Raw genomic sequence first — 109,203 nt, 5'->3', positions numbered from 1 at the left:
GCCCTCCATGAGATAGGTCCACCAGCTAATGTAAAGACATATCCTGTAGTAGACCTCCTCCTGTCTAGGTCACCAGCAAAGTCTGAATCAACATATCCAGCTAGCTCCTTTGAACCTCCGTCGCGACTGAACATAATACCCAAGTCTGCAGTCCCGCTCAGATATCTAAAGATCCACTTGACTGCATTCCAATGCTCCTTCCCTGGATTACTCATGTATCTGCTAACAACACTGACTGCATGAGATAAATCTGGCCTGCTACACACCATAGCATACATGAGACTCCCAACTGTGCTAGCATAGGGAACTCGAGTCATCTTTTCAATCTCCTCATGCTTTGTGGGGCATTGTTGTTCAGATAACCTGAAGTGGCTAGCTAATGGTGTCCTCACTGATTTAGCCTTATTCATGTTGAAACGCTCAAGTACCTTTTCAACATACCTCTTTTGAGATACCCAGAGTTTACCTGCACTTCTATCTCTATGAATTTCCATACCAAGGATCCTCTTAGCAGCACCAAGATCCTTCATCTCAAACTCATTATTCAACAAGGACTTTAAAGAAACAATATTATGCATATCCTTAGCAGCAATGAGCATGTCATCAACATAAAGCATCAAAAGAATAATCGAATTATCATCTGACACTTTAAAATAAACACAGCAATCATACTCACTTCTCGAATAGCCAATTTGCACGATAAAAGAGTCAAAACGTTTGTACCACTGTCTTGGAGATTGCTTAAGGCCATAAAGTGATTTCTTAAGCAAACAAACGTGATCTTCCTTTCCTGACACTTTGAACCCGTCAGGTTGCTCCATGAAAATCTGTTCCTCCAAGTCTCCATGAAGAAACGCCGTCTTCACATCAAGTTGCTCCAGCTCAAAATCAAACATGGCTACCAAGGCAAGTAGAACCCGAATGGAAGTGTACTTTACTATTGGAGAGAATATTTCATTATAATCCACCCCTTCCTTCTGTGCATACCCTTTAGCTACAAGTCTAGCCTTGTACCTTACCTGCTCATTCTCAGACACTGCCTCTTTCTTGCGAAAGATCCATTTACTCCCAATGATCTTTCGCTCTTTAGGTTTCTCCACAATCTTCCAAGTCCTATTTTTCTGTAAGGATTCCATTTCTTCCATCATAGCTGACATCCATTTATCACTATCAGCATCAGATATCGCATTCTGATAGGAAAATGGATCGCCTGTACCTACTGTGAGGGCATAAGCAACCATATCCTCAAACCCGTATCTCACAGGTGCTTTGTGAGTACGTTTTCCTCTACCTTCTGCGATGGTGTAGGTATCTTCTACTGTCTCCTGTGATTCTGGTGAGTTACTGGATGATTCCCTTCCTCCCGCTATTTCTGGTTCACCTGACTCCACCTGCACAGTAGATCCTTCTTCACTCCTGCCATCTGCATGTGAACTGTTATTTGCCTTCACCATGTCAGATTCATTAAAGACAACGTCCCTGCTAACCACGGTCTTCCGTGCATTTGGATCCCATAACTTGAATCCTTTCACACCTTTCTCATAGCCAAGAAAGATACACTGCTTAGACTTTGAGTCTAACTTGGAACGATGTTCACTTTGTACATGAACATAGGCTGGACAACCAAATACTCTCAAACCAGAATAGTCAATCGGATTACCTGTCCATACCTCCTCAGGAACTCTGCATTCAATGGCTGTAGATGGAGACCTGTTAATGAGATAGCATGCCATATTAACTGTTTCTGCCCAGAAACTTTTACTCAGTCCTGCATTCAGCCTCATACTCCGAGCCCTTTCCAAAAGTGTCATGTTCATCCTCTCAGCTACACCGTTTTGCTGTGGTGTATCTGATGTTGTGAAGTGACGTGTGATCCCTTCAGCTTTACATAGTTCCAGGAATGGTGTGTACCTGTATTCCCCTCCATTGTCTGTTCTCAAGCACTTTAGCTTTTTTCCTGTCTGCCTTTCTACTTCAGCCTTCCACTCTTTGAATTTGGAGAAGACTTCGTTTTTCTGCTTCATGAAGTAGACCCAGATTTTCCTTGAGTAATCATCAATGAAGGTCACAAAATATTCGGCTCCACCTTTTGATTTGATCGGTGCAGGACCCCATACATCGCTGTGTACATAATCAAGTACATCCTTGCTCGTATGCTTCGCAGTTTTGAAACTAACCCTGCTCTGTTTCCTGAAAATGCAGTATTTGCAGAAGTTCAATTTGCAGCTTTTGACACCTTTTAACAGCTTCCTTTTATGAAGCTCCATCATACCCCTCTCACCCATATGCCCTAACCGCATATGTCACAGATGAGTGTCATCTGTATCGGACTCTGCAGCTATAGTCACAGATGCTCCACCTGTTACTGTACTTCCTATGAGCCTATATAAACTTCCAGTCAACTCTCCTTTCATGACAACCATAGCTCCCTTGATGACTTTGAGAACTCCACCTGCTGCTACGTACTTGCAGCCATTCACATCAAGCTCACCCAAAGATATCAAATTTTTCTTTAGATCTGGAACGTGTCTTACATCCACCAAAGTTCTGACTATACCATCAAACATTCTGATTTTAATAGTCCCTATTCCAATGGTTTTGCAAACCGCATCATTCCCCATTAGAACAGATCCGCCACTGTATGACCGGTATGAATCAAACCAATCCCTATTCGGGCACATGTGATAAGAGCATCCAGAGTCTAAAATCCATGAATCAATGAACTGATTCTTACCTGATGATATAGAGAGAAGATCTCCATCATCACCGTCTGAGCTATCGGCCACACTTGCTTGATTAGAAGTTTTCTCGTGCTTCTTCAAGTCTTCCTTTATCTTAAAACAGTTTCTTTTCAGATGGCCTTCCTTCTTGCAATAATAACAAGAGAGTTTCGTTTTACCCCCTCTTGATTTCGATCGACCCTTATTCCCGGATCCCCGCTGGATTGTTCTTCCCCGTTCCCGCTCCTTGACTTTTCCGATGAGACCCTCACCCTGTGCCGTAGCACTGTTAACCTTCTTTCTCGTATCATTAGATAATAGGGCAGCAGTGACCTCATCTGTCTCAAGCGTCTCTTTTCCATACAAGAGTGTCGTCACCAGATGATCATAAGATGCTGGTAGTGACGATAGCAGTAATAGGGCTTTGTCTTCATCTTCCATTGAAACCTCCAGACTTGTAAGTTTACTCAGAATCTGATTAAACGTGTTGATGTGTTCTAATAGATCTGAGCCTTCCTCCATCTGTAGAGAGTATAACTGTTTTTTCAAAAACAGTTTGTTCGTTAGGGACTTGGTCATATAGATGCTCTCAAGTTTCGCCCACACCTGCGGAGCCGACTTGAGATCCACCACATACTGCAGAACCTCATCAGATAGGTTCAATCAAATGACGCTTACCGCCCTTTCCTCCATCTCCCCCCAATCTTCATCACTCGTTTCTGGTTTCTTCCCTTTCCCCAGCAGCACTTTCAACAGGCCCTGCCGAATCAGAAGATCCATCATTCTTCGTCGCCAGAGAGTGAAGTTGTTCTTTCCATTAAACCTCTCGATGTCGTACTTGACACTCGAACCCTTTCCTGCCATCTTGATAGATCGCCGAACCAAGCTCTGATACCAATTGTCGAATATCTAATTCGATTCTATCAACGATGTAAGAAAAGTAATGGAAATTCGCACAGCACAAGAATTTACGTGGTTCAGCAGGGGAGATGTTCCGCCTACCTACGTCCACGGGGAGATGAGATCTGTTTCACTAATAACGTAGAAAAGTGTACAGCCGCTCTTTCTCACTCCCTCCTTCTCTCTTTTTTTTAGAGACATGTTTCGCCCTAAACATATATAGCGAAACCCTACATGGCACAAATTACAAAATTGCCCACATAGCCTAAAATATTTAGCTTTTCCATATAACAGAATACAAGACATCATTCTCAACATATTTTACATGATGAAGCAAGTCTACATGGTTCTTGTCTTATTATATGAGTACTATCAGGTTCTCCTGAAGTGAATCTTTTTGGTACTTTCAGAAGTAATTATATTATGCTTCGAGAAACAAGAATATTTACCTAAATTCTTTTCCAATTAGATTAAGTCGAATCAAGATTAGAATTAAGCTCCTTTTAAGCTTTAGTTTTTCGGTGGGGCCCTCCTTTAAAGCTGTAGCTGACAGCCTGAGATTTGAGAGTGAGTTTTCATGTCTCGCTAGATTAGGAGTCTCCCAGGTAAAAGAATTTCAAATGTATCAATGATTATCGGAGTTCGTTTTTGTGTTGATATTGATTTGATTTGGCAGACAAGAACCCATCAATGATGCAATTCTTATGGATGAATGCAAGATTGATAACTCACTGAGCTTGATACAAGAATCAAAATGTTACAGATCTAAAGAATGGCTAATCCTACCAAAACTCTCTGAAGTCCTAGCCCAAATCACTGTCCAGGAGAACATTTCAATTAATGTACAACTCGTCCAAGTTTACCATGCTAGAAAAAGAATCAAGTACTTTACACATCTCCAGTGCCTGTGGATGACAAAAATCACTGGCGCGGAACTCTTTAACGATGCCATTCACTTCGATCACGCTGCAACCGGGTAGCTTTTTCATTCGGGCGTCCGAGATCAACTTCCTCAAGTCATTAGCCTGATTCTCCCAACCAGCTTCTTTATAAATATTGTACGAGAGTACACGAGTCCCGCTATCAGTTATGCCCATATCAGTAAGCTTCTTCCAGATCCTATTCCCGAGTTCTACATTCCCATAAATGCGACACGCGTGTAGCAATGCTCCCCACACATTAGCATCCGCTCCTCCTAGTCCTCCGATCTTCTCCTCCATGAACTTTTCGGCTTCCTCCACCATACCCGACCTGGCCAAAAGGTCGACAACGCATGCGAAATGCTCCGACTTTGGCCTAATGCCGTGGATGTTACCCATCTCTTCGAAAAGCTTAAGGCCTTCTTTAGTCATCTTGGCATGAGTACATGCCGTGAGAAGAGCAACAAACGTGGTCTCTGTGGGTTGAGTCCCATGTGCAATTATTTTCTTAAATAGCTCAAGAGACTTCACTATGTCTCCATTCAGAGCGACCCCGGCGATCATAGCGTTCCATGCTTCGGCGTCCTTATCAGAAATATTGTGAAAAACTGACAAAGCCAAATCCACAAGACCACATCTCGAGTACATATCGACCAGTGCCGTAGCTAATATGCGGTTCGAAATGAAATTCACCCGCTTAGCGTATGAATGCACCCATAACCCTTGAGTAACAGCACCGAGATGTGCACAAGCAGTGAGTACACTAACGAGAACAGATTCATTAGGTTCAAAACCCACTTCTTGCATCTGCCTGAATAAAGAGAGAACCTCCTTGAAGTCGCTGACTCGAGAGTAAGCTGCCATCATGGCACTCCAGGATATAACATTTCTCTCAGGCATTTCGTCGAACAAGAGCCTCGCATTCTCCAAGTCCCCCGCTTTCCCATAACCATCGACCAGTGCAGTCCATGTGACCACATCCCTCACAGTACTTCCATCAAACAGCTTCCGCGCACTCTCCAAATCGCATACCGACGAATAAAACTCGATCAACGCGCTAACCACAAAAGGGTCGGCACGATACCCGAGCTTAACGACATGTGCATGGACCAGCAAACCAATAGCTTTCGAATCGGGACCCATAAAGACGCAAGCTTTGATCAGTGGCGGGTAAGTATAGTTATTGCCCTCGACCCCAGAACTCAACATATCCGAGTACAACGACACCGCCGTAACAGGGGACCCGGATTGCACGTGACCTCTGATCATGGTGTTGTACATGAAGGTGCTGCGGCAACGGAGATGCTCGAAAACGGAGCAGGCGTAAGAGAAGAAAGAAGGGTCGCCGGAAGTCGCGGCGGCGGAGAGCAGAGGTCCGATGGCGGATGGGTTTCCGGGGAGGTGGAGCTTGAGGACGTGGGCGTGGAGCTGCTTGAGTTGGCACAGAGCTGTGCATGTTCTCGCGAGGGAAAGGAGGGTGGTGGTTTGGCTGGCCGTGATGGCCTTCTGGGTCATTGGCAATGGTCCGTCTGGTTCATCTTCTTGGTGTCGCTCCAACGAAAAAAGACCAATTTTTATCTTCGCACCTACGGGGTGAGCTTCTTAGGTGGACCAAATCCATCCCGTCATTGAATGTCGTGGCTTGACTTGAGAAGGACAATAGAACCATGGAAAGTCACGTGCAATGCTCACTTCAATACTAAAAGTTTTCGTCAGCTTACTCTAAGTGGCATCATTGGTAATCCTTGTCCGTCACTTTCTGAACGCCGTAGCCATCGCCGATCGAGCTGTTCACGCCTCGGAGTCTCGACCGTGCCTCTGTTCTGTTTTATTTTTCAGATTTGAGCGACCGAGGTGCTTTGCATTTGCTCGATCCTTCTTCGCCGGCACCGATCACCATCTTTTACGCCTCCAGGACATCAGCTCTCTAGTTTGATCGCCGTTTGTGACCAACAATCGCACCTTCAAGGCCATATCGACCACCGCACGCAAGTCATCTGTTTTGCCCTACTTCTCGGTCAAGGAACATGAAGTGCCTCAAGCTCGTTCATTACTCCCTCGCTAGCTTCGATCTCCGTCATCCACACTTCCAGGAGCTTCTATAACCAACTTGATTACCAACCACGACAAGGATTTGCTTGTTTGACAAGGTAATACTTCGCCCTCAATTTTGATAAGCAAGAGATTGAGACGACGTCGAGGGAGACAAATCGAAAAGGTTATACTTCGCCCTCAAGCTCGTTCATTCCATCTGCATTGGGGGCCAAATCGAAAAGGTTCGGATGTGGGGTTGTGGTCGATTTAAGGGTTCCAATTTGGGAATTTCCTTGCAAATTGCAATTTAGGGTTTAAAATTTTGGGCAAAACACAGAGATGGCGTTATTTTGGGCTATATATGCTGATTGAACACGTCGGTGAGCCATGCCAGATAGAGAAAGTAATAAAAAAATGGTCACGTTAGATTTCCGGTGACGATGGCACTTAAGTGATTTTTTTAAAGTGACACTTAAGTAACACAATCTTTGAGCTGGCAGGTTTTTAATGGGCTGATGACGTAGTATCCCATCTCCACCAAATATTTTTCAAGAATAAGACTTTATCAAATAGGTCAGTTCGGTTCAAGCTACTTTGCCTCTTCGGAGGTCTCATATTTTGTTCTATTCTTATTCTCTTTTATACGCTAATTAATGAGGAAATTTGACTGAATTTTTACATCTAACAGTTCTCTCCTTTTTAAATTGACACAGTTCTTAATAAATGGAAATTGATAGATTCTATTTTTGAAAAGATTGAGAAACTCCTTGTGCCTATAGGTTTCGACAAAATGAGTATTGCTAAAAATTACTTGATAAATGCTTGCCAACTATATTCATACGTATTTTTTGACCCGTGAGATCTAGGGTCAAATTCTTTTTGGATAAAAAATTAAGTAGGGTACCTATTAATCACATTATTATTTGCGGGTAGCGATGACTCGAAATTTGGCAATAAGACCATTAGCAGTAACATCTCTAATATTAGCCGTGACACAGCAATTGTTGCCACTAATCATATAGTTTGCTGTAGGAAGTCATTTATAATCATTATATGCACAATAAATGATTTTATCTATACCAGCATGCCTATTTTTATATTAAAGTCTATCCATACTAATCTTGACCGCTGGTAATTGCAATCTCACTCTCAATCTCAAGAAAGGAAAAGAAAATGTGAAATACGAATCGTAAAAGGGAGTTGATAAAATTAAAATAGATGGTTTTTATCTACCACGGGAAGAAGGAAACGAAAATAAAAATCACTAATTTACAAATAATAAAGTGTGGAATAGAAAATTGATAGCTTTGTTATTTGAATCGCTCAAGATAGCTTTGTCATCTTAATTTTCTATCCCCTGCAATAACCCCCCGGACCTCCAAAACTAATGGCATAGCCACTTCGATCTTGTTTCACATGGTGATGGTTCACCAAACCATAAACATTGGATCTATCCACCCACTCCCTCGTGTTATCCGAAGGAGGTAGGGATTTGCCATCTGATCGAACCCAATGGAGTTGTCGAAAGATGGCAGCATGCTTCAAATTATCATAAGGCATGTGACCATTTCCCATTGGGGGACAGATCCCATCGCTTCCAGCTGAGCCAATTCCTCCCCAAGCTATGTATTGTGAGCCATCGCGCAAATATGAAAATAGTTCCTTTGGCCAGTAGCCTACTTTAATCTTTGCCCCGAGCACAACCAACCACCAATTCCCAGTATTTCGATCCTGATTATAAAGAGCTATTGATAATAAGTGCTAATGGAAAAAATTGCAAAAATTATCTAACATGGATGCAATGATGGATTATATGCTTATATGGATAACTTTCAGTAGGGCAGAATGATAGCGAAAAATTTTAATTTTAAGAACAAAACTTTTAGTAGCTAATATATTTTAGCAAAAAATCATTACCTTAAGTACCATGAAAAAGATCAAACATACCTGTTCGATATCAATTGCAAGCTCATATAGATCTCCACCATAAGTAGAAGTAGGTTTTAATATAAAACCGGGGGTTACTTCCCTACTCACTTGGACGAAACCCGGACATAGTGCATTATAGCACCCATTGCGATAGCCATCACCTTATGAGGACAATGCTTTAGTCAATGAGATTCAAATAATCTTCAATTTCTAGTTTGGCTTTCGAAAATAAGGGAAAAATGCTTTAATTAAGAATTAACAATCATTCACAGCTCACCCGTCCAATACGTGAACAACCGAGAAATGGTATCGCCAAATAATGGTGGAGCAACCTAGAAAAATAAGAGAATTTTCTCTCAAATCATTTTACCATATATTAAACTTATTATGTCCAAAAAAATTTATGGCATTAACTTACTTGAAAAATCACTTACCATCCAACCAGCTATAATCATGCTAACATTCTCCGAGGGACCAGATTCAATCCACACATGATGTGAAGTAAATTGATCAGGAGTAGTAGTTAGATTGTAGACCGTCACACGTCCACCTCCTCCGTATTTAATATTTTCTACCATGAGGTCTGTTAGAGAAACCACCTACAAATGATAATTTGTAAGTTAACCACCTAGAAATGATAAATAATCTCATATTCACCTATGCTTACCGATCTTACTTTAAAAGTTGTATTGATTTTTCTTTTACTACACAAATCATGGAAAGAATAGATCTTGAGATTGTACTAAGTGGACATTTGATATGTGGGCTCATAAAATTTAGAGACACATAACCTCATTAGTAGAATGGAAAAGAAAAATCACTGATGTTATTGTATATGTGTAGATATGCATATGAGCATGGGAGAGAGCGATAGTACATGTTGATTTGGAGAATGAGGACTTTGCCCCATTGCCGCGACAGATGGTATCTTGGGCAGGGACCTTGCGCTCACCAAATCTTCTTTTGTTACTCGACGAATGGGTACCGTTCCAATGGGGCAAAGCTCTCTCAACCCAGATCTTACCGATTTTGCAATCGGAGAAGTTTTGCGCAAGCTCACGTGTAGATTCGGCTCTTTCTACAAGAAGAAAAAACTGATCATAGAAGTATCAAGTAGACCATTTAACCTAAATTATTCAACATCGGTCCACATATTCATCAGTTGATTTGAGAGAAAATGATCAATTTTTACCTGAACTTTATGATTCTTCAGTAGGGGATGATCAAGTGCTGGTTGCTTGTTGATATCAACACAGTCAATTGTGTCTCCTTCTTTAGTCTTGATAAAATCAAACAGAGTTAATCAATCGCAGAGTAACAATCGTATTTCGAAGATTAACCGGATAAATTGCAATACCTCCGTGAAATTTAAATGGGATTATTGCAAAAAAATAGGGGGTTGAAGGAAAATTACCGTAAAAGTCTTGATGGATGGCTTGTTCATTATTCTAACCTGGCTTTCCAAATCTAAATCATCCTCGTCGGAAATATTTGCCATCTCACGTGGAGAAAGACTGAAAAATAGGAGCAGCAACAGCACAAGTTCCAGATTCAGGTTCATGGTGATGAAAAGAAGCACAAAGCGAGGCCCTCTTCTTCAATCAATATTATTTGAGTTTGAGCACTGCAATGAGAAAATCTTTATTCTGCAAAATGAATATTATATACTGTGGGGTGTGAGAGGGATACACTTACTAAAACACCCATTTATTCTCCGTCTTAAAAAAAATGTATTTAGTCAAAATGTTTTTGAAGATTTGATCTATTTGACAAAGTGATTTTTTATTTTAATACAATAGTGAAGTATTTAACTTACAAAGCAAAATAAAATTATTCAAGCAAGTGTGGAAATTGGTACAAATTTAAGGAGTCGTGAATTGATTTGTTAGAGATTCAGTTTAAGTTTGATTTACGATTTTGTCCCTCTATTAACGTTAAGCCATTGTAATTTCACCATGGGCTTTTTGATGGAACTTAGTAGGAAAAGTTCTATGAGTTTTTTTTATTATATACTCGCAAATGGGCAAGAAACTGACATTTAAAAGATGGTCAAAGATAATAGTTTTTGATTCCAAACATAGCAAAAGATAAATGTTTAAAAGACTAAAAGTTTCCTTTGAATAATGCATGTTTGCCACTTGTCTCATTCTTTAATGATCATATCACGCATACTTATTGCAGCCAACGGTATACTCGACTAGAAAATATACATATCAACTTCAAAACAACAAATGTATTCATTAAAAAGAAAGACATTTAAGGTGTGACTAGAATTAGAGCATGCTAAAGTTTTTCCGTAAATTAATGCAAACTCCTTCCACGTTCATTACATGCATAACTAGTTCTAAGGCCTATCTATTGTCCATGACTAAAGTGTTATGTAATAAAGGTTACAAATTCAAAATGCAATGAAATTAAAAAATATATATGAAACTGAAATTGAAAGAAGAAACCAGAGAAAAGTTATATGCTACACAAGATACTTTTAGGTAGGGATTTATCGAAAAGAAACTTCTTGGGGGTGGCCAGGTAGGCCAACAATATATAATGAAGAACTTTTCTTTAATCCAAATAAATAAAAATTTCAAGTATTTAGAGAAAAAAAAAGCTTTTAATGGTTTGATCTATTTGAGAAAGTAAATTTTAATTTTTGTGAAGGGACAGATTATTTAACTTACAAAGAAAAATAAAAATATCCAAGTGAGTTTGGAAAGTGCTAGAAATTTAAGAAATCTAGAGATTCGGTCTATGTTTGAATTATGATTTTATCCCTTTATTAACATTATGCCATTATTGTACTGTATAAATGAGCACACGCGTTACATGTGTGCAAGAAACTGACATTTGAAAGATGGTCAATGGTAAATGTTTTTTAATGCAAGCATGGTAAATGATAAATGTTTAAGAGACTAAAACTTGTCTTTGATTAATGCATGTTTGCCACTTGTCCCTTATGGTCATGCATGCATAATTATTGCCATAGCCAACATTATTCTCGACAACTAAATATGCATATAAACTTCAAAAACGACGGATTTATTCATTAAAGAGATACGTTGTAGAGCATCGAGATGCTAAATTTTTTTCCGTAAAGTAATGCATGGTTGCCATTTTGAAAAGAGTACATGACATTTGTTTGCAAACTCCTTCCACGTTCATCACATGCATAACCAAGGCCTATCTATATTGTCCAAGACTAAAGTGTTATGCAATAAAGGTTACAAATTCAAATTGCAAATGAAACTAAAAAAAAATAGAGAAACTGAAATTGAAAGAAGAAGGTAGAGAAAAGTTATATACGACACAAGGTACTTCTAGGTATAAATGGATCCAAAAGAAACTTCTTGGGGCGGCCGGGTTGACCAACGATATATAATGAAAACTTTTCTTTATTATAAATGAATGTAAAATTCAAGTATTTAGATAAAATTTTTTTAAAGAATCGATCTATTTGAGAAAGTGAATTCTAATTTATATGAAATGACAGATTATTTAACTAAAAAAAACCTTAGATATTTAGTTTTTGTTTGAACTACGATTTTATCCCTCTATTAAAGTCATGCCATTATAATTTCACCATAGACTTTTGGTGGAACTTATTAGGAAAAGTTTTTCGAGTTTATTTTACTATATACTAGCAAATGAACGTACACGTTACATGCGTGCAAGAAATGACATTTGAAAGATGGTTAAAGATAAATGTTTTAATTACAATCATTAAAAACTTTTTCTCTAAAAGTTTAAGAGACTAAATATTATCTTTGAATGATGCATGCTTGCCACTATTAAATGCATGTTTTCCACTTGTCTCATTCTTCCATGGTCCTATCATGCATAATTATTGCCGCAACCATGGTTATTCTTAACGATCGGGTATACATATGAACCTCATGACGACAACTTTATTTATTAAAAAGAAATGCAGTTGAGGTATGACTAGAAATTATAACATCGAGATGCTAAAACTTTTCCCTAAAATAATGCATGATTGCCATTTTAAAAAGAGTGCATGCTAGACATTTGTTTGCAAACCCCTCTTTTACGATCATCATATGCATAACTATTTCTAAGGCCTATCTATTGTCCAAGACTAAAGTGTTATGTAATAAAGGTTACAAATTCAAAATGCAAATGAAATTAATAGAAAAACAATAGAGATACTGAAAATTGAAAGAAGAATAAATGACGGAAGGTACATCCAGGTAGCAATGGATTCAAAAGGAACTTCTCGAGACCGCTGGGCTGGCCAACAACATATAATGTGGAAATTTTATGTAATCCAAATGAATATAAATTTCAAGTATTTAGAGAAAGAGCTTTTAAATATTTGATCCATTTGAGAAAATGAATTTTGATTTTTATGTGAGATAACAGATTATCTAACTTACAAAGAAAAATAAAAATATTCAAGTAAGTTTGGAAAGAGCTAGAAATTTAAGGAATCATGAAAGTAAGAGATTCAGTTTACGTTTGAATTGTGATATTGTCCCTCTATTAACGTAATGCCATCATAATTTCACCATAGGCTTTCGATGGAGCTTATCGGGAAAAGCTCTTTGAGTTTATATTAATTCTTTTGAAATTTTGAAATTTTTTTTCTTTTTCTTTTTCTTCTTCCAAGTACGGCGAAGGTCGCGAGGCCCTCGCCGACCCTTGCTAGACTTGGAAGAAAACAAAAGAAAGAAAGAAAGAAAAAAATAAAAGAAAAAAGAAGAAAAAATAATTAAAAATTTTAAAAAAATAATATTAAAAATTGTTTACGTTAGCCCCAGCCTTCCTATGTGGCACTACCGGCGTCCACGATAGTGATTTCCGATTAAAATTGGCCGGATGGACTCAATTGGCAAACTGTGAAAAGGTTTAGGACTCAATTGGCAATTTTTTTAGGGTCGAATCAATTGGCAAAATTGAAAGGATTTTTTTCGGATCTTTTCGTCCTATTTTTGTTTTTGTTTTTGAAATTTTCTATTCAATTTTATGACTGAACTGATAAAAGTGCAATATTAATTTATGACTTTTTGGACAATTTTGCTATTAGATGAGTCCCAACTCCTTGACAGTCAAATCTTAGTGACAGAGGAAGCAACATAATATGCTTTGGTGGCTAGCTCTAATAAGCCACCGGATGAAAAATGGAGCTACTAAGTTTGATCTATCAAGGTTTGGGCACTCCCTTGACAATCCAGAATCTTAGAGCCTTCGTTGCTCAAAAGAAGCGCAACTTACTTTTTCTGGTGGAAACTAAGAATCATGGAGCAATTGCAAAAAAGAGTAAAGAAGCGTCTCGGTTTTTAAAATCAATTTGTTGTTAATCTAACGAATTGGAGGTGGGTTAGCTATCCTATGGGATGATTAGGTAAAATTGATATAGAGTTTGCTTCAGTAGATTTTGTGGACTTAATTTGTAATTTCAGGAAGATAAAAAGTGGGTGAGAGTTACGTTAGTGCATGCCCCTAATGATTATCAAGAGAGATCCCTTCTATCAATCTTCACTAGATAAGCTCTCTTAATTCCCTTCCTTATGTTTTTTTGGAAGATTTTAATGAAATACTTTACTACTATGAGAAAGAAGGGAAGAGAAAAGCAAAACATTATCATCTAATGGCTTTAGGAGATTTTTGAACTCTTGTGTATTAATGGACATTGGATGCAAGGGAAGTGCCTTCACTTGATTAAACAATAGAGAAGGGGAAGAATTTGTAAAGAAGAAATTAGATAAGGTGTTGAGCAATGTGGAACAGAGGGGAGAAGGATGCCAGAAGAGCCAAAAGTTACGTATGACGCTCACTTTAGTGCCAAAAGTTTTCATCGACCCACATAAGTGCCAAATCAAAGAAAAAACGATCACTTAAGTACTTCCGGTGAGAAATTACGTCGCTTTTATAATTCAAAATTTTATTTGAGGTAGCATTTTCTCATAAAAACTAGTCTACATGGATAAATACTTGTGTAAAAGGACGGCGTTCCTCCGAAATTCATTTGACATCTTCTTCACCTTCTTCTCCTCCTTCACCATCCTGTCCACCACCGCCCATGGAGCCACCACCCAATACACCAGCATTGCCACCTCCTCCGCTACCTCGACGAGTTTGGCAACCGCAGAGAGAGCATTGCCGTCTACCCATCCATCTACTTCGAGGACCCCCGCCTCCACAATGCCTACATCACTCTCCAAGCCTTGAAGTAGGGCATCATCTCCGACCCCAACAACTTCACCGCCAACTGGGTCGGTTCCTTTGTCTAAGATTTTTTTAAAGTAACAGTTAAGTTATTCGAATAAAAAATTTTGGTATTAAAGTGAGCGCGCCGTACATAACTTTTGACACTTTTAATGTCATTTTCTCATGTTTGTATAGAAATGCATAGAAAATTCTAAAATTTATCATTAAAGTACAATTGAGTTTTAAAACTTTTAAAAAGTGCAATTAAGTCTTAAAATGTATCAAATTGATGCAATCAAGTTATTCTGTTAACTCCGTTTAACTTGGCTAACAAAAAATGTTGACTTGACTTTGTTTATATTTTTTTATCTCACTTATGTGGCAATAACGTGACTAAAACATGAAACTCAAAACTAAAACGACATCATTTTAGTCCAAATACTATTTAATTTATATTAAAATAAGCAAACTTAAAAAAAAACACACACACACAAAAAAGGAATCTAAGTGAGGGTTGTTGGCCTTTGGCTAGGGCTCGGCGACCCCCGCAAACCATTCGCCCACATCGCCGGCCCTCTTCAACGATGGTGGGATGGCGGCGGCAAGGGCTTATCTGATTTTTTAATACAAATTTTATTTAATTTATATTAAAAATAAGCAAACTTAAAAAAAGAAAAAAAAAAGAATACGCAGTTTAGTCATGTCAACGCCACAAAGGGTAGAGAAAATAAAAAAAACTAACGTCAACATTTTTCGTTAATCAAATTTGACGAAGTTAATGGAAGGATTTGATTGCATCAATTTGAAAAATTTTAGAATTTAATTGAACTTTGAAATTTTTAAGACTCAATTGTACGTTCGTGACAAATTTTTGAACTTCTAGTGCATTTATCTCATATTTTTATGTACACACAAAGCATTATTCTACACGTGAGAACCACGTGATGCAATAAATTGCATGTACTGCGTCTATATGTATCGAATGTAATTAATTAATTTGCCTATAAATGATATGAGCGTAGTGTTTGTGCTAAACTAAATCTGGACAATCGAAATTAATAGGTCCTATATAAATCCCATTAGGTCCGATCCATATTGAGTTTAATATATAATAGATCCATGGAATATTTGCTCACAACTAGGTCAATCTATCGAATCACGATAACTTAATATTATGGGCTCGGACAGATCTCACGCGATTACACCCGATCTATCTATTCAAATCTAGATAAGAATATATCCCCATATAATGGATCTCAAGCAAGGACATTCATATCCGATTTGACTCATCTACAACTTTTCACATAGACCACACGATAAATGGTTGTGATTCTGGCAGAGTCGTTATTGGGAATTGAATCATATTGAAAAATATATCAATGCATCAAGCGGTTAGTAACTACTAATAGAAAAAAGGTAAATATGTACATGTAATGTAAGTAGTAGTTTTCTATATCATTAATAACTTATAACTAAAAAGGACTTTGCAATACAGCAGTTGGGACCTTCCTCCTTGATAGTGATCATGGGACGTAATTTCTTCATCATACTAATATGGTTATATGTGGGCAAAACAAGTACTTACCGAACAATTAGTAAATTTTCTCATTATTTGGCTGGTACTTTTATACTAAGAATAGTAAGTTCAAACTCTCTCTATGGCCGGCGGACAACTTGTCGAAATCGATAGTGATTTCTCAAGTAAAAACATCTTACACCATTTCAATAACTAGTACTTTCTTCGATCAATCACCAGTCTAATAGGAAAGAGTATTAACGATGATAGCTTAATAACATGACTAGTAAGCTTTCAAGACAAGAAATTAGTAATTGATACCATAAAAATTCAGCGACATTCACAAGTGTGACTAGTGACCCTTCCTTGATAGAAAGGTAAAAATTGAAAAACTTTCTTATAGCCACAATAACCTCTTTTTAATTTCCGTTATTTCTTTTTTTTATATAAGCAAATCAAATCAGTAAAAATACAAGGAATGGGCAATTTCGACCATTTTTGGAGCCGGGCCTTTGAGTTTCGTTCCAGCTCCGATCCTTCTCCCTTTCTGGTCGAACGGAGGAGGCCGGAGATCGGGACGGCGCCGCCGTGAAGATCACCGGAAGTGGTACGGTCGAGCGTCGCCGCCGTCGTTCTGGGGGTGCCGGTTGTCTCCAGCTTCTTGTCGTTCTCAGGAGCCCCAGGTTAATTCTCTCTCTTCTCCGCAGCATTCACGTCTCGAGTTCATTTCACTGTTGGACTTGTCAAGTTTCAATTTCTTTTGAGCCCGAAGAAGCATATGAACGTGCTGGTTTCCACTTTGCTGTCTTTCTTCTTAAGGGTTTAGATTCTCTCTCTCTCTCTCTCTCTCTCGTAGTTTAGTGAGAGTTCCGTACTGTGTTACTCTGTACAGCAATGAGATTTGTGCTTCTGATTTAGCCCTTAAGTTGGTATCTTGAATTGCATTCATTTGAAACAATGAAATTGGAGCATCTCTTGATACTTCATGAGCTGGTAATCTGTGGGTGGCTGGTTGATATTTGATCAGAAATTGGATTCTCTCTAGGAAGAGGAGAAGGTCCAATTTTTGCTATTCAGTAGTTGTCGCTATACAGTTTATGGGACGGTTGTGTTTGTGGATCATATTTGTGGGTTACTGGGGGCTTTGTGTCTGACTTTTGTGAATTTAGTACCAGGATGAGAGATAATATGGAACCAGTGGATGCAAGCAAGGAGATAGCAGAAGGTGTGTAGATCTCTACTTTGTAGGGAAATCTTTAATGACCTCCAATAGTTTGTTAATCAAACTTATGCTTTTACAACTTATGAATCTCATGTTTTGATGATTTTCTACGCAAACTTTTCTGTACTGTAGAATGTGACGATGCCCATCTTCACCACTCAATACACAATCTCCCGAAAAACTTCGATTTTAAAGTGGGGATGGTCTTTTCAAGTGAACTCAAAGCATATCATACGTATGTGGCATATGCATTACGTAAGGGATTTGGAGTTCGGAAGGGTAAAAAAGCTAGAAATTCCAAAGGAGAAATCACTCGGCGTACATTTCTGTGTAATTGTGAGGGTTTCTCTTGCACTCCACCCGACCAGCAAAAAAAGATGGAAAGGACTGAGAATAGGTGTGGTTGTCTTGCACATATTCGATTTAAGGTTGAAAATGGCGTTCATGAAGTCATAGAGTACATGTCTGAGCATAACCATGCATTTCTTCCGGAAAATCAAAGGCACTTGATCAGATGTGGAAGGATGATTTCTGATCCAAGTAAAGGTGTCTTAGCTGACATGGCGAAAGCTGGTATTGTAAATTTCAGTTCATTTAACTTTTTGGAAAATGAAGATGGAGGAAGTAGAAATATGGGGTTTAGTTTGCGTGGTAGCCATAATTTCTTGCAAACTCAAAGATCAAGTATCGTGAGGGGGGAGGATTGGCAAACTCTCTTGAATCATTTCACGTGCATGCAGATGCAAAATCCCATCTTTTTCTATGCTGTACAGGTAGATCAAGATGGTAGATTGACGAACTTATTTTGGAGAGATAGTTTGTCTAAATTTGATTATGATTGTTTCGGTGACGTGGTGATGTTTGATACCACATATCGCGTTAGCAAATATAACATGATATGTGCACCTTTTGTTGGGGTTAATCATCATTGGAGGAATACCTCATTTGGGTGTGCTCTCTTGTTAGATGAGACGGTAAATTCATTTATATGGCTATTTGAGACATTTTTGGAGGCAATGGGAAATAGGGCACCCAAAACGATTTTCACTGACCAAGACCAAGCTATGGAAAAAGCTGTTGAAAAGGTGTTTTTGAATACACAGCATCGTGTATGCACATCACACATTGCAAAACATGCTGCTGTAAACATCCCCAATCTTTATGAGAAGCCTGAGTTTAGGGACAGATATTTCTCAAAACTACTATATAGATGTGAAACAGAGTCTGTATTCGAATCCACTTGGAAGGAAATGGAAGAGGAATGGGGCACTAAGGACAATTCTTGGCTTAACAGACTATATGAATCGAGAAATAAATGGAGTGCGGTCTTTGCTCGTGGTATATATTCATGTGGTATTGGATCAACTGAAAGGAGTGAGAACACAAATAATATCTTCCGGCTAATGCCTGCTAATAGTATGAACCTTATCGGATTTGTCCACCACCATGAACAACAGGTGAAATATATGAGGGAGATTGAAGTTCGAGATGAACACAATTCTCGAGGTAAGCCAAAATTGCTTGTGTCAAATAATGAGATTTTGACACATGCCGCTTTGGCGTACACTCACACCATATTTTCCAAGTTTAATGAGGAATTTTTGCAAAGTATGTCGGAACGAGTTTTGCGTTGTACTTCTGATGGGGTAGTCTCTGAATACACTTTAGTCTGCCATGGGGTTCATGGGGAAAATGTTGTGAGATATGATTCTGCTAATTTTTCCGTCTCTTGTGGATGTAAATTATTTGAATCAAATGGGTGGTTGTGCCGTCATGCTTTGTATGTACTCAACGGGGACATTATGGTTACAAAAATCCCATCTGCTTATGTTTTGAAGAGATGGACTAAGGGTGCCAAGGATTGTAATGTGGATAATGACTCTCCACAAGTGTCACCGTGTTCATCAAAGATGAGTCGTTATTCTACATTGATGCAAAAAGCTTTTGCTATTATGAACTCGGGTGCTGAAGATGAAAATACAATGAGAATTGCAATGCGAAATTTGGACAAGACGATGGAGGAAATTCTAGGGCACAAATCCAATCTTTTGACAAAAGATGGTGAAGATAACAGCGATAAGGTTGTGCATGGTAATGAGGGTTCTTACTCCGTTAGTGAAACGTCAATATCAGATCACGCTCCAAGGAAAGCGAAGGGAGTAAGGGGTGATGGGGTCGAGATTGAGTCAAAGAAAAAACAAAAGAAATCATCGAAAGGAGCAACCTCAACCGCAATTCAAAGTCGAGGTGATTGGGATAATATTTTGCATTATGAGTTTACTTCCATTAATTATTTGAGCTATATTACTTTACACTACACATAACAACAATTTCATTCTGTATTGAAGAGCTGGTTGTTAGCGCTACTCTGGATGAAGCCTATTTACCAACTCATTTGTCACATTCACGTCAGCAGTCAAGTTTTTCGCCTTGCAATTTTGGGGGTCCAACTACAAATCCAAGTCTCAATAATGGGGTATCTTCTCTTGGCCTGAGATATGTTTTTTCATTTGATTAACGAGACCATTTTACTTATCTAGATGTAACAAGTGTTCACCATTCACCTGCGTTTGCGAGTGGCTTTTACGCATTTACTGAGCCTAGCACTTATGTAAACTGAATCTACCGTCCCACTGTTGTAGCATTCTTTTTATATTCCTTTTGATATCTGATGTTACTGATTAATGTAGATGTCTGAATATCGCAACACAGCATATGCAGGTGTACTGAGTCAGGTACCTTATGCATCATGAGAAATTTGACACTTTCATGCCACATTTTAAAGAATTTATACTACTATTTTTCTCTTTTGCAGGGATCATCAAATTCTTATCAGTATCCTGGCAGAAACGTAGCCAATGAATCTGAAGGAACTAACATGGAAGGGTTACAAGGTTGATTAATCCATCGCTAGAGGCAGAGTAAATATGGTTTTGCGGTATGGAAGATCCAACTTCGATACATGTCTGGTGTACCTCAAGACAATTTAGATCAAATTTGTGCATGGAATGTTGATTGTATATATCAGTAGTATGTATGCTGGTTTATCTTCACATGTTGTGGAGTATATTACCGTAGACCCTCTGTCACTGTGTCATCCCTATTTTGAGTGCTTCACAGGGATCCTACGCTTTATAATCTTTTTTTTGGTCTTCCTATGTTACACTGACACTCCCTTGGGGAATCTAAATGTAAGAGAGATTAGTTACACAAACTGTTTGGGTAGGATTCATTAGTTCGTGACGGCACACTCATTGTGATCCATTTAAGATTGCTCGGTTTCTTTCTATGTAACAACATATTTTTTCTTGTACAATTCGTGTTATTTTTGGTCCAGGTTCCATGCTCGAGTAAACTACGGATGTCATGGCTCCAACAATGGGATTGCTCGTGATAAATGTCCGAGTCATCACTCTGAGAATGGAAGTTCCTCTGATGACTGTCTGGATGGAGAGTTCAGACGGTAGCCCAAAATAATAATGTGATCATAATGCTCTAATTAGCATTAGAAATGCTCCTCTGCATTGGCCTCAAGGATTCCAACCTTTTGGATAGGTTCTTATTCATTATCACTCGTATCAAACTACTTTACCAAGTGACCCGACGTCACTCACTAGTTGTAGTTTTTTCACTGTACTCATCTTTCCTGCTCAACCAGGATGAACTTGATCGGAAGTGAATTCGCCGCTAACCATTTAAAAACTTTTGTTGCCAAGATTAGGTAGAGAAACCGAAAACTTCTGCATGAAAGTTATAATGATTTCCACAGATATTACGGACTCTCTGGTTAAGTTGTTTAACAAAGCGAATTCATTCTTCTGTGATTTTAACCATCCTTTTCCGATATTATCTCCACGAAATAGTCCTACCAAAGCAGAGGGAATGCTCTCCACACCATTCGAGATGTCCTAGAGCGGGTGCATTTTGCCGCTGCGGAGATTGTCGCCTATGGTCGAAATGAGATCCTCAAAGATGCCCATGTGGTCCCAGGTTAGAAAACCCTGGATCTTTATTTTCTTGTAAATAACATCTAACATGTTTGGCGCGGCTCTTTTTCCAGGATCTGTGTACTCAGATATCGCCCCACAGACGGCAACTCGGCCATAGGTATTCATGTTAGCCACCACAGCTTCTAGCATCTCAGCACCCACATTGTCGAAGTATTTGTCGTTTCTGTCGAGGAAGTACCTGTTATTGGCAACGCAGGAAGCAAAATGATATAGGAATATCTTTTAGAACTTAGATTTATCCCAGAACTCTGGAGAAGAAGGTGGTCAATGCATCCGTGCATATTAAAATTGAGGACCCTGACCTTTTGAGAGTTGAATTCAAATCAGTTCCTCTTTATAATTGAAAGCATCATCAAAGCCAAGTTTTTCCTTGAGCAGTTCTACTTGTGACACAAGTTTAAAACTTGGGAGATTCATAAGTGGGCTCACGTCAAGTACTAGTCACATAGAAAATCGTGAAAGTGACCTTTTGCTTGCTTCCGGCGCAACCAACCACATAACAGCTGAGCAACTTCGCATACTGTCCGACCAAGTTACCGACCGATCCCCAAGCTGCAGACACAAATACCTTCTCTCCTTGCTTGGGCTTGCATATTTCGAAGAATCCAGCATAGGCTATAAGTCCACTGTATCCTGAAAGAGCAAGCAGAAATTTGATAAAGAAACACAAACAGAAGGGGAAAAAAACGTTTGGTAGCCTGAAGCATCAGTGGAAACTTTTTTTTTGTTTGATGTATCTTGAGCGACTGAGATCAAGAACTTGACATGGCTTGAGACATCATTTGCATCACACAACTAAGCGCATTCTGCGAGATACTGATCCAAGGTCAAACAAGCACTGCATCATTTCTTGGCCCCGTTAAGACATGTCCTTGTTCAAATGTGCTACACTATATAAGTCAAATGGGTACTTTCTGTGATATATTGCTGCAATGCATCAGATGATTTCAACACCATTTGGGGTTCTTATGTTTCTTCTGTTAGTATCAGTTTTTTTTTTTTTTGGTCGCTCTGTTATTATCAGTTAATTACAACATTTTTCTACCATAATAACTATTGAAATATTATCCCACATCACTTGACAACAGGTCCTAAATGCTTTTATATTCAAGTGGTCTCCTTTCACCGATTAGCTCAAGTTTGGTTGATCTTTCTAACATGATATTAGAGCTATTGCTATCCCTTCGCAAATGTGCAGCAATCTTATAAAGTTATTTTGATTAAGAAGAAATTCGTGTCTTTGAAAATATTATGATAATAGGAAATTGTCGGTGAACTTTCCCGATAGTCCAACATGGTATGACAAAGGAAACCCCAATGGATCCAGCCTCCTGATCATCCCATTTCTTCTTATCTTACTGTACTCTGCCCAAGTTACAACTCCCACAACCAAATCACCCTTCTCAAATTCAACATTGTCTGAAGCCACACCATATGCTTCAATTTCCTGCACACAGATTTTAAGACAAAAATCAAAGAAAACCCAATTCCTATTTTCAATTCCCATCACATTTACATGATCTTCTTGTGAACATATATTTAGCTGCTATGAACAAGTCACACTCACCTCACCAAGAGTAATTCCTTTGTAACCGGGATCAGTTTTCTGCGACCGTCTTACGTGGCATAACGGCGCTGATGTGGATAATTTTTAATAATACTAGGACTCGATCGGCAAAAAAAAGGTTTTCGACTAAATTAGCACAATTGCGATAGATTTATGATTTTTTTGGTGATCTTTCCATAGTAGATGGCATGATACTCAAAGTGTATCATATATGTTTCTCCGATTTGTTTTATTTTGTTAAATAATTTTTTTCTCACTATACACGTTTATTGAATTTGCAAGACCGAAAAAAGATAAATTAGAAGAATACTTGAGAACAAAATAAACGAGCATCAAACGAATTATAGGAGCCGGTTGAAATCCAACATTAGTCTAGCTGTCATGTGATAAATAGCACTATTTTCAAGGAATCCCTTCTTAGACTGTAGTAATTCCCAAGCTCAACCGATGCCTGCAATTTTACATTTTATACACACAAAAAACAATCGTATTATTTATCAATTTCATTGAACTTTCAGACCCCAACTCAAGCTCGAGCTCAAGTCCAAGTTGAATTTGAGCTTACACAAAAAGGAATCAGCTAATTGAATCAAGTTGAGCTGAATTCTAAGCCTATTAAATATTAAATTAAGTCACGCTTGAGTTTGAGAAGTCGAGCTTGATTAAGCTCGAATCGGGTACCAAGCCTTACATGTTTGAGTCAAGTCGAGTTTGATCATTGAATTGCATCGATTCGGCTCGGCTCGGTTATAACACTAATATGAATGACAACTCGACTCAACTTGATTACAACTCTAGCACAGTATGAATCAATCATAATCAAGCGGTAATACTATAGACTAAACCAAATGCAGAGACTTGAAGAAGCTAAAACTGATCTGGTTAAGAAATCAATCATAATCAAGCACCTAATCAGGCCTCAACTGGACGCCTATCAAGCACGAGCCTGCCCTATGATCACCTTTATGTTGGAACCAAAAGGGATAATGACGACTTTGGAAATTTAAAACGAGTGCACAAGTTGGAGAAAGAAATTGTTCTTAAAATACTTTCTGACGGCTTATCATATAACACTCACCCTCTAGTCCTTATATAATAGTAGAACACCTACGATACATTTAATGCTAAAGACTAACATCTCATACACTAATTACCTAGCGACAAAATATCAACATACATTAAATGAGCCATGGAGTCTGGAGCACTCTTTTTGACAACATTAAATGAAGCAACAAAAGCCCACAAAGCTAAGAGAGAAAAAGTCCACAAATAATAAATGCGTTAGAAAACAAGCGTAGAAATATGTGGAGAACTCTTCAATGATTTCTGTCTTCGTTAAATGCATGGAGCATTTGTCTTCTTTTTTCCCCTGCAAGCATTTAATCAGATCTTCATAGAGAGATCTGCTTTCTTGTTCACTCTTGTTGACTTCTTTCTGTTTTCACGGAGGAATTGTCGACACAACAATCAATTTTATTAATACTTTAACACTTCAATCACAAAATTCACCCCAACATTCAGATTGGAAGTCATCTGGCGGGGGTAGCAATGAGAATCTCGATTGATTTGCTATATATCATCTGGTGATGCCGGTGCAACCTCATGTAAAATTTTTCCTTTGGTAAAATATGATAATAAATTATCCAATGCAATGCGTATATTTATTGATAATATGTAGTAATGTGAGTAAAATAGTACTAACAGAGATGACAATAGTCGTGTAGGTTCATGTAGTAAACTCGAAGGAATCCGATATTGAGGCATTGATCTGGCTAAGTTATAACCCAATTAGGAAATTCTCATTCTTGTGCAATCTTAACAATTTTCTTCCCAATGTTGTCGCCGTGAAACAGCCCTGTGAAAGCAAAGGGAATGCTGTCCAGGCCATCCGAGATGTCCTCGAGCGGGCATAACTCGCCGCTGCGGAGATGGTCGCTGGTGGTTGAGATGAATTCCTCGAAAAGACTAATGTGATTGCCGGCTAAACAGCCCTGAATCTTTATTCTCTTGTAAATGGCATCTAACATGTCGGGCGGGGCTCTTTTCCCCGACTCTGTATACTCGGATATTGCTCCACACACGGCAACTCTGCCAAAGGCATTCATGTTAGCAACCACCGCTTCTTGCATCTCGGCACCCATGTTGTCAAAGTATATATCGATCCCGTCAGGAAAATACCTGTCAATTGACTGAAACAAACACAAGAAAAATGACTAGATTTTTCTTTTGAGAAGGGAATATACAATCTAGATTCTTGATACACTCTGAAGAATCAAGAATCTGACCTTTTGAGAGTTGAGTTCAAGCCAGTTTCCTCCCTGTAGTTGAAGGCCTCATCAAAACCTAGTTTATCCTTGAGCAGTTGTACCTGTAACAACAAAACAGGTTCATGATTCATGATCTTTCGGTGACGGAAACATTGGGGAAACTTGTAATGTAGGACTATGGGGAAAGTGACCTTTCGTTTGCTTCCAGCACAACCGACAACATTAGCAACTTCGCGTACTGTCCAACCAAGTTCCCAACTGAGCCCGATGCCGCCAATACAAACACTTTCTCGCCTCGCTTCGGCTTGCATATCTCGAAGAACCCGGCATAGGCTGTAAGTTCACTGTTTCCTAAAAGAACAAGCAAAAACCCATTAAGAAGCCCAACCAGAAGGGGAAAAAACGTTGGTAGTCTGAACAATCAATGCAAACAAATGTTTTTTAATTTGATGTCTACTGAGAGGCAGAGAGCAAGGACACCTAGCTCGACACATCATTTGTATCACCCAACTATAGCGCATTCTGCAAGAGACCGATCCAAGGTCAAATAACGCCTACATCATTTCTTGCCCTGTTAAGACACGTCCTTGTTCGAATGTGTATCTTCTGCGACATATTGCTGTAATACAACACCATATGGCTTCAACACCATTTGGAATTCTTATGTCTATTCTGTTAAAATCAGTTAACTAAAACATTTTTCCGCCAGAATAACACAGCTACTTAAGCGGGCACATGCCAAAATCCAAAATTCCCCGGCAGAGTCTTATAAAAATTCTTTTGATTAAGAAGAAATCATGTATCATTGAAAAGTAATGATCATAAGAAATCGTTGGTGAAAAAGATATTTACCCAATATTCCAACATCGTATGACAAAGGGAACCCCAATGGATCATGCTTCCTGATCATCCCATTTCTTCTTATCTTACTGTACTCTGCCCAAGTAACAACTTCCAAAATTAAATCACCCCTCTCAAATCCAACATTGTCTGAAGCCACAACTTTTGCCACACCATATGGCTTAATTTCCTGCACACAAGTTTTGAGACAAAAATCAAAGAAAACCCAATTCCTTCTTTCAATTCCAATCACATTTACATGATTTTCCTGTGAACATATATTTAGCTGCTATGAACAAGTCGCTTACCTCACCAAGAATGATTCCTTCGAAACCGGGACCGGGTTTTTGAGACTTGCTGTAATGCTTCATTCGGTTCAACTGATACGGGTCGATGGATTTATACAGGTTCTTCAATCTCATCTTGTCTGAACCGGGGTCGAGCGATAGAGCCACAGGTGAGGTTTTGAGCTCAAAATCAGACTCTTTGGGTGCACCCTCTATGTGGGTCTTCAGGGTCACATACTTGTTGGCCACTTCCATGGTTGCAGAAGAACAAGGAGAAGCTGAAGCTAGGAGACTAGACAGATTCTTGTCTGGGTGAAAGGGAAGAGTCTATTTATAACTATAGGACCATATTATGTAAAACATCTCAATGAAATTGACCGTTGCAGTGGTAATCTACCACGGTGCTACTTACCAAAAACTGTTAACGGCTTCCACCTTTTACTTTTTATTTTCATCGTTTAAAGTTGGATTTACTTAAATAAGATTATTTCAAAAGTTTCAACATATTTGGATACTAACATTCTAACGCCATCTAAGTTTTTTCCTTTCAAAAATCAATTAAAATATTTTCGAGAATTATCTACATAAAGAGTGATGTCGAGCATATTGAGAAGATTGGTTCCTAAACTTAGTATACTAATAATAAGACGAACTCTAAATAGCTTATAAATATAATCACTATGTTAAATGTTAACTTATACTCTACCGCAAAACTCGATATTCTACATTTATAGACAGGTTTTAATAAACTTAGTACCACATACTAGGCAAAAGGCCGGTTTAGTGATTGTGATTGTTATTGTCCTTTGCAAAAATATTAAGGATACTAGATATGGTTTTTTTTGGTCAACACTAGATATGGTTTAAGACAAATACAAAAAAATAAAAATAAATAAACACGAAAGACAAAAAGACAAGGGCAGGATCTAGAACAAGAAATACCCGCAACAAGAGAAGATGCCATTTCCGTTGGCCAGATAGTGATCACCGATTTCCAATTGCACAATTACTCGATTAGAATAATCAGCCACTTGCTCAAGTGGGTGATTATTCTACAAAGTAGTTCGAAATATAAGTACAAGATGACATGATTGTGATTTATTTATGTTTTGAGCTCTAAAATGTATTTCGCTCCATATAATAACAGCTCAAATTTTTAGAATAGATTGTTGCATATTAAATCTTATTAATAAGAGCAATACCAACTATATTTTTCAATGAACCTTTGTCAATTTCTTAATCTCGAGATTTTGATATATAATACGTTGCATCGCTCATTTTTGTCGTTATGACATGATACTTAAAGTGTATCATACATGTTTCTCCAATTTGTTTTATTTTGTTAAATAAATTTAGTTTCTCACTTCACATGTTTATTAAATTTTCAAAGAATCCTTTCTCTTAGGCTCCATTTGATTCGATGAAAAATGAATGATTTGGAAAATATTGTCCTAAAAAGGACCGCTTGAAATAATTAGTTAACAAAAAATATTTTCATTATCGATCCTATTTATGTCTAAAAAATTTCGAAGATAATGAAAATATTTTTCGTTGATTCATTTTTGTGAGTAACACAAGCGATCGTTTTAGGATAATGTTTCACAAATTACTCATTTTTTTGATAAATTATTTTCCAAAAGATGAATGATTTGTGAAACATTATCCTAAAAACGATAACTTGTATCACTCATAAAAATGAATGAATAAATTTTATTTTATCGTTTACGAAAATATTTATATATAAATAGTAGTAGATAATGAAAACATTTTTATTGGCTAAGGGCCAGAAACCCTCGCCTGATCTAGATGAGAGCCGCGACCCTCACTCAAATCTGGACAACGTCCTGCAGGCCCTCGCCTGCAGTCGGCGGGGTTGCCAGGTGGCTAACCCGACCGACCATTCCCCCACCAATGCCAGACTTTCCTAGTAATGGTGCGGCAGCGGCGGGGTTTTTTTTTTTAATTTAATTTAAATAAAATTTGTATTTAAAAGGACTAAAATAACATTGTTTCAATCTTATATTTCATGTTTTAGCCACGTTATCACCACATAAGAAATATAAATAATTAAACTAAGTCACATCAGCTTTTTCCGTTAGCCAAGTTAGACGGAGTTAACAAAATGGCTCGATTGCACCAATTTAACAAATTCCAGGACTTAATTATACTTTATGTAAGTTTTACGACTCAATTGCACTTTCATGACAAGTTTAATGACTTTCAGTGCATTTATCCCTATTCATAATTTAATTATTAACTAATAGACAAAAATTATTTATATATTTGTAATATCACAAAACATACAGGGGTAAATTACACTCATGATTGACTAGTAAAGCAATAATCATAATACAATGTTTTTGTTAATATAATCACATGTTACTAATCTAATAATATCCATGAGGTATTAAGCTCATGAATCATTATTTAAAGTGTGAATTTATTATAGAAATATGATTATGTGACTGTCCTTAATCAACTGTGAGAATAACAATCTATTTAAGACTACAAAAAAATAAATAACAAATAAATAGAAATTATTGTGGGGTCTACTTCTTCAAGAATTTGGAGTTCACAACATGCTGTTACTCTCACAATAGTTCAAAGATTGTTACGTTAGCACAACCCTTTATTATATTCCCCTTGATTATGATTTTCAGGGTATTTTGAGAATTTTGATGTTATTCCTTCCTTATTACATGTCATTAGTGAAACCAATCATTATAATCCTTTTTAAAACTCTATTACATTTCAGTGTGATAGTTGCAACTAAAGAGGTTGCAATAGCATAGAGAGAAATCACACTAAGCTATCTCTAACCTCAATGAGATGCTGCATAAGATAAATGCAAAAACTTGGGCGGTCACCCATTTTTCAAAAACCTTTCACAGAATATGTTCTGTTGACTCTGTACTTCAATATCTTACTTAGGACCACCAGTTTTTGTAATTTCTGAAGTTTTCATTGCCTGATCTGCATCAAATTGTTTTGCCATCCTCCGTTTCAAGATTCCCATCATAAAAGATGTAAAAAGTTTCCGGCAATTTATGAAATGTAAACTCGAATGAATCGGACACTGAAGCACTGATCCGACTAAGTGAGAACCCCGATTAGCAAACTCTCATTCTTCTGCAATCTTAACAATTTTCTTCCCGATGTTGTCACCGCGAAACAGCCCTGTGAAAGCAAAGGGAATGCTGTCCAGGCCATCTGAGATGTCCTCGAGTGGGTACAACTCGCCACTGCAGAGAGGTCGCTGGTGGCTGAGATGAAATCCTGGAAAAGGCCTATGTGATCGCCGGCTAAAAAGCCCTGGATCTTTATTCTCTTGTAAATGACATCTAACATGTTGGGCACGGCTCTTTTCCTAGAATCTGTATACTCGGATATTACTCCGCACACGGCAACTTTGCCAAAGGCATTCATGTTAGCGACGGCCGCTTCTTGCATCTCGGCACCCGCGTTGTCAAAGTATATATCGATCCCGTCCGGAAAATACCTGTCAATTGACAAAAACAAACACATGAAAAATGACTAGATTTTTCTTTTGAGAACAGAACATACAATCTAGATTCTTGAAACACTCTGAAGAATCTGACCTTTTGAGAGTCGAGTTCAAATCAGTTTCCTCCCTGTAGTTGAAGGCCTCATCAAAACCTAATTTTTCCTTGAGCAGTTGTACCTGTAACAACAAAACAAGTTCATGATTCATGATCTTTCGGTGACGGAAACATTGGGGAAACTTGTAATGTAGGACAATAGGGAAAGTGACCTTTTGCTTGCTTCCTGCACAACCGACAACGTAGCACCCATGCAACTTTGCGTACTGACCAACCAAGTTCCCGACCGACCCCGATGCCACCGATGCAAACACCTTCTCGCCTCGCTTTGGCTTGCATATCTCGAAGAACCCAGCATAGGCTGTAAGTCCACTGAATCCTGAAGGAACAAGCAAAAACCCATAAAGAAACACAACCAGAAGCCTTCTGGCAGAAGGGAACAAAACGTTGGTAGTATGAAGCATCAGTGCAAACAAATGTTTTCTAATTTGATGTCTCCTGAGAGGCAGAGATCAAGAACTTGACATAGCTTGAGACATCATTTGTATCACCCAACTATAGCGCATTCTGCAAGGTACGGATCGAAGGTCAAATAACCCCTACATTTCTTGACTCTGTTAAGACATGTCCTTGTTCAAATGTGTACCTTCGGCGACATATTGCTGTAATATGTCCTTGTTAAGACATACCATTTGGAGTTCTTATGTATATTCTGTTAAAATCAGTTCATTAAAACATTTTTCTGCCAGAATAACACAGCTACTTAAGCGTGCACATGCCAAAATCCAAATTTCCCCGGCAGAGTCTTACAAAAATTCTTTTGAATAAGAAGAAATCATGTGTCATTGAAAAGATTATGATCATAAGAAATCGTTGGTGAAAGAGAAATTTACCCAATATTCCAACATGGTATGACAAGGGGAACCCCAATGGATCAAGCTTCCTGATCATCCCATTTCTTCTTATCTTACTGTACTCTGCCCAAGTAACAACTCCCACAACCAAATCACCCTTCTCAAATCCAACATTATCTGAAGCCACAACTTTTGCCACACCATATGCCTCAATTTCCTGCACACAGATTTTAAGACAAAATCAAAGAAAACCCAATGCCTTTTTTCAATTCCCATCACATTTACATGATTTTCCTGTGAACATATATTTAGCTGCTATGAACAAGACACACTCACCTCACCGAGAGTAATTCCTTCGAAACTGGGACCAGTTTTCTGCGACGAGCTGTAACGCTTCATCCGGTTCAACTGATACGGGTCGATGGACACGTACAAGTTCTTCACGATCATCTCGTCCGAACCGGGGTCGAGCGATAGTGCCAAAGGTGAGGTTTTGAGCTCAAAATCGGATTCTTTGGGTGCACCCTCCGTGTGGGTCTTCAGGGTCACATACTTGTTAGCCACTTCCATGGTTGCAGAAGAACAAGAAGAAGCTGAAGCTAGGAGACTAGACAGATTCTTGTCTGGGTGAAATTGACAAGTCTTTCTATACTATAGGACCATATATATATAAAACTTCTGCATGCAATTGACCTCTCTACCTTTTACTTTTTATTTTTGTCGTGTAAACTTTGATTAATTTAAATAAGATTATTTCAAAAGTTTCAACATATTGATATTTTAACGTCATTCAAGATTTTTTCTTTCGAAATTCCAATTAAAAATATTTTCGAGATTTATCTACATAAAGAGTGATGTCGAGTATACTGAGAAGATTGATTCCTAAACTTAGTATACTAATAATACTTAGATTGATTCCTAACGTACAAAAAGACAAGGGCAGGATCAAGAACAAGCAACACCCGCAACAAGAGAAGATTCCATTTTCATTGACCAGATAATTACTCGTGACAAATTGTGATTAATTAAATAAAGATGAAGGAATAGTCATGCGTAGAGAAGATTTCTTTCGGCTCTAAAATGTACTTCACTGCATACATTAGTAGTTAAAATATTTAGAATAAATTATTGCGTATTCGACTTTACTTATAAGCGCAATCCCAAAATTATTTTTCAATCAACATTTGTCATTTTCTTACTATCGAGTTTTATGTAGAATAATACATTGCATCGTGTAATTGTGTTCCTACAACATGTACTAGATGACATGATGCCTAAAGTGAATCGTATGTCTTTCTTGGGAAAATTGTCCAAAAACTCCTTAACCTATTGCGTTTTTGTCAATTTTGTCCTAAATTTTTTTTATGGGAGATGAGTCAATTCTATACTTTGGGGTAATTTACATTATCATCGCTAAAATTGATGTTATTGAGCACATCACTTTAAATCTTTCGTGGTTGTCTATCTATCACATGACGTATTTCCCAACAGTAACATTAGAGGAAATGCAACATTAACATGTTTAGCTGCACTAATGACTGTTAAATTACAGGCATATTACAAGTTGATTGCCTATTACAATGTTTGTTTACACTTACAGTAGTAGCTACTACCGTTTACTGATATTACAGGTCTATTACAAGTTGTAATAGCTATGACTTAATAGCTATCACATGACCCTCTAAAAAGTGCCCCTCTTTTTTCCTACTCACCCAGTCAATATTAGATTACTAATTATCATTAAAATCTATGTTAATTCTAACTAATTTGCTAATATTATATTGATATTGATAACCCCTGTCGTACTTATTCTGGTATACAAAAATAGTATATGAATAATAAATAATATATTACATAATATCTAAATAATCGATATAATTTAACTATGATATCTTGATTATACATAGTTATTTACAAAAGGTTGTTCATACTACAATAACTAGCATAATGTTTGCTACTCACTGTAAGGTACGATTACTTGAATTTTCATAATTTTTTTTTGTCTGTCATACTCTAACTCTCAACTCACTCGTAGACTTTTGCCATGCCTCTTTGCAGAGCTTAGGAGTCGAAACCCACATTTGAAATTAGAAGTCCTCACCCCTAGCCTCCTGAGAAGGTGGAGAATCAAATTCCTCACCTCGCTCTTCCCAAGTAGGAAGGGCAAACCTCAGTGGTTGAATTTTCATAATTAAATACAATGTAATCACACGTTACTTCTGTGAGGTATTAAGCTCGTGAATCATTATTTAAAGTTTGAATTTATTATAGTCCCCTTGATTATGATTTTGGGAGTATTTTGAGAATTTTGATGTTATTCCTTCTTATTACAAGTCACTAATGAAACCAATCAGTATAACCATTTGCTTGAATTAAACCAATCATTATATTCCTTATTAAAGCTCTATTACATTTCAGTGTAATAGTTGCAACTAAAGAGGTTGTAATAGCATAGAGAGAAATCACACTAAGCTATCTCCAACCTCAATAAAATGCTGCCTAAGATAAATGCAAAAACTTGGACAATCACCCATTTGTCAAAAACCTTCCACATAACATGTTCTGTTCATGACAAAAAAAAAAAAAAACATGTTCTGTTGACTCGGTACTTCAATATCTTACTTAGGACTATTAGTTTTTGTAATTTCTGAAGTTTTTATTGCCTGATCTGCATCAAATTGTTTTGCCATTCTCCATTTCAGGATTCCCGTCATAAAAGATATAAAAAGTTTCCGGCAATTTATGATATGTATACTCGAATGAATCAGATACCGAACACTGATTTGATTAAGTTAAAATCCTAATTAGCAAACTCTCATTCTTCTGCAATCTTAACAATTTTCTTCCCGACGTTGTCGCCTCGAAACAGCCCTGTGAAAGCAAAGGGAATGCAGTCCAGGCCATCCGAGATATCCTCAAGCGGGCACAACTCGCCACTGCGGAGATGGTCGCTGGTGGTTGAGACAAAATCCTGGAAAAGGCCAATGTGATCGCCGGCTAAAAAGCCCTGGATTTTTATTCTCTTGTAAATGACATCTAACATGTCGGGCGCGGCTCTTTTCCCAGAATCTGTATACTCGGATATTACTCCGCACACGGCAACTCTGCCAAAGGCATTCATATTAGCAATCGCCGCTTCTTGCATCTCGGCGCCCACATTGTCGAAGTATATATCGATTCCGTTAGGAAAATACCTGTCAATTGACAAAAACAAACACAAGAAAAATGACTAGATTTTTCTTTTGATAACAGAATATACAATCTAGATTCTTGATACACTCTGAAGAATCTAACCTTTTGAGAGTTGAGTTCAAATCAGTTTCCTCCCTGTAGTTGAAGGCCTCATCAAAACCTAGCTTTTCCTTGAGCAGTTGTACCTGAAACAACAAAACAAGTTCATCATTATTCAACATCTTTTGGTGACGAAAACATTGGGGAAACTTGTAATGTTGGGCATTGGGGAGGGTGACCTTTCGCTTGCTTCCTGCACAACCGACGACATAGCACCCGTGCAACTTCGCGTACTGTCCAACCAAGTTCCCAACCGACCCTGATGCTGCCGATACAAACACCTTCTCGCCTCGCTTCGGCTTGCATATCTCGAAGAACCCAGCATAGGCTGTGAGCCCACTAAATGCTGGATGAACAAATACAGGAGGATCAGAAAAGGGCATTATATCAAGTGACAGGACTAGCTAAAGAGATAAGATGGTGAAAGAGATTACCCAATATCCCAACATGATAAGACAGAGGAAACCCCATTGGATCAAGCTTCCTGATCATCCCATTGCTTCCGATCTTGCTGTACTCTGCCCAAGTGACAAGTCCCACAACCAAATCGCCCTTCTCATATTCAGGATTCTCTGAGGCCACAACTCTTGCCACACCAAAAGCTTCAATTTCCTGTTTACACAATATTTATAAAACAAAACGCCCAACTTATGTTTTTGCCATAAAAGTCAATCTTTTCACAACAGTGAGTTCTCTTTGGTTGCGTTTATTGAGAATGATTGATGATTAGCTTGGTCTTCGTGATGATGTCGTTTTATTTTTCACCAACAAAAATAGTCATCACTGCAGGCACCGGAAGCATTACAAATTCACCCAAAAAATTGTATTTTATAAAAAGAAATTAATTTGATTCACAGAACAGCAACAATGTCAAAACAGACTTAGCTACTTTATGAACAGAGTGACTAACCTGACCAGGAGTGATTCCCACAGCGAAACCGCCGGTCTTCTGCGACAAGCTGGAACTCTTCATCCTGTTCAACTGGTACGGGTCGATGGACACGTACAGGTTCTTCACAATCATCTCCTTCGAGCCAGGCTTGAGCGACAGAGCCAACGTTGAAGTCTTGAGGTCGAAGTCAGCTTCCTTGGGTGCATCCTGTATGTGGGTCTTTATGGTCCAGTACTTGTTCATCACTTCCATGGTTGCCTTGCCTCCTTTTGTTGAAAGAAGCTCAAGAAAACAAGTGAAGAAGCAGCAGAAGAAGCGGCAAAAGCTAATTCTTATCTTTATATGCGTAGATCTCTTTTATAATGTGGACCATCTATGTACCTGTATTTATAGACATATCATTGGTTTGCCTTCGATTGATTTCATTGGTGATTGATTTCTCAAAACTATTTCCCCCGTCCTTTTCCAAACAAAATGTGCATGGAACAGCTCCTAGGAATATCCCTCTTGCTGATATATCTGTATGAGCCAAAATATGGAAAGACAGAAGAAAAAATAAAAAATTTCTTCTGTTCATCTGAAAATTATCGTACAGAGGCAGTGTCAGCACATTACTGAAGTATGTGTATCTGCAATTTAAGTTCAAAAACCAACTACTAAAGAATCAATACACGCGCTTCCAACGTTGGAAAATACCGAACGTTTTGAACTTCATTAATTGAGCCGTTAACATTATATTTCGATCCATTAAGTCTTTAACATTATAAAAAAAGGTGCGTTCAAGTCCTAAGCTCACCGTCAAAAATCATACATAGCTCTTGGGTTAGTGGCCACGTGACATTTAAAACCATAGGATTTTCAATATTGGAAACCCACCGACAGTGAGATTAAAACTAGATTGCACATTTTCTAAACGTTGAGAACTATGTACAATCAAAATGTGAAGGACTGATTCTGCACTGGTACGGTGGTACCCAGAAAAGATTGGAGTTTCTCTTCATGTTTAAGCATTTCTTTCAGCTACTGTGTTTTGAAAATTCGAGAAAGTTAATGTATATTTGCTACGAGTGAACATTATTGGAATAGTCTGACCCCCCAAAAAAAAACATTATAGGAATAAGTCAACGAAAAAGACAAGAAGTGGGATCAAGAAATATGTTGGACTCGCAACAAGAGAAGATTCCTCGTGACAATCCGCTATTCAGAAAAACAAAGTCGTCAGAGCAATTGGCGGCCACATGAACTGCATATGGGTCATCTTATGCAATTGTCAAGATCCTTCCGGTTAATATGTCATAACTCAATTGCTGTTCAAATTAAGTCAAAAAAATTACCTAACTCGTTCACAATTTTAAAGAAGAGAAAAAAAAATTCGTAGATTTCAAGAACAATACCTAACTCTTCTCCACATTCAGATATGTGCTTGTGGACAATGGCAAACTTGTGCCATTAGAACTAGAATCTGTAGTTCGTCTGCACTTTAGCAGGTCACCTATAATACCGGACGCGTTGCGATTGTCTCGACTTGCAGAGTCTTATTTCGGCACAAGTGAAAACGGAACGTTGGCGTAGCATATCAAAGACATAACCAATGTTTGAATGTTGTGAAAATTGATACAGGTACAGACTGTATAGTTCTGGACGACAATGATTTCATTTCCTGAAGACTACAATGCATACTGGTGGTGTTAAATTTCGGGGGCATGAGGTAATCGTAGATGATGCTCAAAGTTGATCAATTTTGTCCTTTGTTCCTCTCGACGAAACTATTGATGTTAATGCATGATGGATCCTTTCGAGTCGGGCAAGACTTTCACCGGGAATGGATTTGCATGCATGAAAATGGGTTGACTCGTTTGGATTTTTGACCTCAATTGGACCTCCCATACTTAAGTTAGTACGTGAGGAAACCATAACATATGTATGACATCTCAAGTCCCATGTCAGTTGGGAGAGGACCTGTTAAGTGATTCATAAGTCAACACTCACCTCAGAAATGGTCACCACCTTGAGTGGTTGCTTAGGTTACTTTGTTCGGGGGTTGGACTCATGTGGATCAGGCTGAGTCGTTACAGATGATATCAGAGCAGGATCTCCTTGAGTAAATATGCAATTCATAATTCATAAACGAACTAGGCCCATTTCTGATCCGACAAGGATGGAGAGTGATTGACCGGGCGAAAGACATGGGTTTTTTAAGTGGGGGTCGGTTGGGAGAGATCTTATGGAGTGAATCATAAATCTAGACATCCTCAAATGGTGGTGTCGCATGTCTTGCGTGGCCGTTAAACCGTCCTTAAAGGGCCAATGGATGCTTGATTTCTAGGTAGTGCAACGCTTTTCGTCCTCCAACAGGATTAGGTTTTAGTGGAGGTCTTATCCATCAAACCACCTGTCGTGTAAAACCGGCTGAAGCCCGTTGTTCCGAGGGTCATTCTCCCTTCTCCATTGCCGTCGGGACCATCCTCCCGTCGGGTTTTCTGAGCACACGTGGCGTGCGCCCAGGTGCTTAGCTAAGTCCATCACTATCAACTGGTGTCTGGGCTCTTGTATGATATTGATTCCTAAGCTCAGCTATCTTGATTCTGACCATACAATCACAAAATAATGCAGAAACATTTATGTGCAGAAAGAGAATGCCAGTGAAGAGAAGCACTTTCAGCGAGAAATGGGTACATATAGACACAACCCAGACAGCTTTCACTGTACAACTGCTGAGGATACATGGGAGCTCTCTGCAACAGCCCAAGAAACTTTGAGAAGTCGACAGAGTTAGATACCGTTCTCTCGGTAGAACAAAGAGATTAATGGGCTTCTGTCAAACTTTGGAGACAGGGATCCGGTCGAACCACTCCAATGGTGTTCCCGTATGCGTTGAGGCAACTAGACGTGACTTGCCTATCCATGTTTGCAGATGTCAGCTCTATCGATTCAAAGTACTATTCCGGTGCACGCGACGCTCCGACTGCAGTTCAGATTAATAGCGACATCCATGCTTGAAGTCCCGGAAAGGCCAATATATGCCCCGTCACTTATGTGAACTCCGGTTTGCTTCGTCCAAAAATTCGTAGGGAGAAAGAAACTGCCTCGATGATTTGCGCCTTTCATGGAAAAGAAAAGCATCACTATAGGAAAGGGATTTACCATTTCTTGGCATGCTCCCCGGGCAGAACAGTAGTTTTGGTCGATGATTATCGGGTTTCTAACCGAGTCGAATTTAAGATGGTCGAAAGTGATTCTTCGCACATATCCCTTCCCAACCTTCACTACATCAACACAAAGGAATATCGAGGAAGTGCAAACAGAACAGAAATATGAAACGAAATTCCCATCTCGGATGAATGCAATTTGCACTCATTGTTCATTACCTGCCATGTTTTGATCCGAGCACCGTTTGTAGTATGCTTAAAATGTACATTGCTCACGTGAATGTTCTCGACTTGAACGAAATTCCCTCCTCGGCCTAAACTTCCAATGCTGTAGAAAGCATAAACAAAGTAATGACAAAAACGAGAAGTGGGGTAGGAATTTCTTGACTTTCGCAAGAACGAAACGACCCTCATTTTATCGGACAAACGCAAAATTCATTTCCTTTTTAGGTTCAAGATTGGTGCATCATCTGCAATACTGCAATACCTGATAACAAACTATAGCCATCTTATGCATGAGTCTTGGAGAATCACGATGTAGATAATTTTCCAGATTAAGATTGCCCAAAGAGATGTTTGTGTTCATGATCCGATGCCCTTTTATCATGATTGATTCCATCATACGATCACATTGACAGAGATAGCATGAAGAATTGGACTTCACCTTACACCATGGCCAGGTCCACATGTGACAGATGAGACATACATATTTGAAGTGTAGTCTCCAGTGGATATACAATCATCACCTGGTGATCACAAGCCCAACTTTAAGGAAAACAGAAATCACAGAGACGAACATACGTGACTTCTGACCGCAATAAGGAAGACCGAACAGGAGGAATTGCAGAAATTACCAGTTCCAATGACTGTATTTGCAATGGACACATGCTGCAAAGGTTGAATGTGAATGCCATCGGTGTTGGGGCTTATCTCCGGAGCTTCAATCAACAAATTGCCGATGTTAAAGAAGCTGCGTCCCCTGATTAACACATGGGTTTCAGAACTGTTTACAAGTTTTATATTGTTAAGACTGCTCGCACTGCACCAAAGGAATTTCATAGCCTGCGAACCAATTACAAAATCGCCACAATTGTTCTACAAAAACACATCAATGTCCTATCAATATGTCAATTAGTGTTTGTTAATGCAAGGTAATAGGTTGAAGACTTACTATCGGTGCCAGAGAAGTGCATCCTTCCTGAAAAATTGCAGTCCATTGCATGACCCGAGCCAAGAAAAAACAAGTAGAATGAAAAATATACTTAGAAATTTTCATGTACCAAATGTGAATTATATCTGCAGGATTGCTTCCACCACTCTGATCCCTGTCCATCAATTGTACCGAAACCAGTGACATGAAGCTGATCTATGCCACGGAATGTGATCCATGAGCTAGGGTCGAGATCTGTCCATTCTCTAGGCAAGGTAGGTGCGTTTTTATATCCCCTAATACCTATGGAATTGAACGAAACATGTGTTGAAATTGACATGTAGGAAAAATGAAAGAGAATCGAGTTGATGATTTTATTGCACTCTGGAATGGTCAGTTTGAATAATTTGATAATCGGGTGAAAGAGTGAAGTTGATCTATGTATACAAGAAATGTGATATTTTTGGTGTTGTAGGGCCCGCTGAATGGAAGCTGATGTACCAGAAACGTGTAATTATCCAGAATGATCATGGTCGGATTCTCGAATTGCGCGCTGCATGTAGCATGCCAAGCTTCAAGAAATGCCTGCAACAAGTGGGAGACAATGTCAAATCCGACATAGCGAGAAAAAGTTATAGACCAAATCGAGTGGATAAAGTATTAACAGGAAAAAGTATTACTCCTGCATCTTCTGTAATGCCATCACCAACGCTTCCATAATCGCAGACACTGAAGAACCCGGAGTCTCCGAAGACAATCACCGAGCCAAAGCCACGAGAAATCGTTCCAAAGATGAGAAAACGAGCCAATGTACCCTTGCAAAGTTGCAAAGCAGTCATTCACAAATGAGTTTTCATTGTACTTTAAACGCAAATAACAGAACAACACAGTCATGGGCCTGACCAAAAAAGCTTATGCGTAAGACTCTCACCATGAAGTTTTTCAGAACTCAGTGTGAGCACTAGCTGAAGGAACGATTTTCCATTGTTGCCGATCTCATAGCTGCTCCCGCTTCTTCCTTGTACAAAAGCTCCTCGCGCCATAATACTATTAGAACATGTTGTATAGTTTTGTAGGTTTTCCTTTACATTTCTTCTTTCTCTTTGGTCCACATTGGAAGAATGCTAGGCTCCTTTACTCCTCTAAGCCTATATAAAGGCTTCTCATGTACATTGTTTCATATACCATTATAAGAGAATAAATACCATTCTCTTTTAATCTTTCTTTCTTATCATGGTATCAGAGCCAAGATCATTGTCTTGAAGAGCATGTTCTGCGGTTGCCATCAATTGGATCTTCCGCATAAGAAATTAAGACAATGAGCTCATTATTTTTTTTTTAAAGTATGCTCTGCGGTTGCCATAAATTGGATCTTCCGCATCAGAAATTAAGATAATGAGTTTAGGGCTTTTGGGCCATCATCCTTGCTCGTTCTAATCCGCGCTTCTTCTTTCTTGATCCTTTCGATCACCTCAATTCATATTTCTAGCTTTGCTAGTGATTTCTTTTTCTGTCGTCATGGGTGATTCTAGTGACCGTATTGACGTCAAACTCGATGGTTCAAACTATTCTCTTTGGAAACCATCGGCAATGGCAGCACTTGTTTACCGCGACTTGTTTGAGCATGTTGAGGGACTTTGTCCTTGTCCTGGTGCTCTTGAAAGTGAATCATCTGATGAAGTTGCAAAACGTGCCGCTGAAATTCGAGCATGGAATGTTGCTGATCGGAGGCGAAAAGTTTATGGGATCAGCTTGCCGAGATGTTCACCCAGACAGGGGACATTCGAGTTTATCAGTTGGAGCAAGAAGTTTACAGTGCTACGCAAGGGTCTCGCTCTATTCGAGATTTCTACAATTACATGCACTCACTTTGGAGTCAACTTCTTGCTCCTATTCTCTGCCCATCATGCCTGAACTATACTCGGTGTCCATCTACTCGACTTCAGACTCAAGATAGGCACCGTCTACATTCTTTTCTTATGAAGCTCGGCTCTTCCTATGAAGGTGTTCGCAGCCAACTTCTTCACCGCTCTCCAAGACCATCCCTCCTTGACGCTGTCAAGATAGGCAACTCCTTTTTGAATCATATAATATATCAGCGCCGAGGAGGAAAGAAGACCAAGACGAGTTTCCTCAGACTGTAATTCTTTGACAGCGTCAAGGAGGGATGGTCTTGGAGAGCGGTGAAGAAGTTGGCTGCGAACACCTTCATAGGGAGAGCCGAGCTTCATAAGAAAAGAATGTAGACGGTGCCTATCTTGAGTCTGAAGTCGAGTAGATGGATACCGAGTACAGTTCAGGCATGATGGGCAGAGAATAGGAGCAAGAATTCCAAAGTGAGTGCATGTAATTGTAGAAATCTCAAATAGAGCGAGACCCTTGCGTAACACTGTAAACTTCTTGCTCCAACTGATAAACTCGAATGTCCCATGTCTGGGTGAACATCTCGGCAAGCTGATCCCATAAACTTTCGCCTCAACAACGTTAGAAAATTGTGGGCGAAGAGCAGGATCAATGGAACCAAAAATGATAGCCCATGCCTTCCGATCAGCAACATTCCATGCTCGAATTTCAGCGGCACGTTTCGCAACTTCATCAGATGATTCACTGGTTGCTCGAGGTTTCTTGCAAGAGTATGGTATCGACTATGATGAGACCTTTGCTCCTGTAGCAAAGATGACATCTGTCCGTGCTTTTTTAGCTGTTGCTTCAATTTGCAATTGGCCTCTCTTTCAGCTTGATGTGAAGAATGCTTTTCTTCACGGTGATCTTCAGGAAGATATCTTTATGCAACCTCCGCCTGGTCTTGCTCATACCTCTGGACAGGTTTGCCGCTTGCGACGGGCTCTTTATGGTCTCAAACAGGCCCCTCGTGCTTGGTTTGAGAAGTTCAGTGATGCTATTCAGTCTGCTGGTTTCATTCAAAGTGAGGCTGATCATGCTATGTTTGTTCATACCTCTTCTTCAGGCTGCACTATTCTTCTTCTTTATGTTGATGATATGGTCATCACCGGAGATGATCGTGACCATATTGAGCATACCAAGCGACACCTTCAGCAACATTTTGCCATGAAGGATCTAGGACCACTGCGCTATTTTCTTGGACTTGAGATTGCTCGCAATTCACGTGGTATTCTCATTTCTCAGCAGAAATATACCACTGATATTCTGTCAAAGGCTGCTCTATCAGATTCACGTACTACTGCCACTCCTATTGAGCTAAATCAAAAGTTTTGCCCAGACAATGGAGAACCCCTTTCTGATGTCACCCGCTATCGGACCTTGGTTGGCAGTCTTATTTATCTTACTATCTCCCGACCTGACATCGCCTATGATGTTCATGTTGTCAGTCAGTTTGTTGCTGCTCCTCGAACAACTCATTATGCGGCTGTTCTAAGGATTCTGCGCAATCTTCGAGGCACTTTATCGCGTTCCTTATTTCTACCATCCTCTTCTGCTCTCAAGTTGCGTGCCTATTCTGATGCTGACTGGGCTTCCATGTCACTGATCGCAAATCTATCACTGGTTATTGCATTTTTCTTGGCGATTCACTTATTTCTTGGCGTTCCAAGAAACAACATATTGTCTCACGCTCCTCTACAGAGTCCGAGCATCGTGCTATGGCCGACACTACTGTTGAGATTGTTTGGCTTCGCCGCTTACTTGCTGATATGGCAGTTTCACTTCTGGATCCTACTCCTCTACATTGTGACAACAAGAGTGCCATTTATATCGGTGCAAATCCAGTCTTTCATGAGCGTACCAAACATATTGAGATCGATTGTCATCTGACTCGTCATCATCTCCAAGCTCGCACTATTTCACTTCCTTTTGTTGGAACTGAGAATCAACTTGCCGATTGTTTTACGTAGGCTTTTACATCACAACGATTTAAATTTCTTCTTTCCAAACTCTCGTTATTTGATCCACCTTGAGTTTGAGGGGGGGTGTTAGAACATGTTGTATAATTTTGTAGGTTTTCCTTTACATCTCTTCTTTCTCTTTGGTCCCACATAGGAAGAATGCTAGGCTCCTTTACTCCTCTAAGCCTATATAAAGGCTTCTCATGTACATTGTTTCATATACCATTATAAGAGAATAAATACCATTCTCTTTTAATCTTTCTTTCTTATCAAATACAAGCATGAGCTATATCATATGATTCAAAAAGCTAACTGTTTTCCTGCATATGCCGGAGAAAAAGTGTTGAAAATGTTCGTGATCTGTGGACTTTCACTTAGCTTCAAGTAGCAGCCTATGCCTTCAATTGCTATTTTCAGCAAAAGAAAATCAACTTGAATGTTCTGTGTGTTGAAGAACTAGAACTCCCAATCATTCCTTAACAAAAAGCACTTCATTTATCTCAATATATTCATTTCACCTAATCAGTAAAGCAACAATTCAGATAGAACCGGCATGCAGGCATGCATGAATAGAGTATGTACATTATATTAGCATCATAAGAGACCATTAAAGCAACAATTCAGATCAAACCGGCATGCATGCTGTGGCATGAACATACATGCTACCATAAATCAACACCCTAAGTTCAAGAAACTACGAGAGAATCATGTCAATACTCAATATATACGTATGATACCATGCAGAAGAAGAAACAGTGAAACTAATACCATCCAGGACAGGGTTGAAACAAGAAGCACCGGATCTTCTTCAGCAAAATCAATGGAAAAATTGAGTTTGAAGAGAAGGCCAGGATTTCCTCACACAGAGAGAGATTCCAGAGCAAACTCTGCCGGTTGAAGAAAGCAAATGCATGTGGAAGTGAAAGAAACGAAAGAAGAGAGTAAAAAGAAGCATGAAACACAAGGAAAGACAAATTCATAAGTCCCGAGAAGAGGGCCTTTCGTGAAGAAGGAAAACAACAACGGCAAGTTTGTTAAATCTGCTCAATGGCCTATTACATGATCTTCACGCCAAGTCTCATGAAATCCGTAAGCTGACATGACAAATTTCTTCACTCAAGCTTGGTCATTTGATGATATGTTTTCTTACAAAATAGAAAAATGGTAGTAAATAGATTACAAATTTGTAGATTTCCGAGGTAACGAGGTTGTCTGACAACCTTGGTCGAGCTTTGAGGAGATTTCCAATACAAACATATTTCAATCCCACTAACTGCATACAACTGCTATGAATTAGAGTCACTTGTACAAGTCAAAGGCTTAAATTAAATCAGTTCATGAGACTTAGAAGGTATTTTATTAACCTCCAAATAGTGGAGCCTCTGAGCTAGTGTCCCCTTGAGCTATGAAAAAAAATAAGATGAGGTTGTAAGAAGTGAATGGGTAACTTCGTCCGCAAATTGATTAGTTTGAAATTAGGTAAAATTTCAGCATTGTCTCAAACTTATTATGTAAAATCCAGCTTTGAACATGCACAACTTTTGTAATCAAGTCGCTCTCACTCAAAATTTGATGAATTGCAGTTGATGTATCCATTGGAGCCACCACGAGTTTCTCATGAAAAACTCGAGTGCAGTGTTCATGTTAAGAAATCTCATCACTCAAGGTTCGGTTGTGCTTTCGTGGTTTTCAATCCCATGCATTTCCATGAGGTGATTGTTGGTTGTTTGTTTGTAAAACAAACAAAATAGTGCATTTTCCTTTATCCCACATAGGAAAGTTTTGAGAAAGTGGGCCACTTTATAACCGTGAATATCTTCGCTTTCTTTAGAGTGAAGACAATGGGGTGTGTCTTAGTCCACACAATACCCACGTGCGGGTGCGCAAATAATTGCGCGATTTTGGCGCGATTATTAGGCGCACTTAGCACTTTGCACGCTTGCGCGGCCGCGGTTTAATTAGCACTAATCCCTTTATATTTTTTTATCTTATTTCGTAAGGTTGTCTTATTAATTTTTTATTATTTGAAAGGTTGTTTTTTGTTTATTAAGTAATTTTCGAAATTATGAAAATTCGGAATTATATATATATATATTTATTTTATTCCGAATTTTACATGTGTCTTTCCAAGACAACTTTTGAAGATTATACTTGTTCAGTTTTCAATCTTTTCCGAAGGGTTGCATCTATTCAGTTTGCAACTTCTTCCGAAGGAATATCTTTGTTAGCTTTGCAATCTTTCGTGAAGAGTTGCCAATGTTCTTTAAGACCGATTTCTATATATGTCAGTTTTTGGCAAGAAAGAAAATAGAGATCAATTTCTTCAAGTCTTCTTTCGAAAACTACACCATCATTTCTTTGTTTCGTAGAGAGACTTTAGAAATACTAGAATTGCTATCTAGTATTCTCATTTTGAGACTTTGTTGTATCCCTGGAGGATTTTTGCCGGTGACCATTAGCAACAATTGTGGGGCAAATAAATCCTTAAGGAAAGTGATATCACGCCTCAAAGTCCGACTTGATTGCTCTTTGATTCGAAGCCATTCATATTTACAACAGTGATAACCAACGGTTGCAAGAAGTTTTACCACATCAAACACGTGTTGACTCCACTGGATACATTAAGGCTCACTTTTGCTGAAGGGGAGTTTCTAAAATTGTTCCTATACACTAAATTTTAGCACAAGGGGCTTTGGATGCCCAAAGCCCTTGGCAAAGCCAATTCCAAAAACGCACCCTAAGTCAAGTGAATTTAGAGCTGAAGGGATTTGATTTGAAAGTTAGGCATAAGTTCAAGGACCAAAATTGAAATTTTATCAGGCTCATTCAACATTAGACAAAGCTTCCAAAAGAAATACTTTAAATAAGCACACATGGTGATGATCATTTGGGGTTCACGTGTTAAATTTATATATCAACCAATGGATACATCTTGCCCCCGACACCTTCGTGGCCGCACCATTCTTCGGCATCGAACAGCTCAGAGACGTGCGAAAAAAGGGCCTCGCTCGTAATGCTGGCTTCGTCTCTGGGCAGTTCGGCTCCCTCAACGAGACCTAAGTAAGAAACGAGTTGTTTGACGCCAAAGGATGGTGCAGCCGACCAAGGTGTCGAGGGCGAGATCGATCGCACGACGATTCTCTAGTGTCAATCAACCAATGGAGTCAAGTATGGCCTACTTGGCACTTGTCAACTATGCTTTATATTCTTTCTGAGTCCTTGCCAATGTCAACCATTGGGAGCACAAAGATCACCGGATTGTAAATCTTTGAAATGGCCCGAAGTTGTTCATCGAATAAAACTGCTAAATCAAATCTATCTAATGAACTAACTGTGAGCTCGATTTAGCTAGTGCTATTTTCCTGCAATCCTGCCTCCAACCATGTTATCCAATGGGAGGCGTAAGTTATGAATATCATCTACTTAAAACTAACCCAAATTAAATATATGTAATGTCCATGTTTTGTCATTCACAATAAGAGATATGACTAGTAAGGGTGTGCATCGGTCTTGGTCCAACCCAAGAATCACACCAGACCAAACCGAATTGGCCTATTTTGGGTGGTTCACGGGGGGAATGGGTCAGTTCCCGATTCCACGTAAGGGAACGGACTGCTCGGATTGGTCAAGATTTCTTTATTTTTTTCATCTATTTATTTTGAAGCAAATCATAATTAGTAAATTATTTTTTTCTTTTCCCTACTCGTAGAGAACAGAAGAAACTCAAAAAAGAAAAAGAAGAAAAAATCACTGGTTCCGGGACGAATCTTGGAACCAATCCGATTTTAGGACTGGGTGGACCAATTTCCGATTGCACAAACTGTGAACCGACCTTGCACGGTCTAATTTTAGGTTCCTAATCCGAAACCGATCACTCATAGTGGGTATTGGGAGTTTTCTACCTCTCTTTTTTTTTCATAAATCAAACCGCTCTATTCCCGTCTGCTTATTCACTTCTGAAAAGCTTGCGTAGAAGAATATTAAGAACTTTGATCCAAAGTCTAGAACAAACCAAACCAGTTTCGCTCTACCAACTGTAATCCAAAAGAAAAAGAGTAGAGTCTTTCCCAAGTTTAAGAGGCGCAGTGCGCAAGATCCAATCTTGAAATTTTCCCCCAGGAAACTCCTCCCCCCTGCAAGAGATCTCGCACTCACCCAGCCAAGATCCCCCTCCTCTCCCTCCCTCCAATGGCGAACGCATGGAGGAGGGACAAGCAGCCCCAGTTCCTCTCCTCCAAGTTCCTCTGCCTCCTCTTCTCCTCCTCTCTCCTCCTCCTCATCTTCTACTTCTTCTCCGTCCGACCCGCCAACCCTTTTCCCAATACCGCCCCTACCCTCTCCCCCAAGTCCCGCTTCTCCTCACCCTCCGCCATCTCCCCCTTCGACTGCTCCGCGTCGCCCCAGGCTCACCCCGTGATCGCCAACGTCGTCGAGGGCGTCAAGCACCGTTTCCTCTACTCCCTCTCCGACTTCGGGTCCCTCCCCGACAAGCCCCACAAGAACATCGTCCGGACCCTCAAGGGGAAGGCCTTCCGGCGGCCCGACATATCGGTGACGGTGCAGGAGCTGCTGGAGGGGTTCCGAGGCGAGGGCAGAGATGGGTTTTTCGTGGACGTGGGCGCGAATGTGGGGATGGCCAGCTTCGCCGCCGCCGCGATGGGGTTCAGGGTTCTGGCTTTCGAGCCGGTTTTCGAGAACTTGCAGAGGATTTGTGATGGGATTTGGATGAATCGGGTTGGGGAGCTGATGGATTTGTTCGAGGCCGCTGCGTCGGATAGGGTTGGGAACATCACATTTCACAAGGTGACGTCTTTATGCTTGTTGAGTTAGTTGAATTGCTCTTAAGTTTGAATTTTTTTTATCTGTATCATCAGTTAGTTTCGTTCTTAGAAAAAATGAAATGAATTTTATCTGCTGGCGGAGACTCTTGTTTCTAGGAGGCTAGTGAGGTTGGTGCATTTTCAGATTTTGTAGTTTATCATTCATCCAGTCAGTGTATATGTCACTTGAAAGAGTCTAGCCTAGGGGCAACATGGTTTGATTTGAATATGCATGTCATACAAAGGTTGAACTGATGGAGAGGTAAATTTCCTATCCAATAGGGTATCTGCTGGAACTTCTGTGGTAATGTCAATGGAAGGCTAATATAATATGGCTCCATTTGGCTTGGTTTGGTTTGGCCTAATAAAGGGGATGTAACGTGAGTGGTAGGCTTTGGCCCTCAATCTTCTGTAATGCCTTTGGAAAGAAAATTTCAATGCTTTGATGCATTCTGTGCATAAATGAAATTATTGAATTCGAAAAGACTTCAATGTGTGGCTAGAACTAGAAGATAGAGTGCATTTCGAACTATTTTACACTCTCAAAATGGTATTCCCTGTTTGCAAGTTCAACAATGAACGTCTTGAGCTCTCCTATTTTGAAATGACAATAATGGGCACAGTGTATCCATTGATGGGTACCAACATTGAAATTTTCTGTTTACATTGAAGCTGTGGACTAACAATTACAACGTTAAGAAATAAGGATGTGGTCTCTATAATACTCGCTGAACCCGTTAAGACTGAACGAGTATGCAGGTCGGTGCAAGAGAGACCATGGCACTACAGCGATGATGTAGGACTCTTGTGTTGCTTCATTCTAATAAAAAAAAAACTATATGTGTTTGAGTTCTATGATGAGATTGAAATGATAGGGAGGACAATTTGCATGAGCTCCTTCCAGTCCTGGATGTCATCTGATCCGATCATGTTTTGAGTTATGATACTGATGGAATCGTTCTTACTAGAACATTGAGAGTACAGTTATTCTTTTATTATTGGTATCTGGCTATGCTTTTTGCTGTGCTGATCATGTCTAGGCTGACTGATGATTTCAGTTGGTTGGTCGGCTCGACAACAGTGCTGTCTCAGCGGCCGGTGCCAAATTGGCATTCAAGTCCAATGAAGAAATAGAACTTCAAGTAAGGTCCATCCCACTGGATGAAGTGATACCGGACTCAGAACCCGTGCTTCTCATCAAAATTGATGTTCAGGGCTGGGAGCATCACGTTCTGAAGGGGGCCGTGAAGCTGCTGTCGAGAAAGGCAGGCGAGGCACCATATTTGATTTATGAGGAGGACGAACGGTTGTTGCAGGCAAGTAACAGCAGTTCCAAAGAGATTCGAGAATTTCTTCACTCTGTTGGGTATCGTCATTGCACCCAGCATGGTACAGACGCGCATTGCACCAAGAAAAGCTGATAGTGGATTAATTAAACCCTAGCCTTGTTGACGGAAGATCACTGAATCAAGCATGAAAAGGGACAGTTCTTTAGCAGACTTATTTGTGAGAGTTTTGCCTGTAAGAGCTACCCTCGGACAGAATTTCCACTCAGTTCCTAGATGGAGAATTAGATTTGGAATGTGTAATGAGACACAGCCGTCCATTGAAGGAGCCAGTTATTGAGCGAGGAAGCACAGATACTTTATGGTTTTCTTGTCGAGTATAGTTAGGGATGGATCTGTTTCTGTTGGATCCCCAACACCCAATTTGTTATCATGTTCATTTATTGCAATTCATACTTTGTATTTGTAACAAATGACCTTGCGATGTACGAGCGAATGCAGAATTAATTGTTGGCCAGACCTTACAGAGGCATATTCGACACCTTTTCACTTGTAGCCTGGTTTTTCCTGTGATTTTATTGCTCCATGAGAATGAAGCAGTTTGACCACAATTAGAATGTACTTACTGGTAGTCTGGTTTAATTGGTGAAGTATGTATACAAATTGACAGTTTCATGGTTTTTGAGTTTGTCCTTATACGTGAACGAGAAGAGAACATAGGATTCTCCATTTTACCAAAAATTCGGTCTCACGGCACCTCCATGAATAAAAAAGTTGGATGTGGATACGAGAAACGAGAGGACAGGATCCATGTAAACAATCAGAGGAGCGCTATAAATATACGGATTCCTTTCTCTTTTGTGATGTATAAAGGTACATAACCAATGCAACTCGAACTAGCTACTACCATTCTAGAAGAAAACATTCATAGGTACATATGCACACGAGAAAACTGTCTTGCACGTAATTCTCATAGTGAATCTTTGGTTAACCGAGCACTCTGAAACATTTCCTGCAAAAGAGAGAATCCCAGATGTCATGGGAGGAAAAGAATGACGTTTGTGCGACAATACTAATTACATTCAAATGGCACCGGGTGACTCAAATAATTCCATTAGCAAAGAAAGCCTCTGGGTTAATGCAGCATAAAGTCAATAACATGGCCAAATAAATATCTTTTCTAAGAGATTGATGATGAAAGACAATCAAGATAGTCTCAAAACTTCCAAAATCACAATGAAGAAGCTAGCAACCAAAAGAGTGAAGAAATACAGCTGCTACAGAATCCAGAAAGACATGACTCGTTCTTGGATTTGACAAACTTTGACAATTTTTAGTATGTAGTGCAATACCTCGTCAATTTAAAGTCCCACATGATATGGCATGGCTTGATTTTGGCATAAACTCTATTAGCATTATTTTGGCCCACTTGTTTTCGAAGGACCAGCTCTCTCCACCATGACATCATATAGTTGCTTCCCATTCTGATATTTCAAGGAAAATAGTCATAGATTAGATTTCGAACCTTCACTGGCTCCACAACCTAAAAGCAGTGAGAAGCTGAACAAGATGCTGCATGGTTTTGCAGCAATTGCAATTTACTTATATCTTTTACTTACAAAAATTACTGGAAAGAAATGCACTTGTCCCTCGGGTTTTGTTTGTGTCTCTTTGAAGTACACAAGGATAGGAAAATTTGGCCACCAGAGCTCCCAATTCACAAAGGTGGAGTATCTGAAGAGATGCAGAATGCAAAGCAGCGGCTTCTATTATAACAGGAAGGAGTTTTTTTTCCCAAGTTATTGGAGCAACTAAATACTTACTTCCACCGATTTTCCCCCCCTACAAAGACATTTTCACCTGATTCTTGAAGCTCCTCTCCAACTTTCACCTCCTAAGATTATGAAATATTATAGCACCATGCGGTGAATTTATGCAACCAGTAAGTTATGTCATGTTTCTTATAAAATCCAAAACCCATGAAACCAGGGAGCTGGGTAGCCTAAAATTACTTTGAGTCAATCTCATAGCATATGACTTGACAAGAAGAATCATCCTCCTGTAACAACTAACTGATCTTTTTGAGATTTTGAAATGAAGGGAAATTCTTTAGGGTGGTCATGGCTCAAGCTAAAGTTACTATGACATGGCTCAAAGCCTTAAACTACACTTACTAAGACATAATATGAGTAATGGAAGAATTCCGGAAATAATGAAAGTAAACATACGATGGAAGAAACTAGTGAATCATGGTATTAAACCATCTTCAGATTCCAATTGTTCCATAATAGGTGGAGTCAGTTCAGATTGACACATCAGCTCAAAGTACTCTCTAACTGAGGATGATCTTAAATAGAGAATTACAAAAGCAGCAGCTTCAGCTTCCAGAATTACAATCGCCAAGGTCCACCTTGAACCTTTTAAGTCAAAATAGTGAAGGGCCAGAACCATGCTTGAGTGCAAAAAATTCAGACAATAGAGATATAGGTCAGGAGAATCTTCTTCTATCACAATACACATAGAGACAAGAACACTACATTAGTTTTCTTGTCAATTAGCTCATGCATGAATTGCACACTTGCGATGAAGATCGATAAACGTACCAGAGCCTCATTATCAAAGACAAATCTCACTCTAGTAGTCTGGATCAGAAGGGGAAGAAAGAAAATAGAGTCAGCATTTAGGCAAACTAAATCACAATTCGCATTGATTAATAAGCAGACATTGTCGAAGGAAACTCAGAATCTTTAACTAGTTATTGACTAAGGAAGCAAATTTGGGTGGCATGTCAGACAAGAATTTTCTACTACACTTTAAAACCTACATGCAAATATTGATCCTTAATTATGGGTGAGGATCCTCTACTACTTGCTGTGCTCCCCTTGATGTCTCAACAAATTTCAACCGTTGATAAAAGTCTCATTTTCATAAATCATTGGTTGAGATTTATTGAGGCACCGGGGGGAGCACCGTACCGGTAGAGAATCCATATGCCTTAATTGTAACATCACCTGAAATAATAAGAGCAGACCAAGTAGACCAACAGGGGCAGCAGGTAACAGATTATTTGTATAGGCTAATCCACCAGCCATACCTGATTCAAATCAACATTCCTGTTAGCTTCTTCGTCGCCGTTTGACCATTTAGCAACTGATCTATTTTTTCTTAATGACAGTATATATGAACATCCAAGCAGCGAATTCTAAAGATTTGGAAAAATGAAACAGTCAAGATTGGTTCAGTAGCCAGTATGATAAGCCCCAGATCAAATATTACGACAGGAGGATTACATACTTCTGAAGGTTCACCTGAATCATCCTATCACAATTAAGTTTGTGGAGAGCGAGTAGAAGCAAACTTCAACGTGAGAAAAGCAATGTTATAGGGCACTTACCGAGTAAGACAATCGGTATTCTATAATCAGGGTCAGGAACTACAGTCTCTCTCTGGGTGACCTTCCTCCCAAGCCGTCATACATTACAATGACCAACTGTATCAGGCCATAGCTCCCCGAAGAGCTCCAAATTCACAAGTATCAAAATTACCAAAACAGTTAAAGACAAGCCCTTTTCTTGTACATCACAACAACGAGTCCACCCAGCAAAACAACATTATTGTGCTAAGCCAAGTTTTGAACGCAAAAAGACTGAATTCAAGATATGACAACAGACAAGAAGAGGCGAAGAAGAGCAACCAACCACGGAGGCAATCTCAAGGCGTCCTCTCGCGCTGCTGCTGATTTCCCTCCTCACAAGATTGGCTTTGGAAAGCAACTCGCCATGAAATGAGCTCCTGGAGCTCCTAACGCGGAACCCACCAGTGTCTCCTCTATCTGTTCAAAATGGCGCATGTTAGAGACCACAAGAAGCTGTTCCTCAATCCCAACGAAAGAAGCACAGCGAATCAACAGCAAATAGCTCAAAAAGGTGAGCTTTTGAACCTTCAAAAACTGTAAATGAACGAGCTTTGATTTGCTTACTTCTTGACGGGAGGAAGAGACTGGTGGACAAGAGAGCGCTTGCCATACTCTCTCTCTCTCTCTCTCTCTCTCTCTCTCTCTCTCACCTGTTTTACAAATAAAGAAGAAAATTTGAGCTCTGGTTCTGCAAGCGCAAGCGAACCACTGCACCCCCAAAAAAGAAAATGTTTTCGCTGCAGACAGTGGAATATTACCCTTAACCCCCTCTACTCCAATTACTGCTTGCCATGGGTGTGGAGGGTATTTCGGTAAGTTTATGTTTGTGGTTGTCCCCATTCTTGAAACCACGAGCGCCTTATCCTGGGCATTAGCGGCAAAAAACCTCGGCTGCTCTGTTATTTTCATCTCCTCTCGTTTTTTAGGTTGAGTTCTCCCGGTTGTACACGGTCCAACACAAGCACGAGGGAGCTTGAGCATCCTCTTTGACATGGCGAATTCTCTATGCTTTGCTCCGACTTGTTCTGTCCGGCCTCCACCCAGAGTGGGTACTTCCTCTTCCTCTCTTCCTCATCCTCCTGTCCTATGTGGACGTGACATTGAATTCTTGATTTTCTTGTTTGTCAAATCTTGAGTTGACATTCGATCTTTTTTCTGTTTTGCGGGGTGGGCGTTGCAGGAGCAGTGATTGGCTATCCGGTTGCTGGGAAAGTTCTGAGAGTCAATGATGCGTGTATTGGGACTAAAACTGCAAGATTTCAGTCTCTGGAAGTCAAGGTGATAGCTTCTGATGCTAATCTTTCTTCTTGAATTGTGGTGACTTTAGTATATGGGAGATGAGGGGTTTTGATGCTGAAGCAAACGGATGAATTGTTTGATGCATTAACTTCTTGGGTGTTTAGTGATGAGACGACTCTGAGTTGGACCATACCAAATGAGGGTGCGATTTCCGCGAGCTTTTTGGAAATCACCTTTCTTGGACATCCCCTGCAAATTATGTAACCTGTGCTTGGGCGATTATGTAATCCATGGGCAACAGGGGTGGATTGTATCGATCTTTCATTTGGTTGTGAGCAATTTGTAGTTGGGAGAAGTTCCTTGGAAGTTTATCGGGTGGCTATAACTTCGTGCAAGAAATCAAGCTGGATTACGCCACAGTGACAGTGAAAAGTATTGCCCCATTGATATTCTGGCTATTTGAATGGTTTGTACAACATAGAAGGATTAATCACATGATTGTTAGCTTGAACAAGAGGGCAAATATGGAGAAATAACCTTTCACAACAAAAGTAACATGTAAAATGGATATTCGTTAGATGAGTCTTGTCAACAAGTGGCCCCAGAGCACTTGTTCACCATACTTAATAAGGAAACATCTTTACTTTCAATACACTGATTACACACAACACAAGAAAGATAGTGGATTGGAAATGACAAATTTTCTTCATTGAGGTGTTTTGACAAGTGACGTGAGGGCACTTCTCAACAAAATCCTTTTTGAATGACCATTTTGAATTTGTACGTATTGAGTTTGTTCTCCATGATTGTTTTTTTGTTTCTTTGGCTTGAACATTGTCTCGTGGTTTTACAGGCTGCAGAGAATAGTCCAGGCACGAAAACCCGAAGCATTGTTTGTGCTAATTGTGATGGAAATGGTAATGGCCAAGTATTGATTCTTGAATACTGTTTACTGACTCCTAAATTTTGTCGTAATGTTCAAGACTAGCTACATTCTGCATAAAATCACAATGAGTGCTCTCCACTATTCACATCCACTATTGTAATACTATGTTATACACTGCCGATCTGTATACTGTGATGTAATATTTTGTACCTGACATGAACATTCTTTGCTGATATGCACATTTATGAGCTTATTGCTCCTGATACACAAATTATATCCATTGTATTACATGATATCTGAAGCATTGAATAGTAAGCTTTCCTTTTGGAGTATGGCCTGTAATTTTTAACACGATGTTAAGATTTCCTCTGTGCTTATATGGCAAATTCTTATGATAAATGGACCATCATACAAGTGTTTTTCTACTTGTTCCACTGCTCAACATGAAAAAAGTCCTTGAAAAAAAGAGTCCCTTTGAGATGCAACATAGTTAGGGAGAAATGCACTCACATTTAGAGACAAGGCAAACTGTTTTCTTGGTTTCTCTCATCTTCCATCAATTGGCTGTCGTTATGGTCGAGGACGAGCTTTCAGAAATATTCAGAAAAAAAATTCCGAGGAAGTGGCATCTGGTGTCTCTATTTGTTTAGTTCATCTGATCATAGAAACTTGAAACTTGTCTACTTGGATGATCATTTTCTGTGCAAAAATGTCGGGCTTGCTTTATTACCAAGTGCTAGTATTCTAGTGGGATGCAGCGCGGTATTTGGAATAGAAGATTTTGATTTTCCTCCGTGAAACCAGGTGCAGTGCAGTGTTCCCAATGTGAAGGGACTGGAGTAAACTCTGTAGACCACTTCAACGGACAGTTTAAAGCCGGCGCGATATGTTGGCTTTGCAGGTACTTGAGCAATCTCTCTCTCCCATATGTTTAGTCACGGTACCGATTTGCTTATGGCCAGTTTTAGCAATAACTTTTTCTCTTTCCTTTTACCCTCAATTCATGATGTGGTTTTAACTTCGAATTTGTTTTGCAGAGGCAAAAAGGAGATGTTGTGCGGGGACTGCAACGGAGCTGGTTTCCTCGGTGGATTCATGAGCACATTCGACGAATGAATTTCTTCTTTTTCACTAAATTCATTATTTTCGGTAATGTGCATGAGCCTCAGAATACAATTTCCCTTCATAAGGATAGTATGCAATGTGCTGTTTTGAAGTCCTGATAGGAGAAGGATGATGTCTGTTCTGTAACAAATACATTCAGTTCTTTAGTGTTCTCAGATAAGCTTATGTGGAAGAGGTATTGATGGAGTGGTTAAGGCACGACAAGACTGGAACATATTTCTTTCGAGCCGATGTGATCGGCAGCGTTGAGTTGACATCCTGTCGTGGTTCGAGAAGAGACGCCGATCTTGCAATCGCATCCTTGTCGCTGGTCATAGCAAACCCTTCTTGGGCCAGTCCTCGTCCATCAGTCTTGGCCATAATTCTCAAGCTTGGCAATCCGAAGCTCCAGCGTTGCGAGCTCCATGCCTTTTCTACGCACAGTCACACAGACGCAAATCATTAACAAGCATAAAAGTGAAGAAAATTTGAAGGGGAATAACGGAAGTAAAAAAAAAAACATGGCCATTCTCATGATAAGAAAATGGAGTAGAGTTCGCGCCAGGTAGGGGTCGAACCTACGACTTTCTGCTTAGGAAACAGACGCTCTATCCACTGAGCTACAGGCGCTGGTTTTGAAACTTCCATACTAATATTCTATTCTTCAATCAGTCTCTTACGAAGCACCTGATAGTGACAGGAAGAAAGGATAGGGACCTGCACGATTCGATTGTACTCGAAAATGTCTTTTGGGGAACTTGGTGAATCTATGTTCGTCATAAGCTGACTCGCCATGGTTTCGAATGAGACCGAAGTGAACTGTTCCAATTTCAGTTCTTGGTTTTTCCATCCTTATTGATTATCCTCAAGTACTAGAAAGTAAAAATGATATTTACAAATAGATTGTCACGTTCAGATCAAGGAAGCATATAGTGCTAACGATATCGATGATAACAATAAAATTTTGATTCTATTTGAATCTTTTCAATTGTTTCCACGACTACCGTCCTATCTATGTTGAAACCCCAAATGGACCCACCATCCTGAAATGACTCGAACCATCTCGAAATTCCAATTTGTTTGAATTCGATTAGGCTATTTCGATGAATCTCTTGTGGACAGTCATATGGTAAAATAATGGCTCGATAAGATGCAATCAGCTTCTAAAGCGCACTAAGCTGTTTTGAAGCCTCTTTCTAGTGGACATACGTCATGAAGACTCGTCTATGTTGCGTTCGTGACATGACTCGACCATAACCTCCTCACTGTGCGACCCATCAAAGACTCGGCCTTGTCGGAAAAGGGTTCGGAACGAGGCAGGAGTTTAGGAGGTTAGGGTTCAACCCTAACAAGAACATAACAGGCACAGTAACACTTCGCACAGTCAGTGTTCCAAGAAACTGCATCCTAAATGCCAATCAGATACTCCATCAATAACAAACACTCCACACGCTAGTATACATCAATGTAAAGTTAAGGGGCAAAACCATTCATAAACGAAATCCATGTCTCCCGCATATAGGGAGACATTAGCTTCATAAATCAAGAAAAGATTAGCCAAGTTTTTCAATGTGAAAAGTTATGTACAGCAGAACCTTATGCTCCGCGTGAGGAAAAGAATTCAGGGGTCACATTTGACAGGTTAAAACCAACAAATCCAGGGACTTGCTTGCGGTTTGCAAAGAAATTGTGCAGGGCCAAACACAAATGTAAACTGTCAGGCTTTTTGCCCCATTACTTACAACAGATCGGTACAACATTTGGTTGTCATACGCGCATCACAACAGTATCAGACGAAGAATGTCGCCAGAGTACTTGAATGATTTCTCAGTCTCTTCCAAGCAATGGTTCTTCTCCTCTCTGGTCCAGCTCTGGCAACACCACATGTGAAATTACACGTTAAACACCGAAACAAGTAGTTTACAAGTCAAAACCATGGAACTAAATTTTTCATTTGAATATATAACAGCGGAGACCATTTACAGATCTAGTCTCATAAATAAACGATTTAGATGAAGAGTGCCGAGGAATTACTTCAGAGACTTTGTTCAGCTTGTCCCTCACATTCTGCAATAGTTGGGGAAGTTCACCATCCCACTTATAGAACTCCAATTCCTTGTTATCAAGTATCTTTTCAGCCACCTAAAAGAAGATTAAATTTACAGATGAATGAAATGTCACTTCCGTAAGCAGATCGAGAATATAAAAGATACTCCAGAAAAGTCGGAAGATGCTCAGGGAAGTAGACAGCAGGGTAGGATAACGATGCCAATGAATCTCGAAAAGTTTTCGTAAAACCAATCCTTTCTCTGAGTGAAGGACGGGTTATCTGTCACTCACCTCCTTCCGAATTGCCTTTGACATGGCATATCAGATATAGATAACTTTTTATACTTTTAGATGGATGAATTGGGTCCCGGCAGATTCTATAAATAAAAAAGATTCGCTTTATACTTTTGGCGCAGTTGAAAGATGCTCATCGAGGTAACTGCTTTTTTGACAGACTATAGATTCTCTCTTTGTGGATGAGCTCTTAGGGGCTTGGAATTCTATATATGGCTTTGGCAACCCCCTGGTGCCTCTCTACAAAATTATATTTAATGATCAAAGAATAAATTGCCTATTGCCACCTAATTCTAATTCAACATTGTACAACACATTCTCCATAGGATCCAAGAAAAAGATGAGAAATTTAAAAGACCCACAACGCATAAGAATAAGCACAGCTTTCAATATCCACGTAAAGGAGGGGGAGGCAGAATGGTTGAGTATTCGGTGGCATTCATAATCTTTAAGCTAACATGCAATTTAGTTTCTTCTGTTTGGACTAGCCTCGAGACAGCATATTTGACCTCTTCGAGTATGAAGAATATCCATCTAATACACTGATTTATGCACAAATGAATTGAAACAGAAATAAACCGATTGATTTCAAAGCCTTAGGGCTTTACCTTTTTCCCAATCATCCGACCACCAGCACTGTGGGCAAAGTAAACATTGTAGAAGTGACAGATGAATGCTTGAGGATCTGTCTCAGACAATTCTTTGAGATAACGGGCATATGTCACCCCGGGTGAAGAAGGTTCAGGAATGTTATAACCTTGCTCTTTGAACCACTCCAGATCCTTCGCCAGTTTTTCTGACCTCTCCAAACCAGTATTTCTGAACTCAGCATCTATACTCAAAACAATTCAAAGATTCCTATTGGCTCAGGGTCATGACTAAGGTCAAGATAAATGCACACGGAAAGGAAAAACAGGTGCATATGTATGTCAACAAAGGTCAGTCCTAATTTCTAGCATTTAGCAGGTTGCAGTGAATTCATAGTGTCCTAAATATAGGTAAAGTTTATTCTCAAGTCACAAAATTAAATAAAGACCAAGTGGATTTGTTTTTTCTTTTCTTTTGGGAGAAAGTTGAAAAACTAAGGACTTGTTCCGAAAGGATCCTGGAAATTATGCACAGAATATGTTTGAAGTTCAAGCACCAGAAGAACAGTTTTCAAGCAGATTTTCAACGAAGAAAATGCAACAGCCAGATAATATTCTGATTCCACAGAACTAGTTGTTTAGAATGAGGACCGTGTTACATAATACTTCTTCGCATTCGTGTCTACAACCTAGAACAAGAATAGGTAGATAAAAATCAGAGAAGTTATTTTGCTAATCACGTGTTAAGAGTACAAAGTACCCCCCCCCCCCCCCTTCTTCGTTTCCCCAAAAAACAGAAGCAACTCCCAATTAACAAAGTGATAATAATAAACAAGCACATTTGAAAAGCCAATTGCAGCATTCTCACATGGAAAAGAAAATGGTTCGAGAACCAAGAATCCAACATCCTAATTCTACGTTCCTTTAAGATCCTAAATCACAATAGACCAGCTTTGGCTGGCAATAGACACAAAATGGCATTACTAATATCTGAGCACTAAATGTGGACTGCAATGCAGAGGAGTCCTACTTCTGAATGAAAACAAGAGGTTTGATGCTGCTTTATCTGCTGCCAGCAATATACTATCAAAAGAGCTGCAAATCTAAAAAAAAAAATTTAAACCGAGAAGAACATTTAATGTGCATGACCTTGCAGGAAGAAATCCCCCATCACACACAAGAAAAGAAAAGGACAAGCTTTTGAACAAGTTCATCCAATGCACGCATTCGCTAAATTCGTCAGGCAGAAAGAAACGTGCCATTGCGTGTTTCAAACTGTTAAGAGACTCGATCATTCCTCCTCTGCTAAGACTACAACTTTTTCGCACCATAATTTTCAAACAATGACTAGTTGCAGCAATAAGACACAGAAGCAAGAAAATGGCAAGGCACACAAAGAAACTCAGAAAGGAGCGACACCTTTTTCTGCTAGGAGGGAAACCACTAATCCTCCTTCAGGATAAAAGGAAAAACTATCCAACAATCATCCGTATCTGAGATTAGCTTGACATCTAAACAGCCATATATCTCTAACAGGTCCATCTCACCATATCAAAAGCATCATCCAACCACTCAAAACCAGCATCCCAATAATCATAAGTCATCACAACCACACAAAATCAATGAGACCTGATCATAACACCAAAAGACAAACCAAGAACCAATGACAACCCCAAAGAAACCGCGAACAAATCAACCATACTCACAGAAAGGGAAAGCAGAATCCTCCACAATCCTCTCAAGCGTATCATACACCAACTTGCTGTCCACCAGGAACTTCAAGTACCCATCAACACTCGGTTCCCACTTCGCCACCGACCTCTCCTCGGGCTCCTTCACCTCCTTCTCTCCTTCCTTGGCCTGATCCCTCGTGTGCAATTTCATGGCCACAAACCTCATCTCCTCCACAAACCCCTTCGCCTCCCCGGGGTACCTCTTCTTCGGCTTCTCCGTCGTCGTCGCCGCGACGACCACCGCCTTCGGGGGCATCTTCGCGACTCTGCGAACCGCCCGAAAGGACCCTTTTTGCAAGAAACTAGTCCCTAGGCTAGCGTTCGCGAGGGGAAAGAGAACCTGGGCAGGAGGCGATTTCAACTGGGTGTTGCTTAAGAAGCAGGTGGAGTGAGGCGCCGGGGTTAGAGAAGCCATTGACGCTGCCAGAGAGATGGAAGAGTGTACGGTACCCCAAGCGGGAAATCAAACAACAGAGAGAGAGAGAGAGAGAGAGAGAGAGGGTTCACGCAAGTCTGGGAAGAAAGCGTTGATGGGTTTGGCTTGGAACGAGGCTGCAAGAGTAATCTTCAAGACGGGAGGGGGCACAGGCTGTATGATACTGCAGTACAGATTATGGGCAATAAAAGAATGGCAAGACAACGATGGGTGCTGGGCTGTAGGGGATATTATATTGCCCTGCCGTATGGGTGGCGTGCGAGCTTTATCTGGAAGCTCCCATGACTCGCTCTGCGTATCAAGAAAACGCAAACGGGGAAGCGGTGGCGCGAGGGGGAGGCCGCCGAAGGGAGGGAGTGAACAAGAACTCACGACGGTCGGCGCGGGGCGAAACACAGAAAGCAGACAAGAACTCGAGATTACGAGGCCTTGGTCTTGGTTTTGGGATTTCGCAAGTTGTGGTTTCTTGGGTGAGATTTCGCTTCGGGCGATGCGAAGAGGAAACGTGTGGAACTGTTTTGTGTGGCAACTTTCCAACGTTTCGGTTCCGTGGGAGGACAAAGAACAAAAAGAGGAAAAACGAGAAAGAGGCAAGGAACTCTGTCGAGCATGGGCCCAAACATATATCATCCTAAGAACCAGCTACTTCGTATCAAATTAGCTTTTTTTTCCAAGAGATTATCGACGTTTTCGATGAACCTCTCAATAGCTCGTATCGTGTTTGCTTAACCGAAGTGATTTTTGGCTCCGATTGTTTCACTGGAGATGAATTATTTGAAAAATATATTCCTGAAAAATAATTGCCCGTACCCTCGAAATAATTAGTCAACGAAAGCTATTTTGATTACCGATAGCAATTTATATCTAAACATTTTCATGGACGGCGAGAATCGATATGAACATTACTTGAACGAATATGAGACCCTTGAAGTTTATGCCTAGAAGTCGTCTCTTCTCGACCTCTTGATTGAAAAACGACCGGTTGATTGCTGGCGTGGTGGGCTATAAGTATGGGTCGATAATTTGACATCGGAAATCTTCTCTTGAATCATGTCTTCTGTTAATTACTTTTGTATGGTTGTAAAATTCTACCATGCCCTCATGACAAGTTTTAGGACTTCCCGTACATATATACTTGCCAGCTATTTCATAACAAAATTTTGCCATGTTCCCTCTTGTCACTAATTCTGAAATAAGCGTTAACAGTTTAGTGATAGACGGGTCTAGCTTTTCTTCAAGAGATTATTATAACAATGAACCTCTAAACCGCTTGTATTGTGTTTGCTTAATTGAAGCAATTTTTGTTTCCGATTGTTTTGCGAGAGATGAATTACTTGTAAAATAATTTTCCTAAAAAAACGTTTGCTCGTGTTGCTTGAAATAATCAGTTGAAGAAAACTGTTTTGATTATCGACAGCAATTTATGTCTAAACATTTTCGCAGACAATGAGAATCGATCTAAACATTCCATAAACGAATTTGGGAACCTTAAAGTTTATGCCTAGAAGTTGCCTCTTCTCGACCTCTTGATTGAAAAACAATCCGTTGATTGCTGGTGTTGCAGCGGTGTTGTAGTGTGGTTGGCTCTAAGGCTGCGCATGGCAACTTGCCAAATAGTGTTTAATTCTGTTCTTTTGTTCCCAGAATCAGTTTGGGAATAGAAATCCGTTTGTTTAATTTTTTGATTCTGGACACAAATTCTTGCAAATTTGTGCCCAGAATCAGTTGTGGAGTAGAATCAAGAATAAAAAAAAGTAGCTTCTTGATTCTGGGAACAAAAATGAGAATCAGTTTTTTTTTTCTTCTTCTTTTTCTTGATTTTTAATGTAGCTTCTAATGTCCGGCGCGAGGGCCACTCTCGCCGTATCTAGCGAGATTAAAATATTTTAATAAAAAAATATTATTAATAAAAAAAATTTTACCAGCCATGGCAAAAAAAATTTTCAATAAAAATATTTTTTATTAAAATATTTTAATAAAAAATACAAAAATATATATATTTTACCGGCCATGGCCAGCGACCAGGCCATGGCAAAAAAATAAAAAAAATAATTTCAATAAAAATATTTTTTATTAAAATATTATTAATAAAAAAATATTTTGCCGTCCATGGCGAAAAAAAAGAAAAAAATATTTTCAATAAAAATATTTTTTAGTAAAATATTTTAATAAAAAATTATTTATAAAAAAATATTTTACCGGCCATGGCCAAAAAAATAAAAAATCATTTTTAATAAAAGTATTATTAATAAAAAAATATTTTACCAGCCATAGCCAAGAAGGAGGAGAAGAAAAAAAGTAAAGAAAAAAAGAAAGAAATATTAAAATATTTAAAATATTATTAATAAAAAGAAATTTTATGCCGTTACCAAACGCATTTCTGTTCTTTTATTATTTCAGGAATGGAAATTTTGAGTCGTTACCAAACGCCTTCAAATGCTCAGAATCAATTCCCGAGCACAGAATAAAAAAGAATTATTTCTGAACAGAATCAGTTCCCGGGCACAGAATCGTTGCCATGCGCACCCTAAATATGGGCTGATAGTTCATGAATGCAAAGGTCACAAAATTCGGCTGCGTCTCGGTCCTAGTAGGTATATCTCACTTCCACTAAACGGGCTGTGCCACCTCTAACACTTCGGTGAAAACTATTATCGAACGAGAAAACTCGTTTATCATGGAAGAGGAAATTTGGAGAGGTGAAATTTGATTCTTTCACGTGTTTACTGGGCGGATTGATTGGCTAATTATGATTTGAGCCGGAGCACACACCAAAGGATCTAGAATCACTATTATAAGCTGATCAATGTAGGAAGTTCTGATATTCGTAGAGTCTGTTTATGCAACTTTGGCTTTTGGCCCTCCTTTTGCTACCCGAGAAAAGATGTAACACAACCTTAAACTTTGCCTCATCGTGGATGAAGCTTCCTCTTAAGTAAGAGGTGAAATTGCTTCGTCTGAGGCCACGTTCGGATATCGGCATCCCCTGAACGTTAAACACAAAGAGGGTATTCCGTTTTCTTGGAGATGAAAAAGATTCAAATTAGGGAAATTGGACATGCGGGTACCGGCACGTTAAATAAAAAAATGCAGTCATGTCAGCCCGCCAGGTGTATATACTTAAACAGGCAGAGTGGCCCTAGTAGGAACTTCGGCTCTTGCTCATTAGTGAGGAAACATAATTAAGTACACAACGTTAATATCTGTCTTGAGACTCGAGTATAGCTTGCTTAATTAGCATAGAGACCCAAACCTGTCTCATCAAAGCAAACATCGAAAGTCACAATGCTAAGATTTCAAGGCCGGTAATTTGTACTGCATCTTAAAGAAGGGATTTTTGTCGAATCGATGAAAAAAAAAAGAAATCAACTCGTTACACACTTGCAAGTTTGATTAAAAGATGTGATGCTAAAAAAGAAAAATATGGAAAACGGTGTTGATGGAAGATAGAGGTGGTTCAAGCTTTGTTCAGCACAAATGGGAAGGTTTGATACATGCCTAACTTAAATATAGCAGCATTAGTCCTAAACATCGTGTTTGGTCAAGGGAATTCTACGGGCGGACGAAGGATTTTAGACGCGCGTCTTCCTTGAATAGAGAAAAAGAGATGGAGGGAGAACAAAGGAAAGGATCGAACGGATCCATAGCGCGTGTTTCGAATCCTTCTGGATCCGTCCGAATGCGGAGGCGATTTGGGCGGAATCAATCGAATTCATATTGTCAATGAGTAATTGCTTCTCTCTTCTCGCTCGCATCGCTCGGTGCTTATGCATTTCTTTCCGTTCGTTGCCACAATATAACTCGATCGCTCATTCTTGTTTTTTGGCGAGGGTAGTTTTTCGAAGGGGCGATGACACAAACAGTCCCTCAACTTTGGCCCAATGTGCAATTTGATCCTTGAACTTTTAATTTGTTCAATGTAGTCCCTGAACTTTAGTTTAAGATTCAATGTGGTCCATGAACTTTTAATTTGTTCAATTCAGTCCCCGAACTATATGAAAATGTTCAATGTAGTTTAGGAAATGAATTGAAAATTTACCAAAAGTTCAAGGATGACATTGAACAAATTAAAAGTTCAAGGACTACATTGCACATTGGGTTAAAGTTCAAGGATTACATCGAACAAATTAAAAGTTATGGAATCAGATTATATATTGGGCCAAAGTTCATGGACTGTTTATGTCATTTATCATTTTTCGAACGGGCTTGGGAATGAAAAGGGGGCTCTTAGATTCGAGTTTAATGCGACTTTCAGAAGCGCAATGCGTTACTTGACTTGGTTCGTGGGGGCCTCTCTTGTTTTAATGGGCCGATGCTGCAGCACATGATCGAGCAATATGAGGTTATAATGAATGAATTGGGCTTGGTCATGACATCCAAATGATTCTAATTGGAGAGCTCTCTCCAACCACTCTAATCGATGAATTTACAAGCACGGATATCGTTCGCGTTTAAGTTTGGTACAGTCTGCATGTAGGCGACGTTCATAATTCGTGAGCTGGCATGATTGGAGGGAGTTTCTCGTTGGAGGAAAATTCTGTAATTAATAAAAGTAAATCAAGATAGGTGTAGACTATACAAGTACCTCCTCTCATTTGATTTTGGAGTCTCAAGTGACTAAGGATGCAAAAAAACAGAGCACAGTTTTCACATCAATCATAGTTTTTCTCTTATAAATGAAAAAACTGCTGGCTCTAACGACCCTCTTTGGATAGGCATTGTTGAAAGTTAACCAAAACGTCATCATACCACAGGAACAAACTGCGAATTGTAATGTCATGCTCGTGCGGTAAGTCATACATTGATTACTTTAACACTAGTTATGTTGCCCCGTGCTTTGCACGGTTTTCTTCATTTTAATCAATGTAAATCAATAACCGATACATTACATAAATCAGAAAATTATATGTCATTCGTTTTGTTAAAAGCAGTTCTCTGCCCATGCATTGCATGATTGTAATTTCCTCTTCTTCTTTTTCGGTAAATCGCTATTTTAATTTCGAGTTTCGTTTATTCTGGTTTGAACGTGTGCCTGAGATTTAAAAAAATATTTCCCAATGTTCTCTTTTCATTTTGGTGAGATATTCAAACAAAGAGCAAATTGATTAATATGAAAACGGCAAAGTAATATTATAGACGTACTACAGATTTCGAATGCTGAAAATCTACCCATCTTGCTGGACTTCAATTAGAAGACCCATATGACCACAAAAAACAAAAAAAAAAAGAAGAGAAATTAGAAGACCCAATATTTTTATTTTTATTTTTACCGAATTTTCTTTGTATTTATAATCATGGCCGTATAAAAAAAGGATACTTTAATCTCATTTTTTAAACCATCTTTTGTTACTACCAGTTTTGTCCACATAGCGCAAATCCAATTTTAACCACAAGACAACCATACGAAAATAATTAACAGAAGACATGATTCAAGAGAAGATTTCCAATATCAAATTAAATTATGACAAGAAAGACCAAAATAAAAGATTAAAGAAAAAATACAGCCGAGAAATGCCTTGACGACTTTTATCGAACAGTTGGTGGGCATTTCGATAGGACTGGCTTTTGCTAAAACTAATAAAATTCCAATCAAATATTTAAAATTCAAATTGATGCGGGAGCATCCGACTTAGCTCCATCGAACAAATCGAAACCATCGATGCTTATTCAAGCCAATAAAGAATTTGGGCATCATGTGCTTCGATGGGTCATTTCCAACAATTCTGAATGAAACAAAAACCTATCGATAACATATCGACGCATTGAAAAATGTCGATAACTTGTCGATACTATCGATAACATATCGATACTATCGATAACATATCGATACGATGAAGAATGTCGATAACTTGAAGTATATCGATGACATATCGATGGGAGGCTATTATGGACTATTTCAAAAGAGCATTTGAAGAGTTTTCAACAAAGTTATCTTCTGATCAAAGGGGGAGCACGAATTTTGCAAAGATGAAGATTCAAGAATGCAAGTTCCCATGCTATTAATTGCATTTCTAAGTCCTAGGTGTCTTTACTATTTTACAAGTTTCAAAGAGTCAAACTTTGTAGAACCTAGGTGCTTTATTATGTTTCTTAGTCCCGAGGTTTTCTTTTAATATTTCGATTGATTCCTAGGTTTCGTTTCTCCTATAAATAGAGGACGAATCTCCATTGTAAGAGCATGATTTTGATAAATGAAAATTTGTGAGATTTCCTCTGCTTGAGTGAATATCTTCGGAGAGTGGATAACTCATTTCGGTCTCTTTATCCTTGGAGCGTGGATTATTCCTTGGTGGTGAGCCAAGAAGCCCTTTATCCTTGGCTGGTGGTATCTTTAGGTTTTGGTGGTGAGCTTCTCCTATCCCGAAGTCCTTTATCCTTGGTTGGTGGAATCTTTAGGCCTTGGTGGTGAACTTCGTAAATCCCGATCCTCATCCTTGGTTGGTGGCGTGGCCTTTATACCTTGGAAGGTGATCGTTCTATCTTATTTATTTTTCTGCATTTTCCCTTCAATTCCAACCTCATACACTCCATTCCATACACTTATCTAGAAAATTCCAAAAGAAAATTACCCGTTCCGGAATCACTCGCCCACCAACGCATCAAATTGGTATCAAAGCTCAAGGTTGAACTTGTTTGAGTGATTCCTTTCTATTTTCCAATCCTTATTCAACATGGATGATCGGGTTCCAAGAGGCTTGACTTTGGAACAAGCGCACAATGAAAGGCGGGATCGTGCTATCCAAAACCTTCAGCAACAAATAGAGCGAGTCCTCAATCTTCTAGAGGATCCGGCGAGACAAGGCCAACCGGAGAGGCGTCCGAATGATCGACGTCAGCGTAACGATTTAGAATCTCGTCAAAGTTCTAGTAGCAATTCCAATTCCACTGGGGGCAACTCTAGTGATTCCGATTCTCATATCCGAAGATGAAGAGGGAGGCATAAGGAGGATGATCGAGACATCAAAGTGGAGGTCCCTGAATTTGAAGGTAGTCTCAATCCCGATGACTTTGTGGATTGGCTACATACAATAGAACGGATTTTTTACTTCAAGTCCTACTCGGACAAGAAGAGGTGCAAGGTTGCTGTCCTAAAGTTGACAAAGTATGCTTCTCTATGGTGGGAAAATCTAAAGCATCAGCGAGCAAGAGAAGGAAAAGGCCGAATCAAGTCTTGGGAAAAACTCAAGAAGTTGATGAAGAAGAGGTTCTTGCCCGACAACTATAGGCAAGATCTTTTCCTAAAACTGAATTCCCTAAGACAACAAGGGATGAGTATTGAAGAATACATCCGTGAGTTTGAACAACTCAAAATGAGATGCGACGTTCCAGAAGTTCCGGAGCAAACCGTCGCTCGTTTCCTTGGCGGCATGAATAGAGAAATTGCTGATATGGTTGAACTTCAACCGTATTGGTCCTTTGAAGACGTTTGTAAGCTAGCCATAAAAGTTGAGAAGCAACTGAAAGGCAAGAAGTTTTCCTCCAGAACCTCAACCAAGGCGACATCTTATTTTAAGGGTGCTTCCTCAAGCAAGGTCGAGAACACGTCGATCAAAGACAAAGGAAAGGAGAAGAGTACAGAGCCTTCCAAAGAATTCCAGAAGAAACCTGAAGGCGATGCGAGGAAATGCTTTAAGTGCCATGGTTTTGGGCATTTTCAAGCAAATTGTCCAAATCGGCGAGTTACGACTCTTCAAGAAATTGAGGAGATCAATTCAGCACTTCAAGAGGCTGAAAGCAATCCGGACCAAAATGGTTCCGAATCTGAAAAGGAAGAAGAAGTTGTGGAGAAAGCAGATGATGGCGAAATGTTGATCATACGAAGAGCATTGCATGCTGAAGTTTCTCTTGATAATGACCAAAGGGAGAACATCTTTCACACCCGTTGCACTATTAATGGGAAGGTATGTTCGGTGATTATCGATGGTGGGAGTTGCACCAACGTTGCTTCGACAACCCTTGTCGACAAGCTGAAGCTTCCAACAACGAAACATCCTCAACTGTACAAGCTCCAATGGCTCAATCAAGGAAATGATCTCAAGGTAACCAAACGAGCTCTTATATCGTTTTCTATTGGGAAGAACTATCGAGATCAAGTTCTGTGTGATTTGATTCCCATGGATGTATGTCACTTGTTATTGGGAAGACCTTGGCAATATGATATGAATGCTGTGCATGATGGTCGTAAGAACACATACTCTTTTCGGAAGGAACAAAAATGCATCACCCTTTTACCCTTGAATCCTTCATTGATACATCGAAATCAACCTGGGGAGGGAAACACTGGTAAGGAAAGTTTGTTCTTAAATGAAACACGGGTTGAGAGAGCCATTAGCAAACAAAAGAATGTATTTGCTTTGCTTATGGTAGAGAAAAAGAGTGAGATAGAGCGATCCATTCATCCAAAGATGCATCGCTTGTTGAAAGATTTTGCAGATATGTTCCCGGAGGATTTGCCACCTGGATTACCTCCCATAAGAGGTATTGAGCATCAAATTGATTTGATCCCCGGCGCTCCTCTACCGAACAAACCAGCTTATCGATGCAATCCGGAGGAAACAAAGGAGTTGCAAAGACAAGTCGATGAACTTATCGACAGAGGATATGTTCGAGAAAGCATGAGTCCATGTTCTGTTCCGGCTCTACTCGTGCCCAAGAAAGATGGTTCATTCAGAATGTGCGTTGATAGCCGAGCCATCAACAACATCACCATTAAGTATAGGTACCCTATACCTAGACTTGATGATATGCTTGATGAATTGTATGGTTCTACTGTCTTCTCAAAAATAGATTTGCGGAGTGGTTATCACCAAATCAGAATGCGAGAAGGTGATGAATGGAAGACGACTTTCAAAACCAAGGGAGGCCTTTATGAGTGGTTGGTAATGCCATTCGGGTTATCGAATGCTCCAAGTACCTTCATGAGACTTATGAACGAAGTTCTTCGTTCCTTTATTGGTCGATTTATCGTTGTTTATTTCGACGATATTCTTGTTTATAGCAAGAACGAGGAGGAGCATATCTCTCATTTAAAACAGGTCTTTAATGTCTTGAGAGAACATAAACTCTATGCTAAAATGGAGAAATGTGAGTTCTTCTCTCCAAGCATTGTGTTTCTTGGTTATGTAGTTTCCAAAGATGGAATTTCCGTCGATCAATCCAAGGTGGAAGCTATGAAGACTTGGCCGGTTCCGAAGTCCATTTCTGATGTAAGAAGTTTTCATGGACTTGTTTCTTTCTATCGACGGTTTGTTAAAAATTTCAGTACCATCATGGCTCCTATAACTGAATGCATGAAGAAGGGAGTTTTTGAATGGACAAAGGCTGCTCAAAATGCTTTTGAGGTAATCAAGCAAAAACTTTGTGAGTCCCCTATTCTTGCCCTTCCTGATTTTGATAAAGTATTTGAAGTTGAGTGTGATGCAAGTGGAGTTGGCATTGGTGCTGTTCTTGTGCAAGCACAAAAACCTTTGGCATATTTCAGCGAGAAGCTGACTGATTCGAAAAAGAATTATTCAACTTATGATAAAGAATTCTATGCCATTGTCCGAGCTCTTGATCATTGGAGTCATTATTTGAGGCCAAAGCAATTTGTCCTTCATTCTGATCATGAAGCTCTCAAATTCATTAGCGGCCAACGCAAGCTTAATTCGAGACATGCAAAATGAGTAGAATTTCTTCAATCCTTTTCTTTTGTCTCAAAATATAAGCCTGGACACACTAATGTTGTAGCAGATGCTTTATCGAGGAGATATTATAAGCTTGCTGTTCTGGACTCTAGAATTCTTGGATTTCAATGGATGAAAGAACTTTATTCTGAAGATGCTGAGTTCTCATCAACCATGGACAACTGTAAGCGAGGAGTTCAAGGTACATATTCCTTACAAGATGGGTTTCTTTTTAAAGGAAATCGATTATGTGTGCCGAAGAGTTCTTTTCGCGAGTTGCTAATTCGAGAAGCGCATGGTGGTGGAATGGCTGGTCATTTTGGAGTTAACAAAACTCTTGAGGTTCTACACGAACATTTCTATTGGCCAAAGATGAATGGAGATGTGCATGCTATTATCTCGAGGTGTGCAACTTGTCAAAGAGCAAAAAGTCATTTCCATCAAGGGTTGTATACTCCACTCCCGGTTCCATTACAGCCCTGGGAAGATGTTAGCATGGATTTCATTGTGGCTCTACCGAGAACTCAAAGAGGAAAAGATGCCATCATGGTGGTTGTCGATCGGTTCTCTAAAATGGCTCATTTTGTGCCATGTCACAAGACCGATGATGCATCTCATGTTGCTGACTTATATTTCAAAGAGATTATTCGTCTCCATGGAGTACCAAAGACCATTGTGTCGGATCGTGATTCCAGGTTCTTAAGCTACTTCTGGAAGACACTATGGAGAATGCTTGGTACCAAACTCTTATTCAGCACTGCTTGTCATCCTCAAACCGATGGCCAAACGGAGGTAACCAACCGTACTCTTACCACTCTTCTTCGTGGCATGGTGAGTAAATCTTTGAAAGATTGGGATTTGAAGCTTGCGCATGCTGAATTTGCTTACAATCGATCACCAAGTTACACTACTGGTCGATCACCATTTGAAGTTGTTTATGGAATTAATCCTCTCACACCCATCGATTTGATTCCAATTCCATCTAACTCTCAAGTAAGCTTTGATGGCAAAGATAGAGCTGAATCGATGAAGAAGCTTCATGAGCAAATTCGATCAAAGATCGAGAAGGCCAATGAGTCTTACCAGAAGAAAGCAAATCAGTTTCGGAAGAAGGCCCAATTTCAACCGGGTGATCTTGTGTGGCTTCACTTAAGGAAAGAGAGATTTCCATCTCGACGCAAGAGCAAGCTCATGCCGAGAGCTGATGGTCCGTTTAAAGTTATCGAGCGAATTGGGGACAATGCTTACAAGATTAATCTTCCTGGAGAGTTTGGAGTTTCGGCAACTTTCAATGTGGGAGACCTTTCTCCTTACTTGGAAGATGAAGACTTCTCATATTTGAGGACAAATCTCAAACAACCCGGGGAGGATGATGCAGGAGCATCCGACTTAGCTCCATCGAACAAATCGAAACCATCGATGCTTATTCAAGCCAATAAAGAATTTGGGCATCATGTGCTTCGATGGGTCATTTCCAACAATTCTGAATGAAACAAAAACCTATCGATAACATATCGACGCATTGAAAAATGTCGATAACTTGTCGATACTATCGATAACATATCGATACGATGAAGAATGTCGATAACTTGAAGTATATCGATGACATATCGATGGGAGGCTATTATGGATTATTTCAAAAGAGCATTGAAGAGTTTTCAACAAAGTTATCTTCTGGTCAAAGGGGGAGCACGAATTTTTGCAAAGATGAAGACTCAAGAATGCAAGTTCCCATGCTATTAATTGCATTTCTAAGTCCTAGGTGTCTTTACTATTTTACAAGTTTCAAAAAGTCAAACTTTGTAGAACCTAGGTGCTTTATTATGTTTCTTAGTCCCGAGGTTTTCTTTTAATATTTCGATTGATTCCTAGGTTTCGTTTCTCCTATAAATAGAGGACGAATCTCCATTGTAAGAGCATGATTTTGATAAATGAAAATTTGTGAGATTTCCTCTGCTTGAGTGAATATCTTCGGAGAGTGGATAACTCATTTCGGTCTCTTTATCCTTGGAGCGTGAATTATTCCTTGGTGGTGAGCCAAGAAGCCCTTTATCCTTGGCTGGTGGTATCTTTAGGTCTTGGTGGTGAGCTTCTCCTATCCCGAAGTCCTTTATCCTTGGTTGGTGGAATCTTTAGGCCTTGGTGGTGAATTTCGTAGATCCCGATCCTCATCCTTGGTTGGTGGTGTATCCTTTATACCTTGGAAGGCGATCGTTCTATCTTATTTATTTTTCTGCATTTTCCCTTCAATTCCATCCTCATACACTCCATTCCATACACTTATCTAGAAAATTCCAAAAGAAAATTACCCTTTCCGGAATCACTCGCCCCACCAACGCATCACAAATTGTACAAAATATATCATAGATTAAATATTATAATTAAAGTTGAATCCAAATCAATTTTTTTTTCGAATATCAATGTTAGATGAGCGGCAAATTGAAGCTTTTTTTTTTTTTATCCAACTCACGTAATCTAAGTAGGCGCCTTTAATTGTTTATTATTTTAATCTTTCCAAAAAAAAACTTTATCGATCAGTTTGTACTTGCTCATTAGTCAACACAACATAAATAAATAAATAATCGCAAGCAATGTCGCTCCACCTCTTGATGTTGAATTTTGGCAATACCGTGCAAGGGCATGCAACAGCTCCCTTGAACAATTAGCACAATTAAGCAACATGTATTTGAATAATCACTGATGACCTCTTCACATGTTGCATGAATCCATTTTGAACTTTTTGGAAACGTCATGTGATAGGTAAGTGGGATTAGTAAGTTTTTCTTCTTCTTCTTTTTATCTAATCAATATGAAAAGAAATAACTTAAATTAATGTGAAAGGAACAGGGAATTATGGATCAGCTTTCAATCGCCAAAGATTTGGTGCCTAAGAGCAGATAGAAATGGGAGATGTTCAATCACGATCGGGGTCAAACCGAAACCCATCTCCTGGTCATAGTCACCAAGATCGGAGGGACGGCAGCGATCGTTTGAGCCAACCCACCGGGGTGCGAGAAGGGCGTTAATCGGAATAGGCTTTGGAGCGAAGAGAGATTGGGAGAGAGAACGGAGTTCTGCCATGAATCTTATTATTATGAATCTGGGATATGTTCACTGGAAGTCTCGCGAAAGTCGCTTGATTGAGTCAAAAAACTCGCAAAGTTCAATTAAGTCATAAAATTTGTTAAATTGATTCAAATGAGTCATAAAGTTAACACCGTCAAATTTACTAACGGAAAATGCTGACGTAGCTGTTTTAAAATTATTTTTTATCCTACGTGGCTTATTTTAATTTTTAATACTAATTTTATTTAAATTAAATTTTAAAAATAAGCCAAATAATTATAATAAAAAAAAGAAGAAGAAGGAGGAGGAGGAGGAGGAGGAGGAGAAGACCCATGGCGGCAAGGGGCTATGGCCAAGCCCTTGCCGGTGGTCGCCTGGAAGGGTCACCGGTGGCCACCGGGAAGGGTCGACAACCCTCACCGGCTTGGGTGAGGCCCCGGCGAGGGCCTGCAAGCCTCGATTTGGGGGAGGGTGCGACCCTCGCCCCAGATTTGAGTGAGGGCCGGCGACCCTCACTCAAATCTGGGGCGAGGGCCAATGACCCTTCCCCAGATCGGGGCCTATAGGCCCTTGTCGGGGCCTCGCCCAGGGCCGGCAAGGGTCGTTGGCCCTTCTCGACAGCGGCCACCGGCGAGGGCTTGGCCACAACCCCTTGTCGTCATGGGTCTTCTCCTTTTTTTTTAAAACTTTTAGCTTTTTTATCTAATTTAATCTATCTTCTTTTAATTTTTTCTGATGTGATGCTTGTTGAATGTCACTCATTGCCACTTGCTTAAAAATAATAATAAAATAAGACATATCAACATTTTCTGTTAGCCTAGTTAACGTTGTTAACTTTAAAATACGATTGAACCAACTTGACAAGTTTTAGAATTTAATTACACGTTTTACAAATTTTAGGACTGAATTGCACTTTGGTGACAAGTTTCAAGACTTTCTAGTGAACATATCTCTATGAATCTAAAAGAATGCATCTAAAGATCAAACAAAATGCAAATTCGAAGGCAAGGGCGATACCGATGCAGCTCGAACCACACATCAAGATATTAAGCAGATCTTTTTAGTACAGTAAGAACTCTGCTAGGGACACAAATCCTCCGGTACACAAGTTATGCAGCTTGTATAGACTTTGGTTCCCCAGGAAATCTCATAGCACATTACACTGTATGCAGCTATTAAGAAGAGTGAAAAGGTGAAAAAAAGGAGAAGAAACTATCAAAGAGAACAGCTATTTAGCTTCTTGTTCCAGGAGCGGGACTTTCTTCCACGCCTCTTCCGGTCCGCTCAGCTGCAGCGGCGGCAACGAGAAGACGCTGACCGTCGAGCTGCCGCTCCGGATCTCTTTGAGGACTCGCAGAGCCGATATCGTGCTCTTCATGTATAAGCTCTTCATGTGCTCAATCTCGGCGAGTTCCTTGGGCACTCTGAGCATGCCGTCGGTGTCGGTGGAGGCGGAGGTCGTGGGGTCCAAGCCGCCGTCGTCGTCCAATCTAGCCGCCTCTGCCGAGGGTGGAGGAGGCTCGCTTGCAGGGAAGAGTTGGTCGATCATCTTCTCGCACTCCTTCACCAGCTTGTAGATCATGTCGGTGGTGAAGAACGGCTGCTGCAGGACCCGCTGGATGAAGGGCAGGCGGATCAGGGCTCCGGTCCTTTTGTCATACTTCTTCAGGATTTTCACCAGCCCTGTGACCACAAAGAAATCCAGAGACTTAGGAAACAATTTGAGGGGCTAATAGAAAGCGCAAATCAGAAGCCCCGTCGGGATAATCATCAGATCACAGTTTCTTTTCTTGATTTCGACCAAAAGGGAACCGATTATGATTCTGTTTTTGCTTGATCGGTAAACCGATAGCTCGACGGACACACGCAGAGACCAGGGGAATGCCATAAGCAATTCAATTCCAGGAAGATGTTTAACTGCATCCTAGACTGGCCTGCAAATGGTACTACTTAGTACTAATCTAAAGCAGTCTGTCCGTTAGAGAAAGTTATCGGGAAGCACCCTAATGACTCTTCCGAAACCAGCTATGCGACACAACTAAGTCTAGCAGAATAATACGCAGCAATGGTGTATCCAAGGTTACGGGCTGCTCGACAAAAATGAGTCGAAATGCATTCCGCATTACGCACATATTCAATTCAAAACTGAGAATGAGATACCTGTATAGTTGAGGGCACTGTAATTCTCTAACAAGACCATCTCCCCATGGAAATCGACAATCTCCTTCCTAATCTTGATCATCTCTTCATTGGAATCCTTGGCCTTTGCCATCCTATCCTGCAATTCCTGCGATAACCCACAATGGGAACATCAGTCATCAAACTACCCTTTAGTCTCCAGGTGGCACTCTAATCAGTACCACATCTCAAACATCTGAACAGGTACCGAACACTCAAAATTTTCCAAGCCATTTCACGGTTCTCTATATCCAAGATTTAACAAGCATTGTGCACTAGAGCCGGATACAAGTCCTTCTATAAGCATGATTTCTACAGCAAAAAAAAAAAAAAAAATCAATCGAATCGACGAGAATTTCGCCGCAATACAAGAGCGACACGTGTTACAATGGAAAGAGCGACGTGGCAGCGATTGATAGGCACGCATCGCGGATAACATTAAAAAAAAAAAAAAAACGAAGTTCGATTGGTCAACGCAGCATCTCTTGTGTCGGCTAATCTGTCGTCCCAGTCAAACGTCACGTCGCTTGACCACTAAGTAACCATAAAAGACGTATTCCAATTCACTTGGATTTGGATGATGATCCCAACAACACCCAACTTCTTCCAAAGTACCCCCAATGCTCATTTACCACACATGGCAACTAAGTGCGTCATACACAATATTGCTATACGTGATCCGATCCGAACTAAATGGTCACGTGGCGCTACAGATGACAGACAAAAAAAAAAAAATACCGTTAGGCGCGAATAAAGCAAGATAAATTCATCATGGATTCGCAAAATCTCTCGTGTCAACTAATCCGTCATCCCAGTCAGCTCCACATTATATATTAATTAGCACGTAATGCAGTATATGCCTTGACAATCTAGCGAAATATATACTTTAACTTAATCATAATCGCGACAGATGACAAACAAAATTTTTTTTTTACTGTTAGGCGCGAATAAAGCAAGATAAATTCGTCATGGATTCGCAGAATCTCTCGTGTCGACTAATCCGTCATCCCAGTCAGCTCCACATTATATATATATTAATCAGCACATAATGCAGTATATGCCTCGACAATCTAGCGAAATATATACTTTAACTTCAATCATAATCGCGACGCCCCACGTGATTTCGTACCTCAATCGTACTCGATCGTACCATGCTACCTAGCACAAAATTGCACAATCCCGGACCAAGTCGCACGTGCCAAGACGCGCCACGCGACGAATCCCGACCCCACCAAAGCCGAATCGAGGAGGGCATATGAGTCACGGCATTCCGTCGACTAATCAGTGGTCCCGGTCAGCTCCACGTTATATATTTTTTAACCTTACTATATTCGAAGTACCATGACCACTAAAGTGTGTCGTTCCAAATAACGAGGTAATTCCACGTTAACGTGAACTTTCTAAAGCTAGAACTTTCACGAGGAAGTAAAAACTGACACATGGAATTTTCGGCATCATCATGTCAAGTGTCAACTAGAAGGGAAACGCGAGCGCTGTTCGTACGGCGGATTTCCCCGGAAACGACGTCGTCCGGGGGCGAGATCTCGGACGGTTGCGAAACGATCGCGTCCGACGAGACGGATGGAAGGGGAACGAGCCAGCAGGGGGAAAAGGGGTGCCCGGAATCGGCGGGGAATCGGTGCGCCGCAGATCAAAGCGAGCGCGCGAAGAGGAGACGGACAAAGATCCGATCGGGAAAACGGGAAGGAGGAGCGAAGCGGGGTGGGGGGGCGAGGAGTACCTTCAATTTGATGATGTACTCCTCCTCCTTCTCGACGAAGAAGGAGTTGAACTTCTCCAGCTCGTCCTCCAGCAGTCGGATGAACTCGACCACCTCGTTCGTCATGCCCTCGCCGGCCACCCCGGCGGCGGCGGGGCAGGCTCGGCGCCCCCGGCGGAGGAGGAGGAGGCGCCGGCGCCGCCGCCGGCGGAGGCTCGTCGAGGCGGGGGCGCTTGGCGGGGCGGTCGCCGCCGCCGCCGCCCTTGGGGTCGATGAGCTTCAGGCGCTTCTTGAGCTCCTTGTAGGACAGGAACTTCTCGCGCCACTCGGGCAGGGTCTCCTCGATCTGGATGCTGAGGCTCTTGCCGAATTTCATGGCTGGTGGCTGCCTTACTGCCCGCCTGCCCGCCGCCGCCGGTGGTGGTGGTGGTGATGGTGGTTCCCCTGCTCGGCCGGCGATGAGGGAAACGCGTGAGGGAGGGAGGGAGAGAGAGAGAGAGAATTTCTTCGGCAAAAGAAGGGGAGGGAGATGAGAGGGGAAAGGCGGAGGTGGAGGAGAGGGGGACTTTAATGGCGGAAGAAGGCCAAAGAATATTCGTTAATTTGTGCCAGGAATATCCGGCCATTTGGTTTTTCTAAGTGTTAACATCCCCTCCCCTCCCTCCCTCCCTCTTTTTTCTCCCCAAAAATATTACTTAAATCTTCCCGTTCCTTTTTTCCCACCCTGTCGAAATTGCCCGGACCCGTCGGAGACCGCCACGTGGAAAGCGGAGACGCGTTACCTGGATTAATTCTTTTTTTCTTGATTGATACTATCAAAATCTCCAAACTGATACATTTATAATAAATTTATCAAAAATTAATTTACCATAAACTTTATACACATGTGGCGAATTTACCCCGAACTAATGACCATCGAAAATCCCGTTTTTGGTTATTTTGGAGGTAAATTTATCATAAATATACCAGTTTTTGGTTTTTTTAATGTATTAACTCTTTGTTTTTCCTATTTAGCTACTTAATTAGTAATTATCTGTAGTGCTTCTATTAATAAAATGATTTCTTATTTTATTTATTTATTTATTTATTATGTAGTGCAGTGGCTCGAGATCGTGGCTGGTTTGGCGACAGGTGAAACGGGGGGCGGAATGAGCTGATGAGGGAGAGAAGTCAAAAAGTATATAACCGTCCTCGGGGAGAAAAAGGCGACCCCCCATCGTGGCGGGGGGGACTCGACAGGTAATTCTTATATTTCGAGTGGCCATAAAATAAAATTTGCTCGCAGGGATCGGTTCTGCAAAAAAAAAAAACACAGAAAATCCCGGGGTCCTTTCGCCGTTTTTCCAGTGACGTCATCGGCCCGAAATATGACGCGGCCCGAGGTTAAAAAAAAAAGGGGGGGAGAATAATAGAGCGAAGGGGTGAAGATGGGATTTCGCAGCCCCCCGCGCGGGGGTGTCGCCGAAGCCGTAATGCTAATTTTGCACGATCGATTTTTTTTGTACGTTTTTTTTTTTTTTTGGAGGAGAAGCTCGGACAGGTAGGTCGGCCAGCACCCGACACTGTTCCGAGGCGACAAAGATTTCACGCTTACGAGTATCATGAGTGCGAGCACTGAGGATGCTTTGTGAAGCGCGCGAGTGTATCGCGGGATCTTCCGGGGTCAAAGCATGACGCGACAGGCTGTGCCGAGATGCAAGAATGTACAACTGTACCGAACAGATACGGTCCCGTACGAAAGCGACTGTCGGCACGCGGGCGGGCCCGCCGCCGCCGACACGAGCCTCGGCTCGGGTTGGCTCGAGCGGGGATCAATCAGGTTGGCGCGCGGCGTAAGACAAGAAGACGATAACGAACGGCTTATCTGAACCAGTCGATACTGCCTGTGCCGTCCATCTTCGCATTTTCTTATTGCGCGATTTTTCGCTTTCCCTCCTGCCGTCGACGATCGACGCTTTTGCGTTGGAGGGATTTTGGATGCGCGGCGGTAACTACAAAAAAAAGGAGCTCCCGAAAACAGCGTGGTAAAAAAGAGATTGTAACTATTTCTTCTTTTTCGGAAAAAGCAGAAAAAGCGGAGGACCGAGCTGGAAAAATGAGAAAGCGGCTAAGCCGACAGTTTGGCCGGCGGCTCGAACGAGATGGGCCGAGCCGAGCCGAGCCGAGAGCGGGACCCTCTTGGGTCTTGGCATATTTATGACGCGTGGTATAATCCCAAAAGAATCTGGAATATCCGTCCCGCACCTCATCTCTCTCTCTCCTAGTTAAAAAAATAAATAAATAAGTAAGTAAATAAAAAAACCCCCCAAATTTTACTTGGTACGGGCACATCTCACCACATGTGAACCCCGAAACAGACGACAAAGACCACGTCGTGAACTCTCTCTTAACGCTTAAACACGATTTAATGGAAAAAAAAAAAGAAAAATTGTCCGCTATTGTTTCACCGGATCGACCCTTAATCAAATACCTAAAAAAAAAAAAATTTAAAAAATGCGAGAAAATGCCGCCCTTGGGCGAAACAATGGGGAGAGATATTTTCTTTCATTGATTCGATTGCTTAGCTTAACAATGTGAGCACGACGAGCTTTTGTTTTCGACGGAATTCGGACGACGACGACGACAAAAAAACACAAATAGATAAGAAAAAGAAAAAAAAAACAACAACAACAACAAAGTCAAACGGGAGATGGAGGGGTCAAAAAAAAAAGAAAAAAGAAAAAAAAGAGCCGGGGAAGCAAGGAAAAGTCTCCCCCGCGGGGGTGGGAATGGGGGGCGGCGGGCCCCCCCGCGAGCGCCTGACACGTGGAGGCTTCGGAGAGTTCCACGAGTACGGAGCATAATCCTCGGAAGATTCGGATATGCCGCTCGGATATTCTCCTTCCCCCGCCCGTCCTCGATTTTCCAAATCCCCCCCTTTTCATTATTATATTAATTATTATATTATTATTATTATCGTTATTATTATTATTATTTCCCCGACCTTTTTTCCCATTTTTCCGGCACGACACGTTCCGCCGCCCCCCTCCTTCTCCGGCCGCTGCCGCCGCCGCCCCCTCCTCTCGTCGCTCCGCCGCTCCCCCGCAGCCGCCGCCGCCGTGCCGATGGGGGCGAGCCACCGAGCGGTCCGAGCGGTCTCCGGAGAGTCAATTGAGTCGCGCTTTTTTTTCCGTAAGTCTCTTTTTTTTTTCCCGTTTATTATCGTTTTTTCGAAGAAAATAAATAAAACAAATGGGGGGGCCACGGGTTCCTTCAAATCTTTGTTTCAACGACATTAATTTGATGCTCGGGTAGATTCGCAGATTCCTCCGAAAAGAAAAGTCGCCGTCGGTGCGTGCGCGTCAGATCATAACGGGTCGAGCTGGTGGGGCTGACCCCTAGATTTATCCACGGCTCGGCTCGGGTGGCCCGGCGATTGTACCCGTAACCCGAAACCGAGTTACCGGGCCCCCGCCACGCTGGCACGGCGCCGCGCCGGGGTGGGCCTGGCCTTTTGTAAGGCCGTTTTGGCCCCCGCCCTTGTCAGGTACTTCCGTCCTACGTTGACCCACTTCGCAAAAACCGTTAAATCACGTGGATGAATTGAATATAACGAGAAGTCGGGTTAATTTATAGAAGTCGCTCTTTATTTTTTATGTATCGTAGGACTAAACTTGAGTTAACAAAAAAAAAAACACCCCCCCGTTTAACTTAAATTATAGGAAAAGGGAAAAAATTACGAACGAATGCGAAGGTTCCAACGCTCTGATTAACGATTTCTCGTCACACAGGGTGATCGAATGATTACATTACGAGGTTATTTAGCTGAGCAATCAGAACCGGCAATATTTTCAAGCCATGCGACGTAGAAACTAAGATAATGAAATATGACCCCCAAAAAGAAAAAAGAAACTGACATAATGAAGGACCGTCACCGCCGCGACATAGATTTATGAGTCGTTCGTCTAATTTAAAAGATTACGAGACTCGAAATGATCTATAAAACCGTAATGAAATCTTTTTATTTTATTCGGTTGGCATGGCTACAATCTACCTATTATGGACAATTACTCCAATCCAAAAGCCTCTTTCAGCCTCACATATAACTTATCGTTCAATACGAATAAATTTCTTATGAAATGATACTAACAAGATCGTCTAGCTAAGCAACGAAGAAACTAGTATAACAAAGGACGCGACGCGATTTTATGAGTCGTCGTTTACCTGCGCAATCGAAAACCGCCGAGAAATAAAATATCGTAAAAATCATAATAAAATGTTTTTTATTTTATTCATTTGACAGAGTTACAATCTATCTATGATGGACAAACACTCCAATCCAAAGCTTCGTTTTAGTCTCACATAATTTTTTCCTCGTTCGACATGAATAATATTCTTATAAAAATGATTTTTTTCGGGTCAACTTGTTCGTAATTTAATTTTTATGGGAAAATATCCTTCAGTATATCTGCAAACAAGGATGTGCATGATAGAAATAAATTGAGAACCCTCCCTCGTAATAGATGATGAAATGAGGTATGGATCGCTCGTTGACCGGACATCTTCAATAGATTTCAACCTTTGCAGTAAACACTAAATATATTCTCATAAATTATTATTTAAGTTGTCCTATGTTCCTTTTCCTTCAAATTTTGAGGACTCGGGGAGAAAAGGGTCTAATTCCCTTAAAAGCGCTAAATCGGGTCTTAATTCTGGTCTAAACTTGTTTTAGTCTCGTAAAGCGATACCAATTTTAGTTAGGGTTCATATTCTGGCCTGTATTTTTTTCTTTTTGTCTCGTAAAAAATACCGACTTTAGATCGAGTCTCAATTCGTACCCAAATCTTTTCTTCTTCTTCTTTTTTCTCTTATAAAAGACACAAACTTTCATTCGGTACCCAAATTTGGCCATCGTCAAGTTTCCGCCCGATGACACCGTGTCGTTCCACTTGTACTTTGCACATCACTATGCAAGACAAGAAAAAAAAAGTTTTGAGTAACATACGATGGGAACTCGACAATGGCCAAATTTCGGCACGGACTAAAAGTTTGTGTGTTTTTACATTAAAAATAATTGATCTAGAATTGGAATATGAGCTAATAATGTTCATATATTCTATACAATAAAAAAAAGAAGTCCGGATGAGAATTGCGACCCGAAGTAAAATTGATGCTTTTAAAGGAAATTAGGGGGAAAAAAGTTGTTCCTAGTAACCACCGTTGGATCTTCTTGGTTAAACCGTCAGATACATGGCACTGTTTCTGTCACCCCTTTGGACGATTTGCATCGAAGCACCCGTTGCGACCGGCCCGATCCGGTCCGATACCGTCACTGTACACCACCCGACCGACGATGGAGCCGTCGCTTCCTCCGATGGCCTCGGACTCCAGCACGGGGCCATGAATCCTCGGACTCTGCTCGGCCACGGTTCTTGCGAGCGGCATCTTCCGTGCCGCCGCACGGTTCATCATCGCGAGCTTTCTGGCGATTCTTCGGCGGGGGGCGGCTTGCCCCGACTTTGCCACTTCTCGACCCGCCGATGTCACTCTCGGACCCGCCATCCAGGACCACGCAATGGATCCCGCCTGATCAAGCTCAACGCCCAAAAACGGGCCTCTTGAGCTTCGACACCCTTAATGGACAGCATGTCCAAGGCCGTGGCTCCACCCATGTCCCCTTCAACAAGCACATCGCCTACTGCCTCTCCACTTATTGGGCCTCGAGCCCATTGTCCCGTCGACGAACACGACCCAAATGCACCCACAGAGCTCGCGGCCCAAGGATAAGGGAATTGGTGGGTGGGGACGCTAGTATCATAGGTACGGAGTTCGACTACTGCACTCTGCAAAGATGCAGAGCGAAGTCAGATAGAGAAGAGTTAGAAATAGGACAGACAGGTAACAAAAAAAAAAAATGACCCAAATGCCTTTCTGGTGCATCAATCCTCTAACTTCAATTTGGACAAGGCCAATGTCTCATCACAAGCACAAGCCCTCCGACCCGACTACCAGAGAGGCAACGGCAATCTGGCTACATCACGCTACCGTCGCTAGGACTGCTGGTGGTGGTCATCGACTTGCCCCGGACTCTCTGTCTCCACCTCTCACGCCCCCCGCTTCGCGCAACAACTCCGCGGTAAAATAACTCGGCGTCGATGGAGGATGATTGTCCATCTCAATGACATAGCATGTAAAAAGAAGAGAAAAGAAAAAGAATAAGCAAGCCTAATCCTAGAACACGAACAAAAAGTCTCGAACCTTTCTATCGGAACTTGTAAGGAAGAGTGGATGCTGATCGCCATTCAAAAACAATTTGCCAAGTAGCATTTTTCTTAAAGTATTAAATGATAAATTTCCAGTGCAAATTTTTTTTTTTTAAATAATGCGCGATTTGGATAAAGAGTCTTAGACTTGCAGTCGACCAAGCTCGTCTAAGCCATCCTATCGATGAGGTCTAATTGGATTTTGAGACTAATAGAAAGAATATTTCAAATAAGACGGTATTTTTTTAACTTAATGAGCAATTAGACTTAAGAGGATTTGATTGTAAGGCGCATAATCAATTTGCCCCATCTTATTGTCCATCCTTTTGATACCAATTTCTAATTTTGGAACCTACAACTCGTCTTGTGCCAATCCACTTATTTTAGGATACTCTGTGTTATTTTTTCAGATGAATAACATCTCGTGCTCCGTTTGTTTCGTGAAGAATCGATGATTTGAAAAATATTTTCCTAGAAATGACCGCTTGTTATAAAAATAAATGAAAGAAAAATCACAAACTTTAGTCTCTGTGAACATTATTTATCTCTAGCATTGTACTCACCAACACATTCAACTATTATTTTCTAAAGTATAACGAATTTATGCAATACGCAATACACTGATTATTTATAGTTTGATATTGCAGGTTGCTTACCGTTTTTTAATTTTTCAACATTTGTAGCACTCTCTATAAATCTCAATTTATCCAAATACTTCTTCGAAGAAAAGTTTTGATGGTTTTAGAACGTACAATGAAAATATAACTTCGAAATTACCTCTACATCTTAGACCACATGTCAAATATGGAGTTGGGAGACTTCTTAAAATGATTGCTTCTGCGGTTATCCATGTTTTGTCACAATAAAACCAAAGGAATAATCTATTAAATGGCACAGTATTAACTCTAAAAGTATCGTTGACTTGATTAGTCAAAAAATAAGATAATTAATAATTACGTGTCTCCCATGCAAATACTGAATTCACGATAACGTATAAGGCGGGAAAATTGTCCAAAAAATTTTAAACCTATTGCAATTTTGCCAATTCAGTCATAAACCTTTCAATTTTGCCAATTGAGTTTTAAACCTTTAGACAATATGTAAATTGAGTTCATATGGCCAATTTTGGCCGAAATTCAGTGACATGGAAATTTTTTAATAATATTTTTACATTTTTCGATTATTTTTTTCTTTCCTTTTGCCTTTTTTTTTTTCTCTTTTCCTTCTTTATTTTTTTTTAATGTGGCCAGGGAGGGCCCGTCCTTGCCCACTGGGAGGGGCCATTATGAACGAGGCTAGCCTTGCCTGCCGTAGGCAAGGCCGCCTTCGCCCACGACCACAATGGCCTTCTAGACAAGGGTCGCGACCACCTTCGTGATGCAAAGGCCATCCTGACAATGGCAAAAGCAAAAGTAGAAGGGTTGGACACGAAGCTAAGAGGGATGACGCGTGGCCTCCGTTTCTTATGGTGCGTAGTGCACGGCCATGGGCGAGGCCAGCTTTGCCGGTTGCGGGGGAAGGCAGCCTTGCTTACGGCTAGCGAGGTTGGCCTCACCCAAATCTAGCCCTCACCAGCCACAGTAAACAAAATAAAGAAGAAAAAGAGGAAAAAAGAGGAAAAAAGAAAATAATAAACAAGTAATTTTAAAAATATTAAAAATTGTTCACATCAGCGCTAGCGGTCTTACGTGGCAAGATTGAAGTCCACTTAAGTGAATTCCTGCCAAAATTGGCCGGATGGACTCAATTGGCAAAATTGAAATGTTTAGGACATTAACAAAACTACGATAAGTTTACGACTTTTTAGACAATTTTCCCTGTATAAGGCATATGCAATTATTATATTAAAAATTTCAACGTTATGTATCAATAGTGTTAACATATTCTATGTAGGAACTTAAATAGAAAGTTCGAGACTTATACATTATCAACAAAAAAATTCTTAACTGTACTTTTAAGTAAATATAGTGAAATGAAAGTTAAAAGGGAAACAAATTAAAAAAAGAAAAAAAGGAAGGAAGTCACATATGTGATTTGTCCCTTTAAACATCTCATTTAGGATCTAGAATAGATAAATTATTGTAGTAATACTTTTTTTTTTTGGCCAAAAGATGCATTGGTGATTGAAAAGGGGGAAAAAGGGAAGAAAAACATTAAAAAAGAGATAATAGTGAACGGGAGTAACTAACGAAAAGTGGGTGAGAGTAGAGAATGCACCCTACCAGCTCATTCATAACGATAGCACCATATACTTTACATTTTAAACTTTAATAATGATATAAGGAATCAGATTATTTTTTAGAATGTATGTATTTTACATAAGATGAGACGGTCGTCGATCATTTCCATCCGTTCAATTACGCTTATAAAGTATAAAGATGATTGTGCAAGAATTTTTCTAATGTGGGCTACATTAATTAAAATTGTAATTTACTGTTTTACTGGATTGGTCTAATGAAGTAAGATATAAAGATTCTTAATTAATTTAATATGTGACTAGTTAGTGTGGGCCAAGTAAAACCTAAACTGTGATAAGAGGGCATGCGGCTGAAAACTCTATAAATAATGCTCAAGTCTCTTCTCTAACCCTGATGCACAAATTACTCATATAAGGAGCAAAACGCTATTATGAGGGGCAGTCTCATTGAGCTAGTGATACAGAGGGCAGTAGAGGAAAAGTGCTTGAGTTTGAGGATCGACGCTATTCCACATCAAGAACGATGGATTCTAAATCAGGTGCGCAAATCCCTTTTTCTCTATTACAGTGATCTAGATTCTAGTTATGGAGATCTTGGGGTACCGTTTTCGCGACCATCAGATCGCATATAGAAAATGATGAATTAACATAGCAAAGCAAAAAAAGATGATATCTAATGAGTTCACATGTTAATTACCTAACGGGAATTCATTCTTTCCTTTAGATTGAATTTCACATAATCGGGATGATCTTGTTCAATTCAGGAAAATTCTCCAAAAAATCATAAACCTATTGTACGGCAGCCAATTTAGTCATTAACCTTTTAATTATGCCTATTTAATCCTAAACCTTTTAATGATTTGCCAATTTAATTTTAAGCTTTTCAATTATGTCAATTTAGTCCTAAATCTTTTGACAATACGTTAGCTTATGTAGAATCATGTTTTCGAATGTTAGAACTTACTTATGTGTTAAAATTTAAATCCATTTAATAAAAAATGGACATTAGACAAAAAAAAAGTGATGGAAAATAAAAAAGAAAAAAGTTTATAGTAGATGCGTCATATAAAATATGAAAGTCCTTTTGAAAGGAGTACAAAATTCAAAGTGGGGAGTTACATATACACTATGATTCTTAGCTTGATATTTTTTTTCTCTCGTTTCTCGAATTATTCTTTTATTCACTAATTATATTCGAATCATGTGTACATCTAATGTCTATTCGCCATTATCACATGGACCCGACCTTCCCAAGGTCCTCAGGGCACTTGTTTCCCTCGTACCACGATACAAGACTTGGGGCTAGGCGTGGGGACTCGATGTCACCCCAATTAAGTTGAACGAACACGAACGAAAGACATAAGAAATGGGAAAATGAAACAGCGATTGTGGTTATGTTTTTGAACGCTAAAACTTACTTATGTTTCAAAATTAACTTACTAACAAATGAGAGTAAGAAAAACAAAGTGATGGAAAAATGAAAAAGAGAAGTAAAAATTAGATGCATCATATAATAATTTAAGAATCTTTTTTGAAAGGGATACAGTAGGGAGTGGGTAAAAAACCCAAAACCCACTTTCATCTAATCTCACACTCATTGCTCTCCCTCCTATGCATTCGAAAAAACCCACATCTAATGTTATTTTCCAAGTATAAAAAGAATTATAAAATGAGAAAATTATCCAAAAAAGTCATAAATCTATTGTACTTTTACCAATTCAGTTCTAAACATTTCAAATTTACTAATTGAGTTATAAACCTTTTCATGTTTTGCCAATCGAGCCCATTCGGTCAATTTTGGCTAGAAATCCTCGACGTGGATGCCAACCATCTTACGTGGCACAGCCGGCACTGACGTAAACAAGTTTTGTAATTTTTGGCAAAAATGCAATAAGTTTAGGACTTTTTGGACAATCTTCCCACCATTAAAGGCATACAAAGTTTCGGGTAATTGATCCATCACATAAATGCATAGGACCTGATGGGTTATAATTGTTAACGACTAGGGACCCCATTCAAGTGGGAAATGAACACGCATAATAATGCACGAACAGCTCGCTTGTACGTGCTAATAAAACAACGAAGTAAATTTACTACATATGTGCAATAACCATTAGCTTGATAATTTTGCGCTTATTTCTTGAATCGTCTTTTTATTCCCTAATTATATTCGAATCAGGAGTACATCGAATGTCTCTTCGCCATTACCACCTGGACCCGACCTTCCCAAGGTCCTCGGGGCACTTATTTCCCTGCCTCGTACCATAAGAAAACGGGAAAACGAAACGAACGAAAGGCATAAGAAAACAGGAAAACGAAACGTGAATTAATGCGACAGCTCGATTTCGGAAATCGTCAATTGAGTTTTAAGCATTGAGGAGATCCCACAGCTACCCATGTGACATGTTGAGACTGGAGTGTCTAAGGCATTCAGATATTATCAAGACAAATGGTTAGGTGCTAGTCAGAATCATGAAAAGCTTCGTCAGTTGCACAACAGCACAGCCTAGCCTGTCGTGCAGGAAAGTAAGAAGCAGAAGAGTCCCACAATTCGAAACTCTACTTGAAAAAAAATTGCTAAGCTTAATCGATAGAGAAAATCGGATCACTAATTCCGAGAGTCCATTTCAGATGACAGCGTTTGGATCAGTAACGAATGAGACTGAGAATTGGCTTCAAGTAAGAATCTTTCCTAGAGTTGTGTTGCTTTTACTAAAGCACGGAAATTTATGTGTGAATTAGGCGCACGGTATAAGTTCGATGTCCAATCATTTCAAATGCAAACCATTCTATGTTTGGGCCATCTACTCGAGCTCTACTCGCATTTTATCTGGTATATGAGATTAGTAAGATATCTCTCTGCGCCTAGAATTTAGATGCCTAAATTGGATTTTCTTGTCAAAGAAAAAAGGCTCGTTTACCCTCATTCGCATGGCAATCATTAGTCATTCTCTTTGTTCTTGCACATGCACAATATTTCTAGCAGAGTCAGCAACACGTTTTAATGTTGGAGACGTAAATTGATTGGGTGCAAAATATGGAGATGATATTTGAAATTCTCCCTCTACATCTTAATACAACCCCATGACAATTGATATAAGGGGGCTGGAGCTAAATCTCTCTAGGACAATCTGACTTTTAGGCTATTGGAGAAACAAAAAATGAACTTTTTTTTGGGTTCTAAGTCGACTACAGAGTTATCAAACCTTCGCAAAACAAGTTTTTCAAAGATGGATTTGATGGTTTGAATGTGTGCAAGTCGTGCGACCTCCTACAAACAATGTATGGATAGAGTTCATGGAAATCGACCTAATTGACAAAGAAAAGTAAATTGCTTGGAAATTTGAGTGGAATTAGCGGAAATTAAAGCGAATTAAAGGGGCGGCGCATAGGATAAAGGAAATTAAAGGGAGAAAAACCAAGTGCAATTATTGCCGAGGAAAAAAAAATCATTGGAACGTAGAAATGACTAGGATTGAAGTCGATATGGAAACTACTGACGCTCAAATGGAAACAGCACGGACATTACTACGATATTCACAAAACACATTACGGATCGTTAGCTTGACTCGAAAATCGAAACTGAAATCAAAGGACTTTGCGACGAGCACGAAGAAAGTCCATGCGAGAATTTGGCATGTCTTCCTCCTTTGCATTCTTTCCATTTATAGATCTTGAATCTCCTCCAAACGGTTACTAGATAGATTAGGGAGTGTGTAGAGGCACTGGGAACTGCCCAAAATCGAATTGGACCAGCCCATATTCGGCGGTTCTCGATTCCAATTTACTGGAACTAATGAGTACTGGTCCGATTCCTAATTTCAGGCATAGAACTGTCTACCCACCAACTCGGACCGGTGTATATATATATATAAAAGATTACTGTTTACTTTAAGTGAAAGTGAGTTTTTCTCACTTGCCTTTTACCATTTATCCTACGGTCCTACTCATGTCTTACGATCCTCAAAATAGAAATAAAAGAAAGAAGCCCTAGCCTCATCTCACTCTTACCGTGAGAGTCTCATGTGGTCATGCCTTCAACTCTATCATTGCGTCGCGGACTTGCAATCGACTCACGCCTCACCTTCGGCCCTCCCTCATATCTCGCATCTCCTTTGCATTAGGCTTTCGCCTCACCTCGCCTTGCCTTCAACTCTGTCGTTGAGTTGCAGACTCGCAACCGAGTGAAATTTTCTGCTTGGGGGTACTCATTCTTTTGGCTATTGTTGGTGAATTCGATTTCCGACCTAGGGTACTTCAAATTATGTTGAAGTTTAGTTTGGGATTTGTCGGTTTTTGACTTCTTGTTGCTTTTTGCTCTTGCTCTAACTATGACTCTAGGTGATTCCGCTTACTCGAGCCTTTGTTAGCAGATAATTTCAGGGAATGCACTTGGTCACCATGTTTGTAGTCTGGTTGCGAATATGCTGGGATTGGGGACCCCATGGACCAACTCGGGAACCGGATCGGACCCATTGCCCGGTCCCGGGTGATTCGTGGAACCAACAGCAATTCCCACTTTCAATTTTTCAAACCGATCATTAATGGGCGGTTCTCGATTTCTTGCGTGAAACTGCTCGTCCGGACCATGCTCAGCCCTATAGATGCTCGTGTGCAATTTCCATACTCGATTGCTCTCACGTCTTCATGACTTCCTCCATTCCCAGATAACTTCCGAGTCACCGAGCATTTCTCAGTGACCCCTTCCATCACATTCGAGGTACATAGCTCAGGCTCCACAACTGTTGATGATGGGAAGATCCGAACGGCAGGGGGGGTTTGATTTTGTCCACCCGCGCTGGAGAAACGACTCGAAATCGCAATCACCTTTTAGCTTCCTTTTGCACTCGTAAGATGTGAGGTGTTGATGAACAGAGGAGCTTCCCTTTCTTGACCGCAGAGACACGAGAAAGGAAACATGCGGGAACCGCAAAGTAGGGGTACTAAATATGGCCCCACCCCCACACAACACACGAAAGGACACGACATTAGTGAAGTGACGAGTGCACGATTGCTGCCGGGAGACTTTTCGTCGTGTCCGTCAATATCAATCTCCGCATACCCCATCCTAGTATTTCCATTTCTACACCAGCGACAAAACGGGTTGTCGAATAGGGACGTGCAAAATAACCGGATCGAATCGGTCTAGAACTGACGATTTTCATAGGGATCGATCCGGTTTCTGGTTCTTATTTCTTAAAACCGGTGGGTACCAGATCGATTTTTTGTTCCAGGTGTGGAATCGACCGCCTGCCCACCCGGACCGGACCAGTACACGTGTATATATATATAAATTTATGGTTAATACTACGAAAAACCTCAAACTGGTACACCTGTGACAATTTTACTCCAAATCAATTTTTTGAGCACCAAAAATCCTAAACTGGTACACCCGTGACAAATTTACCCCGAACTATTTTTTTGACCACAAAAAACCCCACACTAGTGTACTTGTGACAATTTTACCCCGAACCAATTTTTTTACCACAAAAAATCCCAAACTAGTACACCTGTGACAATTTTACCCCAAACTAATTTTTTGACTACTAAAAATCCTAAACTAGTAAATTTGTGGCAAATTTACCCTCCGTTAATGTCAGTTAAATTGGATTAATATTACGAAAAATCACAAATTGGTAAACTTGTGACAAACAGAGGGGTAAAACCCCAAATTGGTACACCCGTTAACTACCGCGTGTCATCAAACTTAGCAATTTGACAGTAAAATTTAACATAAATTAACGGAGGGTAAATTTGTCACAGGTGTACTAGTTTGAGGTTTTTGGTGGTAAAAAAATTAGTTCGGAGTAAATTTGTCACAGGTGTACCAGTTTGGGGTTTTTGGTGGTCAAAAAATTGGTTCGGGGAAAAATTGTCACAGGTGTACCAGTTTGAGGCTTTTCGTGGTAAAAAAAATAGTTTTGAATAAATTTATCACGGGTTGTATCAGTTTGGGATTTTTCGTAATATTAACCATTAAATTTAAGCTTTTAAGTACTAGACTCAACCACTGGGGTTTGTCTCGGCGGCCACCCTTCCTATTTGGGAAGGGGGAAGGTGGAGAGTTCGAATCCATAATTTATCAAGGGAGTAGGGATGAGGACGTGTAATTTCAGACGTGAGTTTCTACTCTCATGCTCTGTTAAGATAAAAATTTTAAAAGTGAATTAAAAATTAGAATAGAACATATAAAAAACAAAAATACTAAACTCTCTCTCTCTCTCCAATTAATACAACACTGTCTCCCCCCCCCTCTCTTTCTCCTCTGTCTTTACATGATCACGGATCAACCATCATCTCTCTCCACTTTCCTCTCTCTTCATTTACTGCGGCACTCACTCTCTCCTCTTTCTTCTGCGTCCATCACTCTCGCCCACTTTTCTCTCTCTCTCTCTCCATTCAAAACCCCCTCATCCTCTCTCTCTTCAATTAATTGCGCTCTCTCCTCTCTTTCTTATGCGTCCAGCTCTGTCTCCTCTTCTCTCTCTCTCTTCGCTCAAGCTCCTGCATCCTCACTCTCTTCAATTAATACGGCACTCTCTCTCTCTTCTTCTTCCAGAAAAAAGTAGACCCTTGCAAGATCTCTCCCCCCCCCTCTCTCTAAATAGAGCTACACGTTCATGGCCATTTCTTCGTTCTCGCTGAGTTGGGCTCCAAGAACCTTCAAAGGAGAATTCCTCCGTTCTTGATTTCTAAACATACCTCGCCGTTTGCATCCATCATCTTTCACAGCCTGCCTCGTTGGAGCGAGTCGCCTCGAACCAATGTCCATTATTACCTTTCACAAATTTGCGTCCATTCTCTCTCTCTCTCTCTAGAGAGATGTAGATCTTCTCTCCACCATCTTTCACTCTTTTCATTCGTCGCCTGAATTTGACCCTTTCGTAAGAACCCGACTCTCGCTCCCCCTGCTCTCCCCACCCTCCTCCACTCCCGCTCCACCTCGTGGTCGTCGTACTCATCTCACCCCTCGTCTCGCCCTCTCCTACCTCTGCTCCACCCCACTCGAGGATCCGTGCCCGCCTTTCCCCTCCTCCTCCGCCACTCCCTACCCCTTCTCCGCCTCCCCGGTCGGTTTCATGGACCCACCCAGGAACTGGACCACCGTGGTCCGGCTCTCGGGTGAGTCAAAAAATTAGCGGGCGGTTCCCGGTTCTCATTCGTGGAATTGGCCCTTAGCAGGCGGTTCCCGATTCTAGGGTGGGAACCGCCTACCTGGGTCATCCTCACACTTATTGTCGGACGTTTGCCTACACAGTTTACGTGTATACCACAACAACAATAACGTGAATCCCTTTTGAATACAAAGTTAATATTACAAAACACTCCAAACTAATGCACTTATAATAAATTTACCATAAATTAAAGTGGACTAATGACAAATTGACCTCAAATTGATATATATATATATTTCAAGTGGGCTTATCATATCAATTGAGTTATTGTCATGTATCATGAAGCTCAATAATTTCACGGTAAAATTTGGCATGGAGGGTAGGTATGTCATGAATGTAACAATTTGGGGTTTATGATGAATTAATGACCCAAAAATTAGTTTTAGGTAAATTTATCATCAGTATACCGATTTGGGGTTTTTGTTGACCCAAAAATTAGTTTGGGGTAGATTTGTCAAAAGTATACTAGTTTGAGATTTTTCGTAATATTAACCCTTGAATATATTCAACGATAGGAAATCAAGGCATGAAAAAAAATATTTGATGCGTTTGTTATACGAATGACCGATCAATTCATTGATCGAGCGAGCTCGTCATAATGCAGAAATGGGATGAGATCCTCTAATAATTAGTAATTGCAATATTGCTGGCGTCTCGTTCGTTCAAATCATCGATCAATTTGAAAAAGGGTTGCTGTAAAAGTTATGGCCCAGTGTACCGACGGTTGAGAGTTTTGTCAACCAATGGAGACATCGCGCATGATAAAGGATCTTCGTCCTACGAAAACTGTGTAGGAGCTGGTGGATTTGCAGAAGGACCCGGTGATTTGCATCTTGCTTTATCTTAATATGTGATTGAAGTAATCTGTTAAATCAATTACGTGCACCACAAAATCTTGGCCTAATTATTAAATCCAACATTAATTTCATCTAATATGATCGAGATTACCAATTCGCTCGAATATTACTAGACACAAGTCGCAAATGACATCACTTATACATACCTCCCCCGAGGCGATGAAAGTAGGTTAAGTCTAGATTTAATTCTATAGTTTATGGCATTTTGCAATTTCGTCGTTTTGACTTCTTTTTCTTTTTTTCAAACCAAATCATCTAATTAATCTTTCATTATTAACTTTATCAGGATATTTTTTTTTGTCAAAAGAAAATTTCATTCATTTGTCATAATCAAACATGAGAGAACATAGAAAATTTCTAAGCAAAGCAAATCCCAAAAAAGTCGCAAAACAAAACAAAACCCATAAAACAAAATAGCATAGCTTGCAGCTATAAGAACGCTTGCATCCCAAAATACTAGATTTGTCACAGCATAAAAAAAATAATCAGCAGCAGATAATCGGAATCATCAATGGTGATGGGCACATGCCGAGCTCTTCCCATCTAAAAACTACGGTTTGCAGTGCGCGCTTAAGTTTAGCGTCCTCAACACCATTAACATACGAAGACAACAATAACATGTTGAACCACCACATATCAAATGTCTCTAAGAAACTCCAGATCTATATTTAGATCAAAAGTGAAAAGCTCCCAGATTTAGATTTACGCCTAAATTGGGAGAGGAGAGCTTTCGTCAAATCTCGGCAAAGTTATACACCCACGTCTCGGACATTCAGCTGGCTGGACCAGTAACGACGTTCCCACGAAATTTTCAGCTGCAAGCAAATTTATTCAGAATATTTTCATGGCAATGTTAATGCGGCAATTTGACCACCATGGCATGCGTCGTGCAAAGAAAAAATTAATGCAAGAAAACCATTTCATTTTAAATATATAGGAAGAATTTTATTATCCTGTTCCACTAAGAAAAACGTGGGTAATTATCATCGTTTAGTTAACTTATTTAACATGCTTAGTTAAGGGGGGAAGTCGAAAACGAATTGAAAGGGAGGCTGCAGCGGCTAGACCGGATCAATTTTTTGGTCACGTAGTTGCATCAAATGACACTATAAATCTTAATGATGTTACTGGTAGAATGATCTAGTCATATAAAATAAAATTAGAGGATGTGATTGCTAATGTTAGACTGTCCAACTCAAAAGTTTAAACCTATAAATAAAGGGAAATCACTTGTATATAAGAGCATATAAGACCCGTTTTTTGGACGGTAGGAAATGCGACCGGTGCAGCTGGCGTTATATTGACACCTAAATTTGCCCCTTGATGGCCGCACTTGGGGAGGTCATGACACGTTACAATAGCTTTAATATTATGTTAAAAAGTTCAACTTAAAAACTTAAGCCACAATCACAGTTGATGCAACGCTATTCTTTGGACATTTCTTATGATAACAATAACTCTGATACCATGTTATGAAATCTAACTCAAAAGTTTAAGTCAGTATGTGAAGGAAGATCACGTGTATATAAATAATATATAAGATTCGTTGTCAAGCGGTATATGAAAATATTTCGAAATCATAAAAAACCTTAATATAACCTCCTAGAAGCCAAATGACGCATGCAGTAGCATAACATCTCGCAATATATGACATGGTAGTTGAATAAAACAAACAAAAAGAAACAAAATTATAAGAAATGCTGTCAAGTGATAACCATGATAACCATCCCATCCTTTTCTTTCCTGCATTCAAACCACACATTTTGCCCCACAATTTAACATATTTACTTATACATCCCCACAATCCCCTAAATTTATTCATCTACCCCCAATTTCAGTCGTTATAAACATTATTTATCTCGAGCATCATTATGTTCACCAATACATTACAATTATCATTTCCAAAAGTATGACGAATTCTTGCAATACTCTATACACGATACATTTGTTATTTATATCATAAAACCACATTAAATTTACCATTTTTAAAGGACTAGAGATAAAAACTATCCTCCTCCTCCGCTGGGTTTCCAAATGGAGGGTCAGGGCAGTTCCTGTTCAAGAGCTCTTCAATCATTTGCAAGGCAATCCTCTCTTCTTCGTCCAAGCCCCCTCTCACCATCGACTCCGAAGGCGGCGGCGGCGGCGGCGGCGGTAACGACGACGACGGCAACGACGAAGAAGAAGTGGAAGGAGGATGAGGAAGTGGCAGAGGGTCTCCAGACTCTCCAATGGCATCGGCATTTTTTTTGCCGAGCTGTACGGTCATGACCCAGTTGGAGTCGGAGCGCTGGCCGGCGCGCTTCTGCCAGACGCCGATGTGGGAGTTCTCGGTGTCGAGCCTCAGGCAGGTGAGGGACGGCGACGGCGTCTTGCTGCATTTCCTGAGCTTCGCATGGAGGATCTCCGCCAAGTGCTTCGAGGAAGACAAGGAATTGGCGGCGGCAGCGTTGCTGTTGCCGCCATCGCCCGTTTTCGGGTCGCCGTTCGGGGTTTGAGATATTGGGAAGTTGGTCTTCGCGTTGCGGCCGCTCATCAGGATGGCGGCCTGGTCGTAGGCTCGTGCCGCCTCCTCGGCTGTCTCGAACGTCCCCAGCCACACCCTTCTCTTCCTGTAATTTGAGAGTACACGCATGATAAATAGATCCATGGTGGGAAATGAACTGATATATGATGAATATTCACGATCCTAACGAGAAACTTCTTTTTTTGTGTTTTGGACTGTCATTGACTCATTATACGCGATAAAAGTCAAGTTCCCAACTGCCTGACTCGAATTATTTTATAAAACCAGAACATTACCAGAAACTTATGGGGGCTTGAATATTTTGGTCATCAACACATTGTCAGCGAATGAGGCCGACTCAGAAATGTGGTGACGAAGCAATATCGCAGAACAAGAAGAAGAAGAAGAATGAGGTAGAGGATGAGGAGGAGGAGGTAACATACAACAAAGGATGGCGAATTTCGGAAACCCAAGAGCCCCAGTGACGCTGTCTCACGCCCCGGAACTTCTTGGACTGAACCATCTTCATCTCCTTCTGTCTTGTTTCTTTCTTTCTTTCTTTGTCCAGACGCAGACAGGGAGAGAAAATCTAAGTCACGATCGGACTGGTGCTGACGATGATGGAGTGTAGGATCTTGCGGAATATAAAGAGTGAGCTCTGGGGGGAGTTTGAAAAGTTGGGTGTCTCTGTGTTCTTCTTTTCTGTACTAAAGTAATAAACCGTCGGCAAACTATAAAAGGGGAGGCAAGTACACACAGCTTTTTGCAATCCAACCCCCTTGAAAGGGTCAGCCCCCTTCATCCACCCAAAACTCCACAATAAAATTGTTAACCTACCCCATAAATGGTAGGGGCTATATGCCACCTCCCCTTATTATTTCTAACTACCGTGTATGATGTATATAGATTCGGATCAAATGACTCTGGCCAGTGGTGCTGAGGTACCGCGAATTTTTTTTTTCAAACTTCTAATAAATGTCGGTAACAATAATGGCTTAATGGTACGGGATCGCAACTCTTGGTTTGCAAGGTCACGAGTTCGAGTGCAAACTCGCTTGCGATAGTAACACGTGAGGCCTAATACCCTAAAAAACCTCAAACTTTAGCTTTTGTCTCAAATTTACCTTTTGTCTCATAAAAAACTTCAAACTTTAGGTTATGTCCCAATTCTACCATAAACTTTTTTTTTGTTCCATAAAAAACCTTCAACTTTAGGTCTTATCCTAATTTTACCATAAACTTTTTTTTGTCTCATAAAAAACCCCCAACTTTTTGTCTTGTCCTAATTTTACCGTTCAATCTCAATTTTACCCTAAAATTTTTGTAGATTCACAAAAAATCACAAAATTTTACTTGAGTCACGAATCTGTCCCCATTAACCCTCTGTCCAAAATTTTTTGTTGACAACTGAGAGATGGAAAAATCCAAAGCACGAGCTGTTCGAGCGTCCGGAGTGCAAGCTCTCTGACCGTGAGAGAAAGCACAGGAGATCAAAGACTGAGTGCAAAATCACTAAGCGCGATTTTGACGGAGAGTTAATGAAAAGCAGATTTGAAACTCATGTAAAAGTTTGTGATCTTTTATGAGACAAAAAAAATAGAGTTAAATTGAAACTGAACCTAAAGCTGGAGTTTTTTATGAGACAAAAAAGTTTCAAGTAAAATTAGTACCGAACCTAAAGTTGAGGGGTTTTCATTAGAAAAAAAAAATTAGGATAAAATTGGGACTAGACCTAAAGTTGAGGGGTTTTTTATGGGATAAGAAATAGTTTAGGGTAGAATTGGGACAAGATCTAAAGTTGGAGATTTTTTATGAGACAAAAGGTAAAATTGGAACAAAAACTAAAGTTCGAAGTTTTTTAGGGTATTAGGCCAACATGGGATTCTTGTGTCGGCGAATGGATTTGTATCAAGCTGCGGTGGTCTTGTGGTATTTGTCAGGATGGGTTTGGACATCTACGGATCAGGTTGAGTAGTCAGTGATTCCATCCGAAAATTCCGTAATAGGTGTGAGACCCTTGTAATCGTGCCAAAAGCATACTCCTACGCGTACCCCAATCATCATCTTTATGGCGGACTGGCTTATTTATTCACACTATCTAGTTACTTGACGGAAAAATAGAAAGAAAAAAAAAACTCTCTCTCCATAAGCCACTCGATGATAACGACAATGCATACAATTCATTATGGATTTGCCCTTTTCTACATCTCCGATTGGAGGAATCCATTTATGGGCGATACTTATCTTGTTATCCATTAATCAAGAGGACCGGTGGGAAAATATAAGCTTTGCTTTTATGGTGGTGTATGCAAAAAGTCTGATGCCTTTGTCATGTTCTGAATGTAAAATTCATGATTGAATCCACTAAAATGACACGCAAACATTGTCATGGTGGCTGGGACCCCGTCTCATTAAGGGTAGAAAGAAGTCAAAGATAGTAAAGACTATTGTGGTGGGAGATAATTGTCATGCATTATTTATTGTATATGGTTACGAAGGTTAGATTCACCGAAATATCGACCAGGAAAAAAACATCTACGCAGAGCAAAACCGCGTGTTGTCATCGCATGAGACGACTATGTCTACATGAATGTTTTTGTTAAGAGTTCAATCCTATCGATTTTGCCATTTTATATCCAATGGAAACCCTCATTCTTCATGAAGAACATTTCGACATTTCGACGGAATTATGAACTGCATTTTTGTGTTTATGTTTGATGGTTTTGAAGATCAAGGGCATAAACTTTATACAAGGCGAAGGGTAGGTGACGGACCTTCTCATTTTCCTAGGTAAACCTATCTCCATCGGGAAATTAAATGACATTTGGCCCACTCGCATACTTCTAAAAATACCTGGCACTACCCCTACGACTACAACCACGTATTCGGGAAAATTATCCAAAAGTCATAAACCTATTTCACTATTGTCAATTCAGTCTTAAATTTTTTAATCATGCCAATTTCTTTTGATCGGAATAGAATTGCCGATTGAGTTCTAAACCATTTCAGATTTTACCAACTGAGTTCATTTGGCCAATTTTGGTCGGAAATCGCTAACGTAGATCCCGGCAATCCTACGTGGCGCGGCCGGCGCCGACGTGGACAAATTTTAATAATATTTTAATAATTTTTTCAAAATTTTAATTTATTTATTTTTTCTTTCTTTTCTTTTCTTTGTTTTTTTCTCCAATTGTGGCTAGCGAGGGCATCGTGGCCCTCACCCAGACCAGACGAGGAGTCACGGCCCTCGTCAGCCAACAGGCGAGGGTGTCGGCCCTCGCTTGGATTTGGGCGAAGGGTCCGATGCCCTCACCTCACCTAACCATAGTTGGGGAATAAAAACAAAGAAAAGAAAAAAAAGAAAATTTAAAAATTTAAAAATCGAAAAATATTAAAATATTATTAATAATTATCCACGTCAGTGCTGGCCATGCCACGTAAGACTGCTGGCATCCACATCAGCGATTTTTGCCAAAATTGACCGAATTGGCTCAATTGGCAAAACGTGAAAAAGTTTAGGACTCAATTGGCACAATTAAAATATTTATGACTAATAGGTTTAGGACTTTTTAAATAATTTTTCCTCACGTATTCTAGGTAATCACACCCCAACTATCTAAGTACATCGACACGCGCAACACGTGTATTAACCCTAATATATATGACAAAAGAATCCTCATAGAGGACCCTCAAGAACCCATAAAAAGGATGGATAATGAGCCTGAAGTATGCTCAAACTGGTTTTACCCAGTACAACATTATGAAAGAGCTTTCCATGTCAATTTTGCCCCTCTTGTAACTCCATCCATATCAAATGTTTTTGGGAAAAAACCACTAAAAACCCCGAACTTTGCCATCTGTGACACATTTACCCCGAACTTTTTTTTGTGACATCAAAAACCCCGAACTTTACTTTTTGTGACACATTTACCCCAATGTATTTAGTCCATGGGCATTTTCGTCTTTTTTGCTTTTTTTTTTTTTTTTTCCTTTCCGGCGAGGGGGGCCTCGCCGGCGCCGGGCGAGGCCGCCCTCGCGGCGTCGAGCGAGGGCGGCCCTCCCGGCGTCGGGCGAAGGTCGCCTCGCTGGACGAGCGAGGCGGCCCTCGCCCGACTCAGCGAGGTCGACCCTCGCCGGCGTCGGGCGAGGGCCGCCCTCGCTCGCCCAAGCGAGAGCGACCCTCGCCGGCGTCCGGCGAGGGCCGCCCTCGCTCGCCCAAGCGAGAGCGACCCTCGCCGGCGTCGGGCGAGGTCCGCCTCGCCCGGGCGAGCGAGGGCGGCCTCTCTCGATCTGGCGAGGTCGACCCTCGCCGGCGTCGGGCGAGGGTCGCCCTCGCCTAAGCGAGTGAGGCGGCCCTCGCCGACGCCGGGCGAGGCGGCCCTCGCCGATCCGGCGAGGGCAACCCTTTCTCGACGCCGGCGAGGGTCGCCCTCGCTCGACGCCGGCGAGGCCCCTCGCCCGGATCCGGCGAGGGCGACCCTCGCCGGCGTCGGCGAGGTCGCCCTCGCCCGGGCTAGCGAGGGCGGCCCTCGCCACTCGAGCGAGGTCGACCCTCGCCCGACGCCGGCGAGGGCTGACCTCGCCTGAGTCGGGCGAGGGCCGCCCTCGCTCGCCCAGGCGAGGGCGAACCTCGCCCGACGCCGGCGAGGCCCCCCTCGCCGGAAGGGAAAAAAAAAAGAAAAAGCAAAAAAGACAAAAATTCCCATGGATTAAATACATTGGGGTAAATGTGTCATAAAAAGCAAAGTTCGGGATTTTTGGTGTCACAAAAAAAAGTTCGGGGTAAATGTGTCACAGATGGCAAAGTTTGGGGTTTTTTCCCAATGTTTTTTTGACTGTTTACTAAATAGCATGCGGCTTCTGTTGGGGTTATTCCATATCAGTTGTGGAAGGGGTTGGTGGTTAGTTCATAATTGTGAGGGAAAGTCTCACCCTTTGAGCTAGCTTTTGGGATGAGAGAGGCCCAAGACCACCCAATACTGATATCAGAGCTAAAGTTACTAAGAAGTCTGGACTTAACAGTTATACGAGAGATATCAGTTGTTAAGGTTTTGACTCAAGACCTAATGTGTGAGGGGGAGATTGTTGGGGTTATCCCACATCGGTTGTGGAAGAAGCTGGTGGTCAGTTTATAAATGTGAGGGAAAACCTTACTTTTTGAATTAACTTTTGGGATGAGAGAGACCCAAGACTGTCTAACAGCTTCCCCATTTTAGACCAGCCTTTTTGGATTCCGCTAATTGAAATTCATTAGTAATAGAGACCGACACCACTCCTGTACGTCTTACTTAACTCGTAATTCTGTTGGGATTTTTGCGTCCAAATCCCATAGAATTGAATGAAAAGTGTGCGAATGAAAGTGTCCCACATTGAATAGAAGAGAGATGGGAGATGGGTTCAAATAGTTGAGCCTCACAAATGGGTTTGGGCCCCAAGGGGTACCCCACTTTTGTGGAAGGGAGAGGACCTACGCCAAGCTAGGTCGGTTCCCCCCCCCCCCCCCGCGCGCGCGCGCCGCCACCGTCCGGCCGGCTCGGTTCGGGGTCCGGGTCCGGGTCCATTCTCTATCGGTTTTTATTTTTATTTTCCGAACAGACACACGTTGTTTAGAAATTATTGATTTATTTATTTTGGACAAACAAACATGTCTGTTCGTGAGGTTCGGTTCGCCCGAACGAAAACCGAAGCCCTTCGTGACTGTTCACGAACCAAACCGGTTCAAGTGAACCTTCTTCGCTACTGTTCACGAAGAAGCTCGTAACTCTTCATTTTCGCCACTTTAATATGACCGAACAGTTGAGTTCGGGAAAAGTGACACTTCGTAGCATTCATATTCCCGCGAGACATTTTCCCGACGCACTCTAGACATTTTTCACTTCATCATTTCGTGCGATTATTCTGCGAAATTGCGTTCGAAGGGATCCTCCGAATACGTACCGCTTCGGAGGAACGAGATCCGTTCTATCATGGGAGACGATTGTCCAATATCCTCGGGTGCTGATTGAGGGGCCAAATTCGTCTTAAGGACACGACGTTATTTCGTTGGGCTCGGATTAACATTCTGCTTATTTGGTTGTACTGCTTTCAGGTTAGTTTTCCTAACGTTTGATTTTAATTTCTGGTATACGAACTTAGCCGACAACAATCTTAAGACGAATTTGCTTCGGTTCTGTTCGTATATTCTTATGCGTTGTTCATTGACTTTTTCTGTCAAATATCTAGATTGCCGTTCCTTTAAGTCGAACTTTTGTATAGTTCGTATGTTCCTTGTCATAGTCGTATAGGAATACGATTCTGTTTGTACATTCTGTTCACACATTCTGTTCGTGAACAAATTTTTTCGTTTCTGTTCGTATTAAAATTTTCAATTCTGTTCATGAACAAGTTTTTCGTTTCTGTTCATATTAGAAATTTTCAATTCTGTTCATGAACAAAAGATTCTGTTCGTAGTCATATATTTCCGATTCTATTCGTGAATATGTTCTGTATTTGTATTTCAGAAATGGCTTCGACTTCGACTCCGGTCAACCCTATTCCGAATCATGGAGAAAAGCCAGAAAAGTTCAATGGTATGGATTTCAAGAGATGGCAACAAAAGATGTTGTTCTATCTCACGACCTTGAACTTGGCTAGATTCCTCAATGAGGATGGTCCTAAATTGGACGTTGGAGAGACAAATAAAGAAAAGTTGGCTGCTGTGGATGCATGGAATCATTCTGACTTCCTGTGTCGCAACTATGTCCTCAACGGTCTGGACAATACTCTCTATAACGTCTATAGTCCGCTAAAAACGGCTAAGGAGTTATGGGATAGTCTGGACAAGAAATACAAAACCGAAGATGCTGGATTGAAGAAATTCATTGTCGGTAAATTTCTGGACTTCAAGATGGTTGATTCAAAGACCGTCTTAAGTCAGGTTCAAGAGCTTCAAGTGATTATGCATGATATTTATGCTGAAGGAATGACTCTAAGTGAGACATTTCAAGTGGCTGCATTCATTGAAAAACTGCCACCATCCTGGAGAGATTTCAAAAATTATCTCAAACACAAGAGAAATGAGTTGTCACTTGAAGGCTTGATTGTTCGGTTGAGGATTGAGGAAGACAATAGACTCTCTGAGAAGAAAGTTGGGAAGAACCTAGAGGTTTCAAAGGCCAATGTTGTTGAAGAAGGATCGAAACCTAACAAGAAGAGGAAAATGCCTAGCAAGTCTGGAGAGGGATTCACCCAAGGCCTGAAGAAGTTCGTTGGCAAGTGCTTCAACTGTGGCAAGTCTGGACATCGAGCCAAAGACTGCAGAGCCAAGAAAAGACAGAAAACTCAGGCTAATGTGGTGGAAGAAATTTCCAATGGTGTTGATGATATCAATCTAACTGCTATGATATCCGAGTGTAATATGGTGGGAAACCCAAGGAGTGGTGGATTGATACCGGAGCAACTCGTCATATCTGTGCAAACAGATCGATGTTCTCGTCCTACACAACTGTGGAGGGTGATGAAAAACTTTATATGGGTAATTCATCAACCTCTAAGGTTGAAGATGTCAGAAAAATTGCTCTAAAGATGACATCTGGGAAAGTTGTGACACTAAACAATGTGCTACATGTGCCAGACATACGCAAGAATTTAGTGTCCGGATCTCTTCTTAGCAAGAATGGTTTCAAGCTGGTGTTTGTGTCTGATAAGTTTGTACTCTCCAAGAATTAGATGTATGTAGGAAAGGGTTACCTTAGTGATGGTCTTTTCAAGTTGAATGTAATGACTGTTGTACCCAATGATGTTATGAATAAAGTTGTTTCTGCTTATGTGCTTGAGTCTCCTAATTTATGGCATGCTAGATTAGGACACGTTAACTATAAGTCGATAAAGAAATTAATGAATATGGGACTGTTGTCGAAGTTTGAATGTCCAAGTGAGAAATGCCAAGTGTGTGTTGAATCTAAATTTTCTAAGCCTCCTTTCCATTCTGTAGATAATAGAGTTACAGAACCTTTAGATTTAATACACACAGATATATGCGATATGAAATCAATACCGTCAAGAGGTGGTAATAAGTAATTTATCACATTTATAGATGACTGCTCGAGGTATTGTTATGTTTATTTGCTTAGTAGCAAAGATGAGGCTGTGAATGCTTTTAGAACTTATAAGTCCGAAGTTGAAACTCAGTTGAATAAGAAAATTAAAATGATAAGGAGTGACAGAGGAGGTGAATATGAATTTCCTTTGAGGAAATTTGTACCGAGTTTGGTATCGTTCACCAAATGACTGCTCCTTATACACCACAATCAAATGGTGTGGCGGAAAGAAAAAATCGATCCCTAAAGGAAACAATGAATGCATTGTTGAACAGTTCTGGTTTACCGCAGAATTTGTGGGGGGAAGCTGTCTTAACAGCAAATTTTATTTTAAATAGAGTACCCCACAAAAAGACACAACAAACTCCCTATGAGAAATGGAAAGGCAGAATGCCTAACTTGAATTATCTCAAAGTGTGGGGGTGTTTGGCTAAGGTTGCGGTTCCTAAGCCTAAAAAGGTTAAGATAGGACCAAAGACTGTTGACTGTGTTTTTATCGGATATGCTCAGAATAGCAATGCATATCGTTTTCTTGTTCACAAGTCAGAGATCCTAGACATACATGTTAATACGATTATTGAATCAAGGGACGCTTCGTTCTTTGAAAATATATTTCCATATAATATAGTATATGAGCCAATTGATAATAATAAGAGGCCTCAAGATACTATATCTAGAAGTGATCCAATGGAGGATGAACCTAGACGTAGTAAAAGACAAAGGACTTTCACGTCTTTTGGACCTGATTTCTTAACGTATCTGTTAGAGAATGAGCCTCGGACATTCAAAGAAGCTGTGACTTCGCCAGAAGCCCCGTTCTGGAAAGAAGCTATCAATAGTGAAGTTGAATCCATCTTGTCAAACCATACATGGGAATTGATTGATCTTCCTCCTGGTAATAAACCATTACAATGTAAGTGGATTTTCAAGAGGAAAATGAAAGCGGATGGTGCTATTGATAAATATAAGGCTAGGCTTGTAGTAAAAGGATACAAGCAACGAGAAGGTCTTGATTATTTTTATACTTATTCACTTGTTACTAGAATTACATCTATAAGGATGATAATTGCCATAGCAGCGGTGTATAGGCTTGAAATCCATCAAATGGATGTTAAAACGGTCTTCTTAAACGGGGATTTGGAAGAAGAAATATATTTGGAACAACCCGAAGGGTTCATTGTTCCAGGACAAGAAAAGAAAGTGTGTCGGCTTATCAAGTCACTCTATGGATTGAAACAAGCACCGAAACAATGGCATGCTAAATTCGACCAAGTCATGTTGTCGAATGGTTTTAAGATTAATGAGTGTGATAAATGTGTATATGTTAAGAACACTCATAATGGTTTTGCCATTTTGTGCTTATATGTAGACGACATGCTTATAATGGGCAGCGATAGTGAGGTTGTTAAGGCGACCAAACGCATGCTCACAAGTAAATTTGATATGAAAGATATGGGGGTTGCAGATGTTATTTTAGGAGTTAAAATCCATAAGACATCTGGAGGATTAGCTCTATCACAATCCCATTATATTGAGACGATTCTTGGAAAATGCAAGAATCTAGATATTGTACTAGTAAAGACTCTGATAGATGTTAATTTACATCTTTCAAAGAATACTTGGTGAAAGTAAGGCTCAAAATGAGTATGCTAGTATACTAGGCGTCTAATGTATGTCATGAACTCAGTACTAGGCCGGACATAGCTTGTGCGGTTAGCAAGCTAAGTCGATTTACAGTTAGTCCAAATGAAAATCATTGGAAAGCTATGAAACGTTTATTGGGCTACTTAAAACATACTCAAGATTATGCTTTGCATTACACAGAATATCCGGCGGTACTTGAAGGATACTGTGATGCAAATTGGATAACCGGCACTAAAGACACAAAATCGACAAGTGGATATGAATTCACACTTAGGAGAGCGGCAGTGTCTTGGAAATCATCCAAACAAACTTGTATTGCTAGATCCACTATGGAATCAGAATTTATTGCTTTGGATAAAGCCGGTGAAGAAGCAGAGTGGCTTCGAAATTTCTTGGAAGATATTCCTAATTGGCCAAAACCGAGTGCCCGCTGTTTGTATACATTGTGACAGTCAAGCGGCAATAGGAAGGGCAAGGAATGTCATGTATAACGGTAAGTCTCGACACATACGTCGAAGACATGACACAGTAAGACAACTTCTTTCTAGTGGAATTATCACCATTGACTATGTGAAGTCAAAAGATAATATTACGGATCCATTGACAAAAGGGGAATGGGTTTAAGGCCTATCAACAAGTCATCATAGCGGAAACCCTACCTAGTTGACTGGAGATCCCAAGATCTAGGTTCAAAGGGACAACTAAGTTATGACGACAGTGTAGAGTATTGTCAAATTTTTTACTCATTCCCGGATTAAGACAGTACTAATAGGTGAAGGTTAAGCAAAAGCTTTTAATGATTCTGAATTGAGTATGTGATATACTATATATTCAGAAATCACCTATGTGAGTGTGAAGTGAGGGCCGCTTCTGTGAGAATTGAAAAGGCCGAATTCTCTAAAACACTCATGAGACCAGGCGATGTTCATGGCCAAAACGAACACAACAGTGAGAACCAATTTTGTTCGAGAAACAGTTGTGTGATTTCTATTGTCTAGGCTTACACCAAAGGTCGACAGTTCAAAGACATCAAGTCTACTGATTGACCGAGTAAGTCCGATAGGTTTCACTAAGGAAAGTTCAAAGTTTCAGACTACTTATCCTGATGCAACGTTTTCTCATGGACTAATCGCACATTGCATCTCATGCATACACGAAGAGTCATGATATCATAACTTTTCATTCATGTTGGGGATTGTTGGGATTTTTGCGTCCAAATCCCATATAATTGAATGAAAAGTATGCGGATGAAAGTGTCCCACATTGAATAGAAGAGAGATGGGAGATGGGTTCAAATAGTTGAGCCTCACAAATGGGTTTGGGCCCCAAGGGGTACCTCACTTTTGTGGAAGGGAGAGGACCTATGCCAAGCTAGGTCGGTCCCCCCCCGCGCCGCCGCCGTCCGTCCGGCCGGCTCGGCTCTGTTCGGGGTCCGGGTCCATTCTCTATCGATTTTTATTTTTATTTTCCGAACATACACGTTGTCTAGAAATTATTGATTTATTTATTTTGGACAAACAAACATGTCTGTTCGTGAGGTTCGGTTCGCCCGAACGAAAACCGAAGCCCTTCGTGACTGTTCACGAACCAAACCGGTTCAAGTGAACCTTCTTCGCTACTGTTCACGAAGAAGCTTGTAACTCTTCATTTTCGCCACTTTACTATGACCGAACAGTTGAGTTCGGGAAAAGTGACACTTCGTAGCATTCATATTCCCGCGAGACATTTTCCCGACGCACTCTAGACATTTTTCACTTCATCATTTCGTGCGATTATTCTGCGAAATTGCGTTCGAAAGGGTCCTCCGAATACGTACCGCTTCGGAGGAACGAGATCCGTTCTATCCTGGGAGACGATTGTCCAATATCTTCGGGTACTGATTGAGGGGCCAAATTCGTCTTAAGGACACGACGTTATTTCGTTGGGCTCGGATCAACATTCTGCTTATTTGGTTGTACTGCTTTCAGGTTAGTTTTCCTAACGTTTGATTTTTCATTTCTGGTATACGAACTTAGCCGACAACAAATTCTAGTGAGAGTAATTTGTTAGTCCGAACTTACCATAGTCTTAATGTAAAATTCAGCATCGCCGAAAGAAGAGAGTGCACAATTCATCCAAATTAAGTTCTCCCCGGACGAGGGTACTATCCCAAAGGACCAACTCTCTCAAGTCTCGAACCCATGAAGCAGGACCACCATCGCCATGACAACTCATTAGAGAGAGAGAGAGAGAGAGAGAGAGAGAGAGAGAGAGAGAGAGCTATTCATTTTGTGCCTTTCGTGCCCCTTGACTCGGTGTGACTTTTGAGACCGTGGCTTGGAAGCATAACTTTCTCCTTTGTATAAAGTCGAAAAAGGAACAACACGCACGGTTAAGTCCCCCCCACCTGTCCACACATTTACTTCGTTTTGACTGGGATGTGTGCTCGTTGTACCCCTTAGTATGTACATGTTCTTCCCCCAGAGAGTAACTACACTTAGATTTTTTGTCCTGTGCAGAAAAAAAGAAGAAGAGGAGAAAAGGACCCAGTAGTGGATCCGTAATGCTGTGGAAAAGGACAACAAAAAAAGAGTCAGGAGGCTTCCTATGTGTTTGATATGTCGAAAATGATTGATCGACCGAAAATTATGTACGGTCAATGAAAATATGCATGCTTAAAGTTAGGAAAATGAATTCCCCGATTTGAAAAGGGGAAACATTTTCCTAGGAAAATGATTTTCCGGAAAACATTGTCATATATCATGAAGTTTCCTCCGAAACAAACCAAAATTTATTTTGTAGCGGGTATTAATGTTTTCAATTTCAGATGGAGAATATGATTTACAACTCAGGCATTGATAAAAATCCTCAATTGGACTGATGGTATTCAATTCATCAGGAATAGAGAACTTGT

General features: G+C 40.3%; 9 protein-coding genes, 1 non-coding gene and 5 pseudogenes across 15 annotated transcripts; 3 read left to right on the top strand and 12 right to left on the bottom strand.

The window, feature by feature from the left end:
- Positions 1-4,453: 4,453 nt before the first annotated feature.
- LOC130136038 (pentatricopeptide repeat-containing protein At5g66520-like) lies at positions 4,454-6,055 on the bottom strand. Its single transcript, XM_056306015.1, has one exon. The coding sequence runs from the start codon at positions 6,053-6,055 to the stop codon at positions 4,454-4,456; it is 1,602 nt and encodes a 533-aa protein (XP_056161990.1).
- A 1,869-nt stretch (positions 6,056-7,924) lies between these two features.
- LOC115663962 (uncharacterized) lies at positions 7,925-15,231 on the bottom strand. Its single transcript, XM_030585920.2, has 9 exons — positions 15,219-15,231; positions 14,450-14,744; positions 9,918-10,017; positions 9,696-9,782; positions 9,528-9,581; positions 8,938-9,102; positions 8,781-8,835; positions 8,522-8,664; positions 7,925-8,305 (listed from the first exon to the last, which is right to left on the bottom strand). Exons 1-9 carry the CDS (start codon positions 15,229-15,231, stop codon positions 7,925-7,927), a joined length of 1,293 nt encoding a protein of 430 aa, XP_030441780.2.
- Positions 15,232-16,668: 1,437 nt separating this feature from the next.
- On the top strand, positions 16,669-20,480 carry LOC130136096 (uncharacterized). 3 transcript variants are annotated; one of them, XM_056306156.1, is made up of 6 exons: positions 16,669-16,864; positions 17,357-17,406; positions 19,537-19,650; positions 19,752-19,879; positions 20,094-20,138; positions 20,189-20,480. In XM_056306156.1, exons 2-6 carry the CDS (start codon positions 17,358-17,360, stop codon positions 20,300-20,302), a joined length of 450 nt encoding a protein of 149 aa, XP_056162131.1. In that variant the 5' UTR covers positions 16,669-16,864; position 17,357; the 3' UTR covers positions 20,303-20,480. The 3 variants fall into 3 exon arrangements, with proteins under 3 accessions (XP_056162131.1, XP_056162132.1, XP_056162130.1); XM_056306157.1 differs by having other exon boundaries at positions 17,351-17,406; positions 20,219-20,480; XM_056306155.1 differs by having other exon boundaries at positions 17,351-17,406.
- A 618-nt stretch (positions 20,481-21,098) lies between these two features.
- On the bottom strand, positions 21,099-24,513 carry LOC130136037 (2-alkenal reductase (NADP(+)-dependent)-like; annotated as a pseudogene).
- Positions 24,514-24,660: 147 nt separating this feature from the next.
- LOC115692923 (2-alkenal reductase (NADP(+)-dependent)-like) lies at positions 24,661-26,629 on the bottom strand (annotated as a pseudogene).
- Positions 26,630-29,436: 2,807 nt separating this feature from the next.
- LOC130136036 (2-alkenal reductase (NADP(+)-dependent)-like) lies at positions 29,437-31,358 on the bottom strand (annotated as a pseudogene).
- A 2,169-nt stretch (positions 31,359-33,527) lies between these two features.
- LOC130136087 (NADPH-dependent oxidoreductase 2-alkenal reductase-like) lies at positions 33,528-35,294 on the bottom strand. The gene is made up of 5 exons (XM_056306123.1): positions 34,990-35,294; positions 34,514-34,691; positions 34,259-34,425; positions 34,083-34,165; positions 33,528-33,982 (listed from the first exon to the last, which is right to left on the bottom strand). Exons 1-5 carry the CDS (start codon positions 35,221-35,223, stop codon positions 33,604-33,606), a joined length of 1,041 nt encoding a protein of 346 aa, XP_056162098.1. The 5' UTR covers positions 35,224-35,294; the 3' UTR covers positions 33,528-33,603.
- Positions 35,295-37,627: 2,333 nt separating this feature from the next.
- On the bottom strand, positions 37,628-40,313 carry LOC115692917 (probable polygalacturonase At1g80170; annotated as a pseudogene).
- A 6,949-nt stretch (positions 40,314-47,262) lies between these two features.
- On the top strand, positions 47,263-49,919 carry LOC115692915 (uncharacterized). Its single transcript, XM_030619900.2, has 2 exons — positions 47,263-47,936; positions 49,012-49,919. The coding sequence occupies exons 1-2, from the start codon at positions 47,322-47,324 to the stop codon at positions 49,372-49,374; spliced, it is 978 nt and encodes a 325-aa protein (XP_030475760.1). The 5' UTR covers positions 47,263-47,321; the 3' UTR covers positions 49,375-49,919.
- A 101-nt stretch (positions 49,920-50,020) lies between these two features.
- Positions 50,021-53,391, bottom strand: LOC130134451 (uncharacterized). 3 transcript variants are annotated; one of them, XM_056306107.1, is made up of 9 exons: positions 53,219-53,384; positions 52,938-53,071; positions 52,634-52,694; positions 52,251-52,333; positions 51,843-51,881; positions 51,063-51,133; positions 50,859-50,973; positions 50,592-50,723; positions 50,021-50,251 (listed from the first exon to the last, which is right to left on the bottom strand). In XM_056306107.1, exons 1-8 carry the CDS (start codon positions 53,262-53,264, stop codon positions 50,655-50,657), a joined length of 618 nt encoding a protein of 205 aa, XP_056162082.1. In that variant the 5' UTR covers positions 53,265-53,384; the 3' UTR covers positions 50,021-50,251; positions 50,592-50,654. The 3 variants fall into 3 exon arrangements, with proteins under 3 accessions (XP_056162082.1, XP_056162081.1, XP_056162083.1); XM_056306106.1 differs by having other exon boundaries at positions 53,180-53,365; XM_056306108.1 differs by lacking the exons at positions 50,021-50,251; positions 51,063-51,133 and having other exon boundaries at positions 50,632-50,723; positions 53,180-53,391.
- Positions 53,392-53,564: 173 nt separating this feature from the next.
- On the top strand, positions 53,565-56,084 carry LOC130136078 (protein BUNDLE SHEATH DEFECTIVE 2, chloroplastic-like). 2 transcript variants are annotated; one of them, XM_056306110.1, is made up of 5 exons: positions 53,565-53,703; positions 53,841-53,932; positions 54,747-54,810; positions 55,584-55,680; positions 55,817-56,084. In XM_056306110.1, the coding sequence occupies exons 1-5, from the start codon at positions 53,646-53,648 to the stop codon at positions 55,893-55,895; spliced, it is 390 nt and encodes a 129-aa protein (XP_056162085.1). In that variant the 5' UTR covers positions 53,565-53,645; the 3' UTR covers positions 55,896-56,084. The 2 variants fall into 2 exon arrangements, with proteins under 2 accessions (XP_056162085.1, XP_056162084.1); XM_056306109.1 differs by having other exon boundaries at positions 53,581-53,703; positions 53,835-53,932.
- Positions 56,085-56,440: 356 nt separating this feature from the next.
- On the bottom strand, positions 56,441-56,513 carry TRNAR-CCU (transfer RNA arginine (anticodon CCU)). The gene has a single exon. It is a non-coding gene; the product is annotated as a tRNA-Arg (tRNA).
- An 863-nt stretch (positions 56,514-57,376) lies between these two features.
- Positions 57,377-61,562, bottom strand: LOC115692918 (heme oxygenase 1, chloroplastic). Its single transcript, XM_030619910.2, has 4 exons — positions 60,520-61,562; positions 58,835-59,058; positions 57,918-58,025; positions 57,377-57,754 (listed from the first exon to the last, which is right to left on the bottom strand). Exons 1-4 carry the CDS (start codon positions 60,959-60,961, stop codon positions 57,662-57,664), a joined length of 867 nt encoding a protein of 288 aa, XP_030475770.1. The 5' UTR covers positions 60,962-61,562; the 3' UTR covers positions 57,377-57,661.
- Positions 61,563-74,730: 13,168 nt separating this feature from the next.
- LOC130136098 (SPX domain-containing protein 1-like) lies at positions 74,731-78,071 on the bottom strand (annotated as a pseudogene).
- A 16,645-nt stretch (positions 78,072-94,716) lies between these two features.
- On the bottom strand, positions 94,717-97,381 carry LOC130136075 (ethylene-responsive transcription factor WIN1-like). Its single transcript, XM_056306102.1, has 3 exons — positions 97,032-97,381; positions 96,063-96,694; positions 94,717-94,897 (listed from the first exon to the last, which is right to left on the bottom strand). The coding sequence occupies exons 1-2, from the start codon at positions 97,115-97,117 to the stop codon at positions 96,076-96,078; spliced, it is 705 nt and encodes a 234-aa protein (XP_056162077.1). The 5' UTR covers positions 97,118-97,381; the 3' UTR covers positions 94,717-94,897; positions 96,063-96,075.
- Between the last annotated feature and the right edge of the window lie 11,822 nt (positions 97,382-109,203).

Source organism: Syzygium oleosum, unplaced genomic scaffold (assembly GCF_021117445.2).
Source record: "Syzygium oleosum isolate NSW1041296 unplaced genomic scaffold, Sole_v2.1 Sole_v2.41, whole genome shotgun sequence".
NCBI classification, from domain to species: domain Eukaryota; kingdom Viridiplantae; phylum Streptophyta; class Magnoliopsida; order Myrtales; family Myrtaceae; genus Syzygium; species Syzygium oleosum.
The sequence above is the reverse complement of the archived record's forward strand: the minus strand, read 5'-3'. Positions and strand labels throughout refer to the sequence as shown.

Excerpts from the sequence above, each read along its gene's own strand:
- LOC130136038 (XM_056306015.1), bottom strand. The coding sequence starts at position 6,055 with ATGACCCAGAAGGCCATCACGGCCAGCCAAACCACCACCCTCCTTTCC.
- LOC115663962 (XM_030585920.2), bottom strand. Across the intron at positions 9,783-9,917 it reads CATCCATCAAGACTTTTACG|ACTAAAGAAGGAGACACAAT; the intron begins GTAATTTTCCTT and ends GATTTTATCAAG. Across the intron at positions 8,665-8,780 it reads GTTGTTCACGTATTGGACGG|GTGATGGCTATCGCAATGGG; the intron begins GTGAGCTGTGAA and ends TGTCCTCATAAG.
- LOC130136096 (XM_056306156.1), top strand. The coding sequence starts at position 17,358 with ATGAGAGATAATATGGAACCAGTGGATGCAAGCAAGGAGATAGCAGAA. Across the intron at positions 17,407-19,536 it reads AAGCAAGGAGATAGCAGAAG|ATCACGCTCCAAGGAAAGCG; the intron begins GTGTGTAGATCT and ends CGTCAATATCAG. Across the intron at positions 19,880-20,093 it reads ATCCAAGTCTCAATAATGGG|ATGTCTGAATATCGCAACAC; the intron begins GTATCTTCTCTT and ends TGATTAATGTAG.
- LOC130136087 (XM_056306123.1), bottom strand. The coding sequence starts at position 35,223 with ATGGAAGTGATGAACAAGTACTGGACCATAAAGACCCACATACAGGAT. Across the intron at positions 34,692-34,989 it reads TGGGAATCACTCCTGGTCAG|GAAATTGAAGCTTTTGGTGT; the intron begins GTTAGTCACTCT and ends TTGTGTAAACAG. Across the intron at positions 34,166-34,258 it reads GTGCAGGAAGCAAGCGAAAG|GTACAACTGCTCAAGGAAAA; the intron begins GTCACCCTCCCC and ends TTGTTGTTTCAG.
- LOC115692915 (XM_030619900.2), top strand. The coding sequence starts at position 47,322 with ATGGCGAACGCATGGAGGAGGGACAAGCAGCCCCAGTTCCTCTCCTCC. Across the intron at positions 47,937-49,011 it reads GGAACATCACATTTCACAAG|TTGGTTGGTCGGCTCGACAA; the intron begins GTGACGTCTTTA and ends TGATGATTTCAG.
- LOC130134451 (XM_056306106.1), bottom strand. The coding sequence starts at position 53,264 with ATGGCAAGCGCTCTCTTGTCCACCAGTCTCTTCCTCCCGTCAAGAAGT. Across the intron at positions 52,334-52,633 it reads AATACCGATTGTCTTACTCG|GTATGGCTGGTGGATTAGCC; the intron begins GTAAGTGCCCTA and ends GATTTGAATCAG. Across the intron at positions 50,974-51,062 it reads GGGGGGGAAAATCGGTGGAA|ATACTCCACCTTTGTGAATT; the intron begins GTAAGTATTTAG and ends GCATCTCTTCAG.
- LOC130136078 (XM_056306109.1), top strand. The coding sequence starts at position 53,646 with ATGGCGAATTCTCTATGCTTTGCTCCGACTTGTTCTGTCCGGCCTCCA. Across the intron at positions 53,933-54,746 it reads TTCAGTCTCTGGAAGTCAAG|GCTGCAGAGAATAGTCCAGG; the intron begins GTGATAGCTTCT and ends GTGGTTTTACAG. Across the intron at positions 55,681-55,816 it reads GCGATATGTTGGCTTTGCAG|AGGCAAAAAGGAGATGTTGT; the intron begins GTACTTGAGCAA and ends TTTGTTTTGCAG.
- LOC115692918 (XM_030619910.2), bottom strand. The coding sequence starts at position 60,961 with ATGGCTTCTCTAACCCCGGCGCCTCACTCCACCTGCTTCTTAAGCAAC. Across the intron at positions 58,026-58,834 it reads GTCGGATGATTGGGAAAAAG|GTGGCTGAAAAGATACTTGA; the intron begins GTAAAGCCCTAA and ends ATCTTCTTTTAG. Across the intron at positions 57,755-57,917 it reads AGCTGAACAAAGTCTCTGAA|AGCTGGACCAGAGAGGAGAA; the intron begins GTAATTCCTCGG and ends TGGTGTTGCCAG.
- LOC130136075 (XM_056306102.1), bottom strand. The coding sequence starts at position 97,117 with ATGAAGATGGTTCAGTCCAAGAAGTTCCGGGGCGTGAGACAGCGTCAC. Across the intron at positions 96,695-97,031 it reads GAAATTCGCCATCCTTTGTT|GAAGAGAAGGGTGTGGCTGG; the intron begins GTATGTTACCTC and ends CTCAAATTACAG.